The 144,179-nt window shown below is 32.7% G+C and overlaps 13 protein-coding genes across 17 annotated transcripts; 7 read left to right on the top strand and 6 right to left on the bottom strand.

The window, feature by feature from the left end:
- The first annotated feature begins 7,987 nt into the window (after nt 1-7,987).
- On the top strand, nt 7,988-12,627 carry LOC7466816 (O-fucosyltransferase 6). Of its 2 annotated transcripts, none has more exons than XM_002306190.4 (10): nt 7,988-8,317; nt 8,496-8,561; nt 8,671-8,761; nt 9,141-9,217; nt 9,360-9,448; nt 9,531-9,714; nt 10,447-10,628; nt 10,826-10,928; nt 11,019-11,350; nt 11,683-12,627. In XM_002306190.4, exons 1-10 carry the CDS (start codon nt 8,120-8,122, stop codon nt 12,116-12,118), a joined length of 1,758 nt encoding a protein of 585 aa, XP_002306226.1. In that variant the 5' UTR covers nt 7,988-8,119; the 3' UTR covers nt 12,119-12,627. The 2 variants fall into 2 exon arrangements, with proteins under 2 accessions (XP_002306226.1, XP_024454381.1); XM_024598613.2 differs by having other exon boundaries at nt 7,989-8,317; nt 9,135-9,217; nt 11,683-12,524.
- A 681-nt stretch (nt 12,628-13,308) lies between these two features.
- Nucleotides 13,309-16,287, top strand: LOC7466815 (protein HIGH CHLOROPHYLL FLUORESCENCE PHENOTYPE 244, chloroplastic). The gene is made up of 7 exons (XM_002306189.4): nt 13,309-13,783; nt 13,883-13,981; nt 14,219-14,413; nt 14,807-14,899; nt 15,002-15,097; nt 15,310-15,450; nt 15,900-16,287. Exons 1-7 carry the CDS (start codon nt 13,385-13,387, stop codon nt 16,074-16,076), a joined length of 1,200 nt encoding a protein of 399 aa, XP_002306225.1. The 5' UTR covers nt 13,309-13,384; the 3' UTR covers nt 16,077-16,287.
- Nucleotides 16,288-33,294: 17,007 nt separating this feature from the next.
- Nucleotides 33,295-39,882, top strand: LOC18097945 (protein ROLLING AND ERECT LEAF 2). 4 transcript variants are annotated; one of them, XR_008058999.1, is made up of 6 exons: nt 33,295-34,988; nt 35,146-35,336; nt 36,446-36,669; nt 38,372-39,116; nt 39,206-39,652; nt 39,719-39,882. XR_008058999.1 is itself a non-coding variant. In XM_024599453.2 (5 exons), exons 1-4 carry the CDS (start codon nt 33,650-33,652, stop codon nt 39,093-39,095), a joined length of 2,478 nt encoding a protein of 825 aa, XP_024455221.2. In that variant the 5' UTR covers nt 33,295-33,649; the 3' UTR covers nt 39,096-39,116; nt 39,206-39,882. The 4 variants fall into 4 exon arrangements, 2 of the variants coding, with proteins under 2 accessions (XP_024455221.2, XP_024455220.2); XR_002981381.2 differs by having other exon boundaries at nt 38,372-39,652; XM_024599453.2 differs by having other exon boundaries at nt 39,206-39,882.
- A 6,238-nt stretch (nt 39,883-46,120) lies between these two features.
- LOC7470440 (serine/threonine-protein kinase BSK1) lies at nt 46,121-50,593 on the top strand. The gene is made up of 9 exons (XM_002306187.4): nt 46,121-46,600; nt 46,721-46,856; nt 47,501-47,634; nt 47,765-47,870; nt 48,008-48,093; nt 48,902-49,090; nt 49,438-49,602; nt 49,685-49,798; nt 50,152-50,593. The coding sequence occupies exons 1-9, from the start codon at nt 46,286-46,288 to the stop codon at nt 50,404-50,406; spliced, it is 1,500 nt and encodes a 499-aa protein (XP_002306223.1). The 5' UTR covers nt 46,121-46,285; the 3' UTR covers nt 50,407-50,593.
- A 1,919-nt stretch (nt 50,594-52,512) lies between these two features.
- Nucleotides 52,513-53,900, bottom strand: LOC7470439 (uncharacterized). Its single transcript, XM_002305515.4, has one exon. It carries the CDS (start codon nt 53,485-53,487, stop codon nt 52,618-52,620), a length of 870 nt encoding a protein of 289 aa, XP_002305551.1. The 5' UTR covers nt 53,488-53,900; the 3' UTR covers nt 52,513-52,617.
- A 3,148-nt stretch (nt 53,901-57,048) lies between these two features.
- On the bottom strand, nt 57,049-58,416 carry LOC112326050 (uncharacterized). The gene has a single exon (XM_024593285.2). It carries the CDS (start codon nt 57,996-57,998, stop codon nt 57,129-57,131), a length of 870 nt encoding a protein of 289 aa, XP_024449053.1. The 5' UTR covers nt 57,999-58,416; the 3' UTR covers nt 57,049-57,128.
- A 13,126-nt stretch (nt 58,417-71,542) lies between these two features.
- On the bottom strand, nt 71,543-72,529 carry LOC18097926 (uncharacterized). The gene has a single exon (XM_024598629.2). It carries the CDS (start codon nt 72,484-72,486, stop codon nt 71,605-71,607), a length of 882 nt encoding a protein of 293 aa, XP_024454397.2. The 5' UTR covers nt 72,487-72,529; the 3' UTR covers nt 71,543-71,604.
- Nucleotides 72,530-79,290: 6,761 nt separating this feature from the next.
- On the top strand, nt 79,291-80,311 carry LOC18097942 (uncharacterized). Its single transcript, XM_006384555.2, has one exon. It carries the CDS (start codon nt 79,343-79,345, stop codon nt 80,216-80,218), a length of 876 nt encoding a protein of 291 aa, XP_006384617.1. The 5' UTR covers nt 79,291-79,342; the 3' UTR covers nt 80,219-80,311.
- A 13,907-nt stretch (nt 80,312-94,218) lies between these two features.
- LOC7466811 (endochitinase WIN8) lies at nt 94,219-95,767 on the top strand. Its single transcript, XM_002306185.4, has 3 exons — nt 94,219-94,720; nt 94,844-94,997; nt 95,244-95,767. The coding sequence occupies exons 1-3, from the start codon at nt 94,234-94,236 to the stop codon at nt 95,647-95,649; spliced, it is 1,047 nt and encodes a 348-aa protein (XP_002306221.4). The 5' UTR covers nt 94,219-94,233; the 3' UTR covers nt 95,650-95,767.
- Nucleotides 95,768-104,767: 9,000 nt separating this feature from the next.
- LOC7470435 (probable inactive chitinase-like protein LaCIC) lies at nt 104,768-106,147 on the top strand. The gene is made up of 3 exons (XM_002306184.4): nt 104,768-105,242; nt 105,370-105,520; nt 105,677-106,147. The coding sequence occupies exons 1-3, from the start codon at nt 104,828-104,830 to the stop codon at nt 106,074-106,076; spliced, it is 966 nt and encodes a 321-aa protein (XP_002306220.1). The 5' UTR covers nt 104,768-104,827; the 3' UTR covers nt 106,077-106,147.
- Nucleotides 106,148-106,894: 747 nt separating this feature from the next.
- LOC7470434 (NAC domain-containing protein 6) lies at nt 106,895-108,698 on the bottom strand. Its single transcript, XM_002305511.4, is given in 4 exon segments — nt 106,895-107,510; nt 108,039-108,170; nt 108,172-108,311; nt 108,420-108,698. Coding segments are annotated over 4 exon segments (837 nt in total). The 5' UTR covers nt 108,586-108,698; the 3' UTR covers nt 106,895-107,111.
- A 9,480-nt stretch (nt 108,699-118,178) lies between these two features.
- LOC7470433 (cytokinin riboside 5'-monophosphate phosphoribohydrolase LOG5) lies at nt 118,179-120,092 on the bottom strand. Its single transcript, XM_002305510.4, has 7 exons — nt 119,848-120,092; nt 119,651-119,748; nt 119,513-119,543; nt 119,264-119,363; nt 119,069-119,139; nt 118,844-118,987; nt 118,179-118,650 (listed from the first exon to the last, which is right to left on the bottom strand). The coding sequence occupies exons 1-7, from the start codon at nt 119,962-119,964 to the stop codon at nt 118,519-118,521; spliced, it is 693 nt and encodes a 230-aa protein (XP_002305546.2). The 5' UTR covers nt 119,965-120,092; the 3' UTR covers nt 118,179-118,518.
- Nucleotides 120,093-131,105: 11,013 nt separating this feature from the next.
- On the bottom strand, nt 131,106-133,392 carry LOC7470432 (expansin-like A2). Its single transcript, XM_002305509.4, has 5 exons — nt 132,931-133,392; nt 132,727-132,836; nt 132,462-132,640; nt 131,883-132,015; nt 131,106-131,604 (listed from the first exon to the last, which is right to left on the bottom strand). The coding sequence occupies exons 1-5, from the start codon at nt 133,040-133,042 to the stop codon at nt 131,359-131,361; spliced, it is 780 nt and encodes a 259-aa protein (XP_002305545.3). The 5' UTR covers nt 133,043-133,392; the 3' UTR covers nt 131,106-131,358.
- Nucleotides 133,393-144,179: the final 10,787 nt, after the last annotated feature.

The following is a 144,179-nucleotide window of genomic DNA, read 5'->3' as shown; positions in this document are numbered from 1 at the left end:
AAAATAAAAGGAAAGAATGGAATTGAAAGAAAAGAAATTGAAGGGTTTAGAAAGGTTTTATTTTTAATTCTTTTACGCCCATTTTATTATTAAACAAAACCATTTTTTGGAAGGAAAAAAAAAACACGATCACGACAGCTGGAACCAACAAGCAACAACCGTCTATTAATTACCGCTACACGTTAACCAAGCTATAATACAAATATACTATTGTGTATTAAAATAATATATTAATTTTATTATTATTTATATAAACAATTAAACCTACCTCGTATCATTGGTTGTTTTGTTAATAAATTATCATTGTGGCAAATTAATAATGATTTTATTTTTTACTTATATACACATATATAAATTTTTTATATTTTTTATTTCAATAATAAAAAGTATTTTTTAACGTTGATATCAAGATTTTAATCTAAAATATCAATGAAGTAAATATATATTTTTTATAGATATTATTGCCTTGTATATATAAAATATGTAAAATGGGTTTACAACAAAGCCAGGGCCTATGAAGAAATTAAAGGATAAAAAATTCAGGAAGTATTTAGTATTATAATAGTTGTAATTTTTAGAGTATTTTTTATTTGAAAATGTATTAAAATATTTTTTTATTTTTTATAATTTATTTTTTATATTAGTATATTAAAACAATAAAAAAACATCAAAAAATTAAAATTTTGCTAACTACAGTTTTTACGGCGAAAACAAACATGCAGACTCATCGACAACTACCGAAAATTAACAAAGAACAGGAGCAATAAACTGATGGGCTATGACGGGAAAAAAAAAAAAAAAAAAACACACCGAAACAGCTCAAACTCCTCAGAGCCCGGATCCACCAAAGGCCTCACACAGCCGCAAATAGAAATGAGCTCTGTCCCAAAATGTGGTGATGGACTTGGACTGGTCTAATTATGTTAATGATATCATATATTCGGAATTATAGTTATGATTAAAATGTTGTTTAAAATGTTTTTTATTTAAAAATATATTAAAATAATATTTTTTATTTTTAAAAAATTATTTTTAATATCAGTATATTAAAATATTTTTTAAATATATAAAAAATAATTTTTAATAAAATTTTAAAAAACACGATTTGCACTATTTTTTCCAAATAAATCTTAGTTTATAATATAAAATGTGTTAAGAAAATTGGATCGAATGTTAAATATTTTAGTATCCTACCTCCTTATCATATCAAATGTTAAATATTTTAGGAAAAATGTCACGTTAAAATAGAAATAAAATCATTTTTAGCTGTAATTCCATATCTAATTAGTAGAAATTTAATATTTTAGTAATGCTAATTTATATGGAAAATAATCCTAATCATACATGTAAGAGATATAATTTTGCAAAATTAGAAAAAATATTTGTATTTGAACGTAATCCCAACAGAAGATGATCAATCGTGTTGCACGCCATTAATCTTCTCATTGGTTTGAATTAAGTGAAAGAAATAAATTAATAAGAAATTAAGTTGTTTTTATACCTGTCTTACACTATATAGTAACCATTAGTTAAGTGATCTACGCTCCATTAAAAGTCATATATTTTTAATTTTTATTATAAAATTATATATACAGATTTTTTCAATGCATTTTTATAGTTTAAAAATTTAAATTCAAATTCAAATCAAAAACTTGATGCATATATATTATCAAATAAATCAAGAATTATGTGTGTGAATAAATAAAAATTCATTAACGATATCTAAAAATAAAACTTGAAAAATCGAGAGACAAATATAAATCAAGATATTTAATCTCGAAAGACAAAACTTTTACTCGATTTAAACAAACAATAATAAAATAAAGACACAAATTGAATTGATCGATTAAAATAAAAAGAAAAAAAAACATCATGCAAGACTGCACATATTAGAAATATTATCTGAAAATATTTTTTTTATTTTTAAAAATAAAATTCATTCATACAAAAGATTAAAAAAAACATAAATAAATCAGAAAAACTCTTTAAATTTAAATGCACAACTAAGAAAATAACTGTCATTTAAAATAGGTTTTATAAACAAAATGAAAGAGAGAGAGAGGGGGTAATAATTCAAATATAAATTTAAAAACTTTAGAAAAAAAAACCATAAAAAAAGAGCAAAGGCTAGGTGTTTCCAGGTCTGGTAAGCCAAACTAGTCCACTTGGCCTATTTTATCAGGGTCTATGCGATTGAGCTCTTAATATTTTTTTTGCAACCGAGGTAGACAACATGTTATCCGCCATAATTTTTTTTGAAAAAAATCAGACAACGCTTCGTTTGATTTACCCAGATTTCGGCTACTGTGATGGTCGGAAAATCAAAGCTTACATTTTTTTTACCTAAAAACCTGTTTTTCAACCCATTTTTTTTTACCAAAAACACTGAATGAATCGTGATGAACTTATCTATGACCTTAAAAAACCCAAAAAACCACCCTAAAAACCGAAATTAACCTGAGTTCGGATTTGTTTTTCCACGGACTTTAAGGACACATAAACATCTAATATGAACTCCACTTATAAAATGGAACCGTTTGACATGAATATAGTCCGTTTTGATGGTCTAAATCAGTGTCAACAACACTTCTCTTTCTCTACCGCGTGGTGGTTTATGGTAGTCAAATTGTCGCAGGTGGTTGCTTGTTTTTTTCTTTCTTTTCTCTCTCCAGATAGGTCAAGTACACAATTGTCCTGTTTTTTTTTTCAATTCCAGTCCTCATTTTTTTAATTTCTTATTTCATTATTATTCATTTTATAAAGTTTTTTTTTGCTTTCAATTTAGTCTTTCAATTACAATTTCTCACATGTTTTTTTTTTCAGTCATCATTCTTTTAATTTCTTATTTCGTTCTTATACTTTTTGTAGAAATTTTTGTTGTTTTATTTTTCACAGTTTGACCCTCATTCTTTTGATTTGTTTTTCCTTAATTTTATTAAATCTATTTTTCAATTCAATTTAACCCTCCAATTTATTTTTTCCCCTATGATTTTTTTTTTATTATCATCCTCATTTTAATTTGGATCCTTTTGTGTAATTGTTTTTTTTCTTGATTTCATCTTCTGACATTTGATTTGTTGGTGATTCAGCTTCGTACGATCTTATCGTTCTATATTATTTTTTTTTAAAAAATTAATTTTTATGGAGGTATTCTGATTTCATGGTCTGGGTCACGGGTTTTACATGCCCTTTATGAATATAAGTTTTTTTTAGAATTGTTTTGTTTGTGTTTGGTTTTTCAAGATATTATTCTAATTCATCTATATTTTTTTTTGTTTTATACAAATGAACTTTATTTTTCAAAATAAAAAATATGGCTAATTTGTTTGGCATTTCGTAAACACAATCGATTTAGGCCATCAAAACAAACTATATTTTTTTGTTTTATACAAATGAACTTTATAATATTCTTTTTAAGGTGTGAGTTTATTCAATCAGATTTATTTGTATTTATCTTTTAGGTCATAGGTTTTTTAGGGTATGAATTTATATTTTATTGATTTAAATAAATAAGTTCAGTAAACACAATCGAGTAAATGTCTTATTTTTTATGATTGAATATATTGATCTATATTTATCTTTCAGTTTTTCTAAATTTTTTTTGTTATTGTTAACGATTTTTTTTATTGATTTACATAAATAATTATTGATTTATTTAATTAGATGTTTCCATATACTTTTCAATTTATACTTTAAATTTTTTTATATAAAAAACATATCAAAATAGCTTTCACACCTAATATTTTATTTTAAAAAAATTTATAGCATAAACCGCGGGTTATAGCGTGTTTGGCAGTGTGGTTGCGGGTGCTTTTCAAATAGCTTTTCGTGCCGAAATACATGCCAATGATTTTTTTTATTTTTTAAAAATTATTTTTAACATCAGCACATCAAAACGATCCAAAAAGTACAAACCGCACTCAATTTTAGTAAAAAAAAAAAATTTAAAATTTGGCGAAACGCAGTTACAAACGCAATGCCAAACAGTCTCACATGGAATGAAAAAAAACGAAGGTGATTTTTGTCATTTAAATCTGCGTTGGACGATAGAGTCCAACGTAAGAAAAAGAACTGCAATAGGCGTCGTGTCGAGGACCCACTTCTTGCTAGCACGGTGGTGCCCAGGACACGAGATGGAGCACAAGCTGAACTCAAAAGCCAACGCCGGGAGAAGTATTTTTTACGAGGAGGGGCCATGGAAATAATGCCATGTGAAGACCTTACAGGCAAGTTAACAATAACAGCCTAACCGAGATATAAAAACATTCGGTCTGCTGGGCTAGATCCAAACAGACAAGGTCCGAGTAGAACACAGTCCTTAGATGATAAAGATGCTAGAGACCACCAAGAATCCAAGGACAAATAAATAAACTGCATGTGAGTTAGATTATCAGAAAATCTTTTTAAAGTACATATAAGTGGCTGAGGTGAACAAAAAATATTTTGTTCTATGTAGAGTTCTGTTTAGAAACGCGTGCCAATCTATATTTAAAAAAAATTAAATTTTTTTTTGTTAAAAAATAACTTTTTTATTTTTCAGATCGTTTTGATATGTTAATTACAAAAATATTTTTTAAAAAATATTATTTTAATATATTTTTAAATAAAAAATATTTTAAATTGCAACCGCAACCATAATTTCAAGTAAGTTCTAAAACTGATACACAGTGGGAATACAATAATAATAAATAAAGAAAATGATTTTTTTAAAATTGTTTTAATATTAACACCACCAGTTTAGTGAAATTAAGTGAATCATGAAATAATTCACAAATTAATGTATTTTTTAATTCAGATTAAAACCAAACCCAACGAATTTTTTCGAATTCAACTCACCAATAAGATTTAATAACTATTCTTATTATATTATAGTGGTGGATCCTTGGCGACCATGATAGCCACAACGTCCACCACCACATCAACGGCAACCAAATCAACGTGCTTGCGTCGATTGGAAGGGAACCATCAAACATACCTTCTCTTGTAAATAAATAAATTGTTAAAGTTGATGCTTCCAATCATTTTTAATCATATGATTCTTAATGAAAATCATAGCGGACCAAACCCCGCTTTCATAACATAAGCTGTCTTATATGAGATTCTTGAGATCGAGAAGGTGTTTACGAGGGTTATAATAATAATTTTAAAATGATTTAATTTTTTAAAAATTTTTAAAAAAATTTAAAAAATTATAAAAAAACAAATCGTAACACAAGAAAAAAAAAAAAAACGCCTGATACTCCAAAATCAAAGGACACAACACTCATCAAAAAAGATACTCAGTAGACAAAATCTTTATAAAAAAGAGGAAGAGGGGAATCTCATTTTCCTTCTTAATCACATAACCTTATACATCAAGCAAGATCGAAGGTCCAAAAATTGATTTCCCTGTTGCTGCCAGCCTTAGTTGCCTTCTGTCCCAGATAAAGGAAAATTCTGCCAACAACAAGTGTAGAAATCATACATCCATACATACATCCATACATACATCCATGCATATATGTTTTGACAATTTCTGCACCTCTCAGCCATTCCAAGTGGCCTCTTAGCTGCTGGTTAGGTGGGTTTTTGTGCTTGTTATGATTTTATTGCCCATCAACTAACCACCTAAATTATCACCTAATTAACTCTGATTTAATAACTAATCACAAAAGATTATCTCCTATCTCTTCTGGTTGGCAGGTGATGTGGCGCCACACCATAAGTTTTGACCAATATCATGACCGTCCGATCAGAATCAAACGGTTCACGACTGCACCAGATTTTATTTGGCCGCCTTGGTCCTATCATAATAAGCTTAAATTCCATCCTTAGACGACCCAAACACAATTGTAGTCCGTCATACTTCTCCCTCTTCACTCCATCCTCTTAATAATCAAAGTAAAGATTCTAGATATATAATTTTTCAACGACAAGTAATCTGTATAGAAATATATTTAATTTTTTTATCCAAAAATATCAAGAATAATTCAGAACACCCACCCATGATTCGACTTGAAATATCTAAAGACTAAAAATGAAATGGTCTCCCAATAAAAATATACTATTGAGAAATACTTTATATAAAAAAAATTGAGTTGAAATCAAATATACCTTTAATTAGTGAGATAACTACAGGCCAAGGTCTTCGATCCGTTGCATCGTTATCAATCGCGAATTAAGTATACAAGACCGGGGGGTGGGGGCGGTGGGGTTAAGAAGCTAAAAAACACAAAAGCACAGCCTTAAATCACATCGAAAAGCGTTATTAATGTGGCCAAAACGACAATGTTTAAGCGGCCGTGCACCTTTTCCCACTCGCTTGAATAGCACGTGAGGCAGACTCTCTGACATCTCGTGGGTTCATGCAGGACACGCGCTCCAGGTGTGTGTGGAATTATAGTTTCTCGTTAAGTGTAAAAAAATGGGCAATTATGTTAGCACGTGTGTATCACGTGAAAAGAGAGCGAGCAAACAAAGATCTTGCCGGGAAGCATTTAAATGGTTGGAAAAGTTCCGGTGCGATCCGCTCACACCTTGCTTTACATGTTGCTTGATTAAAATGGGCCTGAACTAGCAGCTCGTGTGTGTGCGTGTTAATACCAAGTAAGACTTCTGCTAGATAAAAAGAAGGTAGGCTGTCCAGTGCAGAAATTATTGTTTTGATGAATGAATATAAACATCTAATGAAATAATATACTATATTATAAGATGAAAAAAGAATTATTTTATATACAAATTTACTCAGACAACCTTTAAAAAACTATAAATATTTATGGACTCAAATAACCTTACAAAATTAATAATTTCCAAGTATTCGAATGTTTTAGTTGATGATGGTAAAATAAATGATTTTAAGTAATCTATCTTTTTTTAGGTATTAGTTTATTTGTTTGTTAAGGGGCTAGAAATTATGAAATTGTAGACATGTGAGATAGTTATCCTTAATAACCGTACGTCTAAAAAACCATTAAGAATCATGAGGAGTGTAGCTCAAGTGATCAGATTATAAATTTTCTCCCTAGTAGTTAATAGTTCAAGTCGTACAAACCTCAGGGTCACTGGAGGCTTATATGATCATTAACTTCAGGGCCTGTGGGATTAGTCAAAGTACGCACAAGCTAGCTCAAATACCTATGTTAATAAAAAAAAAACCATTAAAATTCAAACATATCTCACCTAGAAAGAAAAATACAAAGTAAACAGCTAATATACCATACTTAAAATGAATATAGCTTTTAAGTCATTTTGTTTACATTAGAATTAGATCATTTTCGTACAAGTAAATAATTACAAGATTAAAAATATTAGGGTCCATTTTTCTTTTTGAGAATGTTCAAAGACATCAATTCTTTCATATACAAAAAAATCAATAACTAATACCACTTTTGTCATAATTAAACTACCATATTTTAAAATACAATTAAATTTTTTTCTAAAATTCAAATAAAAATTATACAACTTAAAAATATAATTTACAATGAATATTAATGTATCGAGTTTCTATAATAACAATATCACACTTATTATTTATAAGGTAAATGTTTTTAATATACATGTTTTATCTATTACGTTACGAGTATTTATATAAATAACTATTATTCATTTTTTTTATTTAATATAAAAAAATAACATATTTTTTTAATATATATATGTGTGTGTGTGTATATATATTAAGTGATGAAGGTAAATGTGCTATGCATATATAGTTTTTTAAAAATATAAATTTTATGTGTGCGTATATATATATATTAGGATGGTTTTAGATGGAGTTTGGCAATATTCATCACGTACAAATCTCACACCACCTCAGCATCCAATTTGCATGACATGCACCACACCCAACCATCACCCAATAAAATATTCGGCGCGACTCCGCCTAGGTGGAAAGGGCTGCGCGCAGGCCAATCCAGTGAAACTGTCGTTTTCTCAATCGGTTTATGCCTTTTCCTCCCATAAAAAAAAAAAAAAAAAACCAATACGGATATGTATTTATCGTAGCTGCGACCGCGACAACAGAATATCACCTTCCTCCTCCTCTCTGCTCTGCCCATCGCTTTGACATTTTTTTCATCCAGAAAGCTAGACTCCAACAACTCTCTCTCTCTCTCTCTCTCTCTCTCTCTCTCTCTCCCTTACCATGAGGAGAAAGAAGAGAGAAACCAAAAGGCCTAACATACCTGCCGCCGTGCTCCACTGGATTCTCTTTACGCGTCACTACCTGGTTCAGTTTCCGTTACTCACCGCTTTCTTCGGTTTCCTCCTCCTTCTCTTCGCCGCCTTCGCTTTCCTCTCTCCTCTTCCTCCTATCATCAACCACCACAACCACTCCTCACAAGTACACTTTCTCTCTCTGTTGCTCAGATTTCTGCGATCATGATTGTATCGTGTTTGTTAACTTTGTTTGCTTGTTTTGCTGTCATGTGAGGTGGACATTTACGTTTCTGTTCTGATCGTTTTAATTGATTAAGTAGCAAGCTAACGATAGCGATTTTCTGTTTCGTGTTATGAATCAGTTAAAAAATGGAGCTAAAGCGGAAGAGTCAACGCTAAGTAAAGAGACGTCGTCGTTTCATGTTCCGGTACGTAATTTATACGAGCCTTTGTTTGTTCTTTAGCTCTTACGGGTCTGTGTGTTTTGCTTTCGCTTGCCTGATTTTTGTACTTGTTTGATTTTCTGAAATACTTAAGAGAAGTGGAGGGCGCTTAGGGAGTCATTTATGGAGCTCAAGGTCATCGAAGTTTTACTATGGCTGCAGTAACGCCAGCGAGAGCTTTGAAAGTAAATTTTACTGGTTTAATACCTGTTGTTTAGTTTCCTATTTATTTGGAGATTTTTAGTGTTGATGATAATCTAGTGGGTTTGTTTATGAATAATTGGAGCGAAGTTAGAGTATTAACCACTTAAAGAAATTTCTAAAAAAGACAGAGGAGTTGGTCTTAGTTGGAAACCAGCCTGTTTAATTGCAGAATGGTAACAGATTTCATGTCTAATTTTGTTAATTTACGGAGGGTTTTTTTTTTTTTTTTTGGTTTCCATTTTTTGGGAGAGAGAAAAATAGCATTGCGATGATTAAGGGTTTCGTTTTTTATTTACTTTGAGTGTAATGTAATCAGATGAGTTTAGACATTAATTTGATGGAGGTGTGTTTTAGATGCAGCTGCTGATACGAGAAAGAATAGTGATCGGTACTTGTTGATTGCTACCAGTGGAGGGTTAAATCAACAGAGAACAGGGGTGAGTTTCTTAGATTTGACGTGTAAATTTGATACAATTTTTTCAATTGATAATTAACTGCAAATCGTCGGCTTGCCTTGAAATGGATAGGATGGTAAATTAGTTTGTGATTCTGAGATTCTTATGACCATTTTGGCCGCAGATAACAGATGGTGTTGTTGCAGCTTATATCTTGAATGCTACTCTTGTTGTTCCTAAGCTGGATCAGAAGTCTTTCTGGAATGATAGTAGGTATGTTGTTTTCGTTGTTAACATTCTCAATTCTGTTTGCTCAAATATCAGTGCGTTCATATTGTTCTGGTGTTTGATGCAGCGATTTTGCTCAAATTTTTGATGTTGACTGGTTCATTTCATTCCTATCAAAAGATGTTACTATCATCAAACAGCTCCATGCAAAGGGTGGGAAAGCGCTGAATCCATATAGGATGCGGGTTCCAAGGAAGTGTACTCCCACATGCTATCTGACGAAAGTTTTACCTGTTCTTAATAAGAAGCATGTAAGTGTTATGCTAAAAGTTTAATACTTGTGTTTACATTGAAGCTTGTAAGTTGCACTTCCTTAAATTCTGTGTTTCTTTTTCCTCACTTCATGATTGTATATGCCTACACGGTGCAACCTAATTATGTAAAAAGCTTTAACTGGACATGAGTTTATCACTCTATCTTTCTAGTTTTGTTTGTTGGAGTAGTGAATTTCAATGTTGCATCAGCAATAGATGCTAGAGGAATTTGATCTGCAAAGCTAACCAAAACATACCTGTATATTGAATTACATTATGGTTAATGTAGTTAAGATTTTAATTTATCATGTTTGAATTAGAATTCATGAAGCGATGCACAAAATTGGAAATAATACAGCTACAGTTCCATCAACATTGGAGGATGAATTTATTATATAGGCAAACCTGGAAATTTCGGAAAGCAACCATCCTTGGCCAAAAGCTGATAAATACCTGTAATTTCAATGTAGAATTTTACATATATAGAATCAGGGACATATGGACAGAATCTGCGCGGTTGTGAAACTGAAAGCCAAGTAGGGAAAGCAGGGGCAAAATATCAGAAACTGTTGGACATTCTTTTCTGTTTCATAATTTTAGAATGTTCTTTAATTTCACTTTCTCTAGCATTAATGACAAATTACTTCTGTTGCTTGAATGCTGCTTCAATTCTTGATTCTTCTTGTTTATTTTAACTGACATTTGCTGGCTATCCTTTGATTATCATAGGTTGTTCAGCTCGGAAAGTTTGATTACAGGCTCTCGAATAGGTTGGACCCAGATTTACAGAAGCTAAGATGCAGGGTCAACTACCATGCTTTAAAATTCACGGACACAATTCTTGAAATGGGCAAAAAACTGGTTCAGAGAATGAGAATGAAGAGTGAGCACTTCATTGCCCTGCACTTGAGGTAAGGTCCTCAATGCTTGATTTATTATAGTCTTCTTCTAGAAACTTCTTTCTGTTATTTGAATCATTGCTGGCAAGATTTTTACTATTGAATTGCATTGGAGATTTTCTTTTTCACCTATGCTAAGTGTAGAATAGTCAACACAGTAGAGGGTCAGATGGGTTCGACAACACAAATTTAACGTTATCATGTTATAGGTTTGAACCTGATATGCTTGCATTCTCGGGATGCTATTTTGGCGGGGGAGAGAAAGAAAGGATGGAACTTGGCAAGATCCGGAGGAGGTGGAAAAGTTTACACGTGAGGCCCTCGTAGTTTCTCAGAGCACATTCTGTATCCCAAACAGTTTACGAAGCATGGTTGATATGTTTATTTTGATGTGAAATGCAGGCAAGCAACCCTGACAAAGAACGAAGGCAAGGAAGATGCCCTCTCACACCAGAGGAAGTTGGTCTTATGCTGAGAGCTCTGGGTTTCGGAAGTGATGTTCACTTATACGTGGCTTCAGGCGAAGTATATGGAGGTGAAGAGACATTAGCACCACTCAAAGCTCTCTTTCCAAATTTCCATTCAAAAGAGACTTTAGCCAGCATGAGAGAGTTGGCGCCATTTTCATCATTTTCTTCTCGAATGGCTGCACTGGACTTCATTGTTTGTGATGAAAGTGACGTTTTTTCTACCAACAACAATGGAAATATGGCCAAGATATTAGCTGGTCGAAGGTATGTGCGCAAATTGTCTTTTGGTTTTATACACTGCAGTTTGTTCAGAAGCAATTCCAAAGACCTCATAAACTGATGAGGATATGTTTATGTGCTCTTCTTGTTTTTGTTTTCAAGTCCAGATGGCTTAACCATCAAAGTATTTCCTGCCGCAAACACATTTTTTTTTTTTTTTTGGTTTTATACACAAAATTATCACATCACATTTGCCTTTAGAACATTTTAAAGACATATGAAATGTTCTTCGTCAGTGCAGTTTCCTAGACACCCCGCTTTATGCTGATGGCTTTGGCAGCTCACTTCACAGTCTATAATATTTTTTTGTGTTGCAGGAGGTATTTCGGGCACAAACCAACAATTCGTCCAAATGCTAAAAAACTGTACAAATTGTTCATGAGCCGGCATAACAAAACATGGGAAGAATTTGCCTCCAGGGTCCGAACTCATCAAATTGGTTTCATGGGAGAACCAAATGAGGTGAAGCCTGGCAGAGGTGAGTTCCATGAAAATCCTTCATCCTGCATATGCGAGGATTCTGCAGCCAAGGCTAGGGCAGGTCTGACTCTGACTCCTCAAAATCGACTGGATGAGGGCCATAAAGATGGTAAAGAGAATATCAACAAGAATGAGACTAGTGATGTGACTGATGAGCTATCAATAGAGGATGATCAGGATTTGACTGACATGGATTATGTGGACAATGGAACAGCGGTTAAAGGTAAAGGTCTGCCTGGTGAAATGCTTTTGGAGGAATTCTTTTCCGACTGAGGAAGGAGACCGCATTTTCCGCATAACAAGAGCAATGAGTCCTTTAACCTAACCCGATTCTTCAACAAATTCTTTTCTATCTTCATCTCCGCCCTTCCCTTTACTTTTGCAACGTCAACAGTTTATCTTCCGCAACTGCATTGTGTGAAAAGATAGACTTTGTACATAGAGAGGCCTTGGCAAATAGAAACTTTTTGTAAGTATAGCTGCTCCATTCATGTGGCTTGTTGTAGGTTGAAAGACACATCAGTGCCTGACAACTGCACTTCTCTCATTTTTCCCCTTATTTTCCGGCGAATTACTCGCCGGAAGGTGAGATGGGTGTAGAACTGGAGGGGCATGAAAATTATACCAGAAAGACAACTCAACAGTGAAAATAAAATAGGGGTTTTTTTTTTGCTTATGAGATTCTTTCTTTGTACTTGAATAGAAAAGGAAGTAGAAAGGAGACTTGGATATAAAAATACAGCAAATTGAAAATGATTCAATATAAAGCTTTATTTATTTTTTGGGGGTGGTGTTAGCATTTCTGTTGTTATAATAATTGTAATAGATTGGAATGACTTCTTTGCTTGGTATCATTGAGAACTTTATGATCTTTCACCATTTCTTATTATTTTTTCCTGTATGTATATTGGACTTGCTATAATTAATTGAAAATAGTTTCTTTACAAATATAAGGTAATAAAGAGCTTTTTTTCTAATTGAAATCATATTTACTTGTTCTTAACTATCGTAATTATAGAGTAATTAACATGAAATTAGATAAATATTTGTGATTCATTATATGAATATATGTAATAGTTCATAATAACTTACAACAAGGTGGATAATATTTATTTTCTTTTTAAAATAAAATTTTATTTTTGAGTTATGATTATGTCATTTATCAATAACTATCAGAATTATAAGACGATTAGTACATTTACTGAGTGATAATATCAATTATTATGACATAATAAATATTTTTTTATATTTTATAATATGAAGTCAATATAATTAAAATGTATTAAAATAACTATAAAAAAATTGTCTATATAATCAAGTATAAATTGTAGAACGACATCGTGTTGTTCCAAGAAAGAGGCGCCAAAGGGCCGGTCTTTCTCGCTAGAAGTTGGAGAGAAATACACGTGGCAAAGATCCTCATCCATTTGAGAGAACGACGTGGCAGCATTCACATCCATAATTCTCTGCCCTTTCTGTCCTCTTAGTTTCTTCCTCTATCTCTCTCTCTCTCTCTGCCTCTGCCTCGCTCCCACAGCAATGGCGTGCAAGCTCCCAGCTCAGCTAGCAACCCCAGGAAAACTCCATCACCACTGTCAATTCACCATCACATCCGCCTTTATTCCCCTCTCCTGGCGTAGGACTCTGTCACCAGAACCTCTCCTCTCTCTTTCCACCTCATTTCCTTCAGGGAAGTGTAATGGAAAGCAACTTGTGACATGTAGTGCTATTGGGACTGCAGAGGCAACAGGGGCAGTGAATTTAGGACCAGGGACTCCAGTTAGACCAACTAGTATACTAGTTGTAGGAGCCACTGGTACTTTAGGCAGGCAAATTGTGAGAAGAGCCCTTGATGAGGGCTATGATGTTAGGTGTCTTGTTAGGCCTAGACCTGCCCCTGCTGATTTCCTTCGTGATTGGGGTGCCATTGTTGTCAATGTAAGATATTTTTTGCTTTCCAAAATAGGGTTTTTTATTTGCTTCAGATGGATTTGTTGGATTTTGATATTGTTTTCTCAATGTTGATTTGATGAACAGGCAGATCTTAGTAAGCCTGAGACTATACCTGCAACAATGGTTGGGGTTCATACAGTTATTGACTGTGCTACTGGGCGTCCCGAAGAGCCCATTAAAACGGTAGGAAGATATCTGTTTAATTTCTTGTTTTCTAGCTGGCTAGTCACTTGGTTCGAAACAGATTAGATGAAAAAGAGGAACTTATGACAAAGAAGGCGTATTATACTATCTTTGCTTTAAATGTAACTATATCTCCTCAGTGAATGAAAGGCCCATAAATTTACTGTGATTGTTATTATATTCAAGAAAATGTTAAATTTTGCTCTTGGCCTCATCTAATCTCTCTGTTCTATTTAGGTAGATTGGGAAGGAAAAGTTGCTCTAATACAATGTGCAAAAGCAATGGGAATCCAGAAGTATGTGTTCTATTCTATCCACAACTGTGACAAGCATCCTGAAGTTCCCCTAATGGAGATTAAATATTGCACTGAGAAGTTTCTTCAGGACTCTGGTCTACCCCACGTCATTATCCGTCTATGTGGTTTCATGCAAGTAAGTGTAGAGCAAACTATGTTCTTGTTCTTATGCTTTTCGTTTTTGTTGTTGTTGTTGGTGGTGGTGGTGGTGTTGGTGGGTGTGTTGCCAGCTTAGTGTAATTCTGTTTATGTGTTAGCTTTACATCTCCCATCAGAGCTCTTCATCTCTGAACCCTCATGGAAATGTGCATTAGTTCCTTGATGCATTTAAAGCAGAAACTAATTTGAGATTGCTTTTTATCCTTACCAAACTAGTAGGAACATGATTATCTGGAAAATTTAAGCAGTGATTGTTCACTCCTGAATAGATGTTTCCTTCTACTTCTATGAAGTCTTGAATTTGCCTTGCTGTCTTTCTTCCACTGTTATTCATTTATTGAGTCTGAATGTTTGTTGCTAATTTAATCAGGGCCTTATTGGGCAATATGCAGTACCTATTCTAGAAGAGAAATCTGTATGGGGAACAGATGCCCCAACAAGAATTGCATACATGGATACCCAGGTTAAAATTTCACAATTGCTTCTGTAATTAATCTTTTGGAGTCAGCTAAATCTGTTATTTTTTTCCTTCCAATTACCATCTAAAAATTTCACATGTCAATAGGATATAGCTCGACTAACACTTGTAGCATTACGGAATGAGAAAATTAATGGGAAGCTCCTCACCTTTGCTGGCCCTCGAGCTTGGACTACTCAAGAGGTAAGAGATATACCAATGTTTAACCTTGATTAAGGTCACATCGTTCAGTCATTTTGGAAGTCTTTTTTGCTGTCTGATGATCTCTGGCCGATCATACCATGCTGTTGTTTAGTGGCTTTATTAGTTCATGCCTTCAAGGTTTCCTTTCCTTTTGTTATGATGTTAATATTTCAATGCATTGGGTTGGAATGATATCCGTTCACTTGGTTTAGGTCATAACATTGTGCGAGAGGCTTGCGGGGCAGGATGCAAATGTTACTACTGTCCCAGTTTCTGTCTTAAGAGTCACTCGTCAGTTGACTCGGTTGTTTGAGTGGACAAATGATGTTGCTGATAGGCTAGCATTTTCAGAGGTAACAAATTCTTATATTTCCTTTCACCTTCCAGCCATGTTGCACGAAGCAAGTGGTTTATCTGCGAGTGCTTCGTCTTGTGCTAAAGTGCTGACCATGTGAAAGATTGTTGTAGTTATGAAAGATCTCTGGGAAATGTGCGAGTATTATTGAAATGATTAATGGTTTTCACTAATAATCATCATTATATGTGATTATATACCATGAATTCACCTTCAAGGGATGGATTGAACTGTCTGCCCTTGTCAACTTTTTCACATCACCTGTGATGAGGACCTTGAATAATCATGTTTTTATCCATGTCTTAGCTTTGCTACCTTTCAATTGTCCCTAATGTCAAATTTTTTCTTCTATACTTTATTTCCCATTTTACCGTATATAGAATAAATTGAAAACTAATAATATTTGTACATAACTGAGCTCACTAATCTCCCCTGCGAGGCTTGCAGGTCCTTACAAGTGATGTTGTTTTTTCCGTTCCGATGAATGAGACATATAGTCTTCTAGGGGTGGAGCAGAAAGATATAGTTACACTGGAGAAGTATTTGCAGGATTATTTCACGAACATTTTGAAGAAATTGAAAGACCTCAAAGCACAATCAAAACAAAGCGACATCTACTTCTGAAGAAACACCATTATGTTACTGTAAATGAAGCTATTTATGTACTTAAGCACAAGTTTTATGTTTGGCAAAATGTATGAATAGGCAACGCCATACATATTCCTCAACTTCATCCTCACTCTTTTCTCTATTCCACTTTTTCTGTCTTTTCCTTTGGTCAAAATTGACCAGTGAAGAATTACTCTATATTAAAAGGTATCAGTTTTTGGAATTACTTTGCCCTCTCTCACGTTATACTCACATTATACTGGGATTGGATCAGTGTATTTTTTTTTTGTAATTTTTATTTTAATTTTTAAACTTTTATGTGATTTGATCATTTTAAGCTCTAATTAGCTTCCACTTGCATTTTTTTTAAGGAGGGAGGGTTGCATTAAAAGATAAGGAACTAGAGTGAAAATCTTAGATAATATAAAGGACGGGCTAAAACTTTTGTTAATACATTCATTTTCATGCCTTATATATTTTAGATACTAGGTGACCAGTTTGCATTTTAAGAAAATGCATTTTGGTATATAATTTTATTTTTCATTTTTGTAGTCTTCTTTTATTGAGAGGAGAGAGAGAGAGTCGTTGGATTCCGATTTAGAGAGAGAAAATGATCATTGAGGAAGACTATGACCACTAAATAGCTATTTTTGTGTCAAAAGATTCTATATGATGAAGGGGGGTTACGTTTAGATTTTTTTTTTTACCTTAAAAACACCTAAAAAACAGATCTGAGCTCCGGAAGAATTTTTGTTTCAAGTGGATTTCGGGTTTTAGGATGGTTTATTGGGTTTTTGGTGACCATAAATTGGCTTAACAAGGTCTCAGGGGTCGTTTCTAGGTGTTTTGGGTCAAAATAAGTTGAAAATAGATTTTTAGGTGAAAAAAAAGGACCTTATTTTTTCGGCCACCACAATAACTAGATTCTAGGTTAAGAAGACGACTGTCGTCTGCTGATGCAAGCAACACATCATTTTTTCCCATTAAACGTTTTTAAAAAATAAAGGTCCGCGCTTAGGCCTAGCCTTACAGGCTTGCGCGCCGGTCGTTGCTTTATTTAACTAGGTGCCGGACTTAGCTCAGCAATGCTTGGCCTGATTTTTTTTTATATAAAAAAAATAATGCATTGTTTGTATGCATTTTTTTCAAATAAATTTTGGATTATGTTTTAATTATATTATGATTATTTTAAATAATATTGAGTGTGTTAAATTTTAAAGAGATAGATATGATTTATCTGTGATTTTTTCTTAATTTTATATAGATTAATTTTTTTATAAGATTTTTTATATGTGCAGTTTTGCATTTTTTTGAATTAATATTGAATAAATTTTATGTGTGTTGGTTTCTATTACAAATTTATTTTGATAAAGGAATTCATTAAACACAATTAGATAAATTACCCACATTACGATGTTAGATATTTTAATCTTTATTTTTCGCTTAGTTTTTTTAATTTCAATTTTTTTTTACTGTTGATGAATTTTTTTTATTGCTTTATACAATGGTTATTGATTTGTTTAATTAGACGAGTGTATAAGTTTTTCGATTTACATCTAATAATTTTTTTTAGTGTAAGAAAACACGTTGAATAATTCTGTATATTCATTTTTTTATCATGTTTTAATGTTTAAGATTTAATGCTTATTCTTATGATTTTTTATTTTTTTTCCTTGAAGTTTTTATGAAAGTTTCATTGTTTTTAGTTTTATCATTCAATCCAAGTTTATAGTGTATTGTTTTTTTTTTTTTTTGTCTTTCTTCTTTTGATTTTTGTTTTTTTTTTAATGTTTTTATTTTTGTGAATTTAACTCTCAAATATAAAATTTGTTGTTGCCTTTTGATTTTTTTTATTGCAATTGTAACACTTATTATTTTTATTGTATTTTTTTTGTTTTAACTCATGATTTTTTCATGTATAGTGCTTTCGGTCTTATAACTCAGGTCATGGTTTAAAAAGTTAACAATAATTGATTTTTTTATATTCATATTTTATTTTATTTTTCTTTTTATGCAATTATTTTATTCTTATTTAATTTTTACTTTATTAACAAATAAGATCATTGAGATGTTTTGAGAATATTGTAAAAATATATTTTGATAATATCGACAACCATTCATCTTTTGTATTGAATCGTTATTTTTTTTCGTTTTATGTGTTGACGATATCATTATTTTCTAATTATGAAATTATTAAAACCGAGTTTATTAAACTCATTCGAACTAATTATTTGAATATTATATATATTTTTTTATTTCTAAAAAATATTTAATTTTTTTAATATTTTTTTAAAAAATTAACCCGCAATATGGAGAGAAAATTTGAGGTAGTAACATTTACTTGTGTAATGGACTATGGACTTGGTGGGAAACTCCTTCCAGCATTTTCTTCCAATTCTTCTGAAGGCCTGAGGCCTAGTGGTATTGACTAAATTCCTTACCATTCACCTTCGTTTAATATGCCCCAAGGCTCCAGTTCAGTGCTCAAGCCTGAAATGCCTTTAGTTGTTGGCTGGAGTGATACAATGGGATGGTAGGCTTGGACTTCTTATGAAGTGTTGTGCTGTAAATTTGGATTTCTTTTTTAAAAATAACATTAGTAAAATGATATATTTTATAAAAATATTTGGAAAATAATATAGTTTCAACAAAACCACGATTCTGAATATTGTTTTTGTAATAACCGGGAATAAAGTTTGTTTTCTCAAGAAATTAAAAGTGAAATTAATTTACATGTACAGAGGTTAACATAAAACATTAAAAAGATTCAATAATCAAGATATGATATTAAAGATCCAGAGATTGAGAAATAAAAATATTATGATCTCGTTTGATGGTTTTTTATGGTGTTGTTAGAATAATCTTGTTAAGATCTTCTTAATGATACCGAGCGTGTAAATAAAAAAAACTTTGATGTGTTTCGGGTGATTTTTTTTTCCTTCCTTTCTTTTTCTTAATGGTACCGAGCGGTTCATAGCAGTGGCTAGCTCCATGCCCGCATGATGCTATATCTCTGTCATCCATAGCATAGCTTGAGGAAAGAGCTGAAAAGAGTGCTGACTAGACCTATCACCCTCTGGTTGGAGGATGAAGGTAAGAAACAGGCAACAGGCCTGTCCACTTTAATCCAGGTTGCTGACGCCACTGCCAAGCTATAGATCAGAGAGGCCTGCTGTGTTGACTTTAGGGCTAGTTTGTGCTGTGCTCGATCGCCCATGTCTAATAATAGAACAGAAGACTTCACTGCAAATTAAGTGGCCATTTTGATGCATGGTTCTGGAATGTTTGCTCCATCGTCTCCACTCCTCTATCCTTAGTTTCCTGCTTTTTAAATTCCCTTCTTAATACTATAAATGCATGAACTAATACACTCATAAATGTTATTTTTACGGCAATCTCTGTCTGAATCTTCATCCAAAATGATAATATGGAAAATACAACTTCGGCGAAGCTTTCTACTGCTCTTCCTTTTCTAGTTTAGAAACGGGTAAATTGATAAATACCCTTATTTTATTTATTTCAGAATTTGGTGGGTCACCTGAGAAAGCTACAAGTGGTTGCCTGTCATTTGTGCAGCCAATTTACCGGCAAAGATACATGGAATTCCAAGTAAGTAAGAAGCTACAAAGGAAAAAGAGCAAATGATAAGTGGGAGGTCGAAGTTGTATATATGCATGATTAGCTATTTGAAATTCTAATGAAATGATTACTCTCTTTTTTCCCTATGAAAGATCAGGAGATGGAGAGGGCCAACAAAGTCTTATACATCACCAAGGAGGAGGATGGAGGAGGAGGAGGAGGAGGAGCCTCCTATATTTTCATGCAATGAACCAATCACTGTCAAATAATTGGGAAATCTGATTGGAAGCCAGCTTTCATGTCTAACAAGATTATGACTCTTCTAATGATTACAAAATGAATGAGTGCTTGTTAGTGATTTGGTTGCAACTCCCTCTCAATAGCCACTAATGATCTCACTTTTTGGATCCTAAGAAAACTACTGTCACTTTGGTTTACAATGAATAGAAGTACGTTATCGGTTGTTTTTTATAATGTTTTTTTAAATACATTAAAATAATATATATTTATTATTTTTTAAAATATTATTTTTAACATCTTCACATCAAAACTATTCAGGAATATAAAAAAATAATTTAAATTTTTTTTATGAAATGACATTTAAAATGCAATTACAAATAACACCTTAATAGTAATATAATATGAGCTGATGATATCAGAAGCTTATTTTTCTTAAAATATATATACGTGCTGAACCACTAGATAATTTTTATTAGAAAAAATGTTGAATTAGTGTGTGATTAAAAGAAGAAAATGTTTGATAGTTGCGGAAGTCGTGGCCTATTGGGCCTGATGGGCTTGGGCTTCCCGAGGGTGAAATGAGAAATGCTTAGGGGTTGGTAGGTGAAATAAGAGAGAGTTTTGTAGGCTTGTGAGTCTGTACCTCTCAATCACATGCTTACTGTACCAAATTGAGGACAAACATATCTCGAAATACGCATAAAACGCCAGCACAAAACCAGCACTGTTCACCAGCGCATGCACTGGTCTCTCTGTGTCCTTGTACTCATGCCCGCGCTGTTCTTATCTCCTCATGGTTGATGTGTGAGAAATTTCTCCTGTATAAAACCTTCTTCTTTGTTCTTTTTTTTACGAACTTGGAGATCTAAAACCTTTCATCTCCAAGCCCAGCTTTCTCATATTCCCATAAGAGCAACATGATTAAGAAATCCTCGCCACGATCTGATATAGTGGAATTGAAAAGATGGATCTGTATCGAGGATTCTGCACAAAGTCCCCGATACTTTAAGCTTTTTAAAGATTGGTAGGACAGTCACAGTACGGATATTCTCACCTTTATTGACCTCGATTATGTTTTTATTTTGACTTGACTCTGCTAATCTTGATTAAGAGCATCATCACAGTAATCTTCATAATTATGACATGTTTTATACAATACAACACACAATTAACAACATATGCTCGTTTCTCACCTCATGGTGTTTTAAATTTGTGTTGATTTCTCGGGAAAGTTTTATCTTTTTTTATTGTTATTAACATTGTCTCTGACAAAGAAAAAAGGTGCTACGAGGAGAAGCCCACGTTCTGCTTTTTCCTTTTTTCTTTTTTAATGCACCTGGACAGCAATTTTAGGTTTTTTTTTTCTCTTTTTTTGTCTATTTAAGGGTACCTTTCGATGCGCAAAAGCAGAATTGTTAGACGACAGGGATGAAGATTAGTATAAATTAAGCTAAAGATTTGTGGAAGAAGACAAAGACAGCAGATTAATAAGATATAAATATGAAAATGAAGCTTCAAATTAAGACCTAAAACTGTTTCCAGCAACAAATTTTCATGGCAGTTCGCACCACCTCATGAACTTGAGGCTTTCCCTGCAGAGATGTAAAGTGAAAGTGATTGTTAAGATCAGTCCTCACGTATATATCTCTGATCACTCAGCACTTTTCACCATTCAATAGCTTGCTTTTCCTTGAAAAAAGAAAAAATGCATGTATACTCAGCCACATGGCTACTTCCCTCTCGCAGGACCCTCCATTGCCCCCGCTCCATGTCAAGTTGCCTATCCCGCTCCCTTTCCTGATCAACGCAGAGAGAGAGAGAGAGAGAGGGCTCCATTAATATCTTCGAGGGACACCGCTGGTCAGGAGGGTTTGCCATGGTGTGGCTTCCAACTTCAAACATTCCACGTCGCAGGATTGCTTTTTTATTTCCTTGCAATTTCCTTAAGTTACTCGGATGAACTTTCGTGAGCTTGTTTTTGTTTTTTGTGTTTAAACAATATTTTAAAAAAAATTAATTTTTTTAAATTAATTAATTTTTAATTTATTTTGATATAGTGATATTAAAAATATTTTTTTAAAAATAAAAAATATTATTTTAATATATTTTTAAATAAAATAATTTTAAAAATAATCACTATCGCGCTGTTTAATATTAAAATAAAACTAATAGATGTTAAAATGATGTCACTGTAGCCTATATTCAAAGTGAGTTATATATATATATATATATTTTAGTTTAACGTGGGTGTCCGGGCCAGCTTACGTATACCTCGACTAATTCCACGAGCCCTGAAGTTAACGACCATGTAAGCCTCCAGTGGCTATCATATGAATAACCACAAGACTCGAACCTGAGACCACAGAGTGAGCAAATCTCTTGGTCCCAAACTGTTACCACTAAACCACCACTTAGATGGTTAGTTCGATTATATATTTGGCAGCACTCATGATGAGATTATAGGTGAGGTCCCAAACTACTAAACTATGTTCTTACCTGTATCGATAAATTAGGGCACGGAATGCATGTTTGCAATCAGAATGCAATTTTTTCTGTTCTTTTTCTGTTTGAACTAGATTTAATTAAGAAGATTTATTATCCATTTTAATCATATACTATATATTGCAATTATACAAAATTAGTTATTTGACTGTGTATCGCCATTTATCATATAAATTTGTTTTACAATAAAAAAATATACAAGCTTTTTCAAAGTGTTTTTTTAATAAAAAAAATTATAATTAGGAAAAAAAATGTATGTATTTAATTAAATACATCAAAAATCATCTGTGTCAATAAATATAAAAAAACAAAGTGTTAACACCTCTATTCAACTTGTCTCGCTATAGGTCGATTAGTTTTTTTCTAACACAAAATCATTAACGTGTTGGTGTTATTAACATGCTTTTTGACATCGAGTAAAAAATATAATCATGAATCAAAAGGTTGATATTTACATATAATAAACTATAGTAAAGTTCATGTGTGTTAATAAAAACATGTAAGATTTCAAGCTAATTTTTAACTTAATAAAATAATGAAGCAATATTGCAATTCTTACAATAAAAATAAAAAAATTAGAAAAATTTACAATTATATTATTTCTACATGAAAACACCATTTCCTTTTCTTTTTACTGTATGTATAATGATACCGGATTTACCTTAAAGAAATTATTACATAAATCTAATTCATGCGTAGTTAAAAAGCTTAATTTTGATATCAGATTTAAATATAAAAGTAAGAAAATACGATATTAAAGTAAAGAAATCAAACAATATTAATCATTAATGGATGCCAACAGTGTAATTAACAGCCTTATGCTCTTGTATTTTGATTCGCTGATGCACATACAGTGTCATGACTCATGAGGTTGACATCTGATCCTGTGCACAGCTACAGGTGAGCTCTTCGCAGGAATCACAGTGAGCTCAATGCCACGTCCGCAGAGAGAGTTGGTGATGGGCACATGAATGCTCCAGTGCCACATGATTTGTTGAAATCATGTTCCGTTCTTCTTTGACTGCACAGCTTAACCGTACACACACTCTCGAGTATATCGATAGATATTGTATTTTTTTTCCTTTTTTTTTTCGAAAATATATTTAAATAATATTTTTTTTATTTTTAAAATTTTATTTTTAATATTTATATAATGGAATCAGCTGAAAAATGTGTATTGACACGATATAGCCACCTATGGCTATAGGGCTAGGGCTATGGCTATTCTTTTAGCTGGTCAGTGTACAGCATGTCTAGTGGGCCCCCTGGTGCAAAATGAGTGGTGACACATTGGATTCTTTTTATGCGCTGGTTCACTTTTCGGAGAGTGAATGGGGCACTGGTGGCTTTGGCTCTATCTATAAAGGAGTTCATTTGGTGGGATGGAGGAGGATGTTGCTGTAATGAGTAATTAATAATTTAATACTGTATTTTTTAGCTATATAATGACCTAAATTCTCTGGTTTTAGGAGGAAAAAAAAGGTTAATCCATGGACTGTCTATGATCGTTAATTACTTTAAAGCTTCATTAGTTCCTTTATTATAAAATAACCAAGCCAAGCTACTTCCAGGTTTCTTTCAATTAATTTATGCCTGGAAAGGTATTTTGAAAGGAAAAAAACTAGATTGGTAGCAGCTCAACACAAATAAAACACAAGGAGTAGACAATAATTCACTTTACTGTGTCAAGAAGGATGAACATGGGGGGGGGGGGGGGGGGGGGTTTGAGGCTAGCAGTTCAGGGACTGGCCCTAAAAGCATGCATGGTGCAAGAAAGGGAACTATCAACGCTGCTACTGGCACTGTAAACGTCGCATGAGCTAGCTCGATCTTCTGCAGAATAGCAATGGGAGCCAAAACAAATGAATTTCTTGGACGAATGGAGGGAAGAAGACAGCAAATAAGCCAACTGTTGGTGCTGGCAAGGCCATCACGAGGCACAGTACTCTGTATACATAACATTCTTAGCGTAATGAGACGAGGACAGGCACAGTACTGTATACATAACATTCTTAGCGTAATGAGACGAGGACAGGGTTATCTGCGATTGATTGAACAAGAGATTTAGCTTGGCTTTCTTGAGATTTTTTAAAGAAGTTGGCCTCATCGATTCATCGTGTCCTTATCATGGATATATAGTGCATATGCTTGCAGATTGACAAGGCATGATCAGTAGTACTGATGGGGTTTCTTCCATGATTTTCCTTCAAGAGGTCGTTCTGTAGATTGATTTCCAGGAAGATTTTATTCGGAGGAGGGATTTTATTGAAGGAAAAATCACATGGCATCATCATAAGAAGAGAAGATACTGAAGCAAGAATAAGAATTATTTTCTCGTACGACCAAGAAAAAGCATTCATGCTTCAGTGCCTGGCTAGCTAATTGCCGTTTGACAGTGACACATCTAATCATGAAAAAAAAAAAGGAAACAAATCACGATACCCAATTGTTATTGGCCGAGCTGTTGTGTGATTTGACGGTGGCACTGAAATTTCTTCTCCTTGTATGATGCCTTCTTTTCTTTTCTTTTCTTTCCCTTTGGATAACTTTAAAGAAATGCTACCAATAATTGGGACCTTCATCCGTTTTACCTTCAAATAAATTTGTTTAGACTATTTTTACTATTTTTTTTAAAAAGTTATAATTTTAATTTCAAATAACCATCTCATTCCAATAATTTAAGTTATTAGATGAAGTCTTAGGATATGATTTATATTATTCTCTAACACACCCCCTCAAGTGAGCTCACATTACCAATAAAAGATAGTGAGATTCGAACTCGTGACCGCTTGGTCATCAAGTCTCTGATACTATGTCAAAGAACCATCTCAACTCAATAACTTTAACTGTTAGGTGAGGTCTCAGGATATAATTTATACTATTCTTTAACATTTAATATAATTCAAGGTTTTGTATAAGAAAAATACTTTGTCGAATAAACTTGAAACTTGAGGGATGAATACTTAGAATCAAAATAGATATTAAAAAAGTTTATTTTGATGATTTTTTTAGTGTTTTTTTATATTTTGGTGTTAAAAATTCAAAACATCTAAAAAAAATACTTCAATATATTTTTTTAAAAAACACTTTTAAAATGTAATATACACCACCCTACTATACACATAAAGTTATAGATATATTCTTATATAAAATTCAAAATATTATTTTAAAATATAAATTGGCTCTCATTGGCTGCAATTTTTCTTACCTATATTATTTTTTAAAATATTTTTTTATCTGTGCTATTTTTAATTTTTTTAAAAAAATGGTCAACCGTAAGTGTTGGTTTGGAAAAACATCCTATATTTAAAGAAAACCTTTCCCATAAAAGAAAAAAAAATATAATGCAAAGGAAAATAAAAGTTTAAAAGGACACACTACTATTACGGCGTTAAATTCATGCTTGGTTACTCTCTGCAACCACACCACTCGACCCTAGTTCTTTTAGAGCAGCGGGGACCAAAGAATTTAATGCTCGAAGATTGGCAGGAAGCTCAGTACGTCTCCAGGTCTAGGCACTGTTTATTTTTATATTTCATATACTTTTTTTAAACAAATTAATTATTATTATTATTATTATTTTTTACTGCCTGGTCACAGCTATCCCAGCCACATGGAAGCTTTTGGTAGGAATGTTGAAACACGAAGCCACGTTATATATATATATAGAAACCAGAAAAAACACACAAAGGAAAAGACAAACTACAGGTTGATGCTCAAAAGGATTACTGAAGTAGCTAGAAGACATCATTGTAAACTACAGACTAATAAGACTGTGTCTCTGCCTGTGGTCCAGCACTGTAGGGTTCTTACATCAAACGCTACTGTGGATGGATGGCAATAATTTCCAACATATTTAAACAGGGTGGGCTACCAGAATTTAGCTGTGGGATCCCAGGAAGATATTGTAGGAATATATAAAAGACGATATGATTAATCCTTGATACCCCCTCGCTATAATCCCTAATTCTGGCCAGTTGAGGAGATTAGCGCAGGAATCATGGTTCTTATACAAGAGTTCGGGCTATTGAGTTATCGAATCAACTCGGAAGTCACCCGAGGAATTACTCTGGCCAAAATGATATTATTTTATATGTTTTCCTGAGATTATCTCGAAATCATTCGAGATTAAAGGAAAACTTTTGACATGACACTTATTCCATGCACTCACTGTACATCTCCGAAGCAAGGAAGAAGAGAAATCTCGGGACTTGATGAAGAAGTCCATAACAGGAAATCCTTGGTTCAATGTGATTTGTTAAAAAGCAATTAGTGAAAGTCGATAATTAGTTGGAGCATTAGTACTAATTGAGTAGATCACACAACTACATGCAACGGATTGCTGGCCTTTTAGGTGGACTCATTGACTAGTAAATCTGCTAATATTTCGTTGGGAGAAGTTGGCTATACATGCATAAGTAGAGGGGAAATGAATGGAAAAAAACCTCAGAATTAGTCCCCAGATTGTTAACTGATTGTTAACACAGCCCTCAAACTAATATCAATCGAGTCCTCAATGTATCGCATATTTATCAAACGGGTCCCTTGTTTAGGGACCCGATTGGAAAAAAACAGTAGTTTATAGACTGAGTTGAGGATTGGTGGATAGTTAGGGGACCAATCTTAAGTTTGGCTAAGATGAATTTCTTCTTGGTGGGTGTGGACAATTCATCAGTGGTGTAGATGTGCAAGTAGCCCTTCCTTGTATGATATATAAAAAAGAAAAAGAGAGAAAGAAAGAAAGAAAGAAAGAAATTGCCCTTGAAAACATCAGAAACCATTTATTTCTACCCTTCTCGAAGCAAAGAAATCGAAGTAGATATATAGTTATACAAGGAATAATTAAAAAGGAAAGCCTTTACAAAGTCTCAGCTACCAAATTATGCTAATTTGGCTAAACTTTTTGAAAATTAGAGCAAAGATAATTGATTATAATATATACAAGGAACAAAGAAGAACCATGCATGCATAGTAGATAAACAACCATAGGAATGATCAGTAGTGATCCCTCTCTTGTCAGAAAGAAATTACTCGATTCGATCATGAATCATCACTTTATGTTGAACAACTATTGAAACAATATATACACTTCTCCTTCCCTTCTCTCGGTTTCTAATTATGGACAAGACTTTAAAGATTTGAAACACTCAAAATATATAATGACATTGACGTAAAGTTGATAGTGATTATGTTTTAAAATTTAAGATATGGAAATAAAATGTTATATAGTGTTTGGGATAATGATGATTATATAATTTGTTGAATTGCTTGGATTTTTTTTAATCTAAAAAACTACATGTTTATGATAGAAGTTTAAGTGCATGCAAAAACAATTATAATCGAGAGGATTTAAAGACATTTCGATAATAAAATCAATATATTCATGGAAAATATATTAAATGACTTGAGTTAATAAATGAATTAAAAGAACTTTAAATTCAAGGAACAAAAATGTTTGTTCTTAAATTTTAAATTGGTTAATACTCTGAAATCTATATATCTTTATCTTAAAAAATGAAAAATTTTGACATTTTACCTGGACGGTTCATAAAATATTTATTTATACCCCGCATATTGGTGCAAGCTTGTGTGAATAATTCAAGCATGCCATGCGACAGTGCCCAAACCGGTCACTGACATATACAAATCACAATCATTAGATTGGGGGTGTTTAATAGGGTGTTTCAACATGTTTTTTTTGTTAAAAATTAAGATATTTTTTTAGTGTTTTTAAATCGTTTTAATATACTGATATTAAAAATAAAATTTAAAAATATAAAAAATACATTATTTTAATACTTAAATATTTTGAAAAACACTACTATCGCCTCCTCAGATGCCCTCTAAAATAACAATTTTTGAAGCGGGGAAGGTGGCCCTTGATTATACTGACAGGGTGATTGGAGCAAGAGAAAGTGCCCCTTGGCCTCTCCTTGATTAAGATCTCTTTTCTTTGTTTTATATAACAAAGTTTTTCAAAAGTATTTTAATGCACATCACTTTCCTCACATGGATATCATATTTCCTGCGCGCACCAGGAGCTCAATTTCAAATTAACATTCCAAATTGGAACTGCCATGCATGGTAGAGAATTAGGTCGATCTCATTAATTTCCTAGATTCTTTTCTCCCTCGGAACAGCACCTCCCCCACGTGCATGCACTTGCTGGGGAGGAATCTGAACATTCCGATTCAAAGGGCTCTGAGCAGGAGAAAGTGCTGTCTGGAATTGGTTAAAATGGCGGTGTGTTTGTCTTTGAATGTTCTAGGGCAGGTCTCTCTCTCTAGGCTGCATCCATATCTCTTTAGAATATGTTCCCAATCATGGCTGCCACTGCCTTGTTGAAAGCAAAAATAAAGTGGAGCTCAGCTCCAATCTAGAGAAGAAAGGTGCTTGCAGAGTGTCATGCATGGATGAGAGGAGCTAGTTTACTTTCTGACGAGAGCATATTCCATTACCTTGCCTTGCACCTACATCTTAATTGTATTATATTCATTAAATTAAGCTTATTATACCAGCAAATTGCAGGTTAGATATTGTTCTGTATATCAGCTTTCATATTAAATCCAGCAACGTACGTTCATGATTTTTGTTTTTTTATTTCTTTCTGAGCAGATCCCGTCAATGGGAGCTTATCTGCTAATTGCTAGGTATATTGGTTACCAGGGACCAATTTACACCACTAGAAAAGTTGGGGGACTGTTAGGGCTTTCGAAGCTGAAACTCCCAATTGGCCGTTTGGGAGTCCTGAGATGGATTGCTTATTTCCTTTGTCACTTTTTTTTTTTTTTTAAATTCAAATCTTTTACAATAATGTCATTAGCACTAAAGTTCATGGCCATACCCTCAAGAAGTCAATGTTAAGATAAAGAAGGGACTTTGCGTATAATTTGGGACTAATCTTAATTTGCGGTAAAATGTAGATTTATGGGTTGAAAAGACATGGTTGGGAGATCTAGGTCATTGAGATGACTCATAGGTTAACTTCTATCGATGTTAGAATGATTTTTTTAATAAAAATTTAAAGATATTTTTTTATTAAAGAAATTGTTAAAGTTGACTTGATGAAATTAATGTTCAAGACTATTTAAAATTAAAACTGACCCTAGCCAATTTTCTAATCAATATATGAATTATCAAATCTGAACGGGTAGGTTAAATCGGATTTGATAAAGAAATGTCCAGAGACACTTCTGAGTGAAGTAAATTGTTGAAGAATATTAACCATCTAGGTGGTGGTCTAGTGGTAAGAGTTTGGGATCAAGAGGTTTGCTCCCCATGTGGTTTCAGGTTCGAGCCATGTGGTTGCTTATATGATAGTCACTGGAGGCTTACATGGTCATTAACTTCAGGGCCCGTGGGATTAGTCGAGGTACGCGCAAGCTGGCCTGAACACCCATGTTAAACTAAAAAAAAAAAAAATTGTTGAAGAATATGTGTCTTGGGAAGCAAGGCTCGTTATCTCTTTTTTTTTGCTGAGGATTAAGAGTACGGTTTTCATTGTTTTTTACTTGAAAATGTATTAAAATAATATTTTTTTTATTTTTAAAAAATTATTTTTGATATCAACAAAGGGACTTGAAAATACTAAAAAAATTAATTTTAAATAAAAAAAATATTTTAAAATTTAAAAGAACTTGAGGTGTTCCCAAACGATGCCTTAATGTTTTCAACAACCTTCTAGCAGGATTAACAAAAGAGCTAAGTCTCTTAGGGAAGTTATTGTTCATTAAGATATAAATTACTATTTATTATAATAGTATAATTACAAGTTTATCCTTGAAAAAAAAACAGTGTATTAAGCCCTAGGTTAGATTGTCTTCTCATAAAGACACAATTGTTTTTTTTTAAATTGTATCAGATTAGATTGATAAAAAAAAATTATTCTGCACAATAAAATTAATAATTTGATCATAAAATAAAATAATCTAGCATCTAGTATTCAAGGACTTTTTTGTATTTTTAATTTTTTTAAATGATATAATTATTTTGATGCTTTTATAAACAAAATTAACACAAGAGCTTTTTTTCATCATTTGTCATTGTGTTTTATATAATTTTCAAGGTTACTTAAGAATATTATTGTAAATTAATTTTATTAAATATAATTAAAACACAACTTGCTTGAGAGTTCGTGGTAGCCAACACGTGGACAACCCTCACGTTGTTCGGACTACACGTTGCAGAATCATCCGGCTATTATTTTTTGCGTTTTGATTCTATTGGGTCATCTCTCAATTGTTTCTTTTTATTTCACCCCTATCATTTTTTAATCTATAAATAATTCATCAAATTAAAAAATGTTTTTTGATTTCACCCCTATGATTTTTTAATCTTTCAAATCTTATTCTCATTTTTTAATTGCAATTTATTTCATTTGGGATCATTTTTTTTTCAAATTTATGCTCCTCAAGTTTTTTTTCTGTCAAATTTCATCCTCATTTTTTTGTTAATATTTTTTTTCTTTTGTAAGTTTTTTTATTAATATTTTTAGACGATTTCATCATTTAAAATTAAATTTATTGAGAATTAAGTTTTTTAATTGAACTTAGGTCCATGATTTCACAAGCTATGAATTTTAGAAATTAGACTTGGTTTTATGAGGTATGCCCGAGTTTGCTCCCCCTCCCTCCCTCTTTAAACCTATTTTTTTAATTTTTTTTTGTGTTTTATTTTCTTATTTTTGGAGTTGATTCTATTGGGTTAGCCATCTACATATTTGTTTTTTAATTTTATCCCTACTATTTTTATTCTACAAAATAAACGTGTTTCAATTTCATCCTTTGTGATTTTTTAATCTTTCAAATTTATTATCCATTTTTTTAATTGTTGTTTATTTTTTTTGGGATTTGTTTTTCAAATTTCATCATCCTTGGTTGTTTTTCTATGAGATTTTATCTTCATTCCTTTTGTTGTCTTTTTTTCTTTTTTATTTTTTTTGAATAATATTCTTTTAATGATTTCATTATTTAAAATTAAATTGGTTGATAATTAAATTTTTTGATTAAACCCTGGTTCATGACTCAACATGTTTCAAGTTTTTAAGATTAAATAAGGATTAGGAGGTTTTCATAAGTTTTCTTGGTTATTTTTTTTTAAGATGGTGTTTTTTTCTTTTTCTTTTTTAAATTTATTTTTCTTTTTTATGGTTATGCTTCCATTAGTTTACAATTGATTTTTAAATAGTTTGGATAGGCTAGGAGTGATTTGTTTTCTTTAATTTACATATTATTGTTATTTTTTATATTATTTGAATTACCTATTCAACTAATAACTTGAAATTGTTTTTTTAGGCGGACACTTTTGATACGTCAATTTTTTTTTCCATCCCATGAAGAAGTACGGGGAACATATCCGGTGGCCAACTAAACTGATAGAATTGTTGAATAATTAATTTTTTTAAAAAAATTAATATTGGTGTTCGAACTAGTTTGCGTATATCTTACTAATTTTACAGGTTTTAAAGTTAACGATCATGTAAATTTATGGTGATTCTAAAGTTTATGAAATTCAAACTAGTAATATTTAAAAAATAAATTTAAAATCTGATCAGTTAAGAGAGTGTTTGACAGTGTGGTAGCGGTTGCTTTTCAAATAACTTTTTGTGCCGAAATGCATGCCAATGATATTTTTTTATTTTTTAAAAATTATTTTTGATATCAGCACATCAAAACGATCCAAAACATACAAATCATATTAAATTTTAACAAAATTGTTTTTTTAAAATTTTTTGGGAACGCGCCCCAAACACATCGTAAGCTATAATTAATTATTTTTCAATTAAAAGAGAATGTTCATAATTGCTTTAACTGTACGAAACACTAGTAGGCAAATTGGATGTTCTGTTTTATGGTGAGGTTTTAATTCTTACGAGCACATATATCATGTCTTGAGGCCCAGCAATAAATGGGAATTCGTCCCAAGCTTCCCTTTACAAGTTTTCATTCCTCTATATAGATATATATATAAATTCCCCCCATTCATTTATTATAATATGTCCATCTGTAAATTATTAAAAATTAAAATGCTAGATTTAACAAGTACCCTATATTTTGTTCTAAAAAACTCAAAAAATTGGGAACAAATCTAAGATAATTCCTTGCGAGAAAAACTGACCAAATCCCTCAACCATGGAAACAAACAATTTATGTGAATAAAATAAAATAAAATAAAATAAAACCACCTTTTCTTGATGATAAGTGAATCAAATTATGTGATTTTTTTTTAATGTTTTCCGTTACATACCGTCTGAGCTATAACGTGAAAAAAAAAAAAATAGCAAAACAAGAACGTTCTATCGGATTTTACACAAGGGTAGTTTTGTAACAGCAAAATACACGATGATAAGACTGAAGACCGAAGACTGGAAGAAAAGGAGACGTCATGGCGGCAACTGGCGTCAAACTTTCCGTCAAAAACAAACTCAAAAAAGAACGTGGTCAAACTATATTTTAGTCCTTGTACATCTAGTGATGTACCACTTCAGCTACTGTAGATTAAAATTTTTTAATATGAGTTTTCTAGTTTTCCAATAATTAAAATACAGCCCTTTTACTGGTAATTTTTGCTTACTCTTCAAAGTCTAGCTTATGCAAATTTTTTTTTATAACAATATCTTTAGATTGACCACTGTATATAAATATATTTAATTTAATTTTAGATAAGATATTAGTTGCAGTTAACTATTTGACAACTGGAAACTCATGAGACTACTAATAAAAACTTTTAAACTATATAGGAACCAAGATGAAACACTTTGACATTTACAAGGACCAAACCATAGTTTATCCATAAAATACTCTTTGCTTCCCTCTCCCTTCTACACTAACTAACTAAAAACAGGACATCCCGTAATCTCCAGTTAAATATAAAATAAAATAAAAAAAGGTAACAATACAAACAAAATTCACACCGACGCGTCCACGCAGCACCCACAATGCCCACACTGCACACACTCCGTCTACTCTCTCTCTCTCTCGCCCACCACCTTTCCGCTACAATACAAACGACGACACATTCCCCGCTGGCAAAAGATTCCTCCTCCTCCCTTTCTGAAACCCTAACAATAATTTTCTCTCCAACCAAACACTCTTCCTCCATCACCATCAACACATTCATCCCTCTGTACTCTATTTATAAATATTTTATCACCTCCCACGCCTAAAACAACTGTAATTAATAATAATAATAATTAAAAGAATTAATATTAATTTATAAATATTATTATTATTTGAAGCCAAAGCAGCAAGTTCATTTTAACGTTTCGAATGGGCTGTACAAGTTCGAAACTAGAAGATCTACCAGCCGTTGCGCTTTGCCGTGACCGTTGCGCTTTTCTCGACGAAGCTATTCACCAGCGGTATGCTTTAGCAGAAGCTCACGTGGCTTACATCCAGTCGTTAAAAAGAATTGGTAATTCGTTATATGTTTTTATTGAGAAGGAAAATTTTACCGCCGGCGGCGGCGGCCGTCCGATGTCTCCTAAGCTGAATTTACCTCCGAATAAAAAAAGTGAAGATTTAAAGGTTGTTGGATCGAGTTCGCCGAAGAAAGGTCATCATCTTTCTCATTCCAGTTCGGGCTCTCATCTTCATTTTCACTCGGATGGTGATGATGAAGACGATGATGATGTCTTACATCTTCATCGTTCTGATAACTCCTCTCCGTTGCATGGTCACGGCGAGGGGAGTGGTGGTGATGATGGTGGAGGTGGTCATATTCCGTATATGAGCTCGGATTATATGAATATGGATCAAGATTCATATCCAGGCGGCGGCGGAACGTTTTTTCATACGAATTATATGAAGAATAAAGGCGCTACTCCGTCTGTTATTTACGAGCAAAGGCCAGTGAGTTCCGAGACTGTTCATTTTGGTGAATCTTCGTCGCCTGCTTATTATAATAATTATTCAAATAGCGGTTATGCAATGAGTAATTCGAACCCTTATGGTTATTCTGGATATCCAAATTATGGTGGTGGGGGTGGTGGTTATAACGGGTCTCAGAATCAGTATGGATCTTCTTCATCTCAACCGCCTCCGGAGGTGCCTTCATCGTCTAAGCCGCCACCTCCTCCTCCTCCTCCTCCTCCTCCAGGAGCTTCAGCTTGGGATTTCTTGAATCTGTTCGAGGGCTATGATAGGAATTATCCACAGTACACGCCGAGTAGGGACTCCAAGGAGTTGAGAGAAGAGGAGGGGATTCCGGATTTGGAAGATGAGGATTACCAACATGAGTTTGTGAAGGAAGTTCACGTGGATAAAAAATATATGGATGGGGCTAAAAAATTTTCACAGTCGCCGGTAATGGATGATGGGGATGGTAAAGTTGAAGGTGATACTGAGGCTTCTGCTTCGCTTTATCAAACTAGGCCGAGTGTGGCTACTGAGGAAGATAGAGTGGCGTATGAGGTTCATGTGGTAGATAAGAAAATTGTTGATAATGAGAGGTCTGAGCAGCGAAGCAATGCTGGATTTAAGGGCCGAGGAGGTGGACCACTGGAAGTGGCTGTGGAAATTAAGATTCAGTTTGAGAGAGCTTCAGAGTGTGGTAATGAGATTGCGAAGATGCTTGAAGTCGGAAAGCTCCCATATCAGCGCAAACATGGTAGGTGTGAAAAGATAATAGATTGCTCATAATTTTGATCTGTATGAGCTGTTTTTCTTTTGGTGCTTTATTTATTGTTGTAAATGTTGAAGTAAAAATGGTATTTTTTTTATAAATACACCGTGGTTCTTAAGGGTTTTTGTGGATCTTTGTGAAGCTGTTTCCAAGATGTTGCGAGTTACTCCTCCATTATCTGTAGTATCTTCACAGCCGTCTACTTCTGGAAGTGCTGTGGCTGGTCCCCCTTCCTTGGAGATTGATGAAGAATTGATGGTGAGATCGAAAAATCTTTCTTCTACCTTACAAAAGCTATATCTTTGGGAGAAGAAACTCTATCAAGAAGTTAAGGTGCGTCCTGCATTATTCTTTGCTGTCATTATCTGGGAATCATACCGATTAAATTGCTTCAGGCTGCTGACTTTATTGACAAATTCAAATGTTGTCAATGTATTGTACATTCATTGAAATCTGATGAATTTTCCAAACATGCTTTTATTTGTCTGTGTTTCCAGTAATGATGAGACATGGTAATTGCTATGATTTTCTTACAAGTGTTGGGTAAAGATTTAGGGTGTTTGTTTTGTGAAAAATATTTTTTTTGGAAAATAAGTTATTTTCCACTATTTGGATGTATAAAGGAAAATATTTTCCTGTAAAATAAATTATTTTTCATTCATGGTTTTTGAATGATTTTAATAAGATGAGAAAAATTGTATTGTTTGTGATAGAGGTGGTGGCGGCAACGGCGATGGAGGTGAGGTGGTTATGGTTGTTGTTGTAGTGGTGGTAGTGATGATGTTATAGAGTTATGGTGGGATGGTGATAAATGGTGGTTATATTGATAATAAGATGGTGGCCAGTGGTGGTGTTGGTTGGAGTTTACAGTGGGATGATTATAAAATGGTGGTCACAAGAAGATGGTGGTTTTGGTGGTGTCAGTGAATATCATGAGTTGGTAGCGCCATGGAAAATATTTTACCTGCCTTCATGAGAATATTTCTCTCCAAATTGGCACTATTCAGGAGTCGACTGAAAATATTTTCTGTGGATTGTTTTGCACTGAAAAATGGAGGAAAACATTTTCCTAACAAATATTTTCTACAAAACAAACAGTCTCTTAACCTTTTCTTCCCCCCCTGGAAGTAAATTCTTAGCACGTCTCCCATGAATAACCTCTTCATTGGAATGAAAAGCAGAACTTACCAACCAAGCTATGCTATTTCTGTGCCTATTATCATGTTTCATTTCAGTAAGCATACTGCTATATCAGGAAGTTCTATTTTATAGTTAAATGGCTAAATATTTACCGTGATGCATGCCACTTGGTCTTTTGGCAGTATTCTGCATGTAGTGGAATCTGGAATTACAGCACTGCAGTACTTAGTGTTTTGTTTATCCATGTGAATAATTATCTTTGAGCTGAAGAACTCGAAGTTTCACAGTTTTTGCTTTTGCAGGTTGAGGAGAAAATGCGGGTGGCTCATGAGAAAAAGTGTCGTAAGCTGAAGCGTTTAGATGAGAGGGGTGCTGAAGTCGATAAAGTTGATGCAACTCGAACTTTAATCAGGAGTTTATCAACAAAAATAAGGATAGCAATTCAAGTCGTAGACAAGATATCGGTTACCATAAACAAGATTAGGGATGAAGAGCTATGGCCTCAACTAAATGAATTGATTCAAGGGTATGTTAATATGTGCCTTTTTTCTAATAACCAATTTCTTTTTAGCTGCTTCCCATCTTACCATTTGCTGTGTACTTAACTATTGACCTCTCAATTCTCATTGTATATGTGCTTATTACCAAACTGGACTCATAATGACGCTACTCTTTTCCATTTTATTTTCAATGTCAGTATGGATTTCATTGCTCTTGTTTGAATTATGTAATATATATCCATATGTAAATAAGATTTATTTTGCGTATGGGGCACAATAGGATGGTAGTTAGTTGAGGCAAGCTTTACTTGCTCTTATACTCAAGCGTTTGATAAAACAGACAGGGCAATGTGCATGTGTTCCGAAATCCATTGATACTTGATCTAGCTAGCAAAAGTCCTTGATAAAGTGTGGGCAATTCATTACACTTGCAATCAATGACATTTGAAGAAGCTAAAGTGTTTTGACTGTTTCTTGTACAGTGAGCAATAAGGGACATCCTTGACAAAGATATATTTGAACAGAATGGTGGAATTAGAATTTAAAAACAGGAGTCAGAAATGCAGCGGTTTCTTTGAGTGCAAATATTAGTGCAATGGGCTATAAACAGTGGTCCTCCATCATTGTTTTTTATGGAACTATTGCAGGCCCCATTTGTTCAGTGCAGAAGGAGGAAGTTTAGAATTAGTTGTCATAGGGAAGTTAGTGCAGGAGTGGGAGGTCCTTAATCTGTTCTGAAAAGGGACCGAAAAGTGGTATTTAAGCTTTGTTTGGGGTAAGCAAGTTTAATTTGCTTTACTCAGATGCTTGTGCAAAACTGAAGATAGAAAATATTCACATACAACTTGGAAGGTTTTCATGAAGGAACCTGCCAAATAACTTCTTGGACCAAAGTTATCAGCTCTCGGTTGAGGTTCACACCTATTTTAACTTTGATTATTGTCAATAGAAACTTAATTTTGGCATTAATGAATCTTGGCTCGGACATACACGAGCTAAACTTTGTTCAATACATACATTAGGTGGGGCCACACAGAAATGCAAAATCTACCTCATTTATTAATTGTTGGAAGCCGTTTGTTTTTTGTATAAAGCACTCCTGTTTGCAGTCCCTTTCTTTTATGGTCTGTGGATGTGCTAGTATATCAATAGATGTTATAAATAGATTCCCAATCATTTAGAAGACATGATTTAGTTATTAGATGTTATTCAATATGCCCAATCATTTAGAATACATGATTTAGTTTTACACACTTACTAAAGGAGATAAGTTGGCAGTTTGAAGACTAAGAAAGGAATTGTTGGTTATCAGTGAACTGTATTCAAGCCTTTTATATAAGGGCAGGTGTTCATGCCTTTTATGATGTTTGCATTAGCTGCGCCCTCTGCAGGTATGCCACCACCACAATAACAATAAAGCTTTAATCACAAACAGCAGGCACACCTGAACTTGGCTAAAATGATCCCTCCTATGGAAAGGCTTGTGGATTGCATTGTTTTTTATTAAATTTATGGAGTTAACCTTTTTATATTACTCCTGCTATTATAATGGCTTTCAAGCGATCCCTTTAAAAATTCTTCTTATGCATATATATAACAGTAGCCTCTTCTCTGGATGTGGAGCACTTCCTGACTTCCATTACCATGCTGATATGATCTTAAATAGAAGTTAATTGTTAATGTTTATCCTTAGTCTTGACGGCAGTTTTTCTGCATTTAATGTTTCAGGTTAACCAGAATGTGGAAGAGTATGCTTGAATGTCATCATATTCAGTGCCAAGCAATTAGAGAAGCCAGAGGCTTAGGTCCCCTTGGATCAGGTGAAAAGCCCAGTGATGATCATCTAGATGTCACACTGCAGCTGGGGCATGAGCTTCTTAGTTGGACTTCTAGTTTCTCTAGTTGGATTGGTGCCCAGAGAGGTTATGTGAGAGCCTTGAATAACTGGCTTGTTAAGTGTCTTTTATATGAACCAGAAGAAACACCAGATGGCATAGTTCCTTTCTCGCCTGGTAGGATGGGTGCGCCCCCGGTGTTTGTTATTTGTAATCAGTGGGCACAAGCTATGGATAGAATATCTGGGAAGGAAGTAATCAACGCCATGCGTATTTTTACGACGAGTGTTTTTCAACTTCGGGAGCATGACAAACTAGAAATGCGTCAGAGATTGGTGACAGACAAGGATTTGGAGAGAAAAGTCAGAAACTTAGATAGAGAAGATCAGAAGATACAAAAGGAGATTCAGGCATTAGACAAGAAAATAGTCCTGGTTGCTGGGGATGGTAATAGTCTGTCAGTAACTGGAAACATTGTATATCAAAGTGACACTAGTAATAGTAGTCTACAGGGGAGCCTACAATGCATTTTTGAAGCCATGGAAAGATTCATGGCTGATTCAATGAAGGCTTATGAGGAGCTGTTGCAACGTAGTGAAGAAGAAAGGCGTGCTTGAGAACATAAAAGAGTTTCACAGGTATTGGCTTATCAGAAATTTCTCAGCCTCCTTTTTAATCCTGAGCTTGTTTCTTAACTGAAATTTACATCCCTATGAGGATCATCAAGAATCCATGGTATCGGCTCAATCTGCTCAGTCCTTGCTGGATATTTTTTACTCCAAATATGGTCCATAATGGGCAGCTCCGGTTGTTCAAGTCCTCAACTGGGGGCAGAGCCATACTCGGTGGGGCCTAGATTTGGGAGGCTCGCCAAGGTTGTGAGTAGAATCATCCTTCTGCTACCTCTGCAGAATTCAGTTGCATCAAGTAAACAGGATAACAAGGGCAGCAGACGGTGAGTTCATGATGATATAAAACCAAAGCAAGCCACTCTGCATCCTTGACATTTTGGCGCCACTAGCCTCCTTGGGAAAGAACCAAGGAACAATCTTTGAGAGGTTAAGGAAAGCAATGGGTCTGCAACCTTGTTAATCTGAGCAAAGGATAGTTCCCCTCTATTTTGAACGAGGATGAGTTACTGTGGCTTCACGGGCACAGAGATATCAGATGCATGGTAAAATAACTTCAATCTTTTTGTTCCTTTCCTTTGAATATTTATTTATACTTGATTTTTGTACAGGCCTTTTCAACGAAATGAAATGCTTTCGATAAATAGTACTGTTCAAGTTGTTGCAAACACAACAATTCGGCAGACAAGAGGATTAATAACTTGTTTGTTATTGTGATCGTGTATTTTTTATTTGAACATGTATTGAAGTAGTATTTTATTTTTTATTTTTTAAATTTATTTTTAATATTAATACATTAAAATAATCTAAAATTATTAAAAATTTTAATTTAATTTTTTTTAAAAAAAATTTCGTAAGAATGCTCTCCAATTGAGGGCGGTTTTGGGTTGTTACTGTCACATTTTAAATTGTAGGGCTGAATATGCTTATTAACCCTCCCCCTAACACCACCACAAGCTATACAGTCTTAGGTTTAAGTGTGCGTGGGTCGTCTGAAAAAAAAGTTTTTTTTTTAATTCCAAATCGATGATTGTAATTAAAATAAAAATTGATTAGTTTTTAAAAAATAACCTGGATTGGTAAAAATATAGTTTGATTTAAAGTAAATATTTAAGATGTTTTTTATATAAATATTAAAATAAAAATATGTTTAATTGATTTGAATTAATTCGAGTTAATCTGCATGTTAGATCATGAGATTCTAATAATTTTATAGAAAGTAAATCAAAATAAAATTCTAATAACCCTATAGAGTTATTATAGAAAATATAGAAAATAAATTATAAAATTTAATTTTCAATAAATTCAAATGATAGATTTGAAAAAGAAATAAAAAAATAAAAATTAAATTAACTCGGTTAACTTCTCAAACTTACAATTGAGATAACCTAATAGAAAATTTGAAACTGAGATATTTTTATAGAAAAAAATCAAAATAAATTATGTAGTTTAAGTTTCAATCAAATCAATGTTTAAGAATGAACTTGAGAAAAAAAATTAATAATAATAAAAAAAAAACTCGAGTTAATATGTTAAACTCGCGATTTAGATTATGAGATTGAAAAAACTTTATAAAAAATATATTAAAAAAATTATGAAGTTTAATTTTTAATAAATCTAATATTAAATAATGTAATTGAAATTAAAAAATAACATAGATTGAAAATAAAAACCAGGGAGAAAACAAAACAATATTCGAATGAATAATGTTTTGTGAGGAGGGTACAATAAAATTTGTTCATTTTATAGTTTTTTTTCTAGGTAAGTGACATGCGATGCGCCGCAGGCCTACCTATTTTCTCTTATTGTAGTAAAGATATCAAGACAATGCATATATTTTCAAAAAAGGAGAAACAATTCTAAGATTCTAATTATTGAGAGTTTAATAAACTCGGTTAATTTTATAATATGATTAGAAAATAAGATATTGACAATAAATAAAATGAAAAAAACAACAATGATTCAATGCAAAAGATGAATGCTTGCCAATATTAAAATTTTTTATCATTATAATATATTTTTAAAAAAATTGATTCGAGTATGTTGGATCCATCACATAAGTGAATTCTTAAAAGTATATCATTCAAAAGAATCGGACATGATAATTTTTTATCATCCAACTTGAGCAAAAATCAAACCAAACCTATAACCTAGTAGTGAAACCGAGATAATTTCATGAAAAGTAGATTGAATAAAATCACGAATCTTAATTCTCAAACCAATCTAACATTGAAGGGAAAAATAAAATAAAATAAAAAACAATGAAAAAAAAGGTTCGAGTCAAACCTAGTGAATCTACTGAATCCATGATCCGAGACATGATATCGGGATAACTCTATAGCAAGAAAACGTAAAAAAAAAAAAAACATAGAATATAAATCTCCTATGAACCTAATGATGATGGGTGATTTTTTTTTTAAAAAATTAGAAATGATTAAAGCCAACCTCATCCAACTTTCAGAACTTGTGACATGGATCACGAGGTCGGATCACAGCATGTATGGGAAACCCAAAAAAATAACAGCGTAAAATTATCAACCAACCAAAATAATTAAGGATAAACTTGAAACAAAGGATAAAATCAAAAAAAATATAGATTTGAAAAGAATAAGAACCAAACTTGACATAAAATGAAAATAAAATCAAATCATAAGGGATGAAATTAAAAAATAATTTCAATTAATAAAAGGATAAGAAAAACTAAAAATAACAAGGAAAAAAATAAGGACCGAATTTGATATAAAAATCAAATGTTAATGGATGAAATTGGAAAAAAAATATAATTCAATAAAGGATTCAAGACCAAATACATTGCAATTAAAAGAATTATGACCAAATCTGATATAAAATTCAAATGTTAAGGGATAAAATTGAAAAACAAAACTCATTAAATGATTCAAGACCAAATACATTGCAATCAAAAGAATAAAGATCTAATTTGACTCAACAAACAAAAAACTAAACTTCTTCTTCTTTTTTTTTTGGTAATGACCAACACATTTTTGTTAAGAGGGGAGGGAGGAAAGAGAGGGAAGAAAACAAATGTAGCTAGAGCTCAATCAACGGTCTTTTGACAGCACGCACCTTACTATTGTGATAGGTGTGGTGAGGTGCATTAAAGGCCGTCCCATATAACGGTGTTCGAAGTTGTTTAGGTGCTACACACGTCACTTTAAGGGTGCGACAACACCCAAATGCAAGCACACTTTATATATATATATATATATATATATATATATATATATATATATATATATTAAAAGATCCATTTACTCTCTTGATCTCATATAAGTATATATATATATATATATATATAAAAACTCATAACAAATCACTAGTGCACTTGTATCCAAAGTTAAGAAAAATTATCTTTAGAAACATTTAAGTAATTGTACTGTACAAATAGATTAAAAAACTCGAGAAGTCTTCTAACTTAAGAAAAACATTTTTTAAGGGTAATTTAGTAATTATATTATGTATCAAAGATGTAAAAATATTAGCTAACCCTCTCTTTTCTTGTAATTTTTTCCATTAAGGGTAAAATAATAATTTATTATATGAATCTATAGTAAAATATGAGTTCTTGAATCCATGAGTTCTTCTAGGTTTTTTATAATCGTTAATTGTTAATGTTAATAATCAACAACTTGTCTTGTATGCTATGCACTAAAATACAGCTCTCGATCTCAGGCCCAACTTTTTGAAAAAACATAATGTTTCAACCGTAAAAGAAACCTGCAAATGCCATTAATGATTTACGTGATAGATTTGAAGAGGTACGATGTATTATCAATTCATGACTCAGCTTCAAATAATGGAGGCCTATCTTTACAGTGTCGTGATAAAGCGATCAGTACTCTCTGGTTCTGATATACAGCAGTTTACTGTTCATATTTGCTTTCCTGCATGGCATAGCCGCAGTCCCTCGATTCAGAAAAAGCTTGTGATAACTGTTCTGGTGGAAGAAAAATTGGAGTGTTCATCATCATCATCATCGTCATGCCTTTAGGCTGCTGACACAATCGTACACTCGTGCAAGCAGAAAATAGTGGAGAGTAAACTCAAAGTGCAGGGTTCCAGTGTAAAAAGAAGAAAATCAATGTTGCTTGACAGCCTACATATGCATTTACGAGTGAGAAAAACTACTGTATATTTGACTGTAGACATGATTTAGCATGACAGAAAATCTGAAAGGGATGGATACCTTCAAAATCTCTATAAAGGTGGCATATATTCAGTTCTTGCTCAACTTCGAGCATCTATCGTTGTTTTTTTCTTCTTTTGTTTTTCAAGTGTGGCAACGTTGTGCACTCAAAAGAACACTTTGTTGTGGTCCAGCCATGCTAGCTCACAGTCTCTCCTATCTCGAAGCAAGAATAAAATAAACAGCTTCCTTGGGTTATAGCTGGGTTGGTTGGTTTGCTTTGATATATAATTGAAAATGATGGAAGTCGAATATTTTTTGATATTTCATGTGTCTTTTGCCCTGAACAACAATACAGGTCGTCTATTCATCTTTAAATTTTGGATCAAACTTCTGCGACAAGTAGTCCGCTTTGACTCCTCCTTCGTCCACCTCTCTTCCATCCCCCATCTCATAGTCAAGCTGGGCTTCTCTTAATTGTTTGCCAAATGTGGCTTACCATCGATGGGATGCATTTCTCTGTGTTTTCTTCCGCTGGGTTTCTTCCAGAAGAGCATAAAAAAATGGCAACTTTGGTCGATTATAACGACAACAACATCCTTTTCTCAAGACTTTTATACCATGTACGTACCTTTGAGACCAGTATCTTAAAAAATTTATTAATTTTACCAAGCTAATAATATAAAACATATGTCCTTAATATTATTCGAAAAAAAAATATATATATATATCGTAATTCGATTACTAATTGATTTGAAAATAACACTTAATATTGCATTAAGAAAACTTATGGTTTTTCTAGCTCAAGAAAATCCATTAGCATCCACTTTGCTACTAATTTTCCACAGTTAAGTAGCGGTGAAGTGGCGAATGATGATCTGTGCAAAAAGAATTAAGAGCAGCTAATGGTAGAGAATAGATGCCTTCACTCAATTTATGCATAGCAAGTAGTCAATTTATGCATAGTAATTAGTGGTGTTTAATAGTATAATAACCGTTGTTTTTTAAAATGTTTTTTGTTTGAAAATATATTAAAATAATATTTTTTTAAAATTATTTTTAACGTCAACATATTAAAACGATATAAAAATATTAAAAATAATAATTTTAATAATTCTTTTTAAAATTTTTAGAAAACACGATTTCAAACGCATTTTCAAACAAAATCTTAATACCAAGACCAAAGATTCCTGCTAACAAAAAAAAAAAAAAAACAGGCATATCATAAAGATAATATCATTTGATTCTGTTAACGTTCCAATTCTTCATGAAATAATATTCTAGCTTACTCAGGATGGATAATTTCCGAACCCCTAACCAAGAGTTGTTTTAATTTCTAAAACATGATAATTAAATGTGCATGATCGTGAAAATAGATACATTTGGTCTTTAAAAAAAAGTTTTAATATAATAAAATGGGTTTCCAAACACAGTTTCATCTGACCCATTGAATTCGCAGGCCTCAGCATGGTAATCCTCCTAATTCAAGGGACCAGATCTTTTAAATAATTAATTGAAGAACTTGCCTTCTATAATATTAATTAAATTTACCCAAATCCCAACTTGAGACACATAGATATAGATGCTCATCTCACAATCAATCACGTAATATGTATTTATATTCAATTACAGTGAGCATACCGCTGTTCTTAGGCGGCGCATATAATTTATATTCCATCTTTAAAAGTTGATTTTTCTTGGTCTCAATAAATCAATCTCACTGAAATCTTTAGGACGATAATACAAGAGTTATTATCAAAGCTTTAGTGTCTCTGTCTTTTTTCTCCTTTCTATTTTCTCTTTCACACATCTTTTATTATTGTGCCAATCCATTTATGATTCTATCTATCTTCTTTACCTATTGCACTTGGTGCCTAATATATATATATATTAATTAATATGGGTATTTAGGTCAGCTTGCGTGTACCTCGGCTAATTTCACAGGCCCTGAAATTAACGACTATGTAAACCTCCATTGGTCATCATAATAGCAACCACATAACTCAATCTATTTTATTGAGTTATTATTAAAGCTTTAGTGTGTGTGTGTATCTCTCTCTCTTTTCTCCTTTCTATTTTGTCTTTCATACATCTTTTATTATTGTGCCAATCCATTTATGATTCTATTTTTTTTTTATTAACGTTGGTGTCCGGACCATTTTGTACGCACTTCGACTAATCCCACGAGTCCTAAAGTTAACGACTATGTAAGTCTCTAGTGGCCTTAAGGTTTGTGAGACCCGAACTAGTAACCTCTAGAAAACAAACCTAAAATTTAACCTTGATTTTGCATCTATCTTCTTTACCTATTGCATTTGGTGCCTAATTTTTCTTTAATTTATTTACGTGCATGTTGCATCTGTGAATGTCAAGTTGCACATGTCATACCTGAACAACCAGCCAAAATATACCTAGTTTTAGTTTGAGAATACTCACTGTATTTTCTAAAAATTCACAAATATGGAAGGTTACTTAGATTTTAAATACCGGTACTTAATAACTTTTCAAATTTCCCCAACGTATAGATTTGTTTACTGATAATTTGTACTCCCACAAGAGCAATTATTAAACTTGACTTTGCTTAATGAATTGATCTTAGACCTAACTAACTCATTCTTCAACGAGTGTCAATTTTTTTTTGTTTAAAGTCAATTTCACTAGTCAATTGTGACGTGGTCAAAATTTAAATTATTTTTTAATAAAATAATATCGTTTTAATTAATTAAGATAATTTCACACCCAACCAAGAACGGGTTTAATTACAATGAACTTAATTAATGGTATTGGTATTCTGATAAGGTTAAAATGACGATGCCCTTACAAGAAACGAGGAAAAAAACATGACAAAGGATCAAAGTAAAAGAACACAACTCAGCAGCAAACAACAGCTTCTTAAAACAAAACAAAAAGACACCTCTTGTAATAAAAATAAAAATAATAATAACTCATTCACCTCTCCGCTCTATCCATACCAAAAACAAATTCAAGAAAGAAAGAAACAACCACCACCGCCAACACCAGCACTAGAGCTATCATGGGTTGTTGTTCTTCTTCATTTTTATCTGAAACACATCCAGAAAAAGACCATAAAAAAACCCATCAACAACAACCACCTCGCAATCCATCAGGTTCTGCTGTACTTGACCCTGCAACAGGAGTCCCTTCTTTCTGTGAATTCTCTTTCTCTGACCTCAAAACAGCTACCAATAACTTCAGTTCTGATAACATAGTCTCTGAAAGTGGTGAAAAGGCACCTAATCTTGTCTACAAAGGTCGACTTCAAAACAGGAGGTGGATCGCTGTTAAGAAGTTTACTAAGATGGCTTGGCCTGATCCTAAACAGTTTGCGGTATCCATAAAGTTTCTTGCTTTGATTTTTTAGCTTATCAAGTCTTTTTCTTTATATGGTTTCTTGATTTTTATATGGCTTTTGTGAATTGGGTTGTTGTTGTTGTTGTTGTTGTCATAGGAGGAGGCATGGGGGGTGGGGAAGTTGAGGCATAAAAAGCTGGCTAATTTGATAGGGTATTGCTGTGATGGAGATGAGAGGCTGCTTGTTGCTGAGTACATGCCTAATGATACTCTAGCTAAGCATTTATTCCATTGTATGTGTTTGTGTGCTTTTCTTGAATCTCTTATCTGGTTTGACCACTTCTGTTCCATTATTGATTCTTGTTATAGTCTTGTTGTGTTGAACTTGAAGTATAATTATGATTGGTAGTTTGATTGGCATTATTTATTTATGATTGTTTGACTGATGGCGAGGAATTGTTGATTTCTCTCCTTCTTGTTACTTTTCTAGTTTGTTCAAATCTTGAAGTATTGTTCAAGGCTCTGGTAATGTATCCAATAATTCCAATTTTGCTCCTAGTCAATGCTTTATTGAATTAAAATGTTCTCCATATGTTATGATAGCGCTGGGTTTGGTCCTTCTCTTTTTATCGCAGGATTGATTTACTTGATATAGGGTTCATGCCTCTATGGTGCACAGTAAATTCAATTGCATTGTTGTAGTTGTTTATGCTTTATTTCAAATCATCAATAAGTTTATTTTTTGAATGAATAAAGAATTTTATTCCATTAAAAACAAAGAAAGATTTCAATTGGAGTTAAAGTATTTACAAAAGCAACCCAACCCAACTCTAAAAACAAAAACATACTTAATGCCTAGTGTGATGCATCTTTTTTAGATAGTTTTCTGTGCTGACATATCATGGGCTAAACTTGATTCTTCTTCCATTCTTTTCAGGGGAAAATCAAACCATTGAATGGGCAATGCGTTTAAGAGTAGCCCTCTACATTGCTGAAGCCTTAGATTACTGTAGTTCTGAGGGTCGTCCATTATACCATGACTTGAATGCCTATAGGGTTCTCTTTGATGAGGTATTCCCTTTTCTCAGATTCTAAGAACTTACCATGTAGTATCGTGGTTCTTTTGTGTTCATAAATACTATGCATTATGCATTTATTGGAATCTAGGCTGCTTATCAATTCTCTTTAATGGACCTTGTAGGATGGTGATCCACGCCTTTCATGTTTTGGCTTGATGAAAAATAGCAGAGATGGGAAAAGTTACAGTACAAATCTTGCTTACACTCCTCCAGAGTATCTAAGAAATGGTAATTACTGTCAAATTTTTATATTGGCAAGCTTGTTAATTGTTTTCTGACTTGTCTTCTCTTCAAATCGCATTGCCATTTTTTGTCCATGTTTTGGCTTAACACTTCTTGTTGTTGCCATAATTTGAATGTTGTAGGAAGGGTCACACCTGAAAGTGTTATTTACAGCTTTGGTACTGTTCTTCTGGATTTGCTAAGTGGAAAGCATATCCCTCCAAGTCGTGTAAGTGGTGTATGCACATAGCTGGTTGCATTTCATTTCAATCTTGGATGGTTCTGTTATTTATCTGGTTTACGAGCCAACTTCATCCATAATTTCCTATCTAAAGAGTAGCCTTATGAGTTGTAAATACCATGGTTTCTGTTTAATCTAAATGAAATGATTAAAAAAGGGGTATGAAGAATGAGATTTTTTCTAATTCTGAATTTTCTCATAATGAATCTCTATAGTGAATTTGTCTTTCTTGTACGATGCATCTTAGCAAGAATTTACTAAATTCAAGTGCATCCCCTGTATCCTCCAGGTCTACGATAGTCTGCTAACCTTGGGTTTTTGTTGACCTCATTTGTCTAAATATCATGGTTTAGTGCAATATTGAAACCAATTAAACAGCACTTCTCAACTGGTTGTAGCATTATTCACTCAGTCATAAATATTTGAATTAGTATTTCAGTTGAATCAAAGATATCTTGACCATGATCATTTTTGTCTCAAACACAATGTTTGAATTTGATTGAAGGCATATTTTTCATTTTTGTGTAACCTCAGGACAAAGTGACAAGCAGGTTTAGATGTTTTTCAGTAGTCTTATTTTGCATCTATGCTCATCATCTTTCATGATATTCTACAAATAGCATATAGTATATGTTACTATGCATTTTAGCAAAAGCACCAGGCATCCCCAAAAGTTCATCTCGGTTTTGTTGGTTGTTATACGTGGACCGTATGGATACAACATTGATGTTTCTTCAATTTTTGTCATTTTTTGTAAGATATAATCTTGGGTGTTAATTTGATGTTGCCACTGCAGGCTATTGATATGATAAGGGGCAAAAACATCATTCTCTTGATGGATTCACATTTGGAGGGAAACTTTTCTACAGAAGAAGCAACTTTGGTTGTTGGGCTTGCCTCCCAGTGTTTGCAATATGAACCTAGGGAGCGGCCCAGTACGAAGGACCTCGTTACAACACTAGCTCCACTGCAAACAAAACCTGATGTAAGGAAATTCAAGCTACACCATCTATTTTGATTTTACAGCTATCAATTTAAGCTCTTCATTCCTTTAAGAGTGAAATATTTTGAACCGGTCATTGGATGTGGTTATTTACTCTGTCAATTTAACAATGTTTTGGATGTCTTAAGCTTCAAATCACAACTCAAGAGACTTAAAAGTATCTTACACCAATGAGTAAATCACATATTCTGATGTTAAGACACTATATTCTTCTCTCTCCAGAAATAAGTATCTTAATGCCCATTCCTTTTGTTCTTCATATGGGATCATCTCCGCATATTAGTTCATGTCAGGCTGGGAAACTAATTATCATAATTCTTGGCTGTCAGGTTCCATCTTATGTTATGCTCGGAATATCAAAGCATGAGGAAGCCCCAGCAACTCCTCAGCGCCCCCTCTCCCCAATGGGGGAGGCCTGTTCACGGATGGACCTAACAGCAATTCATCAGATCTTGGTTATGACGCACTACAAAGATGACGAGGGAACAAATGAGGTAATTGCTTAAGAAAAGGAAGTCCTATCTATTTCTGTTCTTGAATACGCTGATATGTTTTCTAAAACGTGGCTTGCTTCAGTTATCTTTCCAAGAGTGGACGCAACAGATGAGAGATATGTTGGAATCGAGAAAGCGAGGGGACTTTGCATTCCGCGACAAAGATTTTAAAACTGCCATTGACTGTTATTCCCAGGTATATCTTTGAAAGCTACCCAGTTATTCATTGAATCTTTCAGTCAGTTGGTTATTTCTTGGATGGCTTTATAGTGTGTTTTAATCCTGCCTATTCATTTTATATCCACAGATTCATTGATTGCATGTTTTGTTCATTGAGACAGGAGTTTCAAACACTTTGTTTTCATTTTTGCAAATTAGTCACAGAGCATATCGGTTTTCTCAGAAAATGATATATTATATTAGCTTGGTTTCATGCTTTGTGCAGAAGAGTTGTGCCTAATATGCACAAGCATTAGTTAGACAAATAAGATTTGGAAACAACTTACGTATACATGTTCCCAAAACCTTTTGCTTGGTTTTGCGATGCAGTTCATAGACGTAGGAACCATGGTTTCCCCAACTGTTTTTGCTCGGCGTAGTCTTTGTTATCTCTTGTGTGATCAACCAGATGCCGCTCTTCGAGATGCAATGCAAGCACAATGTGTTTATCCAGATTGGCCTACAGCCTTCTACATGCAGTCAGTTGCCCTTGCTAAACTTGACATGCACAATGATGCCGCGGATATGTTGAATGAAGCTGCTGCATTAGAAGAAAAGAAGCAAAGAGGTGGAAAAGGATCATGAGAAAAAGATATACAACAAAAATAAATAAATATCCCACACCACTACCCATTGTCATTGAGGCTACCCCAAGTTTGTGTAAAATCTGAGCTGGGAATTGAATTTGTTTTTATCAATGTAATGTAGAGAAAAATACAAAACCCTTCTTCATTAATGCATGTATAATTTTTCCCATTTCACGGGGAACCAATTCAGCTAGTATGCTAAAGGTTTCACTATGGCGTCCTGAAGATCTGCATGTTATTTAACGAGCCTGTTTTTTGGTGTTGTTTTAAAACTCATATTGGTCTGACAGGTTAACTCGAGGGGTATGCTAATCTAAGTTAAAGAAAAGAAAAAAAAACTGGCTGACTTGATAAAAAATATAAGTTGACCTGGTGGTTCAGGCGTTGACTCAGCTTGATCCTATTTTGAATTTGTTTTTATTAAAATAATGTTTTCGGCTTTACCTATATTTACGGGCCTGGTCCTTAGCTAGAGGTTTTGTCCGGTCATCTTGTTTAGCCCAAAGCCCAGGAGAGAGAGAGTTGGTGTTGCTAATCAAGCGGCCTAGAAAGACTATAAGAAATGAGAAGTGCATTCTTGGGCTCTCTTGGGCCGCTGAAAGCAAAAGCAACCGACCGTAGGGCAGCCCAGCTAAACTAATTCTGGAAACCTCCTACTGCTGCCTTAGACTAATCTGCTCTAGGCCTGAGTTGCCTATAAGCCCAATATTATAATAACTCCGGCCCATATTGCATTTTCCTCTACTCCTTAAGCGTGGGGTCCCTGTAATGTTTATAGTAATTAAGAAGTAATTTCAATCAAGATCAATTAAATATTTAATTAAAATATTAAAGTGACATGTCGATTGATGACTAGGATGAGTCATTCTTATTCAACGTGTGTGATATATTTACATGAATTAAAATTATTTTTATTTTCAATACCATCATAAATAAATAATATCATAAATAAATACTACCAAGAACATAATAATTAAACTCAGCAAATACAATAAGGATACAATATATATGATAAACATAATAAAATTTTACCAGAAAGTGATAAAATACCACAAATAAAAGACACAGAAATATAAATTAATTTAATTTTAACAAAGCCAAAAAAAAGAAAAGAAATAAACATTTTAATTGCTGAATATAATCAATACAATAAAACCTTACCAAATTTGCAGCAAATATTATTACATTAGTTTTGGCAAATATTATGCCATTTAATATAATATGAATTTGTGGGAGAACAATTACCATTGTTATATATAAATTTGGTTGTAGACCAAATTGTCTAATCACAGTGTATGGATTCATGGCAAAGCATCATAAGCTACACATGGTATGATAGAATCATGGAAACCGTGTTCGGTATAAGAAAAACAAGCACTTCAAATCATTAGCGAAGTATGATTTTCAATGATTATTCAGTTACTGATTGAAGATATTGAGAAAGGAGACTCTAGTTTTGATCATGCATGCGCCTAGAAAAGCGTTCAATGCCCTTCAAGATCTACTTAGCTTGTGGCCAAATCCACAGTTGATGATGAATCTCTTACTCTGCAAATGTGCTCATCATGTTGGGAAATGGTGGCGATACAGGAAACAGTTTTGGAGCACACGAGTGCATGTTGATTTATTAATGTTTAAAATGTTGAAGTTCCTGCAAGTCCTGCTGTGATACAGGAAAACAGGATCCGCATGCATGGCTTCAGCATCTCCTGAGTCTTGCCAAGTCGTAGAAAAATGATGTGGGGCTGCTCAGTGACTGTATTACATTGCTGGATGATTCCATTTTCCTCCTAACAGAGAGACAGCGTTCTCATTTTCTATTTTCTCCCCATGTTCTAGCTATAATGTGACTGTTAAGCAATTTCTTCTAGTGTTTTTTAATCATAGGCTGCACACATTATGTCAATGACTTTATAATTATTACGGGTTAAGAAAGAAATCTCCATTATTTCAAAAGTAAATTTACTATGGTTTGAATGATTCGTTTGGTAATTTCTCTGTGACTAATTTGTACACTGTGATTTACTAAAGAAACTGGGTATATGGCTAATGCAAATTAAGGTAATTAATTATATCGGAAAAGATAAAAAAGAAATGCAACATATAGTGGAAGATTTTCATCATCTGAATTCATTGTATGTCTCCGGAATAATACATGTATATTTCATTAATAATGTACAAGTATGAGTAGATCAAAATTGTTCAGGCTCTAGTGATTTAGGATGTTGAGAAGGGAGACTCTAGTTTTGATCAAATGCCTGAAGAGGCACTCGAGACCTTCTTCGAGATCTTGAATGCACAACTCTAAGTTCTCCAGTTGGCTTTGCACAACCTTGATGTTATCAGATTTGCTTGTCCTGTGTTCTACCAATCCTATCAATGCGGCATCCATTTCAGCAAACTCATTTCTATCAGTTTGATCCGCGGAGGCTACTGTTTTGTGGTGCACCAGCTTGGAGACTAATGACCAACCAACAGACTTCGTCTTTGGTCCGGAGACGAAGAAGAGCAAGGATTCCGTTACATTAAGAGAGGTTGTTTGAGCCTCCTTTAACATGTTAAACATGGTTGTGGTTTCATGGTCTCCATTAAAGGTGGCGAAGGTGCATTTGTTTTGCATAACCTTCAAGGCCTTGTGAATTGCCCTTCTCACTACCTTCCTAGAGGCTAAGTATTTCTTAACCTCATTTGTGAGACCAATTTCACCGTAACCTCTTCTGCGTAAAATGGATTGAAGCTCGTGCATGCATTCTTTTGTTTGCAACAAGGAATCCTTTGCAGTATTACACAAATCCAGGACCTGAAGAGATCCATCCAATAGCTCATCAACCCATTTCTCATTGTTCTCTTGGGCTATGGCTTGTTGGGTGAGTGGTAACAAAAGCACCTTGCTGACACAGTCATGCAAATCCTGAAGTCTACTTAGTTTGCCGCTGAAGGATGATGACGTAGAGGCATCTTCAGAAGCCCTCAATCTGCACAAATGCTCATCAAGTTGGGTGATGATTGGGTTTTCTCTAGAGGGCAAACTGTTGGAGCGAGCATGGAAGCTGTTTTTGTGGTTAGAAGAAGCAGCCATATTTTCCTTCCTCAATGGGGAGAGACTAAAGCAGGTGAATGTGAATTGTCAGTCTTGCAATTTGCCTTCCTTTGCGTCTGAAGTACTGCCTTTATAAAGACGAGGAATCTCACTAACATTATTTCGATTCAATCCATATCAGCTATGTTTGTCAATGTCTCCTCCCCCACCACATCTCCAACTCACAAGACAACCACTATAGCCCATTAACAGAAGACAAGGTATAGTACTAATCTAATTATCGCACACGAGCAGCATCGATTCCACTTTCCTTGATAGAAGTGGCCTGGAGACATCTGCACGAGTGAACTTGTTTTGCAAATCAAATGATCATATAAAAATTCAGGTGAACGTGCAAGTCGTTTATAAAATTCTTAAATCACAGGTCTGATTGTCGCTCAACAGGCAGGCAAGATCCGCATAAATGATTTGGTGATGCCTCTCTGCTACACTAGAATTTAGATATTACTGCAGGTGATTATTTTTGGTTCGGTTCGGTTTTTATAAAAAAAAAATAATCAAACTAATTTTTTTTTTTTAAAAACTGAAACCGAACCGAAACCGGTTCAAACCGACCAGTTTCAGCTCGGTTTTTTAAGATAAAAACCGGTTTGGCTCGGTTTTTTCGGGTTGACTTGGTTTTTTCGGTTTCGGGCTTATAAAACCGAAACTGAACTGAACCGGTCGGTTTTTTCAAAATTTTAATCGGTTTAATCGGTTTTTTTTATAGTTCGATTTTTTTGGTTATTTTTTTTCCGGTTTTCTCAGTTTAATCGGTTTTTCAGTTTTTTTGCTCAAGCCTAACTGTAAGGCCAGTAATTACCTATTGCAATAAATTTTGCCCAAACATATTAGAAATAATTTATATTGATATATATAGTCCAAACATGGACTCATATGTTCAGAAATACTTCATCTCTTTAATAGATTATTACTCATGATACACATATCTTTACTTGCTTTATAACAAGAACACAGTATTTGATGCCTTTAAGATTTTTAAAACTGAAGTAGAGAAACAATGTGAGAAACAAATTAAGATTATGAGATTAGATAGAAGTGGAGAATATTATGGTAGATATATAAAGGATGGACAAGCACTTGGTTTGTTCACAAAGTTTCTTCAAGAAAATAGGACAGTTACCCAATACACTATGCTTGGTTTACCATACCAGAATGATGTAGTAGAAAGAAGAAACTAAACATTATTGAACATGGTACAAAGTATGCTTAACAACTCCAATCTACCTAAATCCTTATGGAATAAAACACTAAAAACAACACTGTACATATTAAATTGAGTTCCAACCAAGGTTGTTCTAAAAACACCATTTGAGTTATTAAAAGGCTGGAAACCAAATTTGCGACTTGTGCATGTTTGGGGATGCCTGTCTGAAGTAAAAATTTATAATCCACAAGAAAAGAAGCTAGACCCAAGAACTATTAGTGAGTATTTCATTTGATATGCTAAAAGGTCCAAAGGGTACCTATCTTATTGTCCATCTCACAACACTAAAATTATGGAATCAAGAATTGCAAAGTTTCTTGAAAATGACTTCATCAATGAGAGCGATCAAATCATGAACATAGTTTCTAAAAAGGATCATTCAGAATCACAACCTTCCACATCCAGTGATAGATTGGTTATTGTTTGTAACATCCCTTAATTACAAACTGGTGTTGAACGATCAATCGTTGAAGTTCCATAAGCTGTTAACAACATTCCTAATAGATTAGGTAGTTCAAGCATTACCAAGAACTTCTGAACAACCAGTTGAGCCAAATACTTCTTAAGAAGATGATGATACAACATTGATAAAATCTACTATAACAAAGATATCAACAATTCTTAATAATTATGTTGTATATCTACAAGAATCTAACTATAATATTGGAGCTGAAAACTATCCTAAATCATTTTCACAGGCCATAAGTTGCAAAGAATTGGAATTATGGTACAATGCCATGAAATAAGAGATGAATTCTATGAAAAGTAACAAAGTTTTGGATCTTGTTGAGTTGTTTAATAATGCAAGAGCCATTGGATATAAATGGGTTTTTAAGACAAAGATAGACTTATTAGGCAACATTGAAAGATACAAGATAAGACTCATTGTTAAATAATTCACTCAAAAGGAAAGAATCGATTACACAAAGATTTTTTCCACTATATCTAAAAAAGATTCTTTACGTATTATTTTGGCATTAATAGCATATTTTGATTTGGAAATGCAACAAATGGATGTGAAAACCACATTTCTCAATGGAGATCTAGAGGATGAGGTTTACGTGAAATAACCTGAAGGATTCTTCTCTAGTGATGGTGATCATTTGGTCTGCAAGCTCAAGAAATTCATATACGGTTTAAAACAAGCATCCCAATAATGGTACTTTAAATTCCATGATGTAGTTTCTTCATTTGGATTTGTAGAAAACATCATGAATCAATGTATATACCAGAAAGTCAATAGGAGTAAGAATTGTTTTCTTGTTTTATATGTGGATGATATTCTACTTGCAACCAATGATAAGGGTTTGTTGCATGGGTGAAACAATTTCTCTCTAATTTTTTTGGCATGAAGGATATAAGTGAGACATCTTATATCATTGACATTAAGATCTATAGAGATAGATTTAAAGTCATTTTAGGTCTATCTCAAGAAACCTATATGAATAAAGTTTTAGAGAGATTTCAAATGAAAGATTGTTCATCAGTGTAACTCCCATTGTAAAGGGTGATATGTTCAATTTGAACCAATACTGAAAAATGATATTGAAAAGGAACAAATGAAGAACATTCCATATGCATCTGCTGTAGGAAGCCTAATGTATACTTAGGTTTGTACAAAGCTTGACATTGCATTTGTTGTGGGAATGTTGGGATGATATCAGAGTAATTTAGGTATAGACCACTAAAGAGCTGTAAAGAAAGTAATGAGGTACTTTCAAGGGACCAAAGACTACGTGCTTATGTCTAGGCAAACAAATAATCTAGAAGCAATTGGCTGCTTAAATTCAGATTTTGCTGGCTGTATTGTTTCACGCAAATCAACATAAAAAAATTATGTTAAATGTATGGACCAAGTGAGAGAATTTTAAAATTATCTTTTTCCATATTAATGTGGGATTTAGTTTTTTCAAGAACTTTAATATTTGGTCCAATAAAGTTAACTTCCCTATTAATATTTTCTAAATTAATGGCTTCTGAATTATATTAATAGGAGTTTAGTGAGCCCCTTGTTATATAAATACAGATTTTTGATCTCTAAGTTCACACTGAAATACAAACTTTTATATACATAAATACACCATTAAATTTGAGCATGTCAGAGTTTACTAAAACTTTTAAAAAAATTCCGTGAGTGTTTTTCATCAATAATAAGAGATATATTTTGATTTATTTATTTTTCCATATCAGATCTAAATAAATATTGTTTTACGAACATGTTTAGATATATCAGGTTTAATATTTTGTTACCAAGGGAGTGAGAATTATAAGTGTTGAAGGATGGATGTTGTGAAAAACTAAGAGGAAACACATCTTAAGGGACACGTGTATAGTTTGATATTAAGTTTGTGAACTAGTATAAAAAAATATTCACAAGTATACAAAGCATGATTTTCAAAGATTTTTCAGGCTACTAAATGAAAATGTTGAGAAAGGAGGCTCTAGTTTTGATCATGCGCCTGTAGAGGCCTTCAATTCCATTTTCAAGATCTTCAATGCACAACTCCAAGCTGCTTAGCTTCTTTTGCACATTCATCATCTTATCTGTTGTGCAACTGATAAGAGATTCCAATGCAGCATCAGCCATTGCAAATTCATTCACATTTTTTTCTTCTTCCTCGCATGCTATTCTTTGGTGGTGTATCAACTTGGAAACCAATGACCACCCGCTTTTCTTTGCTTGTGACTTTGGTTCAGAAATGAATGACAGCAATGATTCGAACACGGCGAGACTGATGGACTCAACCTCTCTTAACATGCCAATCCTGGTAACAATCTCAGGGTCTTCACTAGAGAAGGTGCACTTGTTTTCAATGCCCTTCAAGTTCTTCAAGGCCTTTTTTATTTTCTTCTTTACTACTTTCCTGGATGCTATATATTTCCTGATCTCGCTATCATGACCTCCTTGTCTTCTGCGAATAACCGATTGAAGCTCGCGGATGTATTCTTTTGATTGCAACAGTGCATCTTTGGCAGAGTTGCACACGTCCAAGAGCCTGAGAGATCCATCTAGGATCTCATCAGTACATTTCTGATTGTGTTCTCCTGCTAATCCTTGTTGTGTAAGTGGCAGCTGTAGGAATTTATCAACAGAATCATACACATCCTGAAGGCTACTTAGTTTGTGGCCTATCGATGATGAAAATGATGTAGAGGTAGCCTGTGAATCTCTTACTCGGCTAATATGCTCATCAAATTCTGAAATAATTGGGTGTGGTCTAGAGGGTAGACTGTTGGATCGAGCATGGAAGCTGGTTTTGGGACAGATTGGAGAGACAACCATTTTTCTTTCTCAGAGAAGAGGTGATCTGATGATTGAAAATATTGGTTCAACTCAATGTGGTTTCCATCTGTTGGCATCTACTGAATATATATTGGGGTGAGGAGACATGAGGAATCCCATCCTCTTCAACTATTAATGGCGGTAACATGTTTCTGAAAAATGGCATCCCCGATGTCCACGCAATGTCTCTTGCCCACTAATTCAGCATTCCATGAACATATAATTATTTGCAGTTTTAAATCACAGCTCTCTTGAATTGAATACTAGTATACATCTGCAACACACGAGTGGTGATTTATTAATGCATACAATGCTGATGGTCCTGAAATCTCTGTTGAGAAACACGAAGACAAGATCCGCATCCTTGGCTTCAGTATCTCTCGCCAAATTGTAGCATAGCGATAACAGCTGCAGTTTAGATAATATTGCTGGATGATTCCGTTTCCCCCCTAACTGAATGACAGGCATCTGGTTTTTTATATCTTCCCATATAAACAGACTTGAGTTTATCATGTGATGGCCATTGGTGCTCAATGATTAAGTTGCAACATTGTTTAGGAGCCGAGACAGGAAATTTTATATTACAAGAACCAACTTTTTAATGAATCTACCTTGTTTCAGCTGTAATCAATACGTAATGAAGGAAAGCTAAATTGTTGCCGATATTATTGCTATTTGTTATGTAAATTAGGTGCTTGGATTATGATTGTAGATATGATAAAGATAGGAATTGATATGCCAAGATTGTAGGAGTAAGATTGTTAGTATCCTCCCTATTTAAAACTTGTATTATGCACATGCAATGAATTACAATTGTAACAGAGAATGAATAAAATCCTATTCTTTTAGTTTTCTTCATGGCATCAGAGCAAGTTCCTATTGTTCTGTTTTTTGTTTAAGATTCTTATGGAAAACACTTCTAAATCTGATAGTATTGATGGTATGAACAAACCTTCTAACACATAGGAAGGAGAACCAAATCCTAATTAGCCTCTAGGCTTTGTATTGTTGAATGAGCTTTACTATCTAAGAGCTGTGACAATTGCTGCTCACTCTACTAATTCTTCTCCTAAGTTTGAAAAAGAGAAGGGACATAAAAAAGGATATGAACATAAAGCTCATGTTGCTGCTCACTCCACTAATTCTTCTCCTAAGTTAGAAAAAGAGAAGGGACTTCAAAAAGAATATGAACATAGAGCTCATGCAGCTGCTCACTCCACTAATTCTTCTCCTAGTGATGTGGTAAATTTTTCTACCAACTCAGTTGCTTTTCTTAATGATTTTTCTGTATATCTTCAGGAGAAGGGTGTTCCTATTTTGTCAACTTCTTGAAATTTTGATTCCACAAGAAGATTCTTGGTAAGTTTCTGGTTTCTGGTAAACTTTTCCCATCTAGTTTCCTAATAAACTCTACTCATCTATCACAAGAAAATATAAAAGGTATTTTGATTGCATTTAAAACTGCTTTAGTTGCTAGTACTGTGCGAAATTTTTAGGTAATTAATTCCAGTGCCACTGATCATATAACAAACAAAATGACTGGTTTATATCATTTTGAAAAATGTTCTATTCTCATGTATATTCTATTGCAAATGGAAAACATGTTTGTTAAGGGTAAATAAAAGATTAAATTACTTTCTAAAGTTGTAGAATCCTTGGTTTTGTATGTTCCTTCTTTTCCTTTCCAATTGCTTTCCATTGGCAAACTCACTCATACTTTAAATTGTTGTTTTATATTTGATTTTCACCGAGTTATTTTTTAAGACCTCATCACCAAGATGACCATTAGTGAAGGTTTTCTTTTTCAAAGACTTTATTATTTTTCAAGCAATCCTCAAAGGAACAAGTATCTTTAAGTTTCTACTCTTTTCTTTTTTGTCAGGATCAAGTTTTATGGCATCAACGTTTAGCACGTTTCTTCAAAATTGTTCTCATCAAACATCACTTATGATACATGTCATTTATCTAAGTTTACTAGACTACCATTTATGTCTTCTTTTTCTATAGCTAAAAGGATGTTTAAACTTGTACACTCTGATGTTTGAGGACCAACTATTGAATCATTTTATGGTTATAAGTATTTTGTTATTTTAGTTGATGATTTCTCTTGTGTTACACGGTTCAATATTTTAAATTCAAGAGTGAGGTTGTGGATGTTTTTAAAATTTTCATATGCTAGTCATGACTCAATTTTCTATAAAGTTTAAAATCCTTCAATTTGACAATGACACTGAAAACAAGTCTAAAAAAAATGACATAATATTAACTTCTCATGGAATTTTGCATCAGTCTAATTGGTTTGGTACACCCCAACAATATGTAGCTGAACCTAAAAATAGGGATTTATTAGAAAAAACCTGAGCCTTGATGATACAAATACATGTTCCTAAATTTTTTTTCTGTCTCAAAGAGTGTTATCTGCTGTATATATTCCTATATATTATTAATCAACTACCAAGTCGAGTGTTGATTTTTAAACCTCCTCTTGAAGCTTTGCAGAACCAACCATTTGACTTATCTTATTTGACAGTATTTAGCTGCACTTGTTTTGAGCATGCCCGAGCTTCAAATCATGATAAACTTGATTTAAGGGTTGTTAAGTGTATTTTCTTGGGATATTCATCAACCAAGAAACGATATAAATGTTATCATCCTCCTTTTAGGAAGTTGTTTATATCAAGAGATGTTCAGTTTGAAGAAGCTACTCCATACTATGATAACTTAAGTCAATAGGCATCCTTAAAAGATTTCTTTCTTCTGCCCTGTCCAGCTCCTGCAGACTTCTCCTTCAGCTTTACTTCCTGCTACTAACAATGCCTCCTCATCAACCGCATAAATGTCTACTAGTGAAGGGACCTCTGGTCTTATTATTGTTGAATCTGAAAGTAGTTATGGACATACTGATTCTGTTATCAATAATAATCCTTGTAGCAATATTTCTACATCAATTGCAGACGTGCCTTTTAGCTCAAGGGCTATCAATCCTATTATATCTAATTCTGAGGGTGACCCTTTTGATGTGCATTCTGAATCTGATGCTCATGTTATTCTTCATCCTCAGCCTCGCAAGAATCCAATTCAAAATCGTGCTCCTCCAATTAAGATGCAAGATTTTGTTACTTATGCAACCAAACATCCTATTTGCTTCCTTTACATATCATCGCCTCTCATATGCTCATACTACTTTTCTTACTATTATTTCTAATGTCCACGCGCCATAAAATTTTCAAAAAGCTAATTCTCAAGATGAATGAAAATAGGCTATGAATCAAACTTGGAGTATTGTCAAACTTCCCTAAGGAAAACAAGATGTTGGCAGCTAGTGGTTATATAAAACAAAGTTTAATTCTGATGGATCTATTGATACATACAAGGCACTTCTTGTGGCTTATGAATTTACTTAGACTTTTAGAGTAGACTACAAGGAAACATTTGCTCTTGTTGCTAAGATGAACAATGTTTGTATTTTATTATCAGTTGTCATGAACAATAGGTGGTTAATGTGTTAGATGGACATAAAAAATGCATTTTTGCATGGGAATCTTGAGGAAGATGTCTACATGAAATTGCCCTCTAGCCATCCTCAAACCTCAAATCCCACCTTATTGTGTCGGCTTCACATATCAATTTATAGATTGAAGCAATCTCCACGTGCTTGGCATGCTTAATTAATTAAGTATTGTTCTTGAATAAATTGGTTTTAAAATGAGTAATGCTGAATCATCTTTGTTTGTTCATCTTGGACCTAAGGAAACATTTGTGGTTATTATCTATGTTGAAGATCTTATTCTTATAGGAAATAATGTTAGGGCCATTTTTCATCTCAAGACCAATCTACAATATTGTTTTCCCATTAAAGATCTTGGCCACTTGAAGTATTTTCTTGAAATTAAAATGACGGTTTCTCATAAAGGGTTATTCCTTAACCAACGTAAGTATGTTCTTGACTTACTTAAAGATGTTGAGATGATGGATGCCAAGTCTGCCCCTACTCCATTGGATAGTAAATTGAAACTTGAAACAACTAGTGAGCCCTTTGGGTTTATCAATCACTACCAACATCTTGTGGATAAGCTTATTTACCTTGCTATTACATGGCCTGACATAACCTATACAGTTAGTCTTGTTAGTCAATTCATGTATGCACCTACTGTCTTCAATTTGAGTATTGAGATGAAGGGTTCCTTTAAAACTTTAAAGGGTCAGGCATAAAAATTAAGGATGAGAAAGAAAAGAAGGAAAAACTAAACCAAAGGTTAGTAAGTCACACACGCTAACTAGGGATGGAGGTGCTGTTGAGATGATTCAAACTCGACCTCGGAAGCCACCGTTTGGCCTCTGGACACCCCCTCACGCGTCTCTTAAATAGTATGAACACAACCCACATGTGAGCACCTGCATTGCACGTGATAGCAAATTTTATGTTTTAAATAATAATTTATTATCATTACATTGTTCTAGTCAAATGTGTTTTAGGAAATGTGAAAGATAGTAAGATGCTTACTCTTCTAATAGATTTTGAGTTGGCTATAAATTCTCTAACTATGATACATGTTGCTTGCACCAATCTCGAATATACTTCAAATTTATTCTAATTTTGTTGTTTTAGGCTTTTGAGCCCAAGAATAGGCCTAAAAAAGGTAAAAAAAGGTACAAAAGCCGAAAGCATTTGGACCTTTTACTTTATTTATTAATTAGCTATATAACTCGTATTCTACCATGAGTTTTTTTTTTGTATAAAAAAATGATGTTCATTTGACACAAGCGCATCATAAAAAGAGGGAAAAATCTGCACCGCGGGTCACAAACTTGATTGAGCCAAATATGTTGTATTAATTTTAATAAGATGATTAAAAAAAAGGCAATAATAGTAAAAAAAAAAAAAGAAGAAGCTAATGATGATAATGTGAGGACAATCTAAATAAAAAAGGAAATGATGTAGCTAAATTCTAAGCAAGCTAAATGTAGAAGGATGCAATTATAGGGGGGAAAAAGAGAAAAAAAAATATCTAACCAAAACATGTTAGGAGTGCTCTTGGGCCTCGCCACTTGGCCCATTCAAAAAGAGATATGTTTAGCGGGCTAATCCTTTCTTGGACGAAGATGAAAAAAAAATTTAATGTTAAAAAAAAGCGGTGAAAAAACAAAAACTCAAGTCAATATAGGTTAACCTATAAAACCTACAACTTAGACACGAGACCTCGATCCTCTTATAAAGAAAACTGAAAAAATTAATGAAGTTAAATTTCAAATAACATAATGATGTATGACAAAATAATAATTAAAAAATATCTAAAAAAAGGCTGGAGACAATCCATGCTAATCTTTAAAACCCGCCAGTCAGTCTATGAGGCTGAGATTGACCCATAGAAGGCAAATATAAAAAAAATAATGAAACTAAATCCTCAATATAAAAAAATATTAGGGATGAAATTGAAAAAAACAATAAAAGCAAAAATGAAAAAAAAAGCAAAACAAATAGAAATCATAAGAATAAGGGTAAAAATTGAAACACAAATTAGATTCGATAAAATATTTAGGGATAAAATTGAAAAAAATATTAATAAAAAAAGATTGAGGATAAAATAAAAAGAAATCAAAACAATAAGGACCAAATTAAAAGAATGAATTGAATCAAATCCGAAGAACACAATTGAAAAAAAAAAAGGATTCAAAACAAACAAAATAATTAACAATTAAGAAAATAAGGATCAAATTGGAAGCTAAAATAGACTTAAAGGATTGAAATTGAAAAACATTAATAAAAAAAATAATTGAGGATAAAATAAAAAAAAAATCAAAACAATGAGGACCAAATTATAACAAATTGAATTGAACCAAATCTAAGGAATGTAATTAAAAAATAAAATGATTTAAAAATAAAATAGTAATAAAGAGAATAAGGACAATAAAGTTAAAAGACAAAAAAAACCCTAGCTCAACACAAATATAATAAAAACACCCAAGTTAAAATACAAAAACACCCTTGAAGCAAAACTAAAAAAATATAACGAAAAGGGCAATAAAGTATTTTTATTGTGCACTCCAAAAGAAAAAGTCAAGAAAACCCTTGAAATGGTTATATTAAAATTTTATTTTTAAGGGTAATTCAATTATTATTCCATATAAAAAAAAGTAAAAGATCAAAATACCCAAAATGAATTGTATAAAGAGCATTTTGTCATGTGGAAAAAACCATTCTATCCCCAAGTAAAGTTTTAAATTAAAAGAGTGAAGAGCAAAATGATAATTTCATTATAACAATCCATAAACTACTACAGTGAAACCATCCACCCCCATATATTTTCTGTTAATTTCAATCTTATAGAAAATAGCTTCAGTATCATTTTACAATGTGCCCCTTCAGCTTCAAAATAGGTTTCCAGGTAGAGAAAGTACAAAAGCCAAAAGCATACTTTGGGCTTTGAAATTCTTTTATTTGGCTGTGGTTTATTTATTTGAAGCATACAGAGATAGTTATTATATAGCTTCGACAACATAATCAGATTACATAGTGTCCTACAACGTCAAGGGTCCACTGCCAAATGGCTTTTGGTAGTAGCAGTCGAGATTGTCGCCAGGGTCACTTCCATATAAGCCACAGTATCTCTCATAGAAACCAATGCGATCCTTGTTTGCTTGTATCTCATCTCCTTCCGGTCCCTTGCCATATTCTAGGCCACCGTTGATGATATTTGTTATCACCCCATAGCCTGGAACCCTACCAGCTGCCAAATCCTCACTGGTTGGTGTCCATTTTCCGGTGACAACATCGTCGCATGAGGGTTTTGGAGATTGCGTGGCCATCCAAAACCAGAGAGATACCTTGAAGGATCGAAATCAATGGATCGGTTTCAACTTCTGGTTCTTTTAGTAGGTTCAACTTTAAAGCATCTCCACATAGCCCGTAATTATAGTTCCTGTATCACATATAAGTTTTTAAAAATAAACTCAATGCAAAGATTTAATTTAATCAATTAAAGTTATAGTTAAATCAAGCACTTAATTGAGTGATATCGACAGGTTGATGTGCATGTTAAATCATTATATGACTAATAATAACACCAGACTCCACTTCATCCATCAATTAATCAAACAATTTTGATCTATGTGAATACTAATTAATAAATTTACTAGATTGAGAAAGAAATTAATGACCATCATAAAAGAAAATCCTAAAATTCAAGATGCTTAGAAATAAAATTAATGTGCTGGATAATTGATTAATATTTTAATTCAAGCAATTTGATCCATTCTCCCTAGCTAATTTGTTTGGTGGCTTGACATGGAAAGCTCAGGTGGTTAATAATTGATACCTGTAAAAGATTTACTTTAATGGATGTGAAGACTCTCAGATGTTTAAGTCAATAACTTTGTGGAGAGATAAAGTGTAATGATATTTTAAAAAGACAGGCTCTGAAAATATACATGATGAAAATGTTAAGAATGAAGAGATTGTGAACTTGGAATTTGAAGGATTCATGGTGTATTTATAGCTCATGAATTTTATCTTTTTGTGGAGATGAAGGGCTAAAATATAATTTCTCCCTTATAATATTTTGAGTTGTATTTCACTTAAATAATATATATTGGATCAATATAAAATATTAAAGGACCCACAGGGAGTCCTGAAAAAATTTCTAAGGGGGTGTCGGGCTCAAAAAAGGTGTCTGGTCCAAGTAAAGGTGAAAAAGTGGTCTAGACACGCTGTTTAAACCCAAACATGTTAGACTCAAGCCTGGTAGCCCGAGCCTATATATGTGGGTGCTGGAGTGCATGCCTAGCACTAAAGGTATGGGCAGCACACTCAGCACCAGTTGAGTGTATGCCTAAATAGGCGTACACCCAACATTGGCTTAGGCTACTATGCCTAAGTCCATACACCTTAGTAGTAGTTGGGCTCTAACGTGGTAGCCCTAGCCCATAAGAATTTTTTTTGAGCTTTTTAAGAGGGTTTTTAAGGCCCGTTAAATTTGTATTTATCAATAGAAAAACATAATCACTAGCCGTGATCAAATAAGTCTTAGAGTCCTGAACTTACCATGTGAGTTGGATAGGACCTCAGCCATAATAGAGCTTCCCATCAGCACATGGATATGAGGTAGATGGTTTAAATTTGAGTTCGCAATCTATTTCCCTCTTGAAAAATAACCCAGTAGAATGGACCTTTAGGTCGATCCTATCTAGGTCCTCCTGTATATATAACAAACCCAACAATCACCAAGCAATTAGCCAAACAAAAGAGACAATCATCATTGATTTATCCATTATATAATGAACAAAACTCATGTTGGTTTTGCTATAAAAAAAACACAACAACTAACACTTTCACTTTATTATTTTCATATGCTTTCTTATTTATAATTCTAAATGTTTAAGGTGACTATATATAGCCTTAAAAGTCCTACTTAGATTAAGATTCTTATTCTTATCTAAGGTTTATCCTTATCTAACTAAGATGAAAAATAATCAACTAGCTAACTCTTAACAATGATAAAACTCCAATATATAATAATCTTAATATTGTAGAGTTCTAACAATATTAGAACTCTTACAAACTCTAAATCCTAATTGATATTGAACTCTAACATTCACCCTTAATATCATTTGTCATCATTCTTCCATCTTTTCCTTCTCTTCACGACGTCCTGCCTTAATAATGTTAATGTTGTTTGTATTCCATCATTACCAAACATGAATGTCTTTGACATTAGCAAAGATAGTTTCACCATTGTGCTCAACATCAATTGCATTCTTCCAAATCATGTGTGTGTTTCCAAACCTTCAACTAGATTCATAGCTTTTTCAACTGAGAATGACTTTCGAGTTTGCACGCCTTTGATTTCTTGTAGCTTACCTCCAATGTTATCAATTGAATCTTTTAGTTATGCCTTTTTAGCATCGTAAAGATTTGAAATCTTTCTCTTGAAGCTTCTACCATTAACATCATTAGCTATAAAATTTTCTTTCTCTAAACCTGAACATTTTTTCTGCACAACACCTTCTTCCTTGTTAAGAGATGGAGCATTGGATCCACAAAGTGGAGGAAAGTCTCTAACCGCTAAAACTCTTCTCCTAAAAGGATAACTATTATGAACAATTTTTTTTTTAACTAGAACAACAACATCCATCTTTGTAGATGACTGCTCTAGCTTTGCGTCCAAGTTTTGTTCTTGTATATTGTTTGAACAATTCTTTAAAGATATTGGAGATTCAGAATTATCTTCTTCATTAAAATTAGAATCATTGCTATTTTCTTCTATATAACTTGGTGAGACATTTTCATTACATACAAACATCTTTGTGATATATGCTCCAACTATTTTAGGCTTATCAAAATCATCAAAATCAATAAGCTCTTCTTCAATGTCTTTTTCTTTGTATAGAAGCAAAAAACTTTTTAAAATTTGAACTTTGAACTTATAATAGGACCTTCTTTTCCCAAGGATCAATATAAGAGAATTTTAGTTGTTGATCCGGCTCCTCATCATGATCAAGATTATGGTCAAAATCTTGGTCAAAATCACAATCCCGGTATATTTTAACATCACGTGGACTAAACAAGACATAATAGCTTGTTGATATTAGTTGTGCTACAAACACCAAGTTTTCCTTCATACATGAGACATGATAAACATCTTGAAGATATACATGATCTGAGTTATAGCGATGTATGATCGTGTCTTGCCAATATAGTTTATTAGTAATCTTGAGTTGTCAACTGCCACCACCACACAATTTTCACATGATAATAAAAATAGACATGCTCAGGAAAACCAACAAATAAAAAATAAGAAAAGAAATAAAAATAAATTGCCAATGCGAGGGCTTGTGCGACCCAATGCACATGGACCATAACAAATCATGCCAAACATGGGTGGACTTACTAGGTCAAGCTCGCGCTCATGATCTTTTTTTTTTTTAAAAAAAAATAGATAAATAACACATTATTCACTCTTTTATTTAAAAATAAAATAAAATAGATAACACGTCAATTGTAGTGACAAATGACACGAACACCCTCTTAACCCCTAACAAACTAGTTTATAAACTCAAAATGTCTCTAAATCAGTTAAAAAATATAAAATAAAACTGAATGAAAAAGATTTCTTAACCCTAATTTATCTTTTCAGCGAGATAGAAGCTCAAAAACATTTTAATGGAACCTTTTTTTTTTAAAGGAATCTAATGACACTAAGATTAGCATTTTTAGTGGTATTAATGTGATGGAGCGACTACTTTCTTTTTCCTCTTTTATTTTTCATCAAAGTTCTCTCTCTTCTCAAGTTTTAGAAAGCTTTGGGTCCAAAATGATGTTTTATTATTCTCTCTCCTAAAATAATCCACCAACCATAAAGTGGGTAAAAAAAAAAAAAACCTAACAAACTGTCAAATTTTAATATAAGCTGCACCGAATAATTTTGGTGCAGGTACCATACTTCAATTCGAAGGTTTTTCTTTTTTTATTTTTCTTTTTATTTTTTATTTTTTTTACCTAGAGTAAGATGAAGCGGGAGACTAAAAGAATACAAGTGGTGTTCGGACATATATATATATATATATATATATATATATATATATATATATATATATATTATATTTTTTATATTTTTTAAATTTATTTTTAATAATAAAATATTAAAAAAATTAAAAAAAAAAATCTGAAGCAATTTTTTTCTTCTTAAAATGATAAAACAATGGTTCAATGGATGCGCCAAACCATCAAAAAGTGGGAGCTGCACATTCAAACTTGTTGACCACCCTTTTTTTTTTTTTTTGTTCTTTTCACTTTCATGAGGCTCCCTTCATCATCCCCTCTCTGACTCGCGTCCTATGTTACTTTTCTCCTTGGATGTTTTTTTTTCCCTTTATATTTTTTTGAGCTCATTCTGATCCTTTGTCCTGATTCTCTGGCCCTTTTGGCTTGTATTGATAAATTTATTACCTTGGTAAAAACCAAATATGCTAGTATTGGAATACTTTTCGTTGCCATTTCTACTATATTTGTTAATTGCTATTTTTATTTCGCCACCATGGTTGTATATTTCCTTGTTATGATTCGGCAAAGTCATGGACATAATTAATCTATTTCCCAATATTTTAAAACCATAAAGGAAAAAAAATGAAACTGATTTCATGTATTCAGTATGAAGGGGTATCATGTTTATGGTCTTAGCGCAAAAGAGGCCTTCAATTCCATCTTCATGATCTTCAATGCACAACTCCAAGCTGCTTAGCTTCTTTTGCACATTCATCATCTTATCTGTTTTGCGACTGAGAAGAGATTCCAATGCAGCATCAGCCACTGCAAATTCATTCACATTTGTTTCTTCTTCCTCACATGCTATTCTCTGGTGGTGTATCAACTTGGAAAACAATGACCACCCACTTTTCTTTGCTTGTGACTTTGGTTCAGAAATGAATGGCAGCAAAGATTCGAACACGGCGAGACTGATGGGCTCAACCTCTCTTAAGATGCGAATCATGGTAACAATCTCAGGGTCTTCACTAGAGAAGGTATACTTGTTTTCAATGCCCTTCAAGTTCTTCAAGGCCTTTTTTATTGCCTTCTTTACTACTTTCCTGGATGCTATGTATTTCCTGATCTCGCTGCCAAGACCTTGTCTTCTGCGAAGAACCGATTGAAGCTCGTGGATGTATTCTTTTGGTTGCAACAGTGCATCTTTGGTAGAGTTGCACACGTCCAAGAGCCTGAGAGATCCATCTAGGAGATCTTCAACACATTTTTTTTTGTGTTATCCTATTAATCCTTGTTGTGTAAGTGGCAATTGTAAGAATTTATCAACAGAATCATACAAATCCTGAAGGCTACTTAGTTTGTGGCCTTTTGATGATGAAAATGATGTAGAGGTGGCCTGTGAATCTCTCACTCAGGTAACAATCTCTCTCAAATTCTGAAATGATTAGGTGTGGTCTAGAGGGCAGACTGTTGGATCGAGCATGAAAGCTGGTTTTGGGACAGATTGGAGAGACAACCATTTTTCTTTCTCAGAGAAGAGGTCTGATGATTGAAAATATTGGTTCAACTCAACGTGGTTTCCATCTGTTGGCATCTACAGAATATATATTGGGGTGAGGGATACATGAGGAATCCCATCCTCTTCAACTATTAATGATGGTAAATGTTTCTGAAACATACGAGTGGTGATTACATCTGCAACATACGAGTGGTGATTTATTAATGTGTCTAATATTGGAGGTCCTGAAGCCTCTGTTATAAAACAGGAAGACAAGATCCCCATCCTTGGCTTCAGTATCTCTTGTCAAATTGTAGCTTAACGATAAGAGCTGCAGAGCTGCGTAGGGACTGGCTACCATTGCTGGATGATTCCACTTTTCAAAAGACAGCCATCGAATTTTTCATTGTTTTGATATGAAGAAATTTGAGTCTACCATGTGTGTGCCATTACATTTCATATGGTGCTAAATGATTAAGGTCCCAGATTATTTATGAGCTAAGACAGCGAAATTTGATATTAGAAGAACCAACTTATTCTCCGTTAAGAGTATTGGTGCCTGATTGTATTCCTCAAGCATGGCCTTTTCTTACAAGAATATCAGTTATGTTTATAGAAAAAAACGACAAAGAACTTGTTAGAAAGCGAAGTAATAGAAAATCCAGCCAAGCACCTGTAAAAATCAAGAAAAACAAATTTCAAACTTCAAAGCACAGAATGACAAATGAAATTAACCTCCAATTACAAACTATAAAAGAAAAAAACGGTTGAAGAATCATGAAACAGCGCCATGACGTGCTTATAAACCAATGAAATGGAACACAATTTCCATGGATGAAAGCTAAGACAATAACAAAGCTACATTGAAACCAATTTTCTAGATAGAAGTGTCCTGGCAATTTCCATTTATCCAGAACATACTTGCACGAGGGTTCTCTTTGTTTTATCTGTTCAAGATCAAATGGCAGAATAAAAATTCATGTAAACGTGCAAGTCGTTTATAGAACTCTTAAATGATAGGCCTGATTGTTGCTCAACAACTATGCAAGATCCACATACTTGATTTATCAGCCTTCATGATATGTTAGAATTCTTATTCTACTATGAGGCCAGCAAGTAAGTGTGCAGCACGGTTCGACTGTCCTTCGTTCAGCTTAGAGCCTGTGATATTCAAACTGTGATTATCAGTGATAATCATTTCCTTTGATCAGTAATTTAACTCATGGAATTATTAATTTTTTTATTTAAGTTGTCTTAAACTTAACAAATCCATTTAATAAATAACCTTGTTCATAGCTAGAAGTAGGAATTTATAATTTAAATTAAGATTTATCAGAAAGAATTTTCCTTTAGAGATTCTGACCGCGAAGAGAACTTTTGTCAGAAGAAAAGAAAAGGATTTCTCTGTAATTCTGGGTGATAAAAATTGGAACTATAAATGGCATATTTGTCAGTATTGCTTTCCCTTCAAAGTAAATGCAAAAGGTTTAGTTACTCGAACTAAAAAACTAAATGATCTTTTAAATTTTGAGAGGAAAAGCATAAGCAAATGAACATAGAGACAAGATTAGCTGAAAATGCTATGTATATTCTGTATATATTTCATTCATGTATAGATATAAATACATCTAGTTTACAAAGGTGTTGAGAAGAGAGACTCTAGTTTTGATCAAACGCCTGTAAAGGCTTTCGAGTCCTTCTTCAAGTTCTTGAATGCACAAGTCAAATTTTTTAAGCTGGTGCTGCACATTCTCGACCGGCACTGTGTTATCAGATTTGCTTGTCTTCTTATAAATGAGAGAGTGCAATGCAGAGTCCAGTTTTTCAAATTCATTAACTTCTGCTTCCTCTGCCTCACAAGCTATTCTTTTGGGGTGCATTAGCTTGGACACCAAGGACCAGCCACTTAGCTTTGATTGTGCTTTTGACCCACCTGAGATAAGAGTCAGGAGAGATTCGAGCACAATGAGAGTGACTGCTTCCACTTCTTTAAGCATACTAACTATGGCTACAGCTTCATGGTCTTTGTTGAAGGGGGATAAAGATGATTTATTTCCCATATCTTTCAGATCCCTCAAGGCCTTGTGGATTGTCTTTTTTACCACCTTCCTAGAGGTCGAGTACGTCTGAATCTCACCTGAGAACCCAATTTCATTTCCCCTTCTTCTCCTCATGATTGATTGAAGTTCCTGAGCACATTCCTTTGTTTGCAACAAGGCATCTCTAGCCATGCTACAAACATCCAAGACTCCAAGGGATCCGTCCAATACATTATCAACCCACTTCTCATTCTGCTCTTGGGCTAAAGATTTTTGAGTGAGAGGCAGCAGAATCAACTTATCAACACAATCATGCAAATCTTGAAGGCAACATAGTTTGTGGCATATAGATGATGAAGAAGAGGAGGTGGCTTGAGAAGCATTCAATCTGCTGAAATGCTCGTTGATTTGTGAAGTTAGAGGGTGTGGCCTAGAAGGCAAGCTGTTAGAGCGGGTATGGTAGAAAGCCATTTGTTTTCTTTGGAAAAGAGAATGTCAAGAAGTTGAAATATTGCTGTCCATACACAGCTATCAGCTTGAATATATATTCCAAGGCAAGGGAGACATGAAGAATCTCGAAAGCTTCGTATGGTGAACCGGTGGTAATGTGATTCAGATTCAGATCTAACACTATCAGCAATGTTTATGCAATGTCTCCCTCCAGCCTGATCACCACCAACTCATAATACACATTTGGTAGTGATTTTTATATAATTTGCGACACACGAATGGTTTCGATGCCATTTTCTAGAATACATCTGCACGTAAATAGGAACTTATTTTAAGCATCTACATTAATTATGCTCTTCACAACTATTTAATGAATCTCTTCCGATTTTAATTTCTCTTAGATAAGCTCCGTAATATCTCCATCGCGGTCCATGTTATATCACCGCCCCCTCCCCAGTCCCCACCATCTCTGCAACTCATCGTGCCGAGTATTTTAACTTACAAATTCACTCAACTCCTTGGCATTAATGATAATGTTGCATGATATAATGGCACTTCAATCTAAAATATGAAGACACACGAGTGGCTTTGCGTATAACAATTATTGATAGCATGATCTTGATTCATATACAAGTGGGATCTCAGCGATATTCGAGCAATGTCTTATGTCTCCTCTCCACCAGCTCTCCAACTCATGAACTGAATATTTTAACTTACAGATGAATGATGCACGAGTGGTTCGAGATTCCCACCACCCGCACGGATATTGATCTTCTAAGATATCAAAATTTGGGTCCTGAAAAGGACAGCTTGTATTTGGAAATAGCCCCCTTTGGACTCATTCGAAATGGTTAATTGATGTTTCATCAACTGTTGCAACTTACAAGCCGAAAGCACAAGTAAACGAAATCAATGGAGAAAAGCGAGTCATAACGTTAATTATTAAAATTAAAATTAAAAAAAAACTAAAAAAGGACTTCTTACAAGGCATTGTTCATTGGGAATATAGTGCCTTATTTTATCTTCTCTCATTTGTTTTTCAATCAATGCTTTTCCTTTTCTTTTCAATTTCATTTTTGGATTTATTTTTTATCGGTTTGTCTCACTCTCATGAAACGATCGCAAGTTTGATGAGTTAACCAAGTTGATTCAGGCTCTTTTTCCTTTTCTTAATTAATTTTGTCTCTCAATTTCATCCTATAATATTAGGTTAATTAGTAATTAGACTTCATAATTTATTTTGATTTGTTATCTATTAGTTTATTCTAGCCCCATGACCTTGGAATAATGTTTAGCAAGTTAACCTAAGATGACTCGAGTCGTTTTTTGTATTTTTTTTTAATTGATTTTTTTTTCAATTTCATTAATCAACATTAGGTCACTGGGGAATTGAACTTTATTATCTATTTTAATTTGCTTTTTATAGGGATATGTTGGTCTCATGATCAAGGTCGTGGATTTTGGCAGGTTAACGAGGTTAAATCAGGTTGTTTTTTTTTTTTTCTAATAGGTTATCTTGGTCTTATGAACTGGGTCACGGGTCCTTCAACATTGATTTTTTTTTTTTATCAGGTTGTCCCCGTCTCATGACTCGAGTCGTGAGTTTGATGAGTTAACCTAATTGACTCAGGTTTTTTTTTCTTAATTGACTTTTTTCTCCTATTTCATAATTTAATATTATGTTTGATTGGGGATTAAACTTTATGATCTATTTTGGTTTACTTTTTATTAGGTTATCCTAACGTTATAATCTAAGAATAATGCTTAACAGGTTAACCTATGTTAACTTAGGTTGTTTTTTGTGTCATTTTATTATTATAACATGTTTGGAACCAGCTGAATTGAATTGAATTAAGAAGTTTTAACAAAATCTTATGTTTGGAACCCTTTTAAGTGTTAAGAATTGAATTCTAAATGGAGTTCAATATCTAAAAATACTACAAAAGTAAATCAAAGGTTAACCCATCTAATTTACAATTCCAAAAAGGAAAGATTTAATGTTAAAACCAACTTTCTCAAAATACTTATTTATTTTGATTTGCTTTATATGGGGTTATCTCGATCTCACGATCAGGGTCTTGGGTTTGATAGGTTAACCCGGGTTAAACCATGTTATTTTTTTTTATTTTCTTTCTATGAGGTTATCTTGGTTTCATGATCTAGGTCATGAGTTTGGTAGATTGAATCGAGTCTTTTTTATGTTTTTTTTAATTGATTTTTTTTTAATATCATCCTTCAATGTTAGATTGATTGGAAATTAGACTTCGTAATTTTTTTTATTTTCTTTCTTTGAGGTTATCTCGGTCTTATGACTAGGGTTACAAGTTTGATAAGTTAACTCTGGTAATTTTTTTCTTTTTTTAATTGCGTCCTTTAACATTAAGTTGATTGAGAATTTGACTTATAATTTATTTTGATTTGTTTTCTATGAGTTTATCATAATTTTATAACCCGAGTTTTGATATGTTAACCTGGGTTGATTCAAGTCAATCAAATATATTATAATCTTAATATTAAAAAACAAAATATCGTCTTGAATTTTTTTTAGTTAAACTATGTTTTTACAAGTCATTTGAGTTGTTTTTATACCTACAAAGTGAACTGGATCATATCAAGTCAACCCTCGTACTATTTAATTTTGTTCATTATAAAAAATATTAGCAATATTTGAATATTTTTTACGTGAAAAAAATAATTTAATCTGACTCGCAGCATATCACAAGTTAATAATCTAGTAAAAAAAAACTAATTGTGCTCATAAAAGAATCAAACCGCTTCTAAAAGACATAAGGGTTTGATTCTTTCAAATTGCAGAGGAAATCGATGAGTAACAGGTTATCTCATAACATGTTTCTCTTTACCTAGGTCTGTATTTTTCTGGGTCTTCTTATTGTTTTTTGCATTTCAACTTTTTTTCTTCAGTTTTATTATTTAAAGATTCTTTCAAATATTTTTTAAGCTTATTCTATCATGATATTTTCCTTTGGATGAGATTATATTAGATTAATTCATTTTTCATAGTGCGAAATGCTTTATTTTCAACATTTTTTTGTTGTTAAAAAAACCATGGTCATTGTCTTTTTTGGTGTTGGGTTTTGATTTTTGTTGGATGATCTATTTTAATTATTTTTTATGATATATGCTCATATTCACGTATGGTAGGCTCTTTAAAAAGTTTTGTCCCAACTAACATGGGTTTAGCCACGTCGTGGTTTTTGTCATTGAAAAGACACCTTTTTTTTATGAGAGAGAAGACCATTCTGCTATATAAACAACTAAAGCTCTTTCCTCCTAGCCAATGTAAGATGCATCATCATAGCTTTCTAGACGAGAAGCTTGGGTAGCGCAGCATGACTGGTGTTCTTATAGACGACGCCACTAAAGAAGCTAAAAAAACTTTGATTGGACATGAGCTCTCTTTGTGGATGATGATAGTTGATTGGATGGAGGTGTTACCTACAAAAAACCCCTTGATGTAAAAGTCACTTTAGGGTTTTTTAGATAGATATTTTGTAAAATAATGGGTAGAGAAAGTTAGATATTTTTTTGTGTTATGTTGAGAGAATCCTCTTCTATCCTGCTAAAACATTGAATTTGTAGCTGGAAAAACATGAAAAAATCTAGATAATATCTAGAAAAAAATCTTTCAACTAGTTAAGGTGGCAACCCTATTTTTTTTGTTATTTTTTCATGTAATGTTATAGCAGGATTCTAACCTGTAATATATAAGAAAAAGATTAAGAGGAAAGAGAGAAATGAAAGAGAGAGAACTTGGTAAGGCCTTGGACCAACTAGGAGTAGGGCTTCGATGGGCCTAGTCCAACCAAGATATTTGGTTGGGCCTTGGCCCAACCAAGATATTCGAGGCTAGGAGACGAGGGCCTTAATCGTTTATATAACACAAAGATCTCCTTTCTCTCAAAGAGGTTTCTTTTCAAATACAAAACTCATTACATGGATGAACCCATGATAGCTAGGACAATACCTCTTGAAAGACCTACCGTGTGCGGATGTAGGCACACATCATCATTGTCTGTGGAAAACTGAGCAAAACTTTGTTCATTTCATGTGCTAATCTTTCTTATTTACCATATTCTAAATCTTTTATGGCTAATAGCATAGAAACCCCAAGAGGAAGGGTCACTAACCTCTCACCATCTTGATCAGCTTCTTATATAGATCTCTATCAACTCACTCAATGGATGATGACACTTACTAAGGTTGTGTTAGCTACCCAGCTACAACTTAGTTCTCTCCACAACCTGTTAGTTGCTATACAAACTCTCATTGTGTTGGTGGCACCAATTGCCCTTATTGCACCTCTTATGCAACATTTACTCCAATATCTTGAGGAAAATGACCAAAATATGGTAAAAGTAGACATCATACCTATACTCTTACAAGAAGTAGATTATGTCACCAAGAACAATTATTTCATATAGGGTTATCTAAATCGATATGATCACCATAGGTCAAGAGGCAAAGCCAAGAGCCATAACCATCCTCGTCAACAAGCTTGTTCTCCTTCAAAGTCTCACTTTATCATTTTAGAACCAGAAAGGCAACATAAATGAAGATAAAATGGACTCAGGTTAGGTATGAGGGCCAACACTATGTGACAGTGTGTTGAACACACTTTTCCAAAGACTTTATAGCTAGCAAAAACTATGATCACTATGATGGATTATCATAAGAACATGTTTAGAATATGAGGAGCAATTTGAAATTGGTGGTGCGAGATTTGAAAGTTATGTGCAAGGTCCTTCCAACTATTTTCAGTGGTCTATATTAGCCTGGCATCACAGTCTAAAACCTGGTTTCATATCTAGTTTTTCAGACTTATGAAATAAGTTGATCCTTCATTTCAGCCTGAGCATTCCTGCAAAAAAAAAAAAATATTCAACTGAACTATTTTCTATTATTCAACTGAACTAGATCTTCACCTTCTAATTCATTAATCAGGATCTCACAGAAGGTTTTCATGAGGTTCTCATCAATTGCAGGGATACTAATTTTCTTTTTTGCCTTGTATTTGTTTTGATAATGTCCAAGCTTGCCACACCATTAGCAAACTTCAACCACTTCAACGCAGAAGAGGTGGTAAAATTGGTCTTGCAAGTGAGGTTAAGAAATATTTAACCTCTATGAAGTTAGTGAAAAAGGCAACGCACAGGGCCTTGAAGGGTATGCAAAATAACCGCACCTTCTCTGCCTCTCAAGAAGACCATGAAACTAACAATATGTGTCATGTCAAAATAGGTTGAAGCAATCTCTCGGAATGTGTTGAATCCTTGATCGCCTTTGTTTCTGGACCAAAGACAGAGCCTACTGGTTGGCCCATTAGTCTCCAAGATGGCGCACCACAAAAAAGTAGCATTTGCAGATGAAGAAACTGAGAGAAATGAATTTGCTGAAATGGATGCAGCATTGTTAGCGTTGGTTGGTCATAACAAAAGCAAATCTGATAACATCTAGGCTGTGCAAAGCCAACGGGAGAACTTAGAGCTGTGCATTCAAGGTCTTGAAAAAGGTCTTGAGTGCCTTTACAGGAATTTGATCAGAAATAGAATCTCCCTTCTCAACATCCTAAACCATTAGATTGAACAATTTTGATATAGTCATACTTGTACATGTACATTGTAGAAACATACATGTATCACTCTGAATATAATGAAATCATATATTTTTTTCCCAGTATATGTTGCATTTTTTCTTTTCAGATTTTATCTTATTTTGCATTTGCCCGTAGCTTTTTTTTCTTAGCTGTTAAATGAAAATGCTATTTTCAATTGGATTTCCTCGATGGAAAAGATGGAGGACAACGACAAGCACATCTGATAACACCAGTGCCTGTTGAGAATGTGCACGCCAACTAGCACCAGCATAAAGATTTCGGCTTGTCCATTCAAGAACTTGAAAGGGGCTCGGAAGCCTTTACAGGCGTTCTACCAGAACTCTCTCTCCTCAACTCCTTTGTAAACTAGATGTGTGTGTGTATCTTTACATGAATGAAATATATACTGAGCATACACAGCATTTTCTCCAAATCCTCTCTTTCTTTTTTGAATTGTTTATGCCTTGTGAGATCGTTTAATTTTTAGTTGGAGTAAATAATTTTCTTCGGGAATGTGCTTTCTGATCAATCTGAATTTAAATTTAAAATTTCTGCTTCTATTCAAAAGGTTACTTACCTGGATGGTAAAGTCTAGGCCTGCTTAAAAGGCAATATATATATATATATATGATTCAATGAGTTCATCAATTAACTGATCACAGAAGAGGATTATCACCGTTATAATCTTAATGCCATTGGTACATAAATTTGAATATCACTCCAACACCTTCACTTTCTGGTGGTCTCACTGTAATTTCTAAATTCTAACATAGTGCGAGGTCTGATAAATAAGGGTGCGAATCTTGCCTGCTTGTGGATCAACAATCAGGCCTGTCATTTCAGAATTTTATTAACCACTTGAACGTTTATATGAATTTTAATATGACCATTCAGATAAAACAAATAGTCCCCTCGTGCAGATATGTTGTGGAAAAATGGACAATGCCAGGACACTTCTATCTAGAAAATTGGTGGCAAGGCCATTCGTGTGTGATAATTAGATTAGTACCACGTCTTGTCTCCGGTTAATGAGCTTACAGTAGTTGTCTTATGAGTTGGAGATGTGGTTGGGGAGGAGACATTAACAAACATAGCTGATGTGAATTCAGATCGAAATCGAAATCATGTTAATGAGATTCCTATTGTCTCCCTAACCCCTTGATATATATATATCTAGGCAAAGCAAACACAGAGAAAGGTAAATTGCAAGACTCTGATTGTTCACTTTCACCTGATTCAATCTCTACCCTTTGAAAAGGAAAAATGGCTGTTTCTTCTAACCAAAAAACAGGCTTCCATGCTCGCTCTAACAGTTTTCCCTCTAGACCAAACCCAATTATCACCCAACTTGATGAGCATTTGTGCAGATCAAGGGCTTCTGAAGGTGCCTCTACCTCATCATCCTTGGGTGGCAAGCTAAGTAGCCTTCAGGATTTGCATGATTGTGTCAACAAGTTGCTTTTGTTACCACTCACTCAACAAGCCATAGCCCAAGAGAACAATGGGAAATGGGTTGATGAGCTATTAGATGGATCTCTTCAGGTTCTTGATATATGTAATACTGCGAAGGATGCCTTGTTGCAAACAAAAGAGTGCGTCTACGAACTTCAATCGATTTTACGCAGGAAAGGTTGCCGTGAAGTTGGTCTTACAAGTGAGGTTAAGAAATATTTAACCTGGAGGAAGATAGTGAACAAGGCAATTCGCAAGGCCTTGAAGGGTATGGAAAACAAAGACAACTTCTCTACCTCTAACGGAGACCATGAAACTACAACCATTTTTAACATGATAAAAGAGGTTGAAGTAGTTTCTCTCAAAGAATTACACTCTCTCCTCTCCTTCATCTCTGGACCAAAGGCAAAGACCACTGGTTGGTCATTAGTCTGCAAGCTGGTGCACCAAAAAAAGGTAGCATATGCAGATGAAGAAACTGATATAAATGAATTCTCTAAAGTGGATGCAGCATTACTAGCCTTGGTAGATCAGAACACAAGCAGATCTGATAAAATCAAGGGTGTTCAAAGCAACCTGGAGAGCTTAGAACTGTGTATTCAAGATCTTGAAAGTGGTCTTGAGTGCCTTTTCAGGAATTTGATCAAAAATAGAGTCTCCCTTCTCAACATCCTAAACCATTATTAGCCTGAACAATTTTGATATAATCATGTTTGTACGTTGTAGAAATATACATCGAATATTCCAAAGACAATGAAATCATAACTCAGTTGCTCAAAGTTTTTCCAAGTTTAGTTTTTTTTTTTTTTTTTTCATCTTTTCAGATTAATTTCACCTTGTTATGCATTTACAGCCTCTATTCCTTTAGCAGTTAAATGACAGTGCAATTCACAATTGGAGATGGGGGACAAAAAAAGATTTAGCAAATACAAGGCTGTCAAAAGATTGAAGGGTCGGGTCCAGATTAATTACAGCAGAATTAACAAGGTAGACTCGTGAATAAGTTGGTCCGATATATAATTTGGGACCTTAGTCATTTAACACCATATGAAATTTAATGGCACTCACATTGTAGACTCCAGTTTCTTCGCATGGAAAGCAATGAAAAATTCAATGGCTGTCTTTCTGTTAGGGGGAAAGTGGAATCATCCAGCAATGCTAGTCAGTCCCTACCTGCAGCTCTTATCGTTACGTTACAATGTGGCAAGAGATACTGAAGCCATGGATGCGGATCTTGTCTTCCTGTTTTACAAAAGAGGCATCAGGACATTCAATATTGTATTCATTAATAAATCACCACTCGTGTGTTGTAAACCAAGAGAGTTGTGATTAAAAACTGCAGATAAATATACAGTCGGAGATTAGATATCCAAGCTAGTAAATTGATTAAGTTATGCTTAAGAAACTCTGACAATCAAGATAATTGTTATTTGATAACTTGACGGTCACAAAAGTTTTTATATGCTGAAATATCGAGTTCTTTGATAACATGACGGTCATAATTGTTCTTAGTAAATATCGAGTTTACGTAATGCATATGCTAAAATTTCTTTACATTAAAATCGCTATCGTTGCCATCCGGACTCTACGGCACGATTGTCCGAGCTAATCTTGAATTCATCTATAAAGAAATTTGAGATTGTGTTATTAATTATTTTTTAAAATATTTTTTTATTTAAAAATATATTTATTTTTTTAAAAAAATTATTTTTAATATTAATACTTCAAAACAATCTAAAATAATAATAATAAATTAATTTGAAACAAAAATAATTCAAAACTTTTCAAAAACATTTTTTAAACTTAAAAACAAACATACTTTTATTAAATTGTTGGGCAAACCTAGAGCTCATGAGTCCATTATTATTTTTTATCAAAATAATATTATTTGATGAATTTTTTTAAAATACAATTAGAGTTAATCTAATTAGATTTCATCAGGTTAACTATTTGAAACAACTATGTTTAATAAAATAAAATGATTTTTTAATTTAAATTAAAATCTTGTCCCAAATAAGATTTCAAGTCTTGAGTTTTTTAATTATGTGTAAAGCCAAGTTGAATTTAATAATTATACTTTATAATTGCAAAAGTTATGATTAAACTAAACAAAATTTCATAAAACTATCATTCACATGGTACATTTGAACAAAACAATTATTGAAAAATACGTTATTTGTCTTTCTATCAAGGATTCAATAAAATCACAAAGCATGGTATTTTGTTAAACTTGTGGAATTTTCAAAAGTTTTGATTTTGTTTTGCTTTAAATTAAATCTTTTTATATTTTTAGATCGTTTTTATATACTTATATTAAAAGTAAATATTTTAAAAAAATCTTGTCCCAAATAAGATTTCAAGTCTTGAGTTTTTTAATTATGTGTCAAGCCAAGTTGAATTTAATAATTATATTTTATAATTGCAAAAGTTATGATTAAACTAAACAAAATTTCATAAAACTATCATTCACATAAACATTTGAACAAAACAATTATTGAAAAATACGTTATTTGTCTTTCTATCAAGGATTCAATAAAATCACAAAGCATGGTATCTTGTTAAACTTGTGGAATTTTCAAAAGTTTTGAGTTTGTTTCGCTTTAAATTAAATCTTTTTATATTTTTAGATTGTTTTTATATATTTATATTAAAATTAAATATTTAAAAAATTATTTTGATACATTTTCAAATAAAAAATATTTTAAAAAACAATTATTATCACCCTTAATTAACACAATGTTTTCCTTTGCTTTGACATGTGCATGAGTGCTCACAACAATGACTTGGAATTGTGGTGTCCAACATTGTAACACTTTGATAGAACATTTAGAAATATCTGAATTGAATTCAATTAATTTTTTTTTATAATAAAACTCATGTTTGAATTTCTTTTTGGTATTAAGAATGAAATTTAAAATGAAATTCAATTTTTAAAAATGCTATAAAAATAAATCAAAGGTCAACCTTTCTGAATTGCAATTCTAAATAGAAGAAATTTAATAGTAAAATTAACCTTTTCAAAATACTGATCTCTCCATCTCTGTTTTTAAAAATCTTTCAAGAAATAAGATGAAGATAATAAGGGTAATATAGAAAATAAAATAAATTGAATTATATATTTTTTAAACATGTGAATCCAATTTATTTCTCATTTAAATTCAAATCAAATATTATAATTAAATTCAATTATAATAAAGAATTAATTTCAAACAACCTGATGAATTATATGTGGAGATATGACAATTCCCTTTCCTATATTTTATATATATAAAAGATAGTTTATACTGTAAGTTGTTTTTCAAAAAAATATAGGAAAAGGATTTGACCTATAAATGTCACTTGGACTCAATTTGACATGATTTATGAAAAAAATAATTTTGTACTTTAAATTATAATTCAGAAGTTATTTTTTATAAATAATTTATGAAAAAAGAGGTTAAAATGATTTCAAATTATAAATATGTTTAAAGAAATTAATTAAATCAATTTTTTTGAAAAACTAAATGCAGCATGAGTTAAAATTTAAAAATTTTAACTTTTGATCAAATCAAAATTTTGAATTAGTATTTTAATTTAAATCGAAACTTATTTATTCTAACTGAAAATATTTATAATTTGATTCCAAATCATGGTTCGGATGATCTATAAAGATATTGTTCTTTTTTAACATAGAAAATTTGAGTCGAAGAGACTCAAACTTATTTCAACCATTTTCTTCACCTAAGAAAAGCTGGCAGTGATAATATATTTTAATTAATTCAAGCTTAATCATCGACCTCACTTATCGTTGTGGGGTAAATATTGTTATTTTTTATAAAAACAAATTATTTATATAGGTTTTTTTAATATATTGTAATAGTTCAAAAAATATAATAAATTAAAAAGTTTATGCACACATATTGTAATCAAATAAATTAAGAATTATGTGTATTAATAAATCAATAAAAAATTATTAATAACATCTAAAAATAAAACTTGAAAAACCGAGAGACAAATGTAGATGAAGATATTGAATCTTGAAAAATAAGACATTAAATTGATTGGATAAAAAAAATAATAAAATTTAAGGCTACACATATTAAGAATATCATCTAAAAATCAATATTTTTTATTTTAAAAAACATAGTTTATCTATATAAAAGATAAAAATAAAACCACATATGAATTAGAAAAACCACTCCAAAAATTAAACACATAACAGAAAAATCAATATTTTTTAAAAGAGGCCCCTGAACAAAATAAAAGAGATGAGGTTTTGTTTAATTTTTTTTAGTATTTTTAACCAGTCAAGTCACTTTATTTATTTTCAATTGAATTCTTTAAAGTTATATTTTCATGGCAACCATAGTTATTAAACCCGGCCTGGGGGTTGACCCAGCTAAGGGGTCGGGTCCCGGGTTATACGGGTTAACTCGGGTCAACCCGGAAAAATTGAAAACAAATATTTGAGTTTTTAATATTATATATAAAAAAATTAAAAAACAATCCATGTGAACATAGAGCATATATACTAAAAGGCTTCAAATCTCACATTGCAAAAATAAAATATTCTTCTAGTGTTTATATATTGAGCTTTGAAATGAGTTAGTAACCAACCGAAAAATATAAAAAAAAGAGGGGTCTCTAGGTAGGAGAATAAAAAAGGGTTTGTACTAGGTTTTTGCCTGGTTACATAAGTTCCGGGTTGACCCGGCAGGTCGACCGGTTAATTCGAGCTAATTGTAGGCCTGGATTTTGATAAAGGCCTCGGGTCACCCAAATTGTTTTTTAAAAAAACTATTTGATGATTTAATATTTTATATGAAAAAATTAAGAAACAATCCACGTGGATATATGTTATACATGTTGTAAATAAGTAAGCTTAAAAGATTATTTTAAAAAGTTTTTTATTTCACATTAGAAAGATACTATCTTATTCTTCTAAGTTGAAGTATTTAAATAAAAAAAGTATATGCTTTGCATAATAAATAAATAAATTATATTCGCGTAGTGTACATAGATGGTGATGATGTTTTAAAATATGTTATGCTCATGAATAAGATTTTTTAGTGTTTGGATAGTAGATATATAATTATACATTTATGTTAATATTTTTTTCTTTGAAGCTTAGGATGTAGATGGTTGGTAGTAGAAAGTTCAATACCTGTAAAACAGTTCTTTATCGTGGGGTTATGGACTTTCAGATGATAAAGTCAGTAAGTTTTAAGTTTAAGATCACAATAAATTGGAGAATGAGCTTTAAATTTCAAGAACAAAAGTGTTTGTTCTTATTTTTATGATAAATGCTTTGAGAATTAAATTATGAATACTCAGAGAATAGAAAATGTGAATCCTTTACCCGGATGCTTCAAAGGGTATTTATAGCTCTTGAACCTTGTCATATTGCTGGAATAGAGGGCTAGAGAGTTATTTTCTCCTATTAAAATTAATGAGGAATAAATATCCCTTACATAACATTAAATGAGATACAAATATCTCTTACACTATATTGATAAAGGATAAATATTCATTACACAATATTAATGGCGATGGAAATATAATAGGCCCTTATACACCTAGGGATGTAGAGAGAGATAAATATATCTGACATTAGCATTTTAAGTTAAAAGTTAAAAGAATAAACAAATAAAGCCTCATGTTCCAATATAGGGCCTATAATGGTACTCAGACCTACATCCACTTAGACTTAGTATAATACTAAGCTCACGGGTGGTAGGTCTGATAACTTGTCAGACTTATATTTATTTGGGCTCATCATATAGCTAAAACTAGGGATATTAGGTTTGGAAGCTTACCAGACCCACATCTGTTTGGGTTCGGTGCTTAGTTGAACCAATGGATGTTGGTTCTGGCAACTCGTAAAACCTATATATACTTGAGCTTAGTATGCAGCTGAACCAAAAAATGTTGGGTCTGGCAACTCGACTGACCATATGTAAATAGGCTCAACGCATAGCCAAACCCAATAACGTTGGGTCTGATAGATTACGAGACCCATGTGGCTCAACACTTCGTTGAATCCGAGGGCGTTGAGCTTGAAAGCAAGTTAGTCTCATGTCTTCTAAGCCTCGTGTTTTGTCAAGCACAAAAATATTGGGTTATCATCTTATCTTTGGCCCTTTTAAACATGGATTTAGGTTAAAAATTAAAATCTTAAAATATATTGATCCATTAGATAGCTATGGTGAACCTAAAAAAATACTTAAAAGAGCATGTCAAGTAGATTATTATGGGACAACACTAGGTACGAGTTGGTTATTAAGAGGTTATTTGAGAGTATGATAAATGTTATTTTTAAATGAGTTTTTTAAAAAGATATATCAAAATAATTTGTTTAAATATAAGGTTAATTTCTTAAAAAATGCTAGAAGAAAAACCAAATAATTTGTGGTGTTGAATGCATGTTATCGTGCCACATGGTGCATCCACGTAAAGAATGCCATGGATAAGAAATTCAAAAGAAAGAGGAAACCATAAACTTAGCCTTACCCGTGACTTTGTCTTGACTTGATAGGCATATGGGTGTGTTTTAATTCTTGCCAAGTTTTGGAAGTGTTAACCTTTTTTAGAAACGTGTTTTTTTTTTTATTCCTCTTCGTATCCAAACAACGTAATTGACATTGAATTGACAAGACATGCAGGGTGCCACACACGTATTAAATTGTGAGGCCAATTTTCTTCTTTATTTTAAGTTGATTTTGATAGTTGGAGAGTGATTGTTTTTTAATTTGTTTTTTATAATAAAATATATTAAAATAATATTTTAAATTTTAAAAAAAAATTAATTTTTAATATTAATACATCAAAATAATTTAAAAATACAAAAACATTATTTAAAGTAAAAAAATATATTTTTTTAATTTTTTTTAATATTTTAAAATGTAAAAATAAATAGACTATCACATCAAAACAAACAAGTACCACGTTCAACTTTTGTTAGCAAAGAAATACAAGGAAAAAAAACTGTTCAAACGACTTTAAAAAACAAAATACAGTTTAATAATAATAAATAATAATATTTATGATTGGTAAGTTGTAATTTTTTTTAAAAAAATTGATAGAAACAAATTTAAAAGCTATTTAATATTTAAATTGAAAAAATATTAAATTTTACTCTTACACGAATAAATGTTATGTTGTTATACTAATTTACACTACAAAACCAATTGCTCTATTTTTATATCAATTAAAAGTTTGACATAAGGTAAGATTAAAATTTTTTTTAAAAGATAAAAAAAAATTCATGTTTTATTTATAAGAAAATATTTTTTATTATTAATAAATATTTTTTTAATAGATGCATGTGATTTTTTAAAATGTTTTTGTTGGAAGCAAAAACATTCCTGGAAACAAATTATTTTAAAAACATTTTGTGTAACATCAATATATATATATATATATATATATATATATATATATATTTGGAATCAATTTAATTTAATGTAATTAATGAATTTTTAAAATCAATCAATTAATTATTCATATTACCTCCTGCCAAGTTATTTTTAATTTAACTGAAAAGTTGTATTTTTGAATTCTACAAATATATTGATATGCAGAGATGTGGTTTTTTAAATTTCATAAACGTTTTCTAAAGATATGCCTTTAAACTTCTACATAGTAGTATTTAAAAAGATATTATTTTTCTCAATTTAATATTTTGTTATTAACACAAATCAATTAAAAAACAATAAACTTGATAGGCATGGGTTTGTTTTGATTGTTACCAAGTTTTGGAAGTATTTGTTTTTTTTATAAACGTGTTTTTTTTAAAAAAAATTATTCCATTTCATATCCAAAGAAAAAAACAAGGCTGACATTGAATTTATAAGATATATGGTGTGTCACAAAACATGCTTATGTATAACAAAACAAAACCAATAATTACCAAGACGACGACCATTGAAGAACGCTTAATGAAACTGAGTCGGGTTTATAAAAAAATAAAGATAGTTAAAAACCCGGCTGATCCGGTAATATGGAATCAATATATATATATATATATATATATATATATATATATATATATATATAGAGAGAGAGAGAGAGAGAGAGAGAGAGAGATTTTATTTTTGGAATCAATTTAATTTAATTAATGAATTTTTAAAATCAATCAATTAATTATTCATATAACCTCCTGCCAAGTTATATTTTAATTTAACTGAAAAGTTGTATTTTTGAATTCTACAAACATATAAATATGCATAGATGTGGTTTTTTAAATTTCAAAAACTTTTTCTAAAGGTATGCCTTTAAACTTTCTCCATGGTAGTATTTAAAAAGATATTATTTTTCTCAATTTGATATTTTGATATAAACACAAATCAATTAAAAAACAATAAACTTGATAGGCATGGGTTTGTTTTGATTGTTGCCAAGTTTTGAAAGTATTATCTTTTTTTTTATAAACATGTTTTTTTTTTTAAAAAAATTATTCTATTTCATATCCAAACAACGAGGCTGACATTGAATTGATAAGACATACGGTGTGTCATAAAATATGCTTTTGTATAACAAAACAAAACCAATAATTACCAAGACGACAACCACGAAAGAACGCTTAATAGTTTTCCAACACATTTACAGCAAAAGTCCTGAGCTTCCCCCATGATTTAGCTATGTTGAAAATACTGTAATAATTTACAGTATTGTATGATAAAAGTTACAGTATTTTTTTATATGATTTAATTTTATTTATAATTATAATTTTTAACTAGTTTAATATTAAAAAAATAAAATTAATAAATTCTTTTTTGAAAAAATCATTAAAAAAAAACCATGTGGAGAGACACTATAGCAATCCACAGTGTTTTGTTAAGAAAGATACAATATTTTTCCCACATAATTAAATTCTAACTAACTCAATATTAAAAAAAATAGAATCAATAAAAATAATTTTTTAAAAAAATATTATAAAAAAAAACAAAAAAAAATGAATGTTAATGCAACGGGACATTGCCATCTAGAAAATGGGTGTCAATGCTATGAAAATTACCTTAGCAATATTATTTATCTGTGAGTAATTATGAGTAGGTGGCCAAACCGAGTCTTGATGTGTATAAAATAAAATTTATTAAAATTTACGTGTAAATATAGGTCACATGTATTGAACACAGAAAATGATGCAATAATAATAAACCAACAAACAAAACAAAACAATAATATTTTATTATTTTTAGAAAGAAAAAAAAAACGTGCTTTTGCATAACAAAACAAAACCAATAATTACCAAGACGACAACCACGAAGGCACGCTTAATGGTTTTCCAACACATTCACAGCAAAAGTCATGTGCAGCACATTCACATCCAAAAGCCGCCATGCACTATTCATGTACTGTTCTTTTCTTTAATGTTTAATATCTTAGCACTGTAGATTATAGTTGCCGTTGCCCGGTGGCTAGACCAGTTTAGAGTTAATAAAAAACTAGCCGGGCAACAAAACCTGTTTTTTTTTTTTTTAAATATGGTCTTTCTTCTATATTTTTTTATATATATTTTTTAATTAGTTATTAATATTTTTTAAAGTTCAGTATATAAATATTAGAAAAATATTTTATTTTTTCAATGTGGGATTTGAAACCCTTTAGTATGTATAGTCTATATTCACAAGAAAAAAATTATGTTTTTTCAATGTGAGATTTAAAACCCTTTCGTATATATACTTTATGTTCACAAGAAAAAAAATTATATTTTTCAATGTGAGATAAAAAACTTTTTGATTTAAATATTTCAACTTAAAAGGATAACATAGTATCTTTTCAATGTAGGATTGGAAGCTTTTTCGTATATATACTCTATGTTCACAAGAAAAAAGTTATATTTTTTAAATGTGGAATCTGAAACCCTTTAGTATATATACTTTATGTTCCCAAGAAAAAAGTTATTTTTTCAATGTGGGATTTGAAATTTTTTCATATATATATACTTTATGTTTACAAGAAAAAAATTATATTTTTTTCAATATGGTATTTGAAACCTATTAGTAAATAGCTATTCTTGAATGTTGTCCTTTTCATTACCTTCTCATCTTTGTCATGAGTAATCTTAGCTCATCTCACTTTTTTGTTAATATAAACTAGGTATATTATGCATATTTTAGAATTGTAATGTTTTTCACTTAAATATATAATGTTCATGTTGAAACTTTTATTATTGATGTATAAATATAAATGTTCCTTTCTATATTTGTTACATGTATATGATGGTTTTTATTTTTCTTTAAATTGTTATAATTATTATTGTTTATTATCATATGAGTTAATGTGTTATTATGAGTATAATCAATGTGATTTGAGATCCAGGATAATTTGATTAAAAGTTGAATATGTAAATAGAAGTGAAATGGGTCTTAGTCAATAACTTGTCATGGGGCCTTTTCTTCATCTTCTTTTACAAAATGTATTTTAAAACATTTTGTAAATTTTTTATTTGTTTTCAATTTTATCATTCAATTTCAAATTACTAAATATTATATTCTCCAATTTAATCCTCATTTTTTTGACTTCTAATCTTTTTTTTCTTAACCATTTTTTTTAAAATTTTATTTGTTTTCAATTTCATCCTTCCATTCAAATTGATTGTATTATATTTTTCAATATGGTCTTTATTGTTTTGATTTCTAATTTCTTTTCCTGCCTCTTTTATAAAACTATTATTTTTTTCAATTTCACCCTTCGATCAAAAAAATATTTTTATTTTTTATGTATGTTTTCATCCTTATTCTTTTAAATATTTTTTTGTTCTTTTACTAAATTGATTTTTCTTTTTAATTTTACCCTTCAATTAAATATTAAATTTATTTTGTATATCACTTTTAATTTTTAATTGATATTTTTAAATCTTTTTGTATAATTGACATTAATTTTCAATTTCATCCTTTAATATTTGATTGATTGAGAATTGAACTTCATAGTTTTTTCAAATAGGATGCTTCGGGTCTAATAACTAATGTCACGGGTTTGAAAAGTAAACACATATTTATATATATATATAGATATCTCGCTAAACTTGTGATCTAGACCATAAGATTGGAATAACTCAATAAAAAAATAGAGGATTATACAATTCTTTTTTATATATATATATATATATATATATATATATATAAAAGAATTGTATAATCCTCTATTTTTTTATTGAGTTATTCCAATCTTATGGTCTAGGTCACAAGTTTAGCGAGATATCTCAAGTTGGCTCAGCCTTGATACTGGAGTTACAAGTTTGTTATGCTAACTCAGGTTGACGAAAACCTTTTTTATATCTTTTTTTTTACCAAACTTTGTTCTTCCATATTTAAGGTGTGTTTGGGAGTGCAGTCGAACCGCATTTCTGAAAATTTTTTATTTTTTTTTGCTTTAAATTAATTTTTTTGGTGTTTTTGAATTGTTTTAATAAGCTGATGTCAAAAATAAAATTTTTAAAAATAAAAAAATTATTTTAATACATTACTGAGCGAAACTCACTTTGAAAAACAATATATACCACACTTTCAAACAGACTCTTAATGAGATGTGAATTGAGCTCTTTTGAAAAAATAACTTTCCCCAAGTTATCTATTTTTCATCTAATTGAAATAATTTTCCCCAACTTATTCACCAATCTATTCACCCCATTCAAGTATATGACCCGAGTCGTGTGTGTATGTGCGCAGGCTTGTGCGCGCGTGCGCTTACTAACCACAATCTATAACTTCTTTATAGATTTTTTTTTATTCTATGTTTCATTTTATTTAAGTGATAAAACTTTATTTTTCATGAAAAAATGAGATAACTTCTTTATTTTATTTTTCTTCGATCCTTAAACATAAAAAAAAAAATTTCTTAACTCTCAATTTTCATATTAGTCTACTAGTGCTATGGAGACATAAATTTATAGTTTATAGTTAATATATATTTTGCTATGTTTGTTATGTAAGCTCAAGATAAGAGGCAGAGTGGAGACGAGATAGAATTGAAGATGGATAAAGTTTGCAAGGATAACTTTATATAAGAAACAGAGGAAATTCTAGTTGGAAAGTGAAGGGGTGTGTGCCAGTAGGGACTGATGTGATAAGGAGAGTTGAGAGAATGGATCGCCAAATGTTTAAAAAGATTAGTTAAAAAAATAATATCTTATTTAATATTTTTATATGTTATTATAGATTTAATAATTAAATAGTCATAATGAATTGAGTAAAAAAAATATAAGTTTTAAATTTGTGATGATTATTAAATTAAATTACTTAAAATAAAACTATTTAATAATGATTCCAAGAATATTACTCTATGAGTGGAACAACAACGTATGTATATTAGAATAGCTATGTGACGTGCTTTTATAAATAATTATATGCATACGTGTTTTCAACACATATTTGTATATAAAAAAGTTACAAGTATAAATAAAAAAAACTTAAAGCATATATACAATCAAATAAATAGAGAACATATATATTAAAAAATAAAAATAAAAAGTCATTAATAAAAAATAAAAATAAAAAATAAATAAACATATATAGATCAAGATATTAGACACTACAACATGAGCTTTTGATCTGGTTGTGTTAAATAATTTTATTTATCAAAATTAAATTTTAATTTAATCAAATGATAATAGAAACAAATACACATGAAATCGATTAAATAAAATAAAAGGAAAAAAAATATTATATATGGTTACACATATTAAAAATATTATCCAAAAATAAATATTTTTTATTTATATAAAACATTAAAAAAATTATATGAATTAGAATAATCTTTTCAAAAATTAAATGCATACAAAATAACTAAAAAATAATTGTCATTTCAAAAAGGTTTTATGAACAAAATAAAAGAGAGAAGGGTATATTAATTTCAATATAAAAGAAATAATTTTGAAAAAATACAAAGATAAAAAAAATCAATTTTTTTGTTAAAAAAAAAATCAGGCGATATTAGGCCCGATCCATTTTGTTAGGGCCCGCGCGTTTGGGCCCTTAATATATTTTTTATTGCATATGAGGTGGACGACTCATATTTTTTTGAAAAAAAAAATTTGGGCCTTAAGGTTTATTTACTCAAAATGTATTTTTGAACTCATTTTTAACTCAAAACACTTAGAAAATACCCTAAAAACCTTGACAAACCCATACATAACATTAAAAAAAAACTCAAAAGACCATCTTAAAACTTGTAACTAACTCAAAATAAAAAATTTTCTCGAGTTCAAATCTTTTATTATTTACGTACTTTCAAGGTAAAAAAGCATATAATATGAACTTCCCTCAACAAATTGAACTATTTAACACAGAGATTAATTGTTTTGGTTGCCAAAATTAGTGCCAACAATATTTTTCTCTTTCTATCACCAGAATTTGACGTCCTCTCTCTAACCATGGATCGAATAACAATACAAATAAACATTTTTACCAAAAGTGATTTTTAAAAAACAAATATGGAAGGACCTAAACTTTATAAACTTCATTATTTTTAAAGTTTGAGGAAGTAAGTGTATTTGTTGCTAAATTTCTTACACACCATCCAATTTTGGAGCCTTTTTTATTGCGGTCCATCATCTTCTAATTCCATCATTGCCTGAGAAATCGAAAGTAATTGGCCTTTAAATAGGATCAAATCATCCAAAATAAAATTTTAGGAACAAAATGAATAGCAGGTCAATAATATTTTGTGAGTGTGTGAACAATGTTATTCACAGTGAAAAACACATACCCTTTAATGTTGTGCTAGATCAATGACTCGTGCTGTGTCGTGAGCCAGTAAAAAAAAATTTAAGCACGCAAAAGAGATGCTTAGCCGACTATAATATTTATAAAGAAGTAAGAAAAAACTAATGCTCAAATCATTAACTCGACTGAATCTAATAAGATCGGATAGTTTAATCATTTGATTTAAACTATAGGCAACAATTACAGATGAACTATGAAAAAATAATTGGCAACAATCAACCAAAACAAATGAGCTTGCTGAGACGATTTAAAACCAACCAAAATAGGAAAAACAATTTACTCAAAAGACCATAAAAAAAAAATTGTATTTGCCAATTTTCCAGTAGTAAAGCCATTGATAAGGAAAAGGAAAAAAAAAAGATCGGTGGCTACCCATTGCCACTCAATTATGGACATCGCCCATCACAAAAAAAAAAAAAAAAACTTGAAGTGATAATTCAAATCCAACCAAAAATTCTAGACAACAACATAAGAAGAAGTCACATGGATCGCTGCAGCAACATCTCGGAAAACCAAACCAAATCAAATAAAAAAAATGAAAAGAGCATCCACCTATATTCAATAAATCAATTCTATTTAATTTAAGAATAAAGTTTTTTTAAAAAAATAAACTTAACAAAAAATAACAAATAAAAGGACATGAGGTAACCCAATTAAATAAAAAAAAATGATAAAATCAAGGTCATAAAAAGCATGAAAACAAAAAAACAAAGCTAAATTTCCAATTAAATAAATAATAAAGGATAAAAAAATACATTAGCTAAAAAAATGGTAATATATTTTAATTAATTCCAGCTTAATCGTCGACCTCACAGAGTACATGTCTTGATGTGATGTTTATATTCATTTATTAAACATGTATAAATTTTTCGATAATGTTAAACCAGCGAAGACCACCAGTGATTAAATGGGAGAAGATATTTAAGAATCAAGATATTTAAGAATTAAAAAAAATTAATACATATAATAGTTCCAATAATAAATATTTTACAATAAATGGCTGGCATCTTTATGATCTCCATCCTTCTCTATAAATACCAATCCCGAAACCTTCTTAAACATCATCAAAACTCAAATAGCTATATTCCTGAAATGAGGTTCTGGGCACTTACAGTTTTATCTTTGTTGTTGTCTCTATTACTAGGAGTCTCATCGGATACTGCACAATGCGGATCGCAAGCTGGGAATGCCACATGCCCAAACGACCTGTGCTGTAGCAGTGGTGGTTACTGCGGTCTAACAGTTGCTTACTGTTGTGCAGGCTGTGTAAGCCAATGCCGTAACTGCTTCTTCACAGAATCGATGTTCGAACAGATGCTACCGAATAGAAACAATGACAGCTGTCCTGGAAAGGGATTCTATACGTATAACGCTTATTTTGTGGCCACTGAATTCTACCCTGGATTTGGCATGACTGGCGATGATGACACTAGAAAGAGAGAGCTTGCTGCTTTCTTCGCCCAAACCTCTCAAGAAACTAGTGGTAATTTATGGCATACTATAAATGAAACTGTATATTCATTAATTTTTGGCATCGCATCACATCACCTCACATTTGATTTGATCAGTTGACTAATTGTTTGCGGTTAACACGGTCGATGTATAGGACGGTCGATAATTGGAGAGGATGCTCCATTTACATGGGGATATTGCCTTGTTAACGAGCTGAACCCTAATTCTGATTACTGTGATCCAAATACAAATTCTTCTTATCCATGTGTAGCCGACTATTATGGCCGAGGTCCTCTCCAACTTAGGTGGTGAGTCCAATATACTTGGGTACAATTTATTTATTTTTTCCTGCACACTCTTTATTCTCTTTCTTCAATTTGATCTTTTCAAACTAGTGTCCCACTTTAAAAAAATAAACAGATATCTTAAAATTAATCTTTGTTCCTTTAGACCTTTTCCGGGTTAGAAACTGGATATTATATTAAATTAAATTAATCTTGTAGTGATATTTGTTATATATTTGCACTGTGTTAATTCGATATTATGTCGTACAGGAACTACAACTACGGGGAATGTGGAAATTATTTAGGGCAAAATTTATTAGACGAGCCAGAAAAGGTGGCAACGGATCCAGTGCTTTCATTCGAGGCAGCACTCTGGTTCTGGATGAATCCACATTCAACAGGTGCACCGTCGTGCCATGAAGTCATCACCGGAGAATGGTCTCCATCAGAAGCGGATATTGAGGCCGGCAGGAAACCAGGCTTTGGTATGTTAACAAACATTATCACTAATGGCGGTGAATGTACTAAAGACGGGAAAACAAGGCAGCAGAATCGCATTGACTACTATTTGAGGTACTGCGACATGTTAAAGGTTGACCCTGGTGACAACCTTTATTGCGACAACCAAGAGACATTTGAGGATAATGGACTCTTAAAAATGGTGGGAACCATGTAGTTTGATGCTAAGGCTATTGCTTGGAATTAGCAAGGACGTCTATGTACCCCATATAATTAAATAATCCAAGCAATAAATAAATAAATAAAAGGCCAAGCCATTTGGCTTGTGTTTGTTAGTAGTGATTACTTATATATTATTACTCCATTTATAGCTAGCTCAGTATTATATCTCTGGCTGGAATGTGCACTACTGGACTAAACACATATGTATTAACAAATGAAATGAGGACTGCGCCGAGAAAATTAAAGGTTTATGGTCAGATTCATCAATTTTCCAGTGTGTTATTTGTGCATACTGATACAAAGAGACATGCCACAAAAAGATGGACTGGGAAAAAGAACACCTGCCCAAAAGATTTTTCTTCTGCTCCATATTGGATATGTCGCTAAAATAATTGGACCTATCATATCGTAATTTTTTTTTCAAGAAGTTTCAGATTTCTTCCGGACTGAATTTCGTATCCTTCTACTATATGGATTTTTTTTAATATATGTTTCCATGGTTGATAACAGACAGAACTTCTCCGATGTACCTTCAAAATAAAGTTGCCTATATGTTTCTGGGACCAGTTACTTTTCGTGTTTTTTGTCTCTTGAAAAATAATATCAGAATGTCCACATTAATTGTCCAGCATCCCTTTTTACCTATCCCTTTTGAATCCTTTACCCGAATACTTCAGAGGATATTTATAGCCCTTAACCTTGTCATATTGCTGGAATAGAGGGGTTGGAGGGTTATTTTCTCCTATTAAAATTAATGAAGGATAAATATCTTTTATACAACATTAAATGAAGAACAAATATCTCTTACACCATATTAATAAAGATAAATATCTCTTACACAATATTAATGGCGATGAAATTATGATAGGCCCTTAGAAGACTTTTTTACACCTAAAAGTTTAGAGAGATGAGCATTCCTTACATTAGCATTTTATGTTAAAAGTCATAAGAATAAATAAACGAAGTCTCATGGTCCAATAAAGGGCCTATAATGGTCTTTAGACCCATATCGACTTCGACTTGGTATGATACCAAGCTCACGAGTAATGGGTCTGATAGCTATCTAGACCTATGTATGTTTGGGGTAAGCATCAGCTCGCCAAACTCATGTTCATTTAGGCTTAACGCGTAGCTGAACCTAAGGATATTGGGTTTTGCAACTCGCCAGACATATATGTATGCGGGCTCAACGTGCAATAGAATCCAAGGATGTTGGGTTTGGTAGCTCACAAGACTTATATATACCTGGGCTCAGCGCGCAGCTGAACCCAAGGATGTCGATTTTGTGAGCTCGCCAGTTATATATGTACTTGGGTCTAGCGGCTCGCCAGACTTATATGTAATTGGGCTTAATACGTAGCTGAACCCAAGGATGTTTGGTATAGAATTTTGTCATATCCATATCTACTTGGGCTCAACGCTTTGCTGAACCCAAGAACATTAGGCTTGGAAGCAAACTAGACTCATGTCATTTAGACTTGATATTTTGCTAGGCCTAGAGATGTTGGGTTATCACCCTGCCTTTGGCCTTTTTAAACATGAATTTAGGCTAAAAATTAAAATTTTAAAATATATCGATCCATCAGTAACCCCTCAAATCTTTATGTATTGAATACATAAAGATTTGAAAGGTTATCAGTTTTTTTTTTAAAAAAAAAACTTTTTACCTTTCCTATTAGACAGGCAATCCCAAATAGAACTGTTGGAATTCATGTGGTCATGTGGCTTATCCTCATTGAAAAAAGGTATCTTGGGAAAAGAAATGGTGGTAAGTATTTAATACAGTAATTGAGTAGGATTCTGGAGATTTATGGTGACATGAAAGGTTTTTTATTCAACAATGAGGATGAAATATTATTTCCTTTATAACCATATTCGTTCTCACTTCCATTCTTTTATTTTACTTTGACTCTTGAAATTTCTTTGTAAAAATATATTGCTAAAAAAGCTTTGAATGAAAGTTTCTCTGTGTCAGGAAAAATCATCATTTTAGGTATTCCTCACCTTAACCCTCTTTCTTATTCCTTGTTTTTTGTTAGAAAAAATGAATTCTAAAAGAATTAGATTTGACCCTAGGCATAGGATGTTACTTTCTCTGATGGTGAGTTTAGCTTCCAACCAAAATTTGGAGGAAGTAGTAGGGGATAAGGGTCTATTAGACTGGGCTTTATAGCCAGAAGGGGTGAAAATCCAACGTTTATATCTAAAAAAGGGAAGGTAGTTTCCAACATCGAAGAAGTCCTTCCCCTAATACCTTTAGAGACTCTCGGGGTAGATAAAGGATGCCTCAAGCCCCTGAGGACAATGCACCTATCACCCTGACCATAGATGAGGTGGCCTTTGTTAATGGTTTGCGTCCAAGAGAGTACATGGCTAAATTGCCTTTCAGGGATGACAGAATTAGCCAACCGACGTTGTCCACCCCCTAAGAGTACTTTGAAAACATTCCCCCTAAATGTATGTATGGGTTGGGGTATACCTTCTCTTTTTAAGGGTTTTTTAGGGAAGTTTTTTGGTATTACAGGTTAGGTCCAGTCCAGCTTCATCCCAACAAATGGATCATTTTATCTGTTTTTGACAAGTTTCTCAGGATTGTTAGAATCATACCTACTGTAAATATCTTTTGGACTTGTCATAACTTAATTGGTGGCACTAGTAGCGACAATGATGTTCATTAGTTCCTTACCTTCATAAACAACCTCATTGGATCCATGAAAGGAACCTTACATGGCAAACCTACACACGTCAAGAAGTGGAGAGGGAGATGGCTAATAGTAAGATATAATAGAACAGTCATCCATATAGATATGATGCAAAAAGTCTGGGGTTATGCCTACAACTAAAGATTACCTCCTTATAAGGTGAACAATAAGCCTCATTTAAGCTCGAATAAGGAAAAAACATGTGTTATGTTTGCCTCAAACTCAACCAATTATGATCTTAATAAAATAGGCAAAGGTCATCAACAATCCTTGTTGCAAAGTATGCAGCTTTTTTATCTCTTGTTTTTATACATTTAAATATTCATTTCTGACCTTAGTTTTGTGTAAGGTTAAAATTTGAATGAGAAAAAGAAACTTCAACAAAGTCTGCAAATGAGAGATTATATGCATCAAAGAGGGGATCTCCATCTCTTAACTTGAATGGATCAAGGATTGGATAAGAGATGAAAAATGATCCTATCAATATAGATAGGTTTTCTTAAGAAAACAATGGTGAAAGTTGTTATTCACATGGAAATGAAGGTCAAAGATAGTAGGGGAAGCCGTTATCCCCTGACTGGGGGTTAACCGAAGCTGACTCTCCTGAAATGATTGTGGGTGCTGCTCCTTATTTCAATAGAAAAGGGGTTTCCACCCTTACGAATTTTGGCATTGTAGCCTTAGTTGTAGATATCTCTCTTATCATTGCACTGTCAATGCCCTTACCCCTGATTTTAACTATAAAGGCCTCTTTAGCTGCTGGGACTTCTACCGAAGGTGTTTTTCTAGGAGCTGGACAGTCTAGGTTAGAGGATGTTTTTGCTAACCTTATCCTTAGTCGAGCCTTCCTACTTTTTCCCTACTTTGATCGAGGAGGAAAGGCAATCCATAGAGGTTATCCTGGGTAAGAAGTCTAGCTTCAAGGAGGAAAACACCTGAAGAGGCTTTTAACCATTCCTTCAAACATCTTAATAATGTATTATGAGAGCTACAACTGTTATTTGGATATTACTAGACAAATGGCTCTTTATGTAAGAAGCTCTCTTATTTGATCTCATTATTTTAGTTTATCATTACTATTTCTAAGAATCATTTGTCTTTAGTACATTGTCATGATGTGCGCTCAATTTAAGAGGTGTTGGATGGTTGAGAGGAGCTAAGTGAAGAAAGCTATTAACAAGCACAAGGCATATCATAATGTCCTTCAAAGGCTAAGAGATAAGAAGGTTATAGTGGAGGTTGAGCCGAGGAACCTCAAGATAGCCTATACGAGTTTGAAGGATGATATAAGAGGCCAGGTCTTTCAGCTTAGCTTTATTAAAAAAGAGATATATCTGGCTTATAATGAAATGGACTCCCTACAGTAGGGGATGAAAAAGATGAGAGAATCCTAGGATGCTCTGGGGTTGAGTTTTTTGCTGCTATAGAAGAAGTTCAAAGCTCTCATATGAAGTTATAGGCTCTTAAAAAATCTTCTATGGAGTTCTCAGAGTTTTTTAGAGGGTCTACAACACTAAATAAGACAGTTGGGGACAAGATTTTTCTTGTCAAGTCCAACCTATATTTCTTGAATTCTTGAAAATCGTAGGGAGTATCTTGTATATAGCATCACTATCTTGGATGAAAAGCTCCGGGTTGCTACCTACATTTTGGACATGTTCTTATGGATCTATTAGACTATCATAATTATCCAAAGTCATCTTCAAGGAGATATATTCCTTAAGGATGAGCGTGTGCAAGACTCGTCTAGATAAATATGATATTTTTATCTCATGAGGATTATAGACCTTTTCTTAAATGTATCTACTAGCTAAATTTCTTTCAGGTTGTTGCTAATAAGCTTTGGGAAGCTAGAAGAATGGCAGGGTTAATAACTGACTTCTATCTTGTATTGGACAGATGGATCACGTCTAGAGTGACCACTTATTGAGAGAGCTTCACATAGATAAGAACAACCTTTAGAGGGACTAGGAGATTGTTAGGGTGGAAATCTCTCCATGTTATTTTGGCTAACCTCCTCTAGATAATACAATTATATCTTGGTTGAAGGGATAACTTATGGTTGGGAAGTTGGGATTGAGAGTGCTACATCATATGCTAAGATTTGCTGGTATGGCAAGGTTTGATGTTGCCCTCGGGTTGCCAATATAGCTTGAGTAAGAGCTTGCACTTGGTTGATGAGTTGCTGAAACTTTGATGGAGCAGATGTGGCAGCAACAGTAGAAAGGTCTATGACGTGCTTCATCCCAAGTGTATCTTGATTGTCTGTCATTGATAGTGATTAGGATGCTAAAAACCAGTTCTAAAATAACAGTTGATGGCTTTTTTATTATGTTCCTACAGACAGTGTTAATTGATGATGTTCTCAAATCCATTATGCTTAGGAATGAAATTTTTTTAATGTTTGGATAGTGGATAATCATATGTTCATATCAATATTCTTTTCTCTAGAGCTTAGGAAGAAAATGGTTGGTGGTGGAAAAGCCAACACCTGTAAAATAACCTATTTTGGTGGAGTTTTAGGACCCTCAGATGATAAAATCGATGACGTTTTTGTAAGAGATTATAATAAATTAAAGAATGAGCTTTAAATTCTAAGAACAAGAATGTTTGTTCTTGTTTTTTGTATGATAAATGTTATGAGAATTAAAGTACGAATACTTAGAGAATAGAAAATGTGAACCTTTTACCTAAGTGGTTCAAAAGGTATTTATATTCTTTAAACCTTGTCATGTTGTTGGAATGGAGGGGTTGGATAGTCATTTCCTCCAGTTAGCATTAATGAACAATAAATATCTCTTATACAACATTAAATGAGAGACAAATATCTCTTACACCATATTAATAAGGGATAAATATTCATTACACAATATTAATAGCGATGGAAATATAATAGGCTCTTATACACCTAGGAATGTAGAGAGATAAATATCTCTGACATTAGCATTTTAAGTTAAAAGTCAAAACAATAAACAAATAAAGCCTTATGTTCCAATATAGAGCCTATAATGGTTGTCAGACCCATACCCACTTAGACTTGGTATAATACTAAGCTCACGGGTGGTAGGTCTGATAACTTGTCAGACTTATATCTGCTTGGGCTCGTCATGTAGCTAAAACTAGGGATATTGGGTTTGGAAGCTTACCAAACCCACATCTGTTTGGGTTCAGTGCTTAGCTGAACTCATGGATGTTGGTTCTCGCAACTCGTAAGACCTATATATACTTGAGCTTAGCACGCAGCTGAACCCAAAAATATTGGGTCTGGCAACTCGACAGACAATATGTACATAGGCTCAACACGTAGCCGAACCCAATAACGTTGGGTCTAGTAGATTGCGAGACCCATGTGGCTTAGCACTTCATTGAATCCAAAGGCATTGAGCTTGAAAATAAGGCGGTCTCATGTCTTCTAAGCCTCGCATTCTGTGAAACACAAAGATGTTGGGTTATCATCTTATCTTTGGCCCTTTTAAACATGAATTTAGGTTAAAAATTAAAATCTTAAAATATATTGATCCATTAGATAGCTACGGTGAACCTAAAAAAATACTTAAAAGAGCATGTCAGGTAGATTATTATGGGACAACACTAGGTACGGGTTAGATATTAAGGGGTTATTTGAGAGTATGATAAATGTTATTTTTAAAATTGTTTTCTTAAAAATATATCAAAATAATTTGTTTAAATATAAGGTTAATTTCTTAAAAAACACTAGAGGAAAAACCAAATAATTTGTGGTGTTGAATGCATGTTATCGTGCCGCATGGTGCATCCACGTAAAGAATGCATAAGGCAAAGTAAAAAATTTTAATTTTTAATATTAATACAACCAAATAATTTAAAAAAAATAATTTAAAGTAAAAAAATAATTTTCTTTAATTTTTTTTAAAAAGTAAATAAATAGGCTATTACATCAAGACAAACAAATGTTTGAGTTTTGTTAGTAAAAATGTAGGAAATAAAAAAGTTCAAACCACTTTTAGAAAAACAATATGGTTTAAAAATAATAATAAATAATATTTATGATTGGTAAATTTTAATTTTAAAAAAGGTAGATAGAAACAAATTTAAAAGCTATTTAACATTTAAATTTAAAAAATATTAAATTTTACTCTTACACAAAATAAATATTATGTTGTTATACTAACTTTACACTACAAAACTAAATGCTCTATTTTTATATAAATTAAGAGTTTGACATGAGGTAAGATTAAAATTGTTTTGAAAAGATAAAAAAATTATATGGTTTATTTATAAAAAAAAATATTTTTTATTTATAAAAAAAAATATTTTTATTATTAATACATATTTTTTTAATAGATGCATGTGATATTTTAAAATGTTTTTGTTGGAAACAAATAATTTTTAAAAAATTTTGTGCAACATCAATATATATATATGCACACTGTATTCTTAAGATTGTTGAGAATATGGGAATCTCAATCACTTTGTTAGGATTACGAAAAAAATGAGAAAAAAAAAAAACCTTTCCCTAATCTTGAGATGAGACCATGTGTAACTGTAGCCCACTATAACAAAAAAGAATCTCATCTAGCTCAGCCCAAGGAGAGAAACTAGCTACTTACTTGCATGCGTTCAGGTGCAACAGTAAATAGCCCATACAAGTTGGATCGGCGACTAGCTCGCTCGTCCGACAAAAGTGATAGACAGCTCCTTACTGAGATGAGCCCAGGGAAGGGAACAACCTTAGCCCAACAGACGAAGTTTTCACCGAAGGTTAGTCCACAAAATAAATTGACTTTATTTTGAAATTAAAAATGTTAAACCGGTCAAAACTTTACATCCCTTCTCTGTTCCTTGGATAATATTGACACAATCAATTTAATTATTATATGAGTTATCCTTAGTCACAATTTTATAATTTTTTAGTTAATAAGATGGGATTGCAAGTTTTTTAATCACGCATTATTTAAATTGCATAGAAAAAAAGAAAGGGATCGTGGATGTCCGGGCCAACTTGCGTGTAACTCGACTAATTTCACGGGTCTTGAAGTTAACGATTATGTAAATCTTCAATAGTTATTATATTAGTAATCACATGGTTTGAATATGAATATGAGATCAAGGCAAGTGTAAGCAATTTTGAGTTGCTCGGAGGGTGTCGTTGTCAATCTTCTAACAATATTTTTCAAGTGCATGAACCAGAGGAAACCTTATTTTCAATGGTGGTTAGCAGCAAGCAATTATGACCCACTTTCCGACCTGTTTAAAGCAACCCCATGGATGGATTATTCTCTTTTTTCCTCGAGCATATCCTCTGCTTTTCAATCTCCATCGTCGAAAAGGCAAAACGATTTGGTTTCTAGAGTTGAATATTCAATGGGCGAAGTGACATATTTTGTTGCATTTTATTTACATGTTCGAGTGTGATAATAGCTTGAATATATATATATATATATAAAGAAAAATAAATAATTTTTATTTTTGGAATTAAATTAATTAATTATACATAATACCTCCTACCAAGTTATTCTTTTTATTTAACTGTAAAATTCTACAAACATATTGGTATGTAGAGTTTTAAATTATACAAATACTTCATAGAGGTGTTCCTTTAAATTTCTATAGATACATTAATCTGAAAAAAATATTATTTTTTTAATTTTTTATAGATAGAAATCAATTAGAAAATAATTTCTTTCTTTTTTTATTTTTTCTCTTCAAACTTTTTATTCATGTTTATGAAACAAAACATAAATTTTTAAGAAATTTTTAAAAATAGTTGTCTATAAATTTTAAGAATTTATTATATACTAAAAATAAAATTTTTTAACTCTACAATAAATATAATAAAAACAATTAATATCTTAAAAATAATAATATTCACGTCAAGACGTTGGACTTATGAGCAATTTTTAAGCAAAGGCTCAAGCTTTAGGTCATTTAAAATATCATGGGCTTTAGCTTAGATCAATTTTCGCTATAACCCTTCAATTCATTAAAGATCATCTCCAATTCTCACACGTTAACTCACAAATTACTTGATGTTATCAAAGATCATAAGCTAGTCATGTACGATTTCTTGTGATAGAATTTCAACCTAAAAGAGCTCCTCACATGTCTTCTCGTCTCCATAAATTTCCAACCCACGAACAGTGGTCAATGCGACATTATATTTTTTTCGTTCCTAATCAACTAATGTTTATCATATCCTAAAGAGCAGCAGGGCAACATCTACTGATGATTCACAGCAAAAGTCATGCACATGAAGGTAGAAGTCTAGACACCTAAAAGCCGTCGTGGACTGTCCATCTCTTTATTGTTTAATATCCATCATGTAGCAGTGTACATTAGATAAAAAGGGCAGCCACCGTTATTGAACAAGTCCAGCTAGTATTTATTAAGAAAAGACCCAAGTATTAATTGGCCATGGTTCCCCTTTATATATATACACCAGTGCTCTAACAAGCTTGTCATCCAACAAAATCCCAAACACAAAACCAGAAAATGAAGATTTGGGTCTTCTCAGTTTTCTCTCTATTACTGTCCCTTTTCCTAGGAGTCTCAGCTGAGCAATGTGGAAGGCAGGCTGGGGGTGCCCTTTGTCCGGGAGGTCAATGTTGTAGCCAATTTGGTTGGTGTGGCAACACTGATGCTTACTGCAGTAAAGGATGTCAAAGCCAATGTGGTGGTGGTGGTGGTGGTGGTGGAGGAGACCTTACTAGTATCATCTCAAGAGAAAAGTTCAACGAGATGCTCAAACATAGAAATGATGGCGGATGCCCGGCCAAGGGATTCTACACTTACGATGCTTTCATCTCAGCCGCCAAGGCCTTCCCTGGATTTGGCACTACTGGTGATGTTGCCACTCGTAAAAGGGAGATTGCTGCTTTCTTCGGCCAGACCTCTCATGAAACTACTGGTTCGTTTAATCATGATTAACCACCTTAATTTATATATTTATTCGATACCAAAACGCTAGCACAACTTTATCTCAAACAGATAATATAATCATTACTTCATTTGATGAATTTATGTTATATATATAGGAGGATGGCAAACTGCACCTGATGGCCCATACGCTTGGGGATATTGCTACGTGAGGGAACAAAATCCAGGATCTTACTGTGCTCCAAGTTCCACATATCCATGTGCTGGTGGCAAGCAATATTACGGCCGAGGTCCTATGCAACTTTCATGGTAAGTCCGATTATTTATTTTGCAGATATTTTGTCTTCATCTATGAGTTTGTATGGGCATCCATCAAATCAAATTTAATGCAATATTTATTTTATAATTTACCACGACTTTGCACTTAAGTAATTTTATTATTTTAATTTGATAAATGTGACACAGGAACTACAACTACGGGCAATGTGGAAAAGCCATAGGGGTGGATCTATTAAACAATCCTGACCTTGTTGCAACTGATCCAGTAATCTCCTTCAAGACAGCAATTTGGTTTTGGATGACACCACAGTCTCCAAAGCCCTCATGCCACAATGTCATCACAGGAAGATGGTCACCTTCTGGTGCTGATTCGGCAGCTGGCCGGGTTCCAGGCTATGGTGTGTTAACAAACATCATCAATGGCGGGCTTGAATGCGGTATGGGGTGGAAATCACAGGTGGAGGATCGTATTGGGTTCTACAAGAGGTACTGTGATATACTCGGAGTTGGCTATGGAAGCAATCTTGACTGCTACAACCAAAGACCATTTGGAAATGGACTTTTGAACTTGGTTGACACCATGTGATTTGGCAACGTAATTTCTGTACGATGAAATTAAAAATAAATAAACAAGAAGTTGCCTGTTCTGAATAAAAACATTATATATATGATTTCATGAGCTGATACTTTAAATTTTAATGATTTTAAAAACAATGGTCTGAATTTATCTAATAATATGATGAATCATGTTGAGGCCTTTGAGTCCAGAATTATATTGAGTATTCTCATTTCTGGACCTCCCTGGTTGTCCACAACAAGAGCCGCACACTCCTCGGACCATGTTTGTGTTGGCCTCGAAGATGTATATCTTGATACATGGTGATTGAAAATAACATTAGAAAATAAAAGAAGGTTATGCATTCCTACAAGCTCATGAACAAGATTGTGAGATTATATTGGATTAAACTATTCCATTTACTGGATGATTGATCGTCACTGCAAGATGATTGGGAAACTTAAAGAGTCCTCCGGTCAGTCAATGCCTGTGCTTCATGGACACTGGTATTTTTCTCTTTATTGTCCTTCTTCCTGCTAGGACTCTCAGCTGAGCTGAGCAATGTGCTTAGGAGGTCAATGTCTTTCTCTTTATTCTTTTTTACTAATTTCAAGTGACAAAAATACGAGAGAAGTCCAGACTCCAAACAAAAAAAATCGACCGTTACCAAAAACCCAAAAAAAAACGATATTGGCCCATATATCTTGACATAAATAATAATCTTGGCCCGCTGGTGACCTAGCCCATACAAAAAAATCATAGCCCAAGTAATCATCATTGTAAAGAACCAACGTATCGACATGATGCAACGACATTCCACTTCACAAAAGGGAGTATTTGAGGATTGATTATTCAGAGCAATGGTAAATTAAATTCTTAATTAAGTAGTTCATTAACAAAGATAAGCTATAAGCTTCGAATACATATTTAACTCACAGTTATTGCCACCCTCTTAAGCACTCATCTTGAAGATTCTTACTTGCTGAGCTATGTGGGGCAATAGTTGATAATTAGGATGTGAAAGAAGTTATCTACAAAACAAAAAATTTGAGTTTAATACCCCTATTAGAAATTCAAAATGTCTGCATAAGGGATCAAATTTTGAAGCCAGGGACTATTTAGGGACCAAATTGGATCTTGGTTCCACTCCATGCTCAATTTGCTGGGAACCTGGAGCTCTGGTAACTTGTCCGTCCCCATTGGTAATTGAAGACTTGGCCCTTTAATCTCCCTTGGCTTTTCATATCTAATAATGTCATCTTCTATCTCTTTCTTGAAAACCAAGTGTTGCGTAGGCAATTCTGGTGGGACTGGATCTTCTGGCTGACTGCAAAATGACATGGTGTCCAAAGATGATGATGATGGAGATGCATGAATTGTCTTCATTTCTTCTTCCATTGCTGCCCTTTGCTCTAGAACTTTCAACGAAGTTGCCTTCCTATATATCTTGCACAATACTATGTCCTGCATTCAATATCAGAAAATTAAGACAGGTACAGGCACTTTCGAATAAAGTGACAAATTACTTGTAATTAAGATCATTATATCAGATTTTTTTAAAATAAAAAAGGTGTTCATTCTTCTAACACTAATTAACACCTTTCTTTGTCAACAGGGAGAAAAAAAAAGAGGTTCCCAGGAAAATTCAAAAACAGCAAGTACTTTATAATAAAATGGAATTGAATGGTTTTAACTATAGTGATGAGATGTTGTTTCTCTAAAATGACAACAATTCTGTGAAGTTTCTTGACAACATGCATGCCTAGGATATCAGAATTAGCCTAACAATTATGTTAAGGGGTGTTTTTTTAAAACTAGTTCTAATTTCCTTTTGCCTTTTCTTTTAAATTATGAAGTGATGATATGTGTAAATAATTTGCATTGACTTAATCATCTCCCACCAAAAGTAAGAAATTAACGCAAGAACTTCCTTTAATATCAAGAGTTAATAAGAAAAAACAAAGGTAACATTAATTAATATATAGAAAGTACCTTGGGCAGGGGGCTTGAATATTCAGGCAGGCGATACTCGTTCATGACCCAATCGGTCTTGGACCCTCTCGGTGCTCTTCCCTTATAGAAAACAAGAGTCTTTCTGAATCCGATCATTCTCTTCGGGTCCGAATAAGCTCACGATTTTCCTATCAGAACCAGTAGCCTTCCAGAATCCATTTTGTGTAGTCCTATTAGGCCTTCCTCCGTTGCCATGTTTCCTATCTCGAGGCACAAAAAAATACCACTCCCTCTCCCCAACCTTTGACAAACCTGTTAACACAACAGCATTAACTTTGATGTAAGCATGCATGATTAAACTAGCTGTGTCGTAACATGAACCAAGATTTTATTAGAAGGGTGCAAGCAATATACATATACCTGGCAACTCCGAAGGATCATGACGATAGATGTTGAGGTAGCCAATAACATCAAGACGCATTTTTCTACCGAAAACCATATTTTTGAGGTAGAAATCAAGAAGCTCCTCTTCAGTTGGATGGAAACGGAAGCCTGGAAGATCAAGCTGTAATGGCATTTCATCCATGGTATAATATTGGCAGACAGTCTATAGTGGTTAGTGACTACTGTGTGTATATGGTAGTAGTTTAGCTAGCTATTCTCGATATGAAATTGAAAATGTAGCTACATGGACACTGATTTCTTACAAGGATATTTATAAGGGTAAGATATGTTGGTGATTTTTTTATTTGATTTTTTTTTTTTTTTTGGTGATTTTTTTGGTTGATAGAGAGAGCATCAAAGCAAGACCTAGTCAGAAAGATAAATTTGGAAATACGTGGGAAGCTAGGATGATGCATCAATGGTGGAACCCACACGGTTTATCGTCATAAAGGCACCACTGACTAATACCATTGTGAAGGGGACTCTCATGACAGGTCGGTCTTTGGTATCTTGCTTGACCGATTTTTCTATGTTCTTCGGGTTTTGGACTTTTACTTGGAAATTACAGGCAAGGATTTTTATTTTTTTATTTTTTTTTTTCCAAAAGATGTGTGCCCAAATGATTTGATTTTTGAACCAAACATTTGCTTGTAAATTTCAGATTTCAAATGTTATGGTCAGCCAGTCTTTCTTCCCTCTTCAGTATGGTACTCGTAACATACTGAATTGGTCATAGAAACTAGATCTTTTGCCTCCTGAAAATTACTTGGATTCGTGCATTGAAAAGTATAGCAAACTCCTAGCTACTTTTCTAGTTTTCTGGATTCAAATTCTTTTACTATATTGACAGTACGAGCATGGCCGTATTGATTTTCTACGTAGAGATTTGTCCAGAAGCGTGCCTAGTTACTTTTTTATACTGTCATGATATAGCTCTTTCTTAGTTACTTTTTTATTGGAATATTCTTACTTAATTAGTATTTAATTTTTCATTGATTTCAATTCAATGCACACATATAATTGAAAACACAAACTACCTTTTTTTAATTTATTTAATTTAAGCATAAATGATGTTGGGTTATAAGAAAAATGAAAGATTTGAAATGAGAATGGAAATCGGGGAATTGTAATAGCAGATAGCGTTTGAATTTCAATATTATATTTGAAATAATTACAAGAAATAAGAAGAAATTAAATTTTAATTTTTAATGACTGGAATAACGGTTCTAAAAATTAATATTGGTGATTGTAGCGATGGTAAAGGATAAGAAAAGGGACATAGTGGGTAGTAATAATATATTTTTAAAAATAACAATAATAATTTTTTTTAAAAAATAATGCTTATATCACAAAGATTATGGTTGTGATAGAAGAAAATAGTGGGGAAAAATGAAAATGATAATAATAGTATTAACAATAATTTAGAAATAAAAACTTTATCACCATCGTCAATATAATAATAATAATAATAATAATAAGTAGTACGTTGAGATAATAATGGTGATTTAAATAGTTAATAAATAATAATATAAATATAAATTATTTTTTAAAATTGATTGTAGTTTTCACAGTATAAGCCCTGTAAATTTCAATATTAACTCATGCATCAGTATGAATAATGAAATTATAACTTTAATTTATTTGTCACTTTTAGATTTCAAAATAGTATCATGATATCATCATTTATACACTAGCTATCTAACCCGTGCAGAGCTTCGCTGCAAGTTTTTTTTTTTTTTTTTTAGGCTAGTGTAATGTAATTTTTTATATAAAAAGATTTAAAATATAAATCAAAAAGTTTATTTAAATAAAAAATTAATAATCATCTATATAAATAAAAAAAATCATTAATAATAACCAAAAAAAATAAAAGATAAATATAGATTAAGATATTCAATCACACAAAATGAGATATTCACTCGACTATGTTCACTGAACTTATTTATTTAAATTAAAAAAAGATAAATTTACACTGTAAAAAACTTGTAACCTAAAATATAAACACAAATAAAAATGACTGAATAAACTCACACAGTAAAAAAAATATTACGTAAGGACGAACACATAAGAAACATTATTTAAAAAGAATGTTTTTTATTTTGAAAAATAAAGTTCATTTGTATAAAAAAAATATAGATGAATTAGAATAATATCTTGAAAATCAAACACAAACAAAACAATTTAAAAAAAAAAACTTATATTCTAAAAAGACATGCAAAACCCGTGATCTTAAGTCATGAGGCCAAAATAAACTCATAGAAAAGTAATTGAATAAAATCACAAAAGTAATATTTAAAAAAAAAAGAGACTAGTGTGGAACAATAAGATTGCATAAAAGAGAATCTCTAACAACTCAAATGTCGAGAGATGAAATCAGGGAAAAACAATTAATCACAAAAAATGATCTAAAAATATAAAGGTGAAAATTAAAAAATAATAATTAGAGAGCAAACAAAAATTTTCAATTAGAGAGTTAAATTGAATTGAAAAATAGTTTTAATAAGCGGAAAATAAAATCAAAAGAATGAGGGTTCAATTAGACAAAATAAAATAACAAAAAATTTGATTGAATGATGAAATTGAAAACTAAAATAAATTAACAAAAGGACCAAGGTAAAAAATTAAAAGAATAAAAGAATAAGAACCGAAATGAAAAAAAATATAAGAAATTATAATTGAATGGCTAAATTGAAAAAAAAAATCTATAAAAGGAAATAAAAAAATGAGGATTGGAATTGAAAAACAAAACAAAACGATGATCATGCATTTTATCTCAAATAAGAGAAAAAACAAAGGGAGGAAAAATGATTGTCTGAGACAATTAGACCACCATAAACTGTAATGTGTCACACCTCGTGTAAGAGGACACAGTGGAGAATCCAAAGAGATGACGGAATGTCGGGCTTAGTTGTTGGATGGCGTCACACGCGGCGCCTGAATGGCGGGTGCTAAGCACGCACCATCAACTTTTCTATTTAAAAAATAAAAAGTCAACGTGAAAAATATCAAAACACCTCATAATTGTGATTAATTACCATAAAAACCGATGTGAAAGTACAAAAATACCTCCAAATACAAGCCCTATTTTTTGTGTCTTCCAAGGCCAAAAACATACTATAATAGTACATAAATAATGAAAAAACCAAAAATACTATTGTCCAACAACTCAATAACTTTTTGATAATGAGATAAATAAGTATTTTTATTATTTAAAAGTTTATGAAAAATTTAAAAAAAATCATTGATCAACATCTCTATGTTTTGTTAACTTTGAGGTAAAAGAGCATGTTTATTGTGCAAAAATAGAAAAGACCTAGACACCTCCAAACAATTTATTTATAACAAATAGGCCATTGGAAAAAACCAAAGCACCCTCATCCTCAAGACTTCTTTTTTCTCCACTCAAGGGCAAATATGTAATTTCAATTTAACAATCCACAGTAAACCTGTTTACAGCTACAGTGAAAAACTCACATCCTATAATATTTCGGTTAATATAACTAATAAAAGGTGTTTTTAGATAAATAATTGAATATATATTATATCAAAAGCTACAAGTGCTTAAGAATTCATTATGCACACGCACATTTTGTTGTGGATTTCCACACAAAAAAATTACTATTTTGCCCTTGATGGGAAAACTCATTTTGCCCTTGATGAGAATTTAACGGAATACGGGTTTGATATATTAACCCGAATTTACAAGGTTCATTTGAGCTTGCTTGTTATATTTTTACTTTTTTTAGTTTTTGTTTTCAATTTCATCCTCAAGCATTCTTTTTATTTGTTTTCTATAGGATTTATTTGTCTTTTTAAAATAACAAGGCTACCTCGGGGATTTTGTTTTTGTCTTTGTTAAATTTAGCTTTTTTAAAAGGAGTTTTGTTTTTTGATTGAATTAAATTTATTGATTTCATCCTCCGTCATTTAATTGGGTGGGTGTTGAGTTTACATTGGCAAAAAATTAACTTAGCCCTCAACGTAACGCGAGCTATCTATTTAGTATCTTACTATAATTAACATATACATGCTCTCAATCACTATTTTTAACTCGACCTGATTTGTCAGGGTTGAACAATGACTCATGATCTTGAGCTGAGGTTGGACCAGGTTTTAATAAAAATAGAAGGAGAATTAGCTTGGAGTGACCCGATCTAAAACTCGAATTGACTCGCAACCTAGTCGACACAAGAAAAACCCAGTAAAAATCCAATGACTTTTTTCCTTCTTAATTGTTTTTTAAATGGTGATATTTTTATTTTCTTATAAAATAAAATTTATATAAAATATAAATTTGATTGATTCGGGTCAACTAATAAAACCCATGAAACACGATTCGACTCCCCTAGGTAAACCTTGGCCTTGTTTAAAAACTAAGCTCTCGATACTTGTAGTGGTTCTATATAATAACAATGATCAATCATGAAGAATAAAATGGTCACATCTTCAATTCAAAGCCAACTCCGCGTTCTTTACATTGCTTTTCTTCATATATTTTTCAATAAATAGCGATGTTGGAGATCAACAAAATTATATTTTTCAATTTCATGTTGTGTATAAATGACTCGGAAGTCTCAAGTCTCCTCTAAAGACCTGGAGAAGTCTTTAAATTACGGTCGAGCATTGCTATTACTGAAATTTCTTTATATATATAGAAATTTCAGTAATAGCAAGGCTGGGCCATCAATTTACCCAATATTGAAAGACTTGACTTCCTACTCGTTGCATCGTGCCATGCAATTTCCTGGAAATTCCTTTGCACATGGAGCCCGTTACATGCATAGAAAAAGATGCTTGTCTTTATCAGCATGATTGAAAATTGAAACTTTTTTTATATTTTTTTAATTAGCCCAGACCAAATAAATCCATTTCGTGTAACAGGCTTGGTTAGCCCAAGTTGAAAGGAAATGGTACGGAATGGTCCATAAAGGGTTACAGGCTACGCCTATTCAAAGACCAGATCATGTGGATAATCCCGACTCCTTAAACTCTGATTTTTTTTTATTCGAGAACCATGAGTTATTTATATACATATATATATACACACACACAGGCCTCTCTGTTTAGGTTTCGATTCCTCCATTGTTATTATTTTTCAAATAAAATGTTTCTTTGTCTTTCTAAATTATCATCTATGATCAAAATTAATATAAGGATTTGTTTTTATTAAAAGATAGTTTAAAATACTAAAATAAAAAATTATAATTGAGAGGTTAATTTAAATTTAACCCAAATTTCAAAGTAATTTTTATAATTTATATCCAAGTTCTTCATTCATTTCTCATCATAATAACATTTTATTAATAAAATGAGTAATGAAAATCTTTCATTCAATTTAATGTGTGATTGTTTTTGCTGTTGTGTTTATTTTAGTGATAGAACTCGTCTCTAAAAATAAAAAACACAACATCAAAAGCAAGATTTTCATGCTTTTATCTTCTTCCTTTTTTTATAGATTGAGGAGAGTTATACCCACAATAAATATAAATATAGAATCAACTTCTAAAATAAATACTCTGTGAATTTGCTCATTAATTGAAATTTTCTTTCACTCACATGATCTTAAAGACATATATTTCACATCAAATGATTAAATTCACAAAAGTTTAATGAATAATTCTTTTTTAATATTGATTTTAAATTTAAAGCTAAAAAAAAAAAAAAAACCATCTTCGTTGCGGGACCAATCTCTCAACATTACAAATGAAATTTACAAATGGTGCGTGATTTGGGCGGGCATTGGGTATTGGAAATCAGCATGGAGAGGTGCTGGAGGGCTTAAAGTTGAAGTTAACCTTTAGTTGAGGCGCAATTCAAGAGAGGTAATCATCAATTAAGAGCAACTGTCAAAGCACAAGGGCCCCCATAAATACAAATTGACAGGAACTTCCACAAAAATGTTCAGTGCTTCATGTCAAGATCCTCGTTTCTGCATTACAGGAAACCATGTAGTGTAAGCTAGAAAATTTGCAAGACTCCACCGAATCAGAATTGGATCGGTTACAAGCGAAGTGCGGTAGCAAATTTAGAACATGCTGAGCTGGGGTTTTAGCAGCATTCTTCTCCTTGATTCTTTTGGGATTTGACATTTTCAAGTGTTTTGAGTTCAAGAACAATGTTCTTACAAAATGGGAAACATCTTTGACAGTGGGAGCCAACAAGTGTGTCTTACATGGTACAAAAGGTCTGGAATTGAATCCCACTTCAAATGGGACAGGCATGGCCAAATCCATCAAGATTTTTCGTTGAAAAATAGGGACCCAAACTACATATTGGATTTGGACCTTAGCCCAAGACTGTTTATTCAATAGCTTTTCCAGGAAAATGGAACAGGGCTCCCTACTCGCTAGTAAAAGAGGAAAAACCGAGCAAGCAATATGAACATGGTTTGATTGCAAGTTTTTCCAAAGGCCCTTAAGTTAGGATTGAACCGGAGACAATCAACAAATGAGTGAAAGAAGTCAGGAGGGCGGCAGAGGAATGAGGGGAGCAAAAAAGAAGAAAACTTGATGAAGTTGTCAGGAGTGATGGCGGGCGGGGTAGTGGTAGGCATCTGATATGGAAGGTCTATCAGCTACTGTTAGCCTTTTCAACTGAAAGGATTGCATCTTTTACATCAATAGCGTTCCTCACTCAGCCATGGTGTCGTGCCCCATCTTTCACTATTGAGATTTTTGGTCACCCCTTTTAAATACATGGTACCAGTGCACTAATGAAACTGTCGAAAAACTTCACATGAAAATATTAACTTTCCCTAGTCAATGAGCTATGCACTTGAGTCGCAACGGTAAAATAATTCCATCGTAGAATGAGAGATATTTTGATATTTAAATGATTATTTGAGTTTTTTCTCGCATGACAAGTAGATATAAAATCATGTTCTTGTGTAGAAAAAAGATTTGTGTTCTCTATCTCATTAAATATATTTTCTATGCAGTAAAGAGATGATAAATATAGAGTTCATTCGATAAATAATTCTCTAGATTTTTTTTGTCAAAATCAGAAAATATATAGCTTAAAAAATATCTTAAGAATATCGAAAAAAATATCTAAAAAAAATATTATTCATAAATAATAATGAATAGTACCATGCAGGAATAAGATTATGTAAATAGTACTATTCATTAATTAATATTCAAGAAAAGTAAAAAAAATTAAGACAATGTAGCTTGGTCAGACCAGCCTAAAGAAAAAAAAAAAAAAAAAAAATGAAGCTTGGTCTAACCGAATCTAGAGACTCGAGACTCGTTCTAAATGAGCTTTACATAGCAAACAATATTTATAAATAGTAAATAAGATTATACCGAGTTAAGAGGTGAGAGAAAAAAAGAGATGGAACTCATTAGGCCACGACCAAACCGATCTGCTTCTTCTTCTTTGTTTTTTTAATGAATATAATTTCATATCATTAATTAAACCTACATAAAACTGAACAGGCAAACATAAAGTGTCACACTCACTCATAAAATCTATTATAAAAAAATAAAGAATATAGTAGTAAATAGAATAAAAGACAATAATATATACAAAACTAATCGTGTATAAAAATTGAATCCACATGTAATAAATTTTTATAAAAGGTAAGAAAATAAATGAAGATCTGTATGTAGGGTCCATGAGACCCTTGACACGTAAAAACCAAATTCAGTGTTTGGTTTTGAAAATTCCTATGGATATTGCAGTCGATAACTGTATCTTTTTTAAAAAATAAAATAAAAAATTATTTGATCTGGTTCTATTCAAGTTACTCGGACTAGAATCGTTATATTTAAACTAAAAAAAATACATATATATCGTTTCAGTTCTTATTTTCTTTTGCTGGCTTCATTTTCAAGTTTTTAGTTAATTTTGGTTCCGAAGACATTTCTTTTTCCAGGCCTACTTTCTAGTTTCCCCAAAGTTTTAACGTTTGCCAACTTTTTCATGAAACTTCACTTTCAGTTTCATGTGATACTACTACACACTTCCATACCTCAAATTTCCCATCTTATGTTTGGTTTCCATTTCTTGTTCGGAGCTCTTAGGGGGAGAATCACTTTGTTATGTAAGGGATTATCATGGTCCCCACTAGAGTTAAGACAATGACCTCTACCTGTTTTTGTTGGCTTGTAGTCATCAGTCTCTTGGGACAAGCTCTTGAGGGCGGCAGTCTCTCTGCATCATGATCATTTTGCCTTTGCTAAAGGAATGGACCAACTTTGAGAACAGTACAGGGCCAAAATGGCAGGCATAACTGCAAGAAACTTAAACCGGTCCCCAGCTACAGTCACATTGCCCCAAAACCTGGACCTTGTGAATGCTCCTTCGTATAATTCCTTTGGGTGGCGACCCAAGCTAATGCTTTCCATGTCTTTCTTGAACCAGACAGACAAAATGGTATCCAGCAGCTCCTTATGCCAAATGGCTAGCAGAAACTGTGTCCCACAAGGTTAATGGCGTGAGACTTGCCTCCAAACCCTTTCTTGCATATCTTGATTGAACATGTATCCCAGCACAAGTTTATTGGCTGCAGTCACCATGCGACACGCATGTATTACACTTGCAAGACCAGGTATTGGCTCGACTTGCTGTAACTAAGGTGATATATCAGACCCTGTGCGGTCTAGTCACAAGCTAGATTGTCAAACGATGCGCCCAGTGAAACAGAGGGAATTGCGTTAATTAACTCTCCTAAGTTGAAGCTATAGGCACTTCATGTCTAGCCTAACTGTGTTCCTTCCTCGGCCTGTTATTAGCTTCTCCAAACATCATTGTTGACACTTTAAGTCAGGCCCATATTCAGATGCTCTGTCGGGTCATTTTTTAACCACCTTCTGATATTGGCTGGCTGCTGAAAAAACATGGTGTTATCCCTTATCGCCGGTCATGGTGTTAAATCAGGCTCATATAAATGATCATCTGACTTTATAGGGGAACATCATTTATAGGGTGTTTGATGGGGATGAAATAAATACTCTATTTTCTTACAGATTTAATAGTAAATGGATTTGTTTCTGACATTATCTCTTCTAACGACCTAAAACTTGATGATGAAGAAACTTAAATTCGAATAAAACTTCCACACACTAGCAAGAATTGGACAGGAAAAAATACATCACATCAAAAGAATTAATTTCCCTTAATTATCCTACTGTTACATCCCAACCAAATGGCCGGATTTCATCCACAGGAAATTTGTCAAATTACTACACCAGAAACATTTATTAGAGGTTGTTTGTTCCTTGAATTTTCACATAAGTATTTGCTGCTGCTGCTAGAAGCTGAGGTGAAGATTTGAGCGACTCCGAAATATTACTTGACCATTACCAGTTGCAAAAAGGCTAGTTTAATAAATAAAACAAAAGTTAAGCTAGTTTGGTGGTTTGTTATGTCATCACCATGATTGGTCAGTTCTTTTTGTTTCAGGCCATCATTAACTCTCTCTCTCTCTCTACAGTGCTTTTACAATAGCACAAAACAGACAGCCTCCAGCCTCTCTGGCTACAGTTCGAAAAATCCCTGTCCGTGGCTACTAGACTGTAGCAGTAGGAGTGCTCCCTGACCACTCCCAACCAGCCAACCCAGCCAAACACCAAGTTGGTACAAAGCAGTCTACACGCCCACCACAAACAGGCAAATGCGAGCCCCACCATTTCAAGGTCCCGAGGTGATGTTAAATGCACAGATCATCACACAAAATAACACTAAAGAATCAGCAAGATGGCATATAAATATGCATGACACTAGAGAGTGGTGAACGAAGAATAAAGCTGCAGTTTTTTTTTTTTTTTGAATTTTTGCTTCTTGTTTCTATATAGATATAATCCTTTGTACATAATTCAAGATACAGGATCTCCCACTACAATCTTAATACCCAAAGTTAAATTAGACTGCCTCCTTTTGATAAAGTGCTGCTAAAATACACAAAAGACCCACTTTTGCCATTCCTTTATCACCCAAGTCATTTATACCGTACCAAACCATTATGGAACGGTTGGTATATGACCCAAAATCAAGACTAAAAAGCAAAGAAAGAAAGCCTAAAACACCTTTTTTTCTGGCTAACTTCATATCATCTTTTTTTAATATCCCTCCTTTATAGAGCGACTTCAGTCTGCAAAGTTGTAGTATTGAACCCCACCTGTTGTTGGTGTTGCTGTGGTGATTGCTGCTGCTCAATCTCCCAGCTTGCCTTGGCTATAACTCCATCATGCACAGGCACGTACTCCTGATTAAAACAAAAAACAGTGCCATCATTCACAAGCAAACAATACACCAGAAAAAGAAAAGGAACACCAAGATAGCAAACTGGGGTAGATTCTTTCTTCAAACACCAGATTGTCTTTTCCATATTTATGAGCTACTTCAACATGTTGTAATACGATAAAAAAGAAAGCAAAACATCAGTGTAACCCACCCACCTCAAGTTTTTGAACGAGTTCTTTGGCACTTGGTGCAGAGACAATGATGTTTCGTTGGGAAGGCTTGATAAAGCCATCATCCACGGCTTTGTCGATGAAAGTCAGAAGGTAATTGTAGTAACCATCAACGTTGAGCAAACCCACCTGCTCATTTTTTGGAAACAGGGTCAAGAGCTTGAAATAGAGAACTCGTGATGTTTTTATTGGGCATATAAGGAAACTCACAGGTTTGTCATGGATGCCTAACTGAGCCCAAGTAATCACTTCTAATAATTCCTCCAGAGTGCCATAGCCACCTGAAACCGAAGTCGAGGGATCAAAAAGAGAAATTAAAAACACAATTGATTACTACAAGAGCAAAAAGGAGACAAGGTGTTTACATGATCTATTAATACAGGAAAAGAGAGAAATGTATGGGACCTGGTAGGGCTATAAAACAATCAGAATTGCGGGCCATTTCTGCCTTTCTTTGGTGCATGTCGGCTACTGGTTTAACCTCTCCAACTGTTTCTCCTGTGATCTGGGGTTCCACACACATACGCATATAAAGACGCAATCTTTACATCCAATGAAAGCTAAAAGTTTCAAACTTTAGACTCCTCTAACTGAAAAACAACCAACAATTAAAACATAACATGAAGAAAATACATCACAAATTAGATTTTGCACCTCTTTACTCATCAAAGTCCTTGGTATGATCCTATAAACAAAACCCAAAATCAAAATTAGGCTAGTCATGCAGAAAAACGAGAAACCAAAAACCTAAACAAACCAGAGGAGGCAAGAAAGAGTAGTTGTATATTGTACCCAAGAACATTGCCTCCACCTCTATGAACTGCTTGAGAAACCAAACCCATTAGTCCAATGCTTCCACCTCCATACACAAGATCCAACCTTTTCGCCACCTTAAACATAAAACATGAAAAACCTTAAACACCAAGCACAAAAACCCCAGAAAACACAAGGATAACTCAGAAAAGGTCTAGCCTTTGAAGTAGTTATACCAGCTCTTGGGCTAGTTCAATGGCAGCATCCCTGTAGCAGTTTCTTTTCCCAGTACTGCTACCACAAAACACACAAACACTTTTGAATCTTGAAGGTTTCACTGCTTTCCCCTCCATTATCCTACTCTCTTTTAGCAAAATTTGGCGTGTCTAGATCAATCACTAAAGGAACTAAAAAACGCTTGTAGGTTTTGTGTGAATACTATAAGTTAAATGAAACAGAACAGCCACTATTTATAGACACAACAAAACAATAGTATCAAAAAGAAAATCAAATACTACAGCGATTAAAACAAACAAGATAAAAGAGGTGTTTATGGACGTGACAGTTGCTTTTTCTAAGTTATTTTTATACAAAAATATATTAAAATAATATTTTTTATTTTTAAAAAATTATTTTTATAACAACATATAATAATAATTTTAAAATATAAAAAATCATTTTAAAAAAAATATGGCAACGTTTCCAAACATTACTAAAAAAAAATAACAAAATAAAAATACAAAAATCTTGATAAAGATAATTCAAAGATTACCTTTTAAAATTTTTTTTGTTTAAGAATAAATTAAAATAATATTTTTTTATTTTTTAAAATTGATTTTTAATACAATCACTTTAAAAATATTAAAAATTAATTTAAAATAAAAAAAAACATTTTTTAAAAAACATTGTCACACAACAAAATCAAACACATACATAGCGATTGTGATGAAGTAAGACAAAAGGGCTTAAAGGGACAGATGGACAGTCTGTGCTATCCACCCTTACTTACACGTGTCTTATTGTGATGCATTGAATCATGAAACTTTCAAGTTCTTGATTGTAGCATAGACATAATCAAACCACACCTCTCCCTTTCTGTGACATTTTTATAATGCAATGCAATGCAATTATAGCTTGGAGGTTATAACGCGTGCAGCGGCTCCCTTCTCTTTAATCAAATCAGGGCAAAATTTATATGCTATTATTTAAGGTTATTTTTTAAAATTTATTTTTAATATCAATATATATCAAAATAATCTAAAAATATTAAAAAAATAATTTAAGATTAAAAAATTAAATTTTTTCATAATCACAATTCAACAGCACTCTCTGATACACCCTGAGCCAGTTGGGGATGAGCCGTAACTAGCCAGCAGCCAATGCAGGGGAAAGCAGGTAGTGGCAGTGTGTGAATGCTTAGATTAGCTATACGGAGGCTTGGCCTGATAATTATGACAAGTTATTAGTGTCCGTTTGAAGCTGCCGTGGAATTTATTTTTTATAAAAAATTATTAAATTATTTTAATTACTAATATTAAAAATAAATTTTAAAAAATATTATTTTAATATATTAAAAAAAAACACTTTAAAACACGACCGTAATTCGTAACATTCTCAAACACTATTTGAATCAGGTACCAATCCTTATGTTGCTTGCTTGAGTATATTGCCTGGTATTATCATTCCCAGAAAAACCCTATCTTGCTCTCCACCAACTAGCTTTTTTATCCACGAGCAAAGTCTTCCTAAAAAGAAAAACAAATGGAATTGAAGAAAGACTCATTCGAAAAGAGGAAGATCTGGGAGAAGAAGAGCTAAACTTGGGGTTGGAAATGGACGCCTGCTGCTAGCAGATCTTATCATGGTCCATGCATGAATAAGTTATAATGTGCACATCATCGTCCGACCTAAATGTAATACTAAATATTCTGAAATTTAGTTAATAGGTTCAAGAAAAACTTCTCTCCTGTTTGAGATTTAATAACGATTGCTGCTCGCATGTTTTCTTTCACATCTAGATACGCTAATCTTGGGATGAAAATATGTCAACTGCTAAGTACAACTAATCCCGCAGTAATTAGTTAACTACTGGTAATTAACAGTACAGGGGGATAATCAGAACCCAACTGCGGGTTATTTTTTTAATTAGCAAATTACTCTTAAAGTTTTGATTGAACAACATCATTTAAAAAAATTTGATGAAATAGTATATTTTGATATCATGATTCGATAACATGATATTTAATAAACATTACGACAATTTAAGATATCGTATTTTTAAAATATAACATCAATTAAAATCTAAACTCTTTCCTGGATCAAATAACACATAATTGGGACATTTTTTTTTCTAAAATATCAAACGATGCCCTTGTAATTTCTCTAAAAAAACCCACCAAGTACTAAAACAATCAAAAATCAAATCTATCCTAGTATCTGAGCATTCTTTGACATATTTCAAGTTCAATTGAGCATTCTTTGACATATTTCAAGTTCAAAATTGATCGTTTTCTTTATTGCTGTCACCTTCTCGATCTTTTTTTCTATTCTTACAAGCAAGATAAACATATTAAATAAATATTTGATCATATATTTCGGTTGATCAGAACAACAATATTTATCCAAAATAAAATTATAATTTATATTATTTTTTGAAGCACAATATTAATTAAATATCTTTTTTAAAAAACCACGACCTCATAAAAATATACTATTCCATCACAACCTCTTGTCCCTGTGTTAATTCATCATTTATTTGTATTTTGCGTGCTAATCTCCCTATTTACCCCCAACTGCAATGAAGTGTGGTTGTAGTAGTTAAAACATCACAGTAATGATAATAATACTAATCATTATGTTATCACTTCCACGATTAAGGTTTTGGGCACAAGTGTGCAGTATAAGTAATCAATCTGTTTGCTGCTGAGCCAAATCAAAGAAATTGACTCTTGTTCTCTCCACCCTACCAGTAACTATGTATTTAGAACATTACAGTCACTTCTCCATAAACTTCAATATCAAGTTAAACTTTCACTAGATTTGCTTGTCCCCCAGAAAACACGAGTTGTCAGCTAACACAGCTCGTTAAATCCAGACCTCCTTAATGACGTACGTAGTTCAGACCCTTTTACTGCTAAAGAACAACGCTAACCCACTTAGTCTAGGACTTTTCTTTATCTTTTTTCCTTTTTTTAACCTACTTTAAGACTGTCTCTGATACGTTTTAGGGCTTAGATCAGTTAAACAAGCAACCATGGTTCATATCAACTACGTAATTTTTTTACATTTATATTTCACTAATGGTGAAAGCTAGCAAGCGTCCCTTTGAATATGTAAAAAGCTAGCTCATCTTGTTATATCGTTATTATCATTATACATAGATGATATCAGTTAGATTATTAACAACTTAAATTCACGGCAACCTTAGCTTACCATGTTAATTAAGAGACAAGACAGCAAAAGGAAGGAACTCAACTAATCAGACAAGTTGGTCATGGGTATATTCCAACAAAACTGACCACAAGCTCAGCCTTGCATGTAAAAGGAATTTATCAAGCAACACATCAATGAATGAATTCCCACTGGGGAGATAAAAATCGAAACGTCAAGATAAGTCTGCAGCAGCAGCAGCAGCAGCAGCAGCAGCCGCCTCTCAAATTCTTTTACTTGTAGAAATCACACGAAACCTCTCCTCCTCCTCCTCCTCCTCCTCACTTGTCACATCTTGTTAATGAAGGCGCGTTCGGTTATTGGAGGGACAGGGTGACCGTGGGATTCACTTAAAAGATATTTTTTATGACTTTTGATTGGCGCTATCGAGCTGATCATAGGGGCTCTTGTAGGAGCACGTTTCTACTCCTGATAGGCCGGCCCTATCAGGGCATGTTGTGTCTTGGTGTTAACATCTTGCTACAGTTGAAGTTGTGGTTTAATTTGATGACAGGATGCTCGTGGGCCCAATTTAATAATCAAATTTTTAGATTTTTATTATAAAGTTTCAAATTTAATTTTTAAGGAGATGAAATAGAGATTTTTAAGTATTAGAAAAGAACCATTTTCAATATTTCTGTCAAAAATATGTTAGACGTCTGGTTGAACTTGTGCAATGGCCGGGATTTGCTCTGTGAAAACAATTGACTACGTGTGTGTACCACTTGAAATTAGAAAAAAAAAAAAAAAAAAAACTAGGTAGAGAGACAATCAAGTCATGCTGATTGACCTGCAATCTATGCTTGGATTGGCTTAGAGTTCCATGTGGTGTTTTTCAAACACTATTTGTTTAAAAAATTTTAAAATAAATTTTTTTTAGTGTTCTTCGATCGTTTTGATATTCTGATATTAAAAATAAATTTTAAAAAATAAAAATATATTATTTTACTTTATTTCCAAACAAAAATCACTTTAAAATATAAAATTAACCACATAATAAACATCATTATCCAATAATAATATCAAGGAATATATCAAATATAGAGTCCTGGGTATACTTTTCAGCATATACAAGGCCAGTAAAACCATTACAACGAAATGAGTATTCGAGAATGAGGTAGCGGTTGTTTTTCAAAGTGTTTTTTATTCTAAAACATATTAAAATAATATTTTTTTATTTTTTAAAAATTATTTTTGACATCAGCATATCAAAATGATCTGAAAACATCAAAAATATATTAATTTAAAGTAAAAAATAAAAATAAAAATAATTTTTTTTCAAAAACACTTTCAAAATACAATATCAAACACACTCGAAACAAAAATAAAAACGCGGATCTAATCTAGTTTTCTTGCAGCAGTTGATAAGCATGTAAATGAGGTCAAATGCGAAGGAAATGAGTCGAAACCCCAAACATCAAAGCCCAACATGATTTGTTGCATCATTGCCGACATTAAACTATTTAGCTCTTAACATATGCAAGGTAAAGAGCAGTAATTAAGCGACTTGTAGTATTTTTTTAAATTAAAAATATATTAAAATAATTTTTTTAATTTTTTAACTTCAGCATATAATTTAAAAAACAAAAACAATAAAAAAATACAGCTGGAGGGCAATGAGAAACCAGGCCTAACTGTTAAAGCATGTGAAGTTGGGCTGGCAAAAGGCTGTTAATTAAGTTGTTACTGTTTAACTATGCTGATAGGAAGGGCATGGCCCATATCGAAGAAAGGGAAAGAGAAATGTATCAGTGTGCCCCTAGCTCTAGCTATCAGATGACAAAGCCACAGTGAATAGCTGAGGGTGTGCGCTGCCATGGCAACTTGAAAATGTCGTGCAGGGAAGAACTGAGGGATGGTAAATGGTAATGGCACACTGAGCAAGAGCGGCGCAATGATTATTCTTCGCCGACTCTCGTGTACATGGACTACGTCTCCATTGTCACCCTCTCTAGGAGTGGCTTCAAGCCTTTAACGTGAGGTCTCCTCTTCTTTTCTTTCTTTTTTTTCTTTTTCTTTTTATATTGTTTATTGATTGACGAAGTAAAGGAACTCCTACTTCTTATCATGAACTCTTTCCTAACGGCTCAGGTTTTTTATGAGAGAAAACAGAGCAAACGACTCGAATCAATACAAACCCATTCATGGAAAAGAAAATTTCCATCAATTGAATGCTTTTAATTTTTAATATTATTATTGTCATTGCCACCGCCGCTATCCACCCGTGATAACCATGGCTTTCTCCTGTGACAACCACGATGGCAAACGACTCTATCTAGCTATCCACCTCTGACAACCATGAATTTCTCTCACCGTCATTGCCATTACCGCCACCACCACTAATAAGCTAACTATTTAACCAATTTGAGGTATATCCATATTTCCCTTCATGTTCACCTTTAACAGGAAAGCTCTTTGTTTCTGGTGTGAATGTTTTTAATATATATGTTTTATAGTTTTCATAGGTGATATGAACATCATACATTGAGGATTTGATTAGAAGAGCATCTCTATTATGCATAGAGGGGAAGTGATTCATGACTATCAGTGGTCCCTATGCATTGTTTTTCCATAATTGAGGTGCATTATCCTGATCGAGTAATGTATCAATTTGGATTGTATCAACATATACCTAATGATGTTGACATACTTGATGACCTCTATATTATTAATCGTCGTAAAGAGAAAGATGATTGATCGGTGGTTCATGCACAATATGTCAATTTATGGAATGTTAAGAGAGATCACATACTTACATAGTTGTATCCGTCTATTAAGTTAAATATTTACATGTCTTGGTACATTAATATAATAAGAAGATTCATAACACTACGAAAGCGTGTTACAAGACATCCACGTGATACTCTGCGTCAGCCAACATGTAATCCAGATAATCACGAGCTTTGTGCACCAAGATATAATAGTGGGTTCTCATCGTGTTGTTCTTCACTTGATTGGGTTAGGGAGGTTTATCGTTTGGATAATACAGTAAAGAAGGATGACCGAGTTTATCATCCACAACGACGACATGCCCATGGTTCTAACAGTGCAGGCCTATTGACGGGTTAATTTATTAGATGTTTAACCATGTAATTTAATTAATTTGTAATTAAAGTGATATTTTTTATTGTAATGAATTATTTGGGTATTGAGATTAATTTTTTTAATTAGAAGTTTACCGACTAAGAAAATTAGGTGATTATATTGGCTGTCGGCATTGCTGTTGTTTTTGTGATCATGTAAAATATTGGCTTGAACTGTTGTTTTTGTTTTTGTGACTATCCAAAACTGTGTTTTTGATGGATAGGAAACTGAGATGGTTGAGAAGATTGATAGCGTCCGTTATTTTAATTGGTCGCGTATATAGTATACGTACGATTTATGTGCTGGAATGAAAGTTATTTTCACAAATATGCCAGTTTAGAAAATAAGTTTTTTCACTGTAATGCGAAAATACTCGCAAAATGATGTGATTTTAGTCGGCATTCGCATAAAAATCACTGTTCCGCTCCAGCTTTTCTTCTTGACAAGTTAATTCAAATGTCAGAAAACATGCCATTGGCTAACTGTCGACCTTTTCTTGCACGCATGCATGTGCCACAGCCATGGAGCCATAGCCAGTCTCGGTGCCAAGAAATGAAGTTAGCTAGGATTATACAGGCTACGATAATCCCAAAATGTTTAGCCGTCAGATTTTGCCAATTATATGAAATGAAATTTGCAGGGATGGGGTGTGGTTCCCAAGGACTTCAAAAAAAGTTGAATCATTAGGCACTTTATGAATATTGGGTCTCGAGCTCGAGTCTGATACATACAATTAAGACCGTGATTAGCGACCATCCCTTTGATTTAACTTGTTTCTGCCACAACGTTGTTGTGCCTCTCAGTGATTTGCTCTTTCTTCCTTGCTTGCAGCAAGATGTAATTTTTCTTACAGTGTACAGTGTACTTGTGTAGTTATCGGATAACTGCTGCAGGAATATTGTAAGAATATTTCATTTACATTAGGACCCAATGGACATAATAAATCTAAAATTCCTTCTGGTGACCTTCTATAGCTAGATTGTAAATTGTAATGCTAGATCAGCCCTACTTTAGATGCATCTAAAGCAATGAAATAGTTGTTGCAGCTTTGGAGGGATAAAATACAGCAGGAGCCTTGTCTTTTGGCCTTCTTGCGCTTTATTTATAAGATTGTATATGCTTTTTAATATAAAAATCTAATGCTTTTGCTTTCCAGATTAATTCATGGGATTTGTGGGGGTGATGTTCAGGCTCCCTTAAATCAAATATCATGCATGTAGCCTTCATCAGGTTTAACCTGCTTCTATATTAATTTTGAGGCCCATCAACTGAGATATCTCCAGCTGAATTTTTTTTTATATATATTATGGTAGTAGTTGTTTTTTAAAGTATTTTTTGTTTAAAAATACATTAAAATAATTATTTTTTATTTTTAAAAAATTATTTTTAACAACAGCATATCAAAACTTACTTATTTAAATCTAAGAATAAATCTAAGATGCCGATGTTGTAGTTAAGAGAGCAGTTTCTCTTTTCTGTATCAATCGAGGCAATAGCAAGCAGAGATAGAGCCGAGCATACCAGGTATAGCCGAGCATACCAGGTATCCAGAGAAAGCAGTCTAGCTAGCCCGGAATGCCAGTCTAACACCAGTATAAGTATTATTGGTAGAGCTTTCAATCCACGACTTCGACTTGTCTAACTGTAAGATCATTTTGAAAAAAAAAGTAATAATGTTAAAAACTAAGTTTTCAGGGTACAATTTGTCTAGAACAAGATATATCAAAGGATTATCCTATTAGCCTGGATTAGATGTTAAATCTAAGTTTTCAAACGTGCAATTTATCAAGAAAGTATGTTAAACCTTTACTTGAATTCTTTCATTTCCTTTGAATTCGTACGCGTGTGTTACCACAAGTTGAAAAAAAAAATATAAAAATATAATAATAGTTGTTTTTTTAAAATATATTAAAATATTTTTTAATATCACAGCATTATAGAATACAAAACATAAAAAAATAATTTTACATAAAAACAAATTTAATTTTTTATAAAAAATAATTTGAAATACAGCTAAGAACCATGAAAAAAAAACCTCGAGGAGTAAAATCTTGAAACAGTGTTTGTTCCGTTAAATCAGAGCAAAAGAAGTTATTGGTTCTTTTTGGCAGGGATTTATTTACACATTAAGTTAACTGTGTGTTCTTCTCGGACTCCCAGCATGTCAATCAATGGATTCCATCAAGTTACTGCACGTTGAGAAGGATGCCCTCCTAATCGATGCCAAACAATGCTATTCCCATGACAGCATACTTTTCAAACGAATTTAGAGCATGTTTGGAAATCCGTTTCAACCTGCGTTATTAAAAAATTTAAAATTTTTATTTTTTGCTAAAATTTAATATGGTTTGTACGTTTTAGATCGTTTTGATGTGCTGATGTCAAAAATAATTTTTAAAAAATGAAAAAACATCATTGACATGTATTTTGGTACGAAAAGTTATTTGAAAAGCACCCGCAACTACACTGCCAAACAAGCTTTAAGCTTCTTCTGTTTATACTTCTCTTTGGATATTTTAGAATCCTGTCACATTTTTATAAAAGTTTCAGGGTAATAGTAATTGTTTGAAAATTATTAGAAAAATAACATAATTTAAACATAATTACTATTGAAAACAACGACCGAACACAATCATTCTTGAAAGTAATTCAGTTCTAAAAATAATATCCCTCTTAATTTAATCAACATATATAAAAAAATTAATTTAAAATTTTATGAAAACCCAATGGCTAATAAATAACGAGTTATCGAAAATACACTAGAGCTTTGTTTCTAACACATCTAATACAATTCAAAAGATCTTGACGAGATAATTCTAACCACAACTTAAAAGACCACCAAACATGATCATAATTTATTAGATATTTTGTTTAAGGTTAATCTAAGATTAATTATAATCTTATTTGATTTTCTTCTAAAATATAGTTAGAATATTTTCATTTAAATCTCTGTTAGAGTACGTAGAGAATAGAGTATCTTTAAAAAATCCCTCTCATTCAAAGGATAATTTTCCCTTGTCATTTCCTTTTCCTTTTCTTTTTGCCTCGAATCTACACCTCGCTATAATAATGTGTGAAAGTGAGAGAGATACATCGGAGCACGATTTCAACGCGGATTTTGAAAAGAGAACAACCTTTTTGGTTTATTAACTAATTTTTTTTTCTCATCTTGCCATTTAAATACAGTAATCGTCTTATACTAGTACTGTATCAAAAGGAGTTTAATTAGTATCTTTGAACTCCATACCGACAGGCAATTTCGAGAAATAAAGACAACGACGACGACCCATAGGATAAAGCAAAAAGGTTAGCGATAAATCTTTACTAAGAAATCCTCCACAATGTTTTACATGAGATACGTGCTTTTCCAATCATTGACTTCATTAATGATTATAATGTATATTAATTAGGACTTGGAAAGAAAATTCCGAATAATCAAAGGTTTTTGGATCTTGTAAGTAGAACATTCTGAACCATGGCTTCCGTGCACTATGGCACCCCCCTTGCATGCATTACCTTGAAGTGAAAATTTAATTTTTTATTTTGTTTATTTTTTGCCTTTTTGTTTCTACATTAAAAGTGGATTAATTTTTCATTATGCTCGACGTTAATTTGAGAGTAATTTAAACAGTTAATAGTAGCTGTATTTATTTTAAATATGATACAAACATCTTTCTTATATCACCGGATCATCTTTTATTTTTTATTTTAAAAACAAACACCATCAAAAGCACTTTACACCAAGCAATTCACATTAACAGCTTGGAAATTTTAGCTGCCGCACCATGGAAAAGATGCAACTCGAAGAAAAGGACATGAACGAATGAATTTGACAATCATAAATAGCAAGGAGAACAACTCTATGATTTGGTGGGCAAATAATACTACAAAATATTAATAAATCCAAGTATAAGCATCAAGAGGGTAGTGTCTTGTTAACCTGAGGTCGGAGCATTCAGCTTGACCGGGTCAAGGATGGGACATTTAGCAGTCTGTATACCTACCTTAGCTTGAAGCTAGCAAATAATACACCTACTGGATTAATACCTAATCTCAGGCTTTTCGAACTTAGAATCTCATAGGGTCTCTGTGTTGTTACTATGCTATACGTACTCATCTAGCTTACTTTCAACTTTACAGATTGATTATTGTCTCATATATATCCCTTTGAAAGGTCAAGGACGCACACACAGTGTTTGCCATAACAGCTGTGAACAACACAGATCGTTTAACGTATCAAGTTTGAGACCCTCCTCCAGCCACAGTTTTCTTCTGTTACAATAGAATACGAAGAGTTACCCTCTTTGTGTGGACATCGTCCACAAGCTCTCATAAAGAAGAAGAAGTTTGAAATTATAGCAAATATGTTTCTTCTGTGGAGTCGAAAGAAGGATCTTTTTGATGCTGGGCCAACTTGAAATTAGTCGTGGTGATGAGTTGAAGTTACAAAATCTGGGCCTTTATTTGATCTTTCTTTTTTACTGTTACCCAATATTTCCATAGTTCACGAACTAGTCAAAATACATGGCGCCTGCATTTGAGCTGCAAGTTAATATACTTAAATAATTAAAAGTATAATTGTGAAACAGAGATCTGATAATTTGGGCCTCATGTTCATTATTTACAAGTCAGTAATATAGTTTTGAATTTTTTACTCTTAATAAGCCCATAAAAAACTTAGTCCTGCTTCGAGCTGATGGTTATATATACAAGCTGGGTCTTAATTATAAACCCATGACATGCCAATAACTGGCTTTTATTCTATTCTATCCCAAAAGCCCATCTGACCACAAAAAAATTCCATCACGACGAGATTAAAGTGAAGAATATTATCTAATTTTATATATTTTTGCCATTTTTTTGTCCCTCTTAACCAGTTGCATGGACATTTTTTTTTTTTGCTTTTAATTATGATCCAGCATTTTATTAATAATCTTAAAAGGGCCTTTACCCCCTTCAACATCCATGCCTTGCCCCACCATTTGATAGAGAGAGGGACAGCATTTATTTACTGGGGTAGAAAAAGAAACATGTTAAACACAAGCAAGGACATGCCCTCCTCGCAAGGCAAGAAAAAAGAAGAAGAAAAGAACATTGAAGCGTAGTGGCTAATACTATAATATATAGTGCTAACTTTATACTATTCTTCTACATTATTTAGTTCGGTCGTGTAGAATGATATCAGATCAAACTCTGTGCGTAGAGATATTCACATTAGTGGGAAGGCAAGACCCTCATTTCCAAATCCCATCATCACATGGAGAGCAACCCTCTTGTGCAATATCGGTGATCTGGACTCCTGAATCGTATGTCATCCCGGGCTTCCAATCTTCAGGCAGGACATTCCGAGCCCAAATCCATTTCCCATCAAATCCAGCTGTTATCACGAATCTGAATTGAAGTGCCCCTGATGGAACTCTGTCCGAGTCCCACACTGCCCCATGGTTCCGGCTCATGAAACCCCAGTTCGAAGAACCAACCTATGAAAATTTAGCAAAACCATCCAAAAGTCAGCACAAGTTTAAGAATTGCATTGGCACGTCTAAACACGGTTTGAAAATGCCATCTAAATGATACGTTATACAAATTTATTTATTTTTATTTTTTAAATAATTTTGATATATTGATGTTAAAATTAAATTTAAAAAAATAAAAAATATATTATTTTAATATATTTTTTTAAAAAAAAACTTTAAAAAACAACCTATGATACTAAACGCTGTCGTAATATACTCCATTGGGGTAAGTTGAAGGTAACCTTGGCAAAGTCAATGGCTACCACTTCTGTCTGACCACCTTGATACAACAATTTAATGGCCAAGTAATTTGAGTTTTTGCTTGATTCTTCTACTCGGACAGCCAAATTCTGGTTTTTGTATTCACAAGGTACCCTGATCAATGAAACAAAGCAGATTCAAATTAGCATAAGATCACTTTTTTGACAAATTGTTTTTTGGTGTTTACATAATAATTCTTTATCAATGGAACCCTAAAACGTGGACAATGCTAGCTGTCTAAATTTATGCAAATCCCCATCAGTCATAGTCATGTTACCTATGATTTGTGGACAACCTATTTGACCGTTACTAGCATTTATTGTCCTGGTTCTCTGTCCCACGGAACCGGACCAACTTTACTGTATAAAATTATATGAAGTTTGTCCATGCCATATTGATTTCTTCTTGTGGTTGGTGTAACCAAACCATTACTGGAAGAAGCAACTAGGAAATAAAACATCATGCTGATTAATTAAATAGATGATCATTAACTTAACCAGAGAGATTAATATCAATCATGATAATTAGGATAACATAAATCCTTGAATACATGGTCTCACCTTTTGTATTCCACTTCCACAATCCCTTGTTTCAAGATGTTCCGACCCTTATCCTTATTGGCCATGGCCATGAAGGCTCTGCTGCTAAGAACAAAGTCAGTCTGGTTATTGCGATTGAGATCAGTCACAATCACTCTAGTCCCTTCTCTACTGCATAAAGTTGTGTCTTTGCATCTTATCTGCGAGTAATTACAATAACATGATCAATGAACTGAAAATTCCACAAGAGGTAAAGCAGGCAAGTGGTGTGGTCTCCGGTGCTGACCTGAAAACAAGCACCACATCCAGATCCATCTTTATAAAGGGAAGAAACAGCAGCTGCGAGGTGCCCACTGTTAAATCCTGTCGCCATGGAACCATATCCACAAGCCCCAGCTGCACCAAAACAAAAAAATATTACCAATTAAAAATCTCATTAAACTACGATAAAAAAAAGTTAAAATTGAAAAAGAAATCACGACCCCCTTACATGAGAGTGCTGAGTCTCTGGAGAAATATGCGACCTTAGATTGGTGGACACAGCGATCACAAGCAGTAGCATAGGAGATAGCCAGGAAAAGAAAGCAAATAAAGATAGCCATTTTGTTCTTCAAGATGTCAGAAAAGAAATTAAGCAATGGAGGCTCGTGAACGTATAAAAACAGGATTGATATTTGATGACATGAGAGGAAGAAATAACAGAGGTATTTATAGGGCAGTTATGGCTGCGGTGTGGACTACAGGTCAGCATTAGACCCATAAAAAAGGTAGAATATCTTGATGAACTTTATTATTTTATATGTATAAAATAAAAAATATGCTCAGAAGTGGAGGTTTTCCATAGGAAAGAGAGCGATACAAGACGCGGCTAGACCCTAGAGATGATGGGGTCAAGCACCGACTATTTGTCTATGCACTTACAGCTTTGGAGCGAGAAGACGAGACTATGATTATGTAAGAGAATGGTGGATTTTGTTGGTGAGGGCAGGTTGCTTTTTGCACACTTAAGGAGAAGTTTCTTCCTTGATTCCATTCCCTACACAATCACACTTTTGATGCTTTGGGAGAGAGGTTGCCTGGACGTTTTTTTTTTAAATTCCAAAGAATACTGAAGTCTTGAGATGTCTTAAATTTTGCGCTACGTTTGCCAAACTTCAATGAAAATGTAAAAAACAATTCTTCGGTGAAAATTTAAAGAAGATCTCAGATAGAAGAAATTAAAACTGCAGAGAATAATAGAGAATACAAAAATGCAACATATAAGGGATGTTTGATTACATTTGCTTAATTAATATTTTATTTTTTTACATTTAAATAGCTGAAAAACAAATTGAAATGCAATTAATAGCTGAAATTCAAGCTATGATTTGCTACAAGTGGTTAACAAACTAACAACTCCTAAAAACTAGAACAACTTTATTTGCGAGAAACAAAATATCCGAAGCTAATAAAATAAAAAACAACATGGACTTTATAGCAGTTTTGAAGCAATTCTCAACACTCATCCTTGCTTTAGGAATAACAAATTTTATTTTTTTGCCTTAGAAGCTTAAGCTTGCTTACTAGAAGTGGTTTTCTAAACAAGTTTGCCAGCTGATCTTCAGATTTGCAGTAAACTAATGTCACTTCTCTATTTTTCTGCATCTTCCTTAAGAAGTAAAGCTTGATGTTAAAATGTTTAGTCTTTCTATGAAACATTGAATTATAAGAGATTACAATTGTTGCCTAATTGTCAACAAGAATCTCTATGTTATCCTTTTACTCCATATGTAAATCACATTGAATTTTTTTTCAACCATAAAACTTGGTTTATTGTTGTTGTTACTACAATAAATTCTGCCTTTGTAGTGGATTGTGCTACAATCTCCTGCTTCTCTGAGCACCATGAGAAAACTTCTGAACCTAGACTGAAATAATATCCTGAAGTACTTTTCATGTCATCAATAAATTCAACCTGATCACTATATGAGAATCCACATAACTTAAAGCTTTGACACGTCTCAAACTTGACATTATAATTAACAGTCTTTTTGATATACCTTAATATTCTTTTTGCTGCTTTTAAATGCATTTCACGAGCACAATGCATAACTTGAGATAAGAGACTTACAACAAATAGAATTTCAGGCCTTGTTGCAATAAAATACATTACGTAACTAATCAAACTTCTAAAGTATCCTTCATCAACTTTATCAATACTATTCCCTACTCAACTTCTCTTTTTGATTGGTGTGTTTGTTTGCTTTGCATTCCTCTATTTGAAAATTCTTCAGTATTTCCTCTGTATACATATATTAATAGAGGAACACTTCATTTTGACTTTGCTTGACCTCCATTTTAAGAAAGTAAGTCACAAGATCAAGATTTGTCATTTAAAAAACATGCATCATTTCTTGCTTGAACTTTTTAACCAGCTGTGCATTACTTCTTGTTATCAAAAGAACATCAATATAAAGAGACACTATAAGAACATTATTATCCTTTTGTTTTACATAAAGAGTGGTCGTATACAGGCTTTTTACAAAACCTAAGCTTAGCAAATGACCATTTATCCTACTGTACTAGGCTTTAGGTGCTTGTTTTAGCCCATAAAGAACCTTTTTTTAGCAAGTAGACTGTATCCTCTTCGCCTTGAATCACAAATCCATTTAGCAACTCCATATATATTTCTTCCTATAAAACATCATTTAAAAATGTTGATTTGACATCTAGTTAGATCACTTTCCAGCCCTTTTATATTGCTATGACTAACAACAATCTAATTGTATCTAATCTAGCAGCAAGAGAAAAGATGTCAGAGTAATCAATACTAAAAATATGATCATATCCTTTAACTGCAAACCTAGACTTGTATTTTTTTTTATGGAGTTATCTGCATTCAGCTTTGTTTTGTATACCCACTTCACTCTAGTGACTTTTTTACCTTTAGGTTTGTCAGCTAATTCCGAAGTCTTACTTTTCTGAATCATTGACATTTCCTCTTCCTTTTATTCCTTCCATTTCAGGCTTTTAAGAGCTTCTTCATGTCCAACAGACTTATATATTGCCACATTAATAGATGTCATAAAAAGACCTTGTACCTCTGATTAAAAGATCATTTTCTAGTTCATTATAGCATTGGTATGTTGTTTGTTCTTCATAAAAATTGTCCTTTATAGATTGTTCCAATACCATTGCTTGTTTCATTAATTAAAGTGTACACATCTCTTGTGATGGTCAATTTTCTTGTTCGTGGATGATCACTTTGTAGGATTTTGAGATTAAACTATAATCCACGAAGATGCCTAAAATTGCATTCTTGTTAAGTTTATCATGCTTAACCCGTGGAACATGAACAAAACACAAACAATCAAACACTTTAAGAAAGCTTAGTGGATGTTTATACCCATACCAAGCCTCTAATGATGTTTTATCTTTCATAACCTTGGTTGGAAGTTGATTTTATAGAAAAGATGTTGTGTTAACTGCTTCTACCCAAAACCTTTCAGGCAATTCCTTCTCACGCAACATACATCTAGCCATCTCCATTACATATTTGTTTCTCCTTTCTCTAACTCCATTTTATTCTAGAGTGTGGGGAGCATTGAGCTAATGTTCAATGACAGCTTCTTCGTATAACAAATTAAATTTCATTGAGGTGTATTTCTTTTCATTATTAGATCTTAAAATTTGAGTTTTATAACCACTTTGATTTTCTACCATTTTCTTGAACTTCCAGAAAACTCTAGCCACTTTTGACTTGAATCTCAAGAAAACAATCCAGCACATTCTTGTGAAATCATCAATGAAAACAATATAGTAAATACTACCTTTTAATGATGGTGTTCTTTGAGGTTCTACAACATCCATGTGATTTAGTTGCATCTTTCGGAAGGCCCTTCAAGCTGATTTAAGAGATGACATCCTTTTTTGTTTACCAAATTAACATGCATGAAAATTTGGTATTTTATCAGTAAGAACTGGTAGACCTCTTATCAAATCATTCTTCTTCATTAAAAATGACAATACCCAAGCCTCTTGTGCTAGATTTTAGTGATGTTGACTTTAGTGGAATACGTTGTGTGCCCTCTTCTCAATTGGGAAAAATAAAAAGCTTTTATCTCTTATTTTAACTCGTAAGACTTCTTGTCCAGCAACATCATAGAAATGACAACACCAATCTTCAAAGGATGAATCTTTTTTCTATTAGTTGACACACACTCATCAAATTTTGGTCAATGTTAGGTACGTAAAGAACATTTGAAATTATCTTTGTACCTTAGCTTGCTGTAATTGCAATGCTTCCTTTTTTTTGCTGGAATATAGCCACCATTCCCTATTCTAACCTTCGTAATTCTAGTGGGCTTTAAATCCTTGAAAAGAGATCTGTCATAAGTTATATGGTTTGTATAACTACCATCAATCAACCAACATTCTAAAAAGCTTTTGGTTGAAAAACAAGTTGCCATAAACATCTGGTCTTCATCATCTTGATCAACAACTTGAGCATCTACGTGTTTTTGAATTTTGCTTGCAAGTAACAACTTCATGTACAAGCTAATTGCACTTGCTACTCTTTGTATTTGGTATCTTCCAACATTTGAATGGTGGTTGACTTGTTTTGCCACAACGCTGACAGGATGGATAACTTCATTTTGAGTTTATACTCTTGCGTTGGATCTGGTTATTTGCAGTGATTTTGTTGTTTGATGCATGATTTTTCTTGTAATATCTCTTATTGTCCTTTCTAGAATCCTGTTGCTTAGCTGACAGGGCTCCTTCAACAAAATGGTCTTGCCTCATAAGCCTCCGCTGTTCTTCAGATTGTAAGGCATTTAATAGCTCTACCAAGGTGATCTTGGACAAATCCTTTGTGTTCTACCAAGGCATTTATAAATGCTTCTTTAAGCACAATTACAAGGATTTTTTCTATAATTTTAGAATCAGTAAATTTGATGCCAAGTAATCTTTTCTTGTTGACAATAGATCTAAGAACTCCAGGTATGTCTCAATTTTCATTGCCTAAAGTTGGTAGCTTTCTCCATCGAATATAGAAGGAGTAATTTGAGAAAAATTGGCTTCAACTTCTATCACAGATCCCCTAAGAAGATAGCTCTGATACTAAATGAAAGTTTAAAAAAGAAAAAGAGACAAACAGATTTAAAATCATAGAGAAGAGAGAATATAAAAATGTAGCAAACAAGGGATAATTGATTACATTTAGTTGATTAACATCTTTACAATTAAATAACTGCAAAACAATTTGAAACGCATATTAATAGTTGAAATTTAAGCTATGGTATGCTGTAAGTTGTTAACAGACTAACAACTCGTAAAGACTAGGACAACTTTATTTGTTGGAAACAAAATATCTGAAGCTAATAAAATAAAAAGATCACGTGGACTTATATCAATCCGAAAGCAATTTTCAACATTTTCCTTACTATTTTACTTGAATTTTATGCAAAATTAATTTTTGTAAATAAGTTTATTTCTTCACATCATCTCGGATTAGAATTTAAATCTTTCTTTTATATTGTAATCTTGAATTCAAATCTAAAACAAACTTTTGAAACAAAAAATTCTTATAATTTAATATCAAATCATAAAATTGAGTTAATTTTAATATATACAATTTCATATAAAATTCCATGACATTTCAAAAACCAAATGTTATTAATTTTATATACTCTCTTAGCAAAAAGAAGCATGATTATTAAACCTGATCGGGTTATGGGTTGGTTAAGTAAACTTTTGGGTTGGCGAGCCTATCTAGATATATTTCAAAACGACATTATTTTATTTTTTATTTTAAAAATTTAGAACAATATTGTTTTAGTTTAAAAATAATTTATTTTGAAAAAAAAAAGTGAAAAAAACTCTTGAAATTGAAACCCATCATTTGAATTGACGAGTCACCAAATCAATTTATTGAGCTGATTCAGGTTTAACCACTATATATATATATATAAAAAAAAGGTGAAACAATGAAAGATAATATCCCTGGAGAATCAATTATATGTGTTTGTTAATAGTTAAATCTTTCCATAACAATAATGCTTGATCAAAGGAGTGGGAGTTAGTTACAGTGTCAAATAATGTTTTAACTTTAATTTTGCCATTTTACGAGCCTGGTTAAAGGTGCTTACGCGTATGTCCCAAAAATAAAAGAAAAGAACATTTTGGAGGATAAAAGTTTGGTGAAGATGATCAATGCTTATTCAAGAGTGGCAAGACAAGAACAAGTGCGCTTACACTAGTCCCCTTTGTCAAGCCAGAATATTGCCAAAATCGAACAGCTGTGGGCTGCTGTGGCTGGTCTGATATTTACAGAGCCTGCTGTTTCTTTACCCTCATCAATAACTCTAATCTCTCCCTATATCGTATGATAATCATGGGGATAAGATATGAAAGAAACGATCATTCACGGGCAATATTATTAGTTATATAATGCAAAATATCTATAGTTAGGCATACTTGGAAGTGGAATTAAGAGTGATTTTATACAAAAGTTCTTAGGGTTGTATGCCTTTGCAATTGCTGAGTCATTTCATATGTCAAGATCCATATTTTGCTGGGATAGATATTTTCTACTGAAAGCACGAGGTCCAATTTCTTTAATGTGATAGGAACAAGCAATCGGGACATTAGATTTGATACAAGACAATGGGTTCTTTATGGATCCACTGCCTACCAATTCCTCTGACTTTTGCCTAGGTTCTCTTTTCCTCCTAAAGTCAAAGTTCCTTTGTGTTCCAACTGTCATCCTCAAAGACTTGATGCTTGGGACATTTGTCATCCATTGGGTCATTTTTTTTTGGGATTCCTAGTGTACACCACTAAAATCAGGCATCATTAATTTAAGGCAACCGGATCCAGCTGCCTTGCCCTGGTCATGGATGCTGTACCTTTTGGGTTTTAGGAGGTTGTTCCTGGTCTTTGGCAAACCGACCATCCATACCTTTGTAGCGATGGATATTGGAGCTGGTCCACAGAGCTGTATACATGGAGTTCACATGAAGTTTTATAATATAGGTTCATGCCATTACTTAGAAGATCAGCCTCTGTACACTCAGTTTTCCTTTAGTTAGTAAATGGGCTCTGCATGAAGGTAAGCAAATATAGCGTCCAAAGAATTATAGCCAAGCTCGCGGGGTGAGCATCCATTTGCAAAATAAGAGGTAATCCATGGTTAAGCACCTTAGCCTGCTGCCTCAATTTTGCATCCACTGCAGCTTCTATTTCTCCCTCGACCCTCTAGAACTCGTCTAATAGTACCCTTATGGACAAATACACTACCTAGAGATTCTTGAACATCTTTAATTTCCACGACAGCTGTCTGTTTGCTTTGATCTGCTGTAACATATAGAAATTCACGATCCCCAAGTTGACCACCAGATTCAGCATAAAATGGTGTCTTGTTCAGCAAAACTTCTACTTCACTTTTCACTTCTTGAAGAAACCTGTATCACCTGGTTTTCCATTTCAATTACCGCTATTGCTGAAAGCGTGTTCAATATCATGAACATGACCCCTCCATTTTCTGACACCTTTGCTTTTCCATCTCAACTTCAAAAGCATCTATACCTATCGTTTAGGAAAGATATCCATACATAATTTATATTATTTTTAATATATTTTTTCAAGAAAAAATCTTCATAAAATTTGCTTATATTTATTTTTTATTAATTAGATTGGAATTAATAAAATTCAAACGTGTAACCATTAATTCATCAAGACTTCAATATTATATTAAAAAATTATCTTAATAAAAAAATTGAAGTTTTTAAATGAACATCCAAGAAATCATATATATTACTCTAACAAATTCTGCAGCCCTCTCCATAATTGGATAAATCAAGTCAGTCTCACAATTATTTGGAACTTGAAGCAAAAATTAGACTTGAAGAAAGATTATTTCTGAAGCAGATCAGCAATTCAAATGATGCTATGAATATATATCATTGATGAAACGGAGTCCACTAGTTAAAGACACAAACTATCAATTATTTTAGTTTTTACAAGCAAAAGAAAGATCATTGGCTAGCTCATGATGCAGCAAAACTTATTAGTACCTTTAGAAGAATGCGAGCCAAACTCTCCAGGCCAAGACCAGTATCTATATTCCTTTTGTTTTAAGGGTTCAAGTGATCCGTCCTCCATTCTATTGTATTGCATGAAAACCAGATTGTAGAACTCAATAAATATGTTATCATCTCCAAGATCCTGTAATTAATTATCCAGAATGAACAAGAAAAGATATGAGATAGGGTTATGTTGAATATAAATTCTAAAGGATAAAATTAAAAAAATAATCAAGAAAAGAATTAAAAATAAAATCAAAAGAATGAGGATCAGATTAGATACAAAAATTAAATGAAATAAAATGCTGAGGAATAAAATTGAAAAAAAAAACTTCATAAAGCATTACAATCAAATCTCAAAGGGTTTAGTAACTTAATGTCAAATGATGAAAAAATTATTTTTTTAAAAAACCAAACTTAAATTGAGTTAATATTTGAAATCAATGATTCAGGTCATGAGAATGAGATTACCCTATAAAAGGTAAACAAGAAATAATTTCAAAGAAAAATCCTCAATCATAAAAAATTAAAAATCAAAACAATAAGGACTAAATCTTGTACAAAATATAATTGAAAGAAAATAATTAGGGATTAAATTGAAAAAAAAAATAAATGAAGAAAAATATATAAAAAAACGAGCAATAAAAGAATAAGGACCAAAATTAAAAACAAAATAAAATGAAATAAATTCTAAAGGATAAAATTGAAAAAACCAATCAAGAAAAGGATAAAAAATAGCAATTAAAAGAATGAAGACAGAGTTACATACAAAAATTAAATGAAATAAAATGCTAGAGGATGAAATTGAAAAAAAAACATAAACTTCAAAAAAGCATTAAAATCAAAATAAATAAAATGAGAAAACAATTTAAAATAAATATAAATTGGAGGATACAACTAAATTTTTAAAGGCTCAACATAGGTATCAAAGCTCAGGAGAGAGAAAAGAGGAAGGGAGAAAAAAAATCAATTGCCACCAAAATACAACTAATCTGACCAAACGCATCACTCCACCCGTTGCATCGCCACTTAATGCGTCAAACGACACGACAACCAACTATTTTGGCTATTAAAAAATCTGCCACATGCCTCCAAGATGGAGGGGGGCACGATCATGTGGTAACGCGTGTTATCTATACATCAATATTTTTTTATTGATTTATTAATATTTTAATATTTTAAATTACAAAATAGCCTCTAAGCGTATCTGAATATTACAAATGCAAAGACAAAAACACCCTCCCAAACTAGCCTTAGTTTTTTTTTTATTTTAGGGTTAAATTTGTCATTTCACAATAAAAAAAATATGGAATGACTAAAAAACTGCTCAATATTTTTTTTAACTCTTAAGGGTATCATTATCATTTTATTGTGTAAATAAAATGAAAAAAGACATAAAAGTTCCTAGATAAAAGGTTTATATTTTTTTTTTGCTTCTAAGTAAAATAGAGTAATTTTCCTATGAAAAAAAACATAAATTAACTAAATTATCGTCAATCAATTGACAAATAAATTGTGGATCCATTGGAAAAAGTGATTTTACCTCTTAGCAAGGCAATTTTTTTGCACAGAGAAGAGAAAAAAAGTAAATACACCCTTCTAATACACATTGTTTTACTTGGCAAGCTACTATGAATTATTGAGGTTTTTTAGGCTTTTTTTTATATAATAAACTAGTGGAACAAGTTTACCATTAACCTTTATTTTTTTAATAATTCAAGTTTAATTGCTTGTTTGTTTATGCGGTTTGCTGCGTTTTAAATTTAATTTTAAGCTAAAAAGGCATATATATTTTTATAAATTTTGTAATTTAAAACACAATTTTCACTGTGTATGTAGGGAGCGTTTGAAAATACGGGCTAACCCGTGTTTGGAAAAAAATTTAATTTTTCTTGCTAAAAATTATTTTTTTTGTATGTTTTGAATCGTTTTGATGCGCTGATCTAAAAAATAATTTTTAAAAAATAAAAAAATATTATTTTGATACATTTTAGCATGAAAAGCAACTACAATTACATTATTCAACAAGCTAGTAGATAAAGAGGCCGTAAGATTTAGAAAAAAGAAAGTGCTCAAACCAAAACACCCAAATGGACCATGGAGGCTAATGCACAGGATTTGATTTTCGAGATTGTAATGCTTACGGATAGGCAAGAAATTACATGGGCCAACTTGAGCTGTTGGGAACTCCACAAAAACAAACAGGCATGCAAAAAAACCCACCTGGAATCCTGTTCTATCTCTTATACTAATTTTCTTTGAAACCATGATCAACCCACTAAGAACCCGTTCCTATGTTCTAATTGGCAAGGAAGTGGGCACAGACTCAAAATGGATGCTAATAAGAATGGCTGCTGAAGATAGTATTATGATACTAATTATACGCCAACATTTTGACATTAATCTTTCAGGACTCTAGAATGGTTGCGGTTTTTGTATTTTGGCATGTGGGGTTTGGGCGGATAGAAAAAGATAATCACAAGCACAGAGAAAATTTAATGAATTATTTTTGTTTTCTTGATGGTTAGAGGCCAGATTCCAAACCTTGAAAACCTTCGTGTTATTGTCTCTGGTTTGAATATGTTCAGTTAGTTTTTGCCCATATGATGATGAGGCCCTGCCAAATTACATATTTTGGAAGATTATCTGCTTGAATAATTTTTTTGACATCCTTCATGAATATTCCAACATATGTATATTTTTTTTACATAGAATTCGCAGAAAAGGAATCCCATGCAGGAAGGGAGGAGGGCCTTAAGTAATCTTGTGCATATAGAAGTTATCAAGTTGTGAGTCATGAGTAATCCACCATGATTAGTCTGAAAAAGGTCATCAGAAATGCCAGGAGGTGGCAGAAGATAGCTGCAGTAAGGATTAAAAGAATTTCTTGTTCAAGAATCACTGGCAAGATGAAAGTGGATGATAACAATCCATCATTTGTTGAAAGGGCATTAGAAGCGTTTTGCGATACCATTAGCGTATCTGGGCAACGAAATCTTTCTCGAGCTCTTCAAGATGTCTGAAGAAGAGTTCGGAGTATCAAGTGATAGGCCTATCACATTGCCATGTGATTGTGAATACATGGACTACATTTTGTCACTCAGCCAACGAGGGGAAGCCAAAGATTTTGAGAAAGTTCTGACCAATTCCATTACCACTAGATAGTACTGCTCAATATCTGCTTCATCAGATTATGAACATGCTTGTAAGACATGCTCATCTTCGAAACTTTGCCTAAACTCCTTGAGCCTCAAAGACAAGAACAAAAAAGAAAAGGTTAGGCATAAGAAAGCAAGATTTTATTGTAAAAATGTATAATCAATTGTAAATTTCTGGACAAGGTATTTAATTATTTTTCAAAAGGCACAATTCTCGTCAAGTAGGAACCTGTGGCTACTACTTGATAGACAATTGATGGACATGTTGGGCCAATAGTCCTTATTTTTCAAAGCATAGAATTGCAACTCTCACCAAACCATAAGGAATGGATTCACATGCCCATGTAGGCTTATCAATGTATCCGAATTCTTATGGATCACAAATTTTCGATTGGGCTAGATCAAGAGACACAAAAGTTGGACCTTTTACTTGACTGAAAACATACAAGTATGCATACTTCCATGCTCCAACATGGGCAAACATGTCCACCCCACAAAACCAAACTCTCACATGGTTT

Source organism: Populus trichocarpa, chromosome 4, assembly GCF_000002775.5.
Source record: "Populus trichocarpa isolate Nisqually-1 chromosome 4, P.trichocarpa_v4.1, whole genome shotgun sequence".
Lineage (NCBI taxonomy): Eukaryota > Viridiplantae > Streptophyta > Magnoliopsida > Malpighiales > Salicaceae > Populus > Populus trichocarpa.
The sequence above is the reverse complement of the archived record's forward strand: the minus strand, read 5'-3'. Positions and strand labels throughout refer to the sequence as shown.

What these genes read in the sequence shown, in the direction of transcription:
- LOC7466811 (XM_002306185.4), top strand. Translation starts at nt 94,234, where the DNA reads ATGGCTGGCATCTTTATGATCTCCATCCTTCTCTATAAATACCAATCC. An exon ending in AACCTCTCAAGAAACTAGTG is followed by an intron (nt 94,721 to 94,843) that starts GTAATTTATGGC and finishes GTCGATGTATAG; the next exon opens with GACGGTCGATAATTGGAGAG. An exon ending in GGTCCTCTCCAACTTAGGTG is followed by an intron (nt 94,998 to 95,243) that starts GTGAGTCCAATA and finishes TATGTCGTACAG; the next exon opens with GAACTACAACTACGGGGAAT.
- LOC18097926 (XM_024598629.2), bottom strand. Translation starts at nt 72,486, where the DNA reads ATGGCTTTCTACCATACCCGCTCTAACAGCTTGCCTTCTAGGCCACAC.
- LOC7470433 (XM_002305510.4), bottom strand. Translation starts at nt 119,964, where the DNA reads ATGGAGGGGAAAGCAGTGAAACCTTCAAGATTCAAAAGTGTTTGTGTG. An exon ending in TTGAACTAGCCCAAGAGCTG is followed by an intron (nt 119,749 to 119,847) that starts GTATAACTACTT and finishes TTTATGTTTAAG; the next exon opens with GTGGCGAAAAGGTTGGATCT. An exon ending in TAGGCATCCATGACAAACCT is followed by an intron (nt 118,988 to 119,068) that starts GTGAGTTTCCTT and finishes AAAAATGAGCAG; the next exon opens with GTGGGTTTGCTCAACGTTGA.
- LOC7466816 (XM_024598613.2), top strand. Translation starts at nt 8,120, where the DNA reads ATGAGGAGAAAGAAGAGAGAAACCAAAAGGCCTAACATACCTGCCGCC. An exon ending in CTGTTCTTAATAAGAAGCAT is followed by an intron (nt 9,715 to 10,446) that starts GTAAGTGTTATG and finishes TGATTATCATAG; the next exon opens with GTTGTTCAGCTCGGAAAGTT. An exon ending in GGAGGTGGAAAAGTTTACAC is followed by an intron (nt 10,929 to 11,018) that starts GTGAGGCCCTCG and finishes TGTGAAATGCAG; the next exon opens with GCAAGCAACCCTGACAAAGA.
- LOC18097942 (XM_006384555.2), top strand. Translation starts at nt 79,343, where the DNA reads ATGGCTGTTTCTTCTAACCAAAAAACAGGCTTCCATGCTCGCTCTAAC.
- LOC7470439 (XM_002305515.4), bottom strand. Translation starts at nt 53,487, where the DNA reads ATGGCTGCTTCTTCTAACCACAAAAACAGCTTCCATGCTCGCTCCAAC.
- LOC7470440 (XM_002306187.4), top strand. Translation starts at nt 46,286, where the DNA reads ATGGGTTGTTGTTCTTCTTCATTTTTATCTGAAACACATCCAGAAAAA. An exon ending in AGCTAAGCATTTATTCCATT is followed by an intron (nt 46,857 to 47,500) that starts GTATGTGTTTGT and finishes CATTCTTTTCAG; the next exon opens with GGGAAAATCAAACCATTGAA. An exon ending in CACTGCAAACAAAACCTGAT is followed by an intron (nt 49,091 to 49,437) that starts GTAAGGAAATTC and finishes CTTGGCTGTCAG; the next exon opens with GTTCCATCTTATGTTATGCT.
- LOC18097945 (XM_024599453.2), top strand. Translation starts at nt 33,650, where the DNA reads ATGGGCTGTACAAGTTCGAAACTAGAAGATCTACCAGCCGTTGCGCTT. An exon ending in CCCATATCAGCGCAAACATG is followed by an intron (nt 34,989 to 35,145) that starts GTAGGTGTGAAA and finishes ATCTTTGTGAAG; the next exon opens with CTGTTTCCAAGATGTTGCGA. An exon ending in CTAAATGAATTGATTCAAGG is followed by an intron (nt 36,670 to 38,371) that starts GTATGTTAATAT and finishes TTAATGTTTCAG; the next exon opens with GTTAACCAGAATGTGGAAGA.
- LOC112326050 (XM_024593285.2), bottom strand. Translation starts at nt 57,998, where the DNA reads ATGGTTGTCTCTCCAATCTGTCCCAAAACCAGCTTCCATGCTCGATCC.
- LOC7470432 (XM_002305509.4), bottom strand. Translation starts at nt 133,042, where the DNA reads ATGGCTATCTTTATTTGCTTTCTTTTCCTGGCTATCTCCTATGCTACT. An exon ending in CAGAGACTCAGCACTCTCAT is followed by an intron (nt 132,837 to 132,930) that starts GTAAGGGGGTCG and finishes GTTTTGGTGCAG; the next exon opens with CTGGGGCTTGTGGATATGGT. An exon ending in GATGTGGTGCTTGTTTTCAG is followed by an intron (nt 132,641 to 132,726) that starts GTCAGCACCGGA and finishes AATTACTCGCAG; the next exon opens with ATAAGATGCAAAGACACAAC.
- LOC7466815 (XM_002306189.4), top strand. Translation starts at nt 13,385, where the DNA reads ATGGCGTGCAAGCTCCCAGCTCAGCTAGCAACCCCAGGAAAACTCCAT. An exon ending in TTGCATACATGGATACCCAG is followed by an intron (nt 14,900 to 15,001) that starts GTTAAAATTTCA and finishes ACATGTCAATAG; the next exon opens with GATATAGCTCGACTAACACT. An exon ending in ATAGGCTAGCATTTTCAGAG is followed by an intron (nt 15,451 to 15,899) that starts GTAACAAATTCT and finishes CGAGGCTTGCAG; the next exon opens with GTCCTTACAAGTGATGTTGT.
- LOC7470435 (XM_002306184.4), top strand. Translation starts at nt 104,828, where the DNA reads ATGAAGATTTGGGTCTTCTCAGTTTTCTCTCTATTACTGTCCCTTTTC. An exon ending in GACCTCTCATGAAACTACTG is followed by an intron (nt 105,243 to 105,369) that starts GTTCGTTTAATC and finishes TTATATATATAG; the next exon opens with GAGGATGGCAAACTGCACCT. An exon ending in GGTCCTATGCAACTTTCATG is followed by an intron (nt 105,521 to 105,676) that starts GTAAGTCCGATT and finishes AATGTGACACAG; the next exon opens with GAACTACAACTACGGGCAAT.